The sequence below is a fragment of the Magnolia sinica genome, chromosome 1 (genome assembly GCF_029962835.1).
Source record: "Magnolia sinica isolate HGM2019 chromosome 1, MsV1, whole genome shotgun sequence".
NCBI lineage: Eukaryota > Viridiplantae > Streptophyta > Magnoliopsida > Magnoliales > Magnoliaceae > Magnolia > Magnolia sinica.
In genome coordinates this window covers 105,500,471-105,644,649 of record NC_080573.1, presented here as the reverse complement: position 1 = coordinate 105,644,649, position 144,179 = coordinate 105,500,471, and the positions used below count along the sequence as shown (strand labels likewise).

The 144,179-nt window shown below is 39.3% G+C and overlaps 4 protein-coding genes across 7 annotated transcripts; 3 read left to right on the top strand and 1 right to left on the bottom strand.

Moving 5' to 3' along the window:
• The first annotated feature begins 2,836 nt into the window (after positions 1 to 2,836).
• Positions 2,837 to 6,792, top strand: LOC131253185 (pentatricopeptide repeat-containing protein At5g03800). Of its 2 annotated transcripts, none has more exons than XR_009175003.1 (2): positions 2,837 to 6,312; positions 6,479 to 6,792. XR_009175003.1 is itself a non-coding variant. In XM_058254073.1 (2 exons), exon 1 carries the CDS (start codon positions 2,848 to 2,850, stop codon positions 5,497 to 5,499), a length of 2,652 nt encoding a protein of 883 aa, XP_058110056.1. In that variant the 5' UTR covers positions 2,837 to 2,847; the 3' UTR covers positions 5,500 to 5,525; positions 5,643 to 6,792. The 2 variants fall into 2 exon arrangements, 1 of the variants encoding a protein (XP_058110056.1); XM_058254073.1 differs by having other exon boundaries at positions 2,837 to 5,525; positions 5,643 to 6,792.
• Positions 6,793 to 35,137: 28,345 nt separating this feature from the next.
• LOC131253171 (probable glycosyltransferase At5g03795) lies at positions 35,138 to 45,718 on the top strand. 2 transcript variants are annotated; one of them, XM_058254060.1, is made up of 2 exons: positions 35,138 to 35,591; positions 45,120 to 45,718. In XM_058254060.1, exons 1-2 carry the CDS (start codon positions 35,298 to 35,300, stop codon positions 45,510 to 45,512), a joined length of 687 nt encoding a protein of 228 aa, XP_058110043.1. In that variant the 5' UTR covers positions 35,138 to 35,297; the 3' UTR covers positions 45,513 to 45,718. The 2 variants fall into 2 exon arrangements, with proteins under 2 accessions (XP_058110043.1, XP_058110040.1); XM_058254057.1 differs by having other exon boundaries at positions 45,117 to 45,718.
• A 3,891-nt stretch (positions 45,719 to 49,609) lies between these two features.
• LOC131253168 (probable glycosyltransferase At5g03795) lies at positions 49,610 to 54,605 on the top strand. The gene is made up of 3 exons (XM_058254049.1): positions 49,610 to 49,833; positions 52,560 to 52,908; positions 53,770 to 54,605. The coding sequence occupies exons 1-3, from the start codon at positions 49,625 to 49,627 to the stop codon at positions 54,442 to 54,444; spliced, it is 1,233 nt and encodes a 410-aa protein (XP_058110032.1). The 5' UTR covers positions 49,610 to 49,624; the 3' UTR covers positions 54,445 to 54,605.
• An 11,766-nt stretch (positions 54,606 to 66,371) lies between these two features.
• Positions 66,372 to 138,804, bottom strand: LOC131253163 (uncharacterized). 2 transcript variants are annotated; one of them, XM_058254028.1, is made up of 10 exons: positions 138,682 to 138,804; positions 136,926 to 137,360; positions 116,290 to 116,355; positions 114,563 to 114,702; positions 107,614 to 107,740; positions 106,401 to 106,549; positions 93,841 to 93,976; positions 68,596 to 68,680; positions 68,241 to 68,506; positions 66,372 to 66,600 (listed from the first exon to the last, which is right to left on the bottom strand). In XM_058254028.1, exons 1-10 carry the CDS (start codon positions 138,766 to 138,768, stop codon positions 66,457 to 66,459), a joined length of 1,635 nt encoding a protein of 544 aa, XP_058110011.1. In that variant the 5' UTR covers positions 138,769 to 138,804; the 3' UTR covers positions 66,372 to 66,456. The 2 variants fall into 2 exon arrangements, with proteins under 2 accessions (XP_058110011.1, XP_058110020.1); XM_058254037.1 differs by lacking the exon at positions 116,290 to 116,355.
• Positions 138,805 to 144,179: the final 5,375 nt, after the last annotated feature.

Genomic DNA, 144,179 nt, shown 5'->3' with positions numbered 1-144,179 from the left:
AATGGTTTCCTACCTATTCAAATAAACATGAAAATCAAAGCCAACAGTAAAACTTGGAGAGGAATGATATGATCGTTGACAAAATAATATGAATAGTACTTTCGGGTCTTGAGTTTATTCAACTGTGATGCATGGTTTGGTGATCCAGGCCAGTCGTTTAATGGGTCGCACCATGAACTAAATTTTTCCCAAAATTTTCCCTGTAAGTAAATCATTCTAGTTTAGGATTCTTACTCTTGCTCGGGTGGTAGACTCTTATGAGTTTCAACACCCGGTCAAGTATTCGAGTATCCATACGTGGTGAAATTCCACTAGTGTGAGTGCATGGGGGTGTGTGTGCATGTGTAAAAAAAAAAAAAAAGAAAAAAAAAACATTCGAGTTTAGGAAATATGCTTGTTAAATAAATAGACAAAGAAATGAATTAAAAGATAGAAAAATACTTTTATATACTTATATATACATATTTAGATAATTATGTATTAGAGAAAAATGTAAGGGAGAAAAAGTGCTTTATGTAAAAAAAAAAATAAAAAAAATAAAAAAAAAAAAGAGAAAAAAGGGAAAAAGGTGCATAGCACTATAGTTATGGCTACGGTTATAATCCGTAGCTATAGCCCAGCTCTAACCCGGTCGACCGAGTCCCAACCCAGTCGACCCCAACTCACTGGTTCCTTTTTTTTTTTTTTTTTTTTCTTTCTTCCCTGTTTTAATCCCCACCGATTTTTGTGGGTCCCATTATAAGGTATGTGTTATATCCAAACCGTCCATCTATTTGGAGAACTCGTATTAATGCTTGAGATGAAAAATAAGACAAATCTAGCTATCAAGTGGACCACACTGTAAATGGCAGTGGGTAATTGAACGTCTACCATTGAAACCCATTTAGGGGTTACAGAAGTTTTGGATCATTATGAAATTTGTTTTTCCTCTTCATCCAGGCCTTTGTGACCCTATGAATGAACTTAGACGGGGAGGATTTCTCACAAACATCACAGTGGGCCCCACCAAGTTCCCATCGCCCAGACCGTCCGTTAGCGCTCGTCTCTGCACTCCAGCCAGAGGAAGGCAGGGGTATTTTCGTCCTCAAATTCGGTGGCCGTACGAGGAGGTCCAAGTGCGTATTCTAAGTTTGTATTGCTCCAAAAAAACCGCTGGATAAAAGGTGGGGTCTACAGTCATAAATTTCTCATTGGAAGCGAATTCCTGACACAGAGATATGCTTGTCCCTAGGGTTGAGTGGTGTCCCAGAGATGTTTGCAACAAATCCACTTTGTCCATCTATTTTAAAAGATCACAACAGGACAAGAAACTAAAAATCAGGCAAATCCAAAACGTAAGTGGGCCACACCAAGCAAAACAGTGGGAACAGAAACATCCACCATTGAAACCTTCCTAGAGCAGACCATGATGTTTATATGCCATCCAAACCGTTCACAGGGTTATTACCACTCAGATAAACTATAGGCACAAATATCATCCTGATACAAAACTTGTATCAACTCTGGGCACTCAATCCACACTCTTCGTGTGGTATGACCCATATGACTTTTCTATCTGCCTAATTTTTAGACTCTCGTCCTATGTCGTCTTGCAAAATAGATGGACGAAATGAATTTGTCGGGGATATCTTTGTGAGCCCCTCACAACATCACAAGCAATCTGCTTCCCAAAAATGCAAAATAGATGGACGAAATGAATTTGCCGGGGATATCTTTGTGAGCCCCTCACAACATCACAAGCAATCTGCTTTCCAAAAATTTTGTTGTAAGGATTCCATTTTAAAGTAACACAATTTTCCTTTTAATTTTAATTATTAAATAGTGCGTTGAGTCTTCAAGTCAACTCAACCCAACTGAACACCAAGTTGAGTTAAGTTATCGTGTTTCCAAACTATGACAAACAATGGCATAAGATTTAGATGAACAACAAGTGTTGTGGGAAATGAACTAATGCACATGATTTATGGGTGATTGCATGCGTTTAGGGCCGGCTTGGTTTTCCATGATACATGTAAATCTTGATAAATAAGTAATTATTACTTTTTCATCTTGCTTGAAAACATGAGAGTAATTCCACATCGAAAATCGAAACAAAAGTGTTGGCTTAAATATGTGGACCCCACTGTAATGTATATGATATATCTGCATTGTCTATCTATTTTATTAGAACATTTTGGAGCATGAATTGAAAAATGAGGTAGATTTAACACTTAAATGGCCCCCACGGAAGGAAACATTGGCTTTAATTCGTCTACCATTAAAATTTATTTTCTTCACTTTGAGGTTTTTTCATCATCTAACCTGTTCATAGGTCACACAGACATGGATAAGGGGATAACACAAATATCAGCTTGATCCAAAACTTTTAAGGGCCCTAAGAAGTTTTTAATGATAGTTGTTTGATTCTCTTTGTTTCCTATGATGTGGTCCACTTGAGCTTTGGATCTGCCTCATTTTTTTGCTCATGCCATAAATTCGGCTAGAATAACAAATGAGCGGTGCGGATAAGTAACATATATCTCGATGGGCCCCACATTGATGTTGTAAATTTCTCAATTTAAGTGTTATAAGAGTAAGTTGTCACGTCTGCTTGGAAAAGATGTGATAATTATCTAGGTAAATAATTATTACCCATTTAAATGGTAATTACCTAAAAGTAAAGAATTGTCTGCTTCAAAATTGGCTGGAATCTGAGGTTAAAAAAAAATGTAAGCCAGGACAAACACTACCGTGACTCAGCACTCAGCCCTCGACTCGGCTACGAGCCGAGTCAAATGCCCCAGCATGAGTAGCCGAGTCAAATGCCCCAGCATCCTCATGCCTGGGAAAAGTTGCTTTTTTTCTCAGATGGCCATCTCCTTATCTCCCTGCCCTCCTTTCAAAACCAATCTCTTCCACCACAACTTCTCCCCTCCATCGCTCTCCATCACCACACCCAAACACAAAAGCTCTTCCTCCTCTCTCACCCAACTAACTATTCCCCCTCAAAACCAACCATATTTACATCATTCACCCCTCCAGCACTCCACCTCCCACAACAACTACTACAACGATGACTCTCCTCCCTCCCACTGCTTCCTGCATCTCCTCCGCCTCTCCGTCCGCCATAACGACATCCGTCTCGGAAGATCCGCTCACGCCTCCATCTCCAAATCCCACGAAGACACCCATCTCGCTAATGCCGTCATTGCGATGTACTCCAAGCTTGGCTGCCTGGCCGACGCCCGTGCTGTCCTCGACCAGCTCGCGTCGCCCGACGTCGTCTCATACACCTCCGTCATCTCCGCCTATGCCAGACACGGCCTTGAAACTGAAGCCATGGATCTCTTCTTTGGGATGCGGGTTTCAGGTATTGAACCGAACGAATTCACCTATGTTGCTATGCTAACCGCGTGCATCCGCTGCTGCGATTTGCAATTGGGTTCCCAAATCCATACTGCGGCGGTTAAATCCGATTATGTTTACTCTATTTACGTTTCGAATGCACTCATGGGCCTGTATGTGAAGTGTGGGTGCATTGATTCCGCACTCCATCTTTTCGATGAAATGCCGCAGAGAGACGTGGTGTCGTGGAATACTGTTATTTCGGGCCTGCTGCAGGACTTGCAGCACGAACATGCGTTTGAGCTCTTCCGTGATATGCAAATGGGTGGATTTAGAGCCGACCAGTTCACCCTCTCAAGCCTCCTGACGGCTTCTGCAGAGGCTTTGGCTTGGGCGGGAGGGAAGGAAGTTCATGCCCATGCGCTTCGAGTTGGATTGGAGTCGAATTTGAGTGTGAACAATGCACTTATCGGGTTTTACACAAAATGTGGGAGCATTGAAGATGTTGTCGGGTTGTTCCAAAGAATGCCGATAAAGGATGTGATCTCTTGGACCGGAATGGTAACTGGATATATGGACTTTGGGCTGGTGGAATTGGCTGTTGAGGCCTTCCATCAGATGCCGGAGAGGAATTGCATTAGCTACAATGCTCTTTTGGCTGGCTTTTGTAAGAATGGTGAAGGCTTGCGTGCTCTAGAGTTGTTTCGAGGAATGTTGGAGGACGGTGTGGAGTTATCGGATTTCACTTTGACGAGTGTTGTAAATGCTTGTGCATTGCTGTCAGATGTGGACAAGAGTGAGCAGATTCATGGGTTTGTTATTAAGGTAGGGGTTGGATCAAATTCTCGCATAGATGCTGCTTTGCTTGATATGTGCACAAAGTGTGGGAGAATGGGTGATGCTCGGAAGATGTTCAGTCAGTTGGTGCATGATCGGAGCCGTTCTGTCGCATGGACATCGCTGATATGTGGTTACACCCGAAATGGGCAGCCCGAAGAGGCAATGTTTCTGTTTTGTGCGATGCAGGCAGTAGATGGTGTGTTAATGGATGAGGTCGCATTAGCCACTGTCCTTGGATTCTGTGGGACCTTAGGGTTTTATAGGGAGGGAAAGCAAATCCACTGTCATGCTCTTAAATCCGGTTCTCTATCCGATTTAGCTGTAGGTAATGCCATCATTAGCATGTATTCAAAATGTGGGAACATGAAAAGTGCAATTACGACTTTTAATCTCATGCCCAAATATGACATTGTTTCATGGAATGCTTTGATTGCTGGATATCTTCTTCATAGGCAGGGAGACGAGGCATTGGGTGTCTGGAATGCGATGGAGGAGAAGGGTATTAAGCCAGACCACATAACATTTGTTTCAATTCTTTTGTCATGCAGACATACAAACTCGAATTCAATTGATACATGCCGTGGCTTATTTCAGTCCATGAGGAGTTACAGCATAGAGCCAACTTCAGAGCATTATGCTGCCATGGTCGATGTATTTGGCTACTGGGGTTGCTTTGAAGAAGCAGAAGAACTAATCAAGAACATGCCTCTCAAGCCCAATGCATTGGTTTGGCGAGCTTTGCTTGATGGTTGTAGGTTGCACTCAAATATTAGTCTAGGTAGACAGGTCATGCAGCGTCTCCTTGCTTTGGAACTGCAGGATATTTCAATGTATGTACTTGTATCAAATCTTTATTCTGCGTCTGGAAGATGGCATTGTGCTGAAAAGGTTAGGCAGGAGATGGGAGAGAAGGGGCTACGTAAGCATCCGGCTAGAAGCTGGATCATTCACAAAAATGCAATTCATTCATTCTATGCACGGGATAGGTTGCACTCGCAAGCTAAAGATATCTATAGTGGGTTGGAGATATTGATCCTAGAATGCATGAAGGCTGGGTATGCGCCTGATACAAGCTTCGTTCTCCATGAAGTGGAAGAGTTTCAGAAGAAGGATTTCCTTTTCCATCACAGTGCGAAATTGGCAGTCACGTACGGGCTTCTGATGAGCTCACCAGGGAGACCGGTGCGTGTCATGAAGAACATACATCTCTGTGGGGACTGCCATACATTCTTGAAGCATGTCTCCGCGGTGACTGGGAGAGAGATCTGTCTGAGGGATGGAACTGGATTTCATTATTTTAGGGGTGGTGAATGTTCATGCAGAGATTACTGGTGATCGTGTTGGCCAAAGATGATCACCAGGTACAATATATTTTAGGAATTCCTCAGCTCTTTTCCCAAAGCTCCAAGTGTTTCTTGGTTCGAATTGTATTAACTGTAAAATACCTGTCTTCTTCTTCCTAATTGACTGATTTTCAGTGATACATACATGCTTAGTTTGCCAGAAGTTGGAAACAAGCCACATGGGTACCGGATCAAATATGCAAGAAGTGTGGGGTGCTCTGTCTTATCCAATGAATGCATCAAGATCCTCTGATTTGTGAAGGATCAGGGAGATTGTATCATCTCATCAGTTTGCCAGTTGCAAGGGCTGTCTCAGGGTCTCATCCTTAACCAGCAATCCCCTTATGGGTATGAACATTACAGAGGAACAGGCAGCCAAAGATGTCAGTTGCTTTGATTGAGATGGAGAAGAAATCCACATGTTGATTGATAAGGCATTCTGCTCTTAATTAAAATGTGAGTATTTGAATGCCAACAGGTGACAGCTAGAATGATCTTTGATGCCTTTAGTAGAGCATCCATCGATGAAATCATGTATACAGTTATTGGTCACATCAGTTTTCGGGAGCAGAGCGATGGATTAAAGGTGAAACTGTCAATTAATTTATGATTTTTGAAGTAGAAAGATACTGAAGCAAATGCAACTGGAAAACTTCAACTGAGAACAATGTGAAGAATCTTACAGAATAAACAGTTCAGAAACAAACGATCTCAAAGGGGGTGAATAATGTTGTATGTGGGTCAAAATTGTAGAAGCAGGCTGATCGGGGAGCAAAGAACAGTTACGGATGCATCCAATCTGATAGTATGTTGAATTTCTCCCTTCACAATCTAAAAAAGTATAGCTGTTATGTACTCATCATTGCTCGAAATGAGCCCGTAACATCTTTCTGTCAACTTATGCAGCTTGCATGTTAAACTGAAGTAATGACTCGTATTTCCTGTTCTACTTTTTGGTGCATGTTCTAAAGGCAGAACCTCAAAATGACAACCCCAACACATGACTACCATAGGTGCTCCCTGCTCTAGTGAGAAGTCGTTAATGGGCGAACTTCCCTACTGTGAGTTAACTGTGCATGGGAGCTCGATGATTCAGTCGTTGGCACGACTTGAACTGAGTCACTCGCTGGGAGGGTAGAGTTTCGAACCCGTAACCTTTCTTAGAGAGTCAACCGAGCTTTACCAACAAGCCATGCGCTTTATCTATGAACACATGCCAATTTTTGTATTTAGAACCTATTAAATATCTATTATTGCTTAAATGTTCTTTATCTATTTGAGTCGACCTGACCCGGCTGGACATTGAGTTCGAGTCGATTATTATTTATTTATTTTTGGGGTTTTCGAACAATGCCATGCATTGCTTTGACTATAGCAGTTGATCCTTGCGGTCAATTGCTGCACATGACATTGTGTGCCAACAGGCAACTGTTTTGTAACAATACTAACCAAGCATTTGTTAGTGAAATGGCAAAGATATTGTCCAAAATCAGTCTCCTGCAGTTGAATGTCCACTAAATACAATAAGGGTAACCAGCGGCAAGAATTTGCATGCAACAAGTTTGTGAAATTGCTAAAACTATGCATTATTAAAGGTTATATGGGAAGGGGTCTGAATCAAGGTAAAGGGCACTTAGCTGAGTTACAAGGTGAAGTCGTCTGCTAATTTCCTGATGAAAGAGATCTGTGGTTTACAACTGCATCTCAACCCCCCTCCTAGGCCTTGCAAACCACTTCCAATGTCTGTATCTGCATTGCATGTACCATGTCTACCATAAAGATTAAGGCCGTCAATGGGCCGGGCTGGCCTGTTAGGATTTTGGGTCTGGCCTTCCTTGGGCTGGATTATCAGGCCTGAGAGCCAGACTTGGGTTTAAATTTCACTCTCTTAACAATTGGGCGGGGCTTGAGCTCTGTAGAACATCCTATCAGCCCGGACTGATCTAGTTTGCAAGGGGATATATATATATATATATATATATATATATATATATATATATATATAGAGAGAGAGAGAGAGAGAGAGAGAGAGAGAGAGAGGCATACTCACCTAGGCAGGTGCACACCTTTGCACACGTGTCATGGGTGTCGAATCTGAATGGTCCATAAGATGCGGAATCCCAAGAAACCTCAGGGGTGAATTTTCACCCTGATCTAAGATTCTGGTGGGCCATAGCAAAGAGAAATTCAAATCAAGGGAAGAAACTGTTTGCATTTTTCATGGCCCACCGAAGTTTTGGTTCAAAGTAAAAATTCGTATCAGGGAGTTTCATGAGATTCTGCTTCATGTGGACCGTTCAGATTTTCGAGACACATCCCGTATGATGATTTCTCAAAAGAGTTCGTAGGTTGTCCGTGCGAACTGGTTCGCAGGTGAGCGTTCCGCTATATATATATATATATATATATATATATATATATATATATATATATATATATATATATATATATATATATATATATATATATATGCATGCGGTCGACCTCACCTCACCGGAACTTCCCATGAGTTCAAGCTATGTGGCCCCAGTGTGATGTGTGTCTGGCATCTTCACCATCAGTCAGATGCACCATTCCATGGTGGGACATGTGCATAAAAATCAAATCAATCCATGACTTGGGTGGGCTACACCACATACCACAGTTGAGAGGGGTTACCCTCCCATTAAAACATTCATAATCATTTATTGGGCCCACTGAGATGTGGTTCACAAATCCAGCCCATCCATTGTGTGTGTCCCACTTGGATGAGGGTCGGATCAAGTTTCAGCTGCATCCAAAACTCAAGTGGGCCCCACCAAGTGCTTTTATATGTTTTAGACATGTCTTCACGTGGCCCATCTGAGTTCTGTATACGGTTGATTTTTGGCATATCCCATACCCTAAATGGGACCCATCAAATGCACGGTGTTGATGCTTGATACACATCACAGTGGGGCCCTCACAGCTCGACCTCATGGGAAGTTCCCATGAGGTCGACCTCATTGTAATAAAAACTTGGAGATATAATCAGCGGCTTGGGTGAGCCCACCATATGTTAATGTAAAATCCACCCGACCACCAGGTGGTTCACCCGATGTGAGTAGGAATGTCAACGGGCCGGGCCTGAGGTAGGTTTCAGGCCCGGATTTTGAACTGTTTTGGGCTGGGCTGTCAAGCCACGCCTATTCAAAATTCTGAATTTTCAGGCCCGAGCCTAGTTCATTGACACCCCTACATGTAAGAACCGAGGCCCGATAATCAGCCCCGCCCGTGATTTAGGTGGACCATGCAATTGGAAATAGTGCACAGGGCAATGCTCACCCTCCAAGCTGTTTCCCTTGGCGTGGCCACCTGAACCATGTATGGGCCTGATTTATGGGTCCCATAACTAAATTTTGGTTGTATCATCTAATGGTTGGAGTGGAATTCATATAATCATCATGAGGGACCCTGTAAAAATCAAGGGTGGATGTATCCATCCCAATTATTTCCTTTGATGTGGACCACATGAATCACGGGTTAGCCTATTTTTTTCCCCATGGGCCTAACTTGGGATTACACATCTGATGACTGGAGCGGATTTCAAATATGCATCATGGTGGACCCGTAAAAATAAAAATAAAAATAAAAATCATCAAGGGTGGCATCCTTCTCCATAAACAAAAAATTAAAATAAAAAAAAAAAAGAAAAAAAAAAGAAGCGAACAAATGCAAATATCTCTGCTCATGTATAAAAAACCATAATTTTAAAGAGGTCCACCCTTGATTTTTGATGGGGCCCACCATGATGTGTATGTGAAATCCACTCAAACCATTAGATGTATAATCCCATGATGTGCCCCTTTGAAATCTACTCGAAATTTAAACATGTAATCGTTTAGGGCCAAAAAAGAAAAGAAAAAAAGAAAGACTCGTTGTGATGATTATATGAAATCTACTCCAACCATTAGATGTGCCAACTCAAAATTTAAGCATGGGGCTAAAAGTCAAGTATATACATGATTCAAGTTGGCCATTCTAAGGGAAATGGCTTGGAGGGTGAGCATTGCCTTGATACTGTTTCCAATTGTACGGTCCACTCAAATCATAGATGAGGCTGATATTTGAGCATTGGGTTTAAAATGGGGTGACACACCTGGTAGTTAAGGTAGATTTCACAGCCGCCAACTCCTTTGCTAGTACAAGGATTTCTTACTCCCTTTCATCTTCTAAGCTCTATTGCGCAGTACGTCAACAACGCAGTGAACCGAGATCCAATATCCAGTCTCACCCACAAACGATAAATAAGAAGAAATATAATCTACAGATAGAATCAAAGCATATCAAACAAACCAGAAGACAAAATATATGTGGAAAAACCTCAACAATGGTAAAAAACTACGGGTGCAAACTTCCACTATGAAGAAAAACGAGATTACAAGCAATATACTAACCTCTTCCCTTGGATGTTTAGAAAAACCCTTTGCATACACCTTATAATACTTTTTCCACAACCTAGAATAACCCTAGGACCTCTATTTATAGTTTAGGCACTTTTCTTTCGTACCATTGCGAAATCGATTCAAATTTTCGCAGTTCGCACCAAATCCGCGCAGGAATCTACGTAGCCTCGACTAGTCGAGCAGGCTCCTCGACTGATCGAGCGAACCCTCAACTGGTCGAGCAAGGGCCTCGACCGGTCGAGCACTATGGACCCAAAAAATCATAACACGTTTGACTTTGAGTTGAGCCGACCCTCGACCAGTCGAGTGGGCCACTCGACCGGTCGAGCAGCCCACTCGACTGGTCGAGCGGCGCTGCCCAGATGTGGCTCCACATCTCAATAATCTCTCACTTGGAGACACATCACCATAATCCTTCGTCTTCTACATCCGGAGTGCACCACCTCCCCATCTTCAAGCCTAAAGATCAATCAAAGCTGAACAAAGCTTCAACTTCTCCCATGTGACCGCCTTGGTTAGCATATCCGCAGGATTCTCACTTGTATATATCTTCTCCAAAGCAATCGATCCATCTTCTAGTAATGAATGTATGAAGTGATATTTGATGTCAATATACTTGGTCCTTAAATGAAAGGCTGAATTCTTAGCCAAGTGTATTGCACTCTTACTGTCATTGTACAGCTTGCAATCTGCTTGCTTCTTTCCCAACTTTTCCATGAAACCTTGCATCCGCACCATTTTTTTGCACGCTTATGTAGCTGCAACATATTCTGCTTTTGTTGTACTGATAGATACTATCTTCTGTAACTAAGAGATCCAACTGATTGCACTACTACCCAGAGTAAAGACATAACTTATGTGCTTCTTCTGTTGTCGATATCTCCTGCCAAATTTGAATCTACGTAGCCTTGTAGCTTGATTGTCGACCTCCATAACACAGCTATACTCTATAGTACCTACCAGGTATCTGAGGATCTACTTCATAGCTTCCCAATGTTCCTTCCTGGGGTTGTTCATGAACCTGCTAACAACTCCCACTGCTTGAGTAATGTCTGGCCTTGTGCTCACCATAACATACATGAGACTCTCAATAGCTGACGCATATGGAACTTTAGCCATGTGGTCTCATTCTTCCTATGTCTTCGTACCTCGCTTCTTAGAAAACCTGAAGTGATTGGCTAATGGAATGCTAACCGGCTTAGCACCTCCCATACTGAATCGATCAAATACCTTGGCTATATACTCTATCTATGACAAAACTAGTTTCATGTTTTCTTTGTCACGCTTTATCTTCATGCTTAGGATTTGTTTTGCAGCTCCTAAATCCTTCATGGCAAATTCTCTAGACAGTTGTCTTTTGAGATCTGAGATGTCCTTTAAGCTTGATCTGGCCACAAGCATATCATCAATGTACAGAAGAAGGATGATGTACGACGTATCAAACTTCTTCAAATAGCAACAGTGGTTTGCATGACATCTCCTAAAACTGTTTCCCGACATGAAACTGTCGAACTTCTTGTACCACTGCCTCGGGGCCTATTTTAGGCCATATAGACTCTTCTTCAGTCTATACACTTGGTTCTTATTTCCTGGTGCCATGTATCCTGTCGGCTGATGCATATATATCTCTTTTTTAATGTCCACATGAAGAAAGATTGTCTTAACATCTAGCTGCTCTAGATATAAGTCCTCTATAGTCATTATACTCAAGACCATGCGAATTATAGATATTTTCATCACTGATGAAAATATTTCAGTGAAGTCGATATCTGTCTTTTGTTGGAACCCTTTCACAACCAATCTAGCCTTGTACCGTTTTGAACTATCGTGTTCCTCCTTCAGTTTGTAGACCCGCTTGTTATGAAGAGCTTTCTTATCCTTAAGTAGAGTGACTAGCTCTCATGTATGATTAGAATCAAGAAAGTTCATCTTATATATCATCCATGGCCTGCTCCCACTTAACCTATTTATCTGACTATAATGTCTCTTCAAAACACTCTGGTTCACCATTATCTATCAGCAGTAGATAATGTAAGGAGGCTGAGTATCAAACCGTGGGTCTCCTCTCCCGAGTAGACTTCGTCACAACCGGTGTCTGCAGCTCTGCCTCACTATGTTCTTGTGCATGTTCATCCTGTGGCGCTGTAACACCCGTGTTTGGTAACTCTTGCAACTTTACGAATTCTTTCTCATTGGCCTTATTTTGTTGTACACTATCCTTATACATCACTTTTTCATTGAAAACTACATTTTTGCTTCTGATGATTTTTCTATTCTTTGTATCCCAAAAACGGTAGCCAAAATCATGTTGCCCGTAGCCTATAAACGTGCACTTCCTGAACTTCGCATCCAGGTTGTTTCTATGCTCTGTATCAATGTTAACATATGAAGTGCAACCAAACACTTTGAGATGTGCAAGGTTTGCGTCTTTCCCAGTCCACGTTTCTTCTGGTAGCCCACCATCCAATGGTGCTGAGGGACTTCTATTAATGAGATATGTGGCAGTATTCACAACATTTATCTAAAACGTCTTAGGCAACCTTGCATATAACCTCATGCTCCTGATGCGCTCAAGGATAGTCCTGTTAATGCGCTCGGCCACACCGTTCTACTGCGATGTCCCTGGAATCATTTTCTGACGTTTAATTCCATTTGCTACACAATACTCCTCAAACCTCTTATCACAGTATTCTACCCAATTATCTGATCTGAGACATTTTACTGTTTTACCTGTCTCGTTTTCTACCATTACTTTCCACTTCTTAAATACATTAAATACATCAAATTTATGCTTTAAGAAATAGATCCACAGTTTTCTACTAGTATCATCAATAAAAGAAACAAAATAACGTGAACCACTAAGAGATGATACCTGTGCTGCTCTCCACACATCAATGTGTACAAGATCTAACAGATGCGTCTTTGGAGTGCGTCTTGTTTTCTTGAAGCTTACTCTTTTCTGTTAGTCATACACGCAGTCCTTGCAGAATTCTAAATCAATAGATTTTAGCCCTGACAGCTTCCCTTTTGACAATAGCACTTTCATCTTTTCTCACTCATATGTCCCAACCTCTGATGCCATAACTGCCGTTTCACTCCAGTTGATGTGACTGCGAGTGAACTATATGATCCTTAAGTCACGTACAAAGTACCTTCTTTCTTGCCTCGAGATATCACCAAAGCACCTTTTATGATATTCCAGGAATCACTAGTGAATGTCGTCACATATCCAGTATCGGCCAACTGCCCCACTGAGATCAAGTTCCGTTTCAAACTTGGTACATGTCTGACATCCTTCAATTTCAAAGCCATTCCGTCTTTCTAACTTATATGAACGTCTCCCTTTCCAACAATACTGCACGTCTCATCATCACTCAGGTAGACTCTTCCGAAGTCACTTGACACATAATCACGTAGAACTTCTTTACATGAAGTGGCATGAAGCGAAGTACCCGAGTCTATGACCCAAGACTCATTCTGAGCATCAAGAGACAAGATCAATGCTTTTGTGTCACTCTCCTCAGATAGATTCACTGAATCATTCCCACCTTGAGAGCTTCCTTCTTGTTTCTTAAGTGCCCTGCAATCACGTTTCATGTGCCCCTTCTTCCCGCAATGCTAAAACTCGTCTTTGTTTTTCGGTCCCTCGGACTTCTTCCTTAACTTAGAACGTTCGTATTTATTGTCTCATTTGTTCAGCGATATTCCTCTTCCTTCAACGTTTAGAGCATTCCCCGAATCCCCTAAAACTCCTGATGCCTTTCTTATATATTCTTCGCTGAGAATTAGACTGGCCACATCATTGAATTTTAGCTTTGTCAACCCTGAAGAATTGCTCAGCAATCACCAAACCAACCTAACTGTCTGGCAAATTAGACAAGATCAACAACGTCCTGACATCATCTTAAAAAATAATGGCAACGGATTCCAATTGGCTCGTGACTGTATTAAACTCGTTTAGATGTTCAGCCACGCTCCCACCATCTGACATCTTCATGTTGAATAGCTGTTTCATAACATGAACCTTGTTGGACGCTGAGGATTTCTCATACATCGTAGCTAGGGCTTCCATTAATTCTTTTGTGGTTTTTATATTGGATATATTGAAGGCGACGCTCTTAGACAAAGAGAGTCAGATCGTTCCTAAAGCCTTCCGAACCAATAAAGACCATTCATCATCTGTCATCTTTTCCGCTTTCTTCTCTTTTCCTCCTACATGAATATATAGGTCCTTCTGATACAAATAATCCTTCATCTACATCTTCCAAAAGGCAAAGTTTAAACCATAAAACTTCTCAATTCTAGTCTTCCCTTCTTCCATCATCGCTCCCACTTGAACTAAACCAATAGCTCTGATACCAGTTGTTGCACAGCATGCCAACAACGCAGTGAACCGAGATTCAATCTCCGGTCTCACCCACAAACGATAAACAAGAAGAAATATAATCTACAGATAGAATCAAAGCATACCAAACAAACCACAAGACAAAATATACGTGGAAAAACCCCCAGTAAGGGTAAAAAAACCACGGGTGCAAACTTCCACTATTAAGAAAAACGAGATTACAAGCAATATACTAACCTCTTCTCCTTGAATGTATAGAAAAAACTCTATGCATACACCTTAGAATACTTTTTCCACAACCTAGATAACCCTAGGACCTCTATTTATAGTTTAGGTAACTACCCTTTCGCACTCTTGTGAAACCGCCTCAAATTTTCGCAGTCCGCACCAAATCCGTGTAAGAATCTGCGTAGCCTTGACTAGTCGAGCAGGCTCCTCGACTGGTCGAGCGGACCCTCGACTGGTTGAGAAAGGGCCTCGACCGGTCGAGCACCACGGACCCAAAAAATCATAGCACGCTGGACTTTAAGTCGAGCCAGCCCTCGACCAGTCGAGTAGGCCACTCGACCGGTCGAGTGGCGCTGCCTAGATGTGGCTCCACATCTCAACAATCTCCACCCGGAGTCACATCTCTCTCTCTCTCTCTCTCTCTCTCTCTCTCTCTCTCTCTCTCTCTCTCTCTCTCCCCACACTTGGGCTTCTGATCCATGATGAGCCCGGGTCAAACTCAAGCCTATGTCGAACAAGGCAAGCTTGGCTGGGACAGAGCTTGGTCCCGGCCCTAACAAGGTCGGTCAACACCACTAATAAAGATAACAAAGTATATCATTGGAAAATGAACTTCCACAATCCAATTCTTGTACCTCATTCAAATTGTCCAAACGTGCTCCCTACTATAATTGTTACATAGCCTCAAGATCATATTGTCTGCATGGTCCCTTTCTCTGAATAATTTCTGATTGGATGGTCCTGTTGTTTGACTAATAGATGTCATTTTTGAATTGTTGACTATTTTCATCTTGACACCAGTTTGATAGTTAGGACCATTTGATCAATAAGCATTTTGAACTGTGGCCTATTTGCATGGTTACTATGTGGATACATGAGATGGAAGTCTTAGGTTCTCGGTGCATGTATCAATGTAAAGTTTTATGGTTACATTGCACACAATCGAACAATCGAGTAAGATGATGAATACTTGATGTAGAACGTGTCCTAGATACCAAATATGTTTCTAACATGGTTGGGCCAAAAGAAGGTTTACTATAAATTGACCGTAACTTTTGAACCAAGTATCCTTTCGGGGCGCACAACCTATCTATCTTTATTGAAACGGGCCATCTGAGGTGAATTGACCTACATGGTGGGTGGCATCTGTCCGTTTCCTTGGAAAACGTACGCTTTCAGTTCAAAAATGAATATTTAGAAAATTTTTATTATTTTTAGTAATTCTGATTTTTTTAATATTTTTCTATTTTTAGAGTTTTAGAATTTCTTCATTTTTTGAAATAAATTGTAATTATGCTAGAACTCTTTTAGCAAAAGTTTATTTGGAATTTTTATGTTTAGAAATTAGGCTCTAGAAGAGTTTTAGTAGAACTATGATTTTTATTAGAATTAGAAATTTGCTATTTTTGGTAATTACGAATTTTGAGTTTTTTTTTTTTTCCTATATTAAAGGTGTAAGGTACATAGATATTAGACAATCATCTATCAATCAAATTTCAAAATTTATACAATTTATTTCTATTTTGCTTATTAAATTTTTTTTTCCACTTGGATTTGAGAAGTCTCCGTGAGGAGAGAAGCTCCGTGGATTTGGAGTAGTTATCAAAGTAAGGTTCTCAGTAACAATCTCTGCGGTGCAACTTAAGCCTGGTCAGCTGCAAGGGTGGAGGTTCCCATTAGCAGACTTAGACAAGATATAAATGAAGAAAACAGAAAGCGCGTTGCCAGCAGCACATGGGCTAAAACAAACATGCTAGCTAACCACTTGAAACATTTAAAGAGAAGATGTACATAGATAGGTGACGTGAAAGAAGATATAGCTGCGACTTATGGATATTCAGGTAGCGATTTACAGATTACATGGCGGAGTCATGCCTTAGGTAATGTAAACCATAGGGTGTAAATGGATCACAGAAAAGAAAAGAAGACAGTTGAGAAGAGCCTAACAATCCACTGGCCAGGTGCTAGAGATGAACCACCTCTCTTCTTCTACTGAATGGAACGAAAAATGAAGCCCTGAATTTAATTTGATTTGTTTTGATTTTCAATTCTATGATACAAGAAAAGATCCTAGGAAAATGTTATAATCATCAATTTAGATCGTTCATCATGTGGACCCTATTTTTAATTGTTTGAGTTCTTCAAGAAGCACTTTGATCACACCGTTATTACCATCCAATTAATTGCCAAAAAATGGACGGTCCATGTTTATGGTAGGAAAATGGGTCTAGCCATCACTCTAGACCATTTAGCATGTGGGCATGTGCTTGTTAACCCTCTATGATTAGAAATACTGACATTAATTTACTAATTAACTAAGGGCTCATTTATCAACTCTTATCTAATTCAATAAGAGCTATTCTAAGTTAAAGAATTAGGACCTTTTGTTTAGCTCTTTCATTTTATAATAAGCCTGTTTGGTACAAATCACTTTTTTATGACAAAAAAAATGCTCTAATTTTAAATAAGCACATTTGATAAAACATTCAACTAAAAGCTCTATTTTTTATTTTTTTTTAAGGGTAGTCCATGTGAGACACAACTTTAATGTGTACCGTTTAGCATATGGGAGCTCAAGTTTGAAGTGTGTTGTCCATCACGCGAGGCCCACCTTAGATGTGGGTCATCCATCATGTCGAACATTTTATGTGAAATGACCATTAGGCGGGGCACACCTTTAATGTGGACCATCCATCATGTGGGGCCCAACTTCGAAGTAGGGTTGTCCATCATGCAAGGCCACTGTGAATGTGGGTCATTCATCTTTAGGGGTGGACCCTTGATGTGGACCGCGTCCATTATGTGGAGCCCACCTTGATGTGGATCATCCATCATGTGGGGCACACCTTGGATGGGAGGGTTTTTTTTTTTTTTTTTGGTTAGCTTGTTAGTACACACCCATGTCTGTACACACACTCATGTTAGCCACCCCACTAGGGATTCATACCAAGACCTCCAGTGTTGAAACGAGGTATCTCCACTCACTCTACCAGTTGAGCTATGGATCTGGGTGTTGTCTATCATATTGGACATTGGATGTGGATAGTCCATCATGTGGGGCCCACCTGTAACATGCTTAACTTAGAAGTGGGTTGTCTATCTTAAGGGGCCATGGTTGATATGATTATCCACAACTTGGAGAGATAAGAAAGAGGAGAGAGAGGAGAAAGAAAATAAATTGTACATGGCTTTAGCACAATAAGCTTTTTAATGATAGTACATATTAAACGAGACTATTACTAAACAATCCAATTTCAATAAAAAAATCTTTTTTTTAAAAAAAAAAAGAAAAGTAACTAAGCTATTAGTTGTGTATATGCCAAAAAACCCTAGGTCAAATTTGATTATAATAAAAGGAATTCTTAAGCCATGTTTCAAAAGAATGTATACCTTGAATCAAACATTCTAAACTTCATAGAACTTTGCCAAATAGAGAGAGAGAGAGAGAGAGAGAGAGAGAGAATAAAATATACTAAAATTAAAAAATATAAAAAATTTAAAATTATTTTAAAAATACAACCAAACACAACCTAAAATAATAAAAAAAATTATATAAACTTTTATGTTTGTAAATGAAAATGGGTATTCAAATCATGGGAGAAGTGAGCCGACTTGCTCTGAAAATTGCATGGATTGTCTACCACGGCGCATGTCCTTAGTGGAGCTTAGAATTACGACTAAGTCCTATGAGGGGAGGGGTGAATAACATTACTTTAAAAATTCCTGCCTACTTAAAACAATTTACTAATTTAAGCTAAAAAGACAAATAACAGTAAGGCTTCTAAGCTAAGTGGGTCTAATCATATAAACTATAAATGATGCAATAATGAGCAACTAGTCTATAAAGATAGTGAGCTTGTGTGTGCTTATAAGTTAAGTACTTAACATATAATCCAACTTAAGCATACATATAATTTGACTAATCAAACACAAAAGTATGAATATAATTGTGCTAAAATGACAATCACAAATACAAGCATATATAGTGATTCAATTTTCATACTCCACTCTCGACAGACGCACTCTTCTCGAGTGTATCGGTATCTACTATTTTAAGGATTTTCAAATAAGTTTACTTCTAATCTTTACAATAGTTTCTCCTAAGCTAACCACTAACCTACACATATACTCTCATGTTGAAGGAACACATTTTGACCCGTGTTGGTGGCTCTCGTAATACACTTTAGTTGGTTTTCTATCAACTAACCAACAACCACTAATGGTTCTAATTTAAGGCCCTACGTACACTTCCACCAGAGATTTTTTATAGAGACTAACACATACACACATGTGTCCAGTGAATTTAACCTTACACAAGAGCCTAGGTCCTATACAAGTATCTATTTGGGTTTAGGTCACAAACTCTACATTCGATCCTACGCAAGGAAAGAGTGTGTTGAATATAAAATTGACAAGTTACTTGTCAAATTGAGGCCCTATGTAGTGCCTTGCTTGAGAAGCTTAATCGATGCACTCTTATACTTCAATCAACTTTTCAAGTGCTCCCCCAATCATTGATGCTGATGTTTCAACTCCAACGATCAATTATCTTATATATGATGCCCCAATGAGGTAACCAAGGTCGTGGAATCTCCTACAACTAAAGGATAGTTAATTTTCAAATGGAATTCATCTATATGAGTGTTGTAGGGGATTTAGACAATGATTTAACTATATGTTCACGTCTAATTTTTAGAATAAGGGAGCGATCAAGTTCATCTTCATAATCGGTGTTGGAATCCTCATTAGAGTGATAAAGCTCAAGAACAATATCTAAATATCTTTGGTTTAGAGGCTTAGGATAAGAGATATGAGTGAGGAATCACCTAGGCTTCCACTGCGCAAAAAAACTCATAATTTTGCCCAAGAACTGAATGCTCATTTTATACAGTTCATGTTGCAATCGCTATAAAATGGCTAGTTAACGACTCTATCGATAAGAAAAAATTCACTTTTAATCCTATTGAGAAAGTCTGAGTTTTTTCTATTTAGTTATTGAACTGTTTCTTCGATCACATCGAATGGTCCTTCGATTCCATCGAAGCCTATCGACAGCTTATCGATAGGATCGAGAACCACTTGAAAACTGCTGTTTTGGGCTGTTTGATTTACAATAATTTTGCACATCTTTTAGTCTAACTTATCATATTCCATTTGAGCTCATGAGGTTATAGAATGATCAATCAAAGGTTTATCTATTGAGGCATGACCATCTAGAGGCTAGGTTGTTTTGGGTCTAAGGATAGGGCCACTAAGGTACATTAATTTACCTGTTATTCACTCATTCACACGCCAAGTCTTCATGTGTCTTCGATCTTCAGCTTCCAAGAGCACAACCGACTCATTGACACACATGATTAACAAATAGGTGCACAAATAAGTGCACTAATAATATCCACATTTGTCAATTACGTGACAAAAACCTAACATAGACCTCGTCATGGTCCATACCAATGACAAACCAAAATATCTAAAAATATTACATGTCATTTACAAATGATTTACAACTCGAATACAAAAAGACATGTAAACTTCTATTGCTTCCCCTCAAATATTCTCCCTTTCTCCATCAATTCCCTGTAATAATAAACGAAACTTACAAAATAGAACTCAACTTACTTTTGGCGGGACTTGATGTTTCTCCCCATTTTTGTCAGTATTTGACAAAGAGATAATTCAATATATATACCAATTAAGCACAGAAAATGAAAAGCTCTATAAATCATGAATTTTCCAATAAGCACATACTAACAAGGGAATAGGGTGCATATATCATTAAAAACATGGAGCATGGTTATTATGATCATTTGAAAAATATACTTATTAAAATATCAATAACCAATGATAGTTTAACAATAAACATATGATACTTAAGTTAAATAACTTTATAGTTAAATTGTCAAAAAGAAAATAAAGCTATAAAATGAAGCATAAAAATGAAGCTATATGTCCACAGATTTACCTATATGCTATAAAAATGAGGCTTAATCTTCATATTTAACTATTAAGCCCCCATATACCTTCAAAAGTCACATATCTCTCTCTTCACAACCCACCTATGTATGAATTTCCTATGACCCAGGCTATGTTCGGTATGAGAAATGATTTTCCTAAATGTATCTCCCTTAAGTGAATTCCTTGTTGGATATTTATGCTTGGTAGGTGATTTAACTATGTGAGTACTATCCTAATTATTATTGCACTTGATTAGCATTTTTCTTCATCTTTTCATTAAGTCAAGCAATCAATTTCAACAACACCCTCATATGATCGGTCATTTTAGAATGAGTTGAAAACTTTTTCTTCTTTTATGACAATTCTTTAGGGATGCTTCTTTATTGGTGTGTCGATTTCTCAATCAAGATATATTTACTAGTTTGGTTTGTGACTGAGGCAGATTGGGCCATTTTTAATATCAAACACTCAAATTTTAGGTGCTCAACATTTCCACAAGCATGACACATAAGAGAGGCTCTCGATTTACTTCCTGAAGTAGACGAGCCCTTTTGGATTACCACAGGGGTAGATGATGTAACAAATATATTCCTATTAAGTTCAAATAATCTATTATCCTTAAAAAGTTTACTCATAAAAAAAAGATTTACTTATATATTCATTTCCTTGGGTAACCTTAGCTTTTCCCTTATAGATAAAATATAATTCAAAAGCTCTTTTTCGAATTTTACTCTAAATGGTTAAGTCCTTGAAGAGTAATTATCTCTGATACCAATTGAAATTATGTGAATTATTGACCACGGTGTGTATAAAAGCTTGACGGATATTAGAATAACCGCTAAGTCGTATAGGAGGGGAGAGGGGGTGAATAGGACCACGTAAAATTTTTTGCCTACTTAAAACAATTTATCAATTTAAATTAAGAAGGTAAATAACACTAAGTTTTCTAAGCCAAGTGGGTCAATCACATAGACTATAAATGATATAACAATGAGTAAGTACTAGTCTTAGAGATGATAAGCTTGTATATGCTTACAAGTCAAGTGCCTAGCATATAATCCAATTCAAGCATACATATAATTTAATTAATCTAATACAAAAGTATAGATAAATTGTGCTCAAATGACAATCACAAACACAAGCATATATAGTGGTTCAATTTTCCTACTCCACTCTTAGCGAACGCACTCTCCTTGAATGTACAGGTATTCACTATCTTAGGAGTTTTTAAATAGGTTCACCTGTAACCTTAACAATGGTTTTTCTTATGATAACCACTAACCTATACATATACTCCCGTGTCGGATGAACATGTTTCCACGCGTGTCAGTGGCTCTCATAAGAGACTTTAGTTGGTTTTTTTATTGGCTAACTAACAACCACTAGCGGTTCTAATTCAAGGACCTACGTACACTCCCGCCAGAGGCTCCCCATGGAGACTAATATTTACACTCGTCTCTAGTGAATTTGGTAATACATAAGAGCCTAAGTCCTATACAAGAACCTATTTGAGTTTGGATCATAAACTCTACACTCAATTCTATACGAGGAAAGAGTATGTGAATTTTAAAATTGACAACTTGTCGAATTGAAGCAATTTGTAACTCTTTGTTTGAGATGCTTAATCAATGGTCTCCCACGCGTGCTTCAATAAATTTCTTAAATGCTCCCCTAATCATTGATGCCAATGCTTCAACTCCAACGATCAACCGTCTTGATATGGTGCTTCGATGAGTAGAGCTATACACGAATCGAGCTAACTCGGTTAGCTCGCTCAAATCGACTCGGAAAAGCTCGACTTGACTCGGATCAAAACTGTGTTCGAGCCGAGTCGAGCTAGTTTTATTGAGCTTGAAAATTTTCGAGTCGAGTCCAAGCTCGACTCGACTCGATCTTGAGCTCAAACCCGACTCGGTTTGACTCGACTTGATTTTTTGACCAGGTATATATATTTCAAAATATTTTTAAAAAAATCCCTAGTTGAGTCTCAGCCGTTCTCCAGCGCCCAACTCTAAAAACCCTAACCAACTCCAACTGTCTAGCGGCAGCGCCCGACCCAGACCCTATCAATCTCTCTCCTCTCATCTCTCTTTCTCTCGTCGTTCTCCAGCGCCCGAATGACGACCAACAACCACTCTCCTCTCCTCTTTTTCTCATAATTTTCCAGCGCCCGAATGGCGACCGACGACCACTTTCCTCTCCTCTCTTTCTCGCCATTCTTTAGCGCCCGAACGACAACTGACAACTACTCTCCTATACTCTCTCTTTATTCTCCAGCATCCGCCTGGACGACCGACAACTGAAAGGTACTCTCCCCTACTCCTCTCCTCATCTCTCTATTCTCCGGCGTTCGTCCGATTAGCGGACCCCACCCGACCATTGGCTTGGTGGCTATGGCCAAATCGGACAGTCAGACCCCACTCGAAAACTCAAACTCAGCTCGAAATCTCGAACTCGAACTCGACTCGAACTAGATCAAATTATTGACCGAGCCAAGTCGAGCCGCTAATCCAGGCTCGATGACTGACCCGAGCCGAGTTTGAGGTGAGGTATCTTGTTGGCCGAGTCAAGCCGAGCTAGGTAAAACTCAACTTGGATCGACTCGTGTACATCTCTACTAATGAGGTGACCAAGGTGGTGAGATGATGGTGAAATCTCGTACAACTAATGGATGGTTGATTTCCAAAGGAAATTCACTTAGATGAGCATTTTATGAAATTTAGACAAGGATTTGACTTTAGGTTCATGTTTAATCTTTAGAACAACGGAGAGATTAAGTACATATTCATAATCAATTTTAGAATCCTCATTAGAGTGATAAGGCTCAAAAAGAATACTTTAATAATTTTTTAGAGGCTTAGGATAAGAGATATGAGTAGGGAATCACCTAAGTTTCTACTGCACAAAAAACTCATCATTTCGCCAAAGAATCGAATGCCTATTTTATAATGTTCTTGTTGCAATGGCTATAAAACGACTAGTTAACGGCTCTATCGATAAGATTGAAAGGTCCTTCGATATAATTGAGTTCACTTTCGATTCCATCAAAAAACTCTATGATTTTTTTTGTTTACTTGTTGGACTGTTTCTTCAATCGCATTAAGTGGTCATTCAATTCCATCAAAACCTATCGACAGGCTATTGATAGGATCGAGAACTACTTGAAAATTATTATTTTTGACTGTTTGATTTGCATCAGCTTTGCACCTATTTTAGATTAACTTATCATATTCTAATGGGTTCTTAAGGTTATAGAATGATCAATCAAAGGTTTACCTATTAAGGCTTGATCATCTAAAGGTTATGTTGTTTTGAGTCTAAGGATAGAGTCACCAAGACATTTCAATTTACTTGTTCTTCACTCCTTGATGTGCCAATTCTTCATATATTTTTGGTTTCCAGCTTTCAAGAGCTCAAATGATTCACTGACATATAAACACACATGATTAATAAATAGGTGCACAAATCAATGCACTAACAACTCGTCAGCTCGTACCCAAGTTATAGGAATCCTTTGTAAGGCTAAGCTTTGTGGAGTCGACCATGACATCTATGTTATATGTACTCCACTTATCTATTGTGGCTCCAATGTTAAGATCTAATAAATCAAAATCAAGGAGATTCAAAACTTAGGATACTACAAGCTCTTGTTATCCATTGGGCCATTTGGGATGAAGGGAAATGCAAAACCTAATCCAAAACTTCCATGGCCCAAGAAGGTGATAGTGATGGGCATTCAATACCGATTGTTTCTTATAATGTTGCCTACTTGATTTATTTTTATTTTAATTAGTCCCAACATGAGTTGGCACAACGCATGGACAAAGGAGATATAACACATATAGTAAAGTAGCAAAGTGGCCCCCACAAAGCTTACGGTTCATGAGATTCTTGTAACTCGGGTCACGGGCAAGTTGCATGCATGGGAGAAGAGCATATATAGCAAGCTAGGTTTATGGGTTAGATTCTTTGTTAATTAGTTTAACCCCATTTAACAAAATGGTGGTGACTTTTCAACGACGTACGTTACATAGTCCTAAGGTAACTCAGACCATCCAAATCAGTGACCAAATTGTGGATATAGCATAAGCCAAAACTAGGCGGAGAATATAAGGTTAACAATCTATTTTTTTCCCTTTTAAATTGGTAACACTAAATATTTTACTTTTAACTATCCATTTGATAGCTACTAATTGGATCTCTAGAATTGCTTGATCGGTGTGATTTTAGAAAGACACGCTCCCTCGCATTGGGGCTCACATTTTAGATGATCTTGATACGATTGCACATCAATGTTGTAGCTGAAGAGGATGAGCCACCACCATTTCCAAAATGATGTGAAACTAACACTAGAGTCAAATGCCCCACACCCGTACCACATGCGTCGTTAGAGGTGCTCTCTTGTAAAATTGGAATGTGCATAGGATGAACATCTCAGCAAAAAGCGGACGGTTTGCAATGTTTTCTAGACATTATTACTCTCATCTAATGGTGACTCACCTCATGAGTTGATAAGTTGAATCTTTAGTCTAGATCATCTTCACCGCAAGACTGACCTTATCAACAGATTAGAGCCTAAGTCCTACACAAGAACTTATTTGATTTTGAGTTCCAAACTATACACTCAATCGTACAAAAGGAAAGAGTGTGTTGATTCTAAAATTGACAACTGACTTGTTAAATTGAAACTATTTGTGGTGCCTTGTTTGAGATACTTGATCGATGCTCTTCTGTGCTTCAATTAGCTTCATAAATGCTCTCCAGATTGTAGGTGCTGATGCTTCAGCTCATACAATCAACCACCTTGCACATAATACCCCGATGCTTTGACTAAGGTAGTGGGAGGATGATAAAATCACATACAACTAATAGATAATTAATTTACAAATAGAGTTTACTTAGATGGTGTTATAGAGAATTTAGACAAGAATTTGATTATAGATTCATATCTAATATCTAGAATAATGGAGAGATTAAGTTCATCTTTATAATTGAGGTTGGAATCCTTATTAGAGTGATAAAGCTTAAGAAGAAAACTTAAATATATTTGGTTTAGAGGCTTAGAATGATGGATATAAGTGGGGAATCACATAGGCTTTTATTGCACCAAAACTCATAATTTTACCCAAAAATCGAATGCTAATTTTATGAAGTTCATGTTGTAACAGCTATAAAACGTCTAGTTAATAGCTCTATTGATATGATAGAAAGGCCATTACTTGGGATCAATCTTACTTTCGATTTCATCGAGAAATTTTAGGATTTTTCTATTTAGTTGTTGGACTGCTTTTTTTTTTTTTTTTTTTCACTGCATTAAGCGGTGATTTGATTCCATTGGAACTTATCGACAGCCTGCCGATAGGATTATGAACCACTTGAAAACTGATGTTTTGAGCTGTTTATACCTCCTTTTGACCAACTCATCATATTCCAATTGAAATCCCAAGACTATATAATGATCAATCAAATGTTTACCTATTAAGTCATGATCATCTAAAGGCCAGGATATTTTGGAGGCTAAAAATAGGGTCACTAAGGTACCTCAATTTCCTTATGCTTTATTGCTTGATACGTCAAGTCTTCACATGTATTCGGTCTTCAACTTCCAAAAACTCAACCAACTTATAGACATATGTGATTAACAAATGGGTACACAAATCGATGCACTAATAGCTACCCAGGTTATACAAATCCTTTGTAAGCCTAAGCTTTGTAGGGCTGACCCTCGACCATGACATCTGTGTTATATGCACTCCACCTGTCTATTGTGCCAGCTAATGTTAAGACTTGAGAAATCAAAATGGAGGAGATTCAAAACTCAAGTGCGAGATACACAAACTCTAGTGGGGATTCAATCCCCACTGTTAAAACCTTCAATTGCCATCCAACCTGTTCATCACATTGGGCCATCCGGGATGAAGGAAAACGCAGAACCTGATCCAAAACTTCGGTGGCCCAAGACGGCGTTAGTGATAAGCGTTCAATCCCGATTGTTTCTTGTAACGTATTCTACCTGATTTTTTATTTTTTTATTTTTGTCAGTCCCAACAGGAGCTCGCATAACGTACGGATAAAGGAGATATAACACATATAGTAAAGTAGCAAAGTGCCCCCACGATGCTTACGTTTCATGAGATTCCTGTAACTCGGGTCATAGGCAAGTTGCATGCAAGGGAGGAGAGCGTAGCAAGCAACGTTTGCGGGTTATATTCTTTTGTTAGTTTAACCCCATTTAACAAAATGGTGGTGACTTTTCAACGGCTCACATTACATAGTCCTAAGGTAACTCAGACCATTCAAATCAGTGACGAAATTGTGTATATAGCAAACCCAAAACTAGGCAGAGAATATAAGGTTAACAATCTAATTTTTTATTTTATTTTTTTTTCCGTTTTAAATTAGTAACACTAACTGTTTTATTTTTAACCGTCCATTTGATAACTGCTAACTGGATATTTAGAATTGCTTGATCGGTGTGATTTTAGATAGATACGCTCCCTTGCATCGGGGCCCACATTTTGGATGATCTTGATACGATTACACATCAGTGCCGTAGTTGAGGAGGATGAGTCACCACCATTTCCAAAATGGTGCGAAACTAACACCGGAGTCATTCGGCCCTCACCCGCACCGCACGCGCCGTTAGAGGCGCTCTCTTGTAAAACTGGAACGTGCATAGGACGTATATCTCAGCTGGGCATGAGGTGGGCCCCACCTCATGCAAGTTAAAAAGCGGACGGTTTGCAATGTTTTCTGGATATTTTTACTCTCATCTAATGGCGACTCACCTGATGAGTTGATAAGTCGAATCTCTGGTCCAGATCATCTTCACCGCGAGGCTGACCTTATCAACGGACTGGATGTCTCACACGTGCAGAGTCCATGTAAGGGCACGTGTACATGATGCTTCACTAACCAGCTAACCCTGTGAAAAATGCATGACAGCTCTTGTGCGTTACAGTATTAGAAAACGACAGAGCTGAAATTATCAAAACTACCCTCCAATCCACCTGGCAGTACACGTGGCGCTTCACTTCTTCCCAACACGACAAGAGAACCGTTGGAGCTTTTCGGCGATAAGAAAAACGCGTCTCCAGAACACATGATACACACTCTCTCAGCATGTAATTGTTTTAAAATGAACGGTTAAGAAAAGAAGAACCAACGGTTCACATTCGATGAGGAAGGGAGCAAAGATCGAATGTCTTGGATGGCTAAATCTTCCTAAATTTTAGGCGTGCTCTATCAAGGTAGACCCCATCAAATAAACGGTCTGGAAAGCTGAATCATGGCCCACTCCTCTCTCTATTGCTGCATTTTGTTATTAGTAGAAACTGAAAGGATGGCATGGTGCTCGGAGAGAGAGAGGTGTATTTGTAACTTACATCAAACCGTCCAAATTGCCAAATTCACTCCAGATAAATCATAACCGACTATTATCCGACTGACGATTTATGGCCCATAAAAAGTGGGTCCCACTCTCACAACCGGACGGTTTAGTTTAAGTTGCATGTTTATCTAGTCTATACTTCTCTAAGTACGTGAGTATGAACTATCATGCTCTGTCAGAGTTTCAAATCTCCCCATCGGCAGTATCTAGAGCTGGGCGTCAGTCCGGGTCGGAACGGATTGGGTCCCACCCGATCAGATCCGAAATCTCAATAGCTTGACTCGAATTCGTTCCGATCCAGGATCGAGTTCGGGTCACCTGACTCGGACAGATTCGAAATTTGAATGAGCTGATCTGAGTCCGATTCTGACTCGGCGATAAAACTGAATCGGATCTTCAAACCAAACCTTAATCATATTTTTGTGTTCAACGCTTAAAATCATACTTCAAAATGAATGAACGGCTTAGATCAAACATATAAATCAAGGTGGGCCCTACATAACTATGAGAAAAGTGCATGAAGCTTCATTTGGACGTTATCATGTTGACGTGCACTGCACGGCGCTTACTTCCTTTTCACGCACGTTGCGGACGTGACTGGCTGTATTGAGGTTACTGGTTAGCAAGTCTTGTGAGTCTGATGGTGGGGTATGTGTTATATCCAAACCGTCTATTCATTTGGCGAGCTCGTCTTAAGGCTTGAGACAAAAAATAATACAGATCTAACTATCATGTGGACCATACAAATTGTTTAATGGTGAAAATTATTCTTTGATGTTATTTGTGGTGTGGTCCAGATGATCTTTGGATATTATTCATTTTTTGGAAAATGGTCTGTAATGGTTTCTAAAAATATATAAACGGTATAGATATAATAAATACATCACTGTGGGGCCCATGTAACTTTGATAACCTTTGAATCGTTCGTACAACTCGGAGCTCGAGGAGCGTCCGTGCTGTCTTGGCACGACACGTACCTACAGGTTACAGCTAACGCCTATGTGTGGTACACCAGTAAACCAACTTGTTATTGTACACCCTAAATTCTATTGGGGCCCACCTTGAGTGCATATGATTTATCCACGCTGTCCATTCGTTTTTGCATATCATTTTAGTGGTTGAACCCAAAATCGATGCATATCCAAAGCTCAAGTGGACCATACCACAGGAAAAAAATAGAAAGATCAATAAGAACTACCCCGGATCGGGTAGGATCGGATCTGTCCGGGTCCATTCGGGTGGGGTTTTCGGGTCGAGTCTGGTCGGATCAGGCGAAATCCGAACTCGACCCGAAATATTTCAGATGTAAATGGGGCTACCCGATCAGTACCGATCCAGACTGTCGGTTCGGTTCTGGTCAGGTCGGATCGGGTCTGATCGGGTCGGATCCACCGGATCAGGTCCTTTTTGCCCAGTTCTAGCAGTAACATAACTAAGAATACGGCCAATGTTTTACGCAAATGTGTCACATGTGTAAAATATATTATCCATACAAAAGGTAGGCCACACCCAGACGATGACGTGATACAAAATATCAATCCGATCCACTCGTTAGATGGGCCACACTTCTACACTGTTATATGTATCATCGGCTATCCCTTGATATTGATTTTATGTCTCTCTGTACGTGTGTGGCTCGGCCTGACTTCCACATAAGGAGATCATAGTGGCGCAGGCCACCTTTTGTACGGACAGAATACTGTGATACGTAGGCAGGGAAAAATGGAAACGGATTGGCTACTCCCCCTGCCACTAGCCCGGTGGCTGATGGTTGGTGCTCTGTGGGTCCACCATGATGTATGTGTTTCATCCATGCCGCTCATCCATTTTAGCAGATCATTTTAGGTCTTGATCCTCTAAATTAGAGGGATATAAGTCTCAGGTGGACCACAACATAGGAAAACAATAGTGAATGGATATCCACCATTAAAATTTTCCTAAGGCCACTGTACAGTTTATTTGGAATCCAATTTGTTGATTAGGTCATACAGACCTAGATGAAGGGAAAAAACAAAGATCAGCTTGATCCAAAACTTTTACGGCCCCAAAAAGTTTTTAATGGTCGACATTCAATCAATGCTGTTTCCTGTAATGTGGTGTACTTGGAATATACTTCATTTTTTGTTTCATACCATAAAATGATCTAGAAAAATATATGGACGGCGTGGATGAAACACATACATCATGGTAGGCTCACATAGCACCGACCACCAGCCATTGGCCGGTGGCAGGGGAGTAGCCAATCCGTTTCCGGGAAAAATGGCTGTGTCATGACTTAGCAAGGCATAGGTAGGGCCAGCTTTTGGATAATCTGAACCGTTTGCTTGGTGAGCCCCATCATGAGATGAACGATGCTATCCAAGTGCGCACTTTTAAATGAAGACCTAGATGAATATATAAATTATAATCCTTGAGCAGGGACGCGGATTGCGTCCTACCCCCGCCCGGACGGTAATCCGTCCGGGCAGGGCTCTGTGGGGCCCGCTGTGATGTAAGTTCTTTTATCCACGCTGTTTATAGTTTTTCTCAGACCACTTTAATATATGAAGGCAGGTACAAGGCTTTAGTTGGCCACAAAGTGGAGATTCAACATCCAGCGTTAAAAACTTCCTGGGAGCTGAGGAAATTTCGGATCAAGCTGATATTTGATTTTTCACTTCATTCACGTCTACATGACCTTATGAATAAGTTGGATGGTAAAAAAAATATATTACAGTGGCCCTTGGAAAGGTTTCAACTGTAGGTGTCATTATCAGTGCAGCTTCCTTTGGTGTGCTCTAATGAAGACGTGGACCTCCTTCATTTTTTGGATAATACCTTAAAATGAACCGAGAAAAAGTGACTAATGGCGTGGATAAAACACTTACATCACGGTGGGTCCCAAAGATCACTGCCCGGTCGGATTGAGTAGGACGCAATCCGCGTCCCTTGAGCAGAGAATGTTTCGTTTGGTGGTGACTCTTCGCAGCCGTTGATGAGCCATTTAGATCAACAAGAAATGGGCCCACACATTGTAGGGCCCAACAAATATGCGACTGAACATTGTAAATTTCCGTGAGATCACACCGATTGTTCCCTAAATACCCTGACGCATGTTGAAATTTGCTCCACCGCGATGTAACAATGGTTGTGGCGCCCACATTTTCCTATTGAAGATCTTCTCAATCCAAAGTGTCCAAAATTGTCCATCAACTGAGCATGGGCCACAACCCTGAAATCTTACAGGGCATGTTTGGGAGTGTGGATTTGGAACTCCCTGTATTCGGAACCTGGATTTGAAATCCTCCTATTCCGTTTGGCAATTTGGATTTGAAATCGACTTTAATCCAAAAATGGTTATGCATGGTATATTCACGGGTGTTTAATTTAATTACTAACGCAATTGTAATATCTTTAAATAGTGCCGTAAGTAATATTTGACACAATTGTTATAATAAGCCTGCTGAAATATATGCTTTGCAAGAAGGCAATGAAATTCTAAATCACAAATGGGCCATGAGCATTAGGTCTTGTCCAAGTGACTAACGAACAATTTTTAACCATTGATTTACATTGACAATATTTAGGTGGTGTTGATCATTATATTAAAATAATTATAATGATGTAATTGTTTTTTGATATCATTAGTGGGCCATATGCTCAATAGAATAATAGTATAATGACATGCATTTTTTTGTTTTACACACGCACACACACCCCTACACACTCACAGTGTAGTGGACTTTCACCACATATGGATACTCAAACCCTTGACCAGGTATTGAAACTCTCAGGAGACTATCACCCGGGCAAGAGCAAGGATCCTTGACTGGGTGATGACACGCATGTTACGCATACAACTATTGAAAGTATTTTAGGTATGGTAAAAGATCTTGCCGTGGATTTCAAACCCTTTATAAGAATTTGGATGTCAAACCCCCAGGGCACGTTTGGCCGGTTGGATTGGAAGGGATTGGATGGTATTGGAAGGGATTGGAAGTTAAATCCAAGGATTAGCCAGGCGTGCCAAACAAAGACGGTGATCCGAGCCTAATCCCTTGGATCTTAAGACAATCCACTGACAACACCATCATTACCTATAAATCCAATCCAATCCACCCTAATCCGTTCAAATTTGCCTGGGATATGTTTGGTTTCGAGGGACTGGAAGGGATGGGAAGGTTTAATCACGGGATTGGCCGGGCGTGCCAAACAGACTGGATATAGCAACCCAAGATAGAGCAATCCCATGGATCTCAGGACAATCCACTGACAACACCATCATTACCTAAAAATCCATGCCATCCACCCTAGTACCATTCAATCCCTTCCAATCCACCCGGCCAAACGGGCCCTCAGGTACTTTATAATCCCAAACATGAGGGGATATGATATGCCCTCAAATCCCCATGATCCATGGTGCCAAACGACCCTCGAATTGCCAAGTTGGATGCCATAAAAACGAAAAGTTAAAACAAAGAATATTCAACTGCCGATTCAACGTAATGCAATCCATTCCAAAAATCTGATTCTTGTGAATGTACAAAACATTAAATGCCAGTTGCATTAAATGCAAGAGTGATTTATGATGGGGTCTACTTAAGCGTTGGATATGCCTCATTTTTCTATTTATGCCTTAAAATAATACAAGAAAAGTGATAGACCGTTTGGATGTACCGGTACATCACGGTGGGCCCGTCCACAGAACAGCCCGTTCGGAGCTAGGGACGGGCGGGGGTAGTACGCAATCCGCGTACACAACTAATACAATACGCTTTCCACGTGTACATTAGGCCATGTGCATTGAATGCAGTTATTTAATGCGGGCAGTTATTTATTGCGGACAGTGCTACTCCTTTGCTTTTTGTAACCTGATTTGATACTCTGCCATGGTATCATATAACAAGTTATTTTAGGACATATGAGATATCAACTAGTACTGGAGTTATATGTTATTAGGTGATAGCATGATGCTTTATTTATTTATTTTATTTTTAACTTGTTAGCACACACCATGTCAGTACACACCCTTCATGTTAGCCACCCCCACTGGAGATCGATACTAAGACCTCAAGCGTTGAAACGAGGCATCACCACTCGGTATGCCAGTTGAGTTATGGACCTAGGTGTGGTTATGACGCAGAGGAGGATGTGAGGTCGAGCACCGTCTTCCTCAAGAGGATAACTATTCCGAATCTACGGAACTTCTCTGGACTCCTCACAGACACTTCTCGAATCCACGAGGAAAGAAAGCAGAAAATAGAAATAAATTCTGATAAATTCGAAATTGATTGATGGATGATTAAAAACGAGTTTACAACCCTTTAAATAAGGGTATCAAGCAATGGGAAAGAAATCATAATCAAACTACAACTCAAACTCCTAAAATCCGCGACTTACTATAAATAGTAAACTTACTATTTATAGACGGTCGTGATGTCTACTAGTGCGCAAGGTTTTCGGCCAAAAATAGTAAGTGTCCTATTTGGCTTCACCAAACCGTTCCCCTAATTATTCTAAGCTCTTTTCACGTTGGACGCAACTCCTAAAGCCCAACGGATGAAGAGTTATAATCAAACTAAAACTTACTATTTATAGTAAAAACGAAATTAAAACAGGGAAACGACCGTCAATCAAGGGGTTTTTCGCAATTCCGGGCTGCGCAACCCGGCGTAGCGGGTTGGTTGGCTAAAGTAGCTCGTTCTACCCCAAAATCATATATTTTACGTCAGCTAACTCATTCCGGATTGCGAGATACGCCCGATCTAAGGTCCGATGGTCCAGATCACTTCTGTCGTCGACCGGGCCTTTTCTGATCCATCTTGGCCATGAAACTGTCCGCGACCTGCTCTACATCAGGTTATAGCATGATGCTTAATACACAGGCACTCTTGACTTGTACACCTGACACGTGGAGTAAAATTAAACCGAGTAGCTTATGAAATCCCCAGTTTCAAAATCACAATCCCAAACTCAGGTCGTTTGAATTATCCTAACCTCTGATTTGTGGACACTTTCTTAATGAAACAGGACATTGGATATTTTCATTATATCCGTCCAATAATTGTCCTTTTTATATATATATATATATATATATATATATATATATGCCAAGTATATAACTTCCTAGTAGGTTAAAAGTGCCTGCGTATCATCAATCACACTCTGCCAGAATATATTTATTGGACGGATATGATGAAAATAAGGATATAATGAAACAGGACACTTTCTTAATCCTCCCTGTCCTTAACTCCTCCAATACCAAAATACTGATACGACGAGGGAGCACAGAGAACAGAAACTCCTCTTTAGTCCTTATATAGCTCTGATACGTTCATCCTTAAAGCGGGCGTGACGAACGATGGAAGTCGAAGTACGGAAAAGATACGGTAGAGCCGATAGTACCGTAGTGTGGTACAGCCATTCCTCAGAAGTATGCGTGGCCAGTGTCTTGTTCATCTGGACCATCCACGCATCGTAACATATACGATTTTAATTCCATACCTATTACATTATTTTACATTATTTTATCCGTTGATAATTCTGCACTTGTTTTATTGAATGTTTGTAGAAATTTAATAGTAGTGATCGGATATACATGATCATTTAAACTTTTCTTGTTTGGAAAATTTTCCATCATATGTATGGAAAGATCTATGGACGGTACAGATAATAGTTTTAGATTATAAGTGTAAGTAAAAGAAATGACGGTACAAGGATTTTAGTGCTGCCTGATTCACCGTATCATTTCCGTTTCCAAATTCTGCATGGGGAAGTTCAGGGAGTCGATGCCGCATGGCTTGTATTTTTCTCTCGCGTGTAAGCAGCTGGAGAAATAGGGAGGCGACTTCTCGCGTGTAAAGATAGATTTGGTAATTCGCGGTACACCTGAAAATCTGGCATGCGTGTAAAAGATCTGTGAAATTCATAAGGTGGGCCAATCGTAGAAATCCCTTATACAGAAAAATAGGTGCTGACCCATTTATCAGGTAAGTAAAAAAATCTATTAAATCTGAACCATTGGATAATATTTCTGACCGTTCATTTAACTGATATTAGGAAAAACTATCTGATATTTTGGTCGATGTCGTACTTATGAGAGGTCCCATATGGTGAATGGACTTGATACCATATAAAAGTTCTGTAATTGCACGTAATCCGCGAATCAAAATCGTAATCGTGGGAAAAAGGAAAATCATTTCTCGAGCGCAAGACATGCAGCCGCTTGACGTTAAAGCAACACGCTCTGCTAAAAAACGATGCCACAGAGTCTTCTCTCTCTCTCTCTCTCTCTCTCTCTCTCTCATTTCAAAATGGAAGAGAAGGGTCTTAATCTCAGATATCATGATCAAAGAAATCTTGTTTCTATTTTTCTATTGATTCCAAGATAAAAGAGAAAGTTCTTTTTCTCTCAGTTTTTTCTATCAAGATCAAAGAAATCTTTTTTAAGTGGGAAGAAAACCAAAGAAATGAGGAATTCAAATCCTTCTTCTTCTTCTTCTTCTCCTGTGACTATTGCTCTTATACTTTTTCTTATTCCCATGGTTGTGTACATACTCGACCCTGCAAACTCCTCTACTTTCTTTCCTCCTCCTCCTCCTCCTTCTGTTCTTTTGGGTTCTGTGAAGCACAGTCCTAAAGAATTGCATGCAAGTTTGGAGAGGGTATCTGAAGAATCTCTCTCCCTTTCTGCTGCTAATTCCTCCTTCAACGGCTCTCCTCCTCCTTCTCCTCCTCCTTCTGAGGCAGACCTTATAAAAACAGTAAGAGTTTTGGACTTCTTTCTTTCTTCTTCTCTTCTTGTTTCTTTTTTAGAAAGATTGGAGTTGCTTCTTGGTTTGTTTGTAGATGTTTGAACTAGACTTGTAACCTTCACCATGCTGGTGTAGTGGGACCCGCAACTCGCTGGAATTTTTTTTTCATCAATCTGGGCCGTCCATTAGAATGCCCATCTGTTGGATATGCCATTGGTTGAAACCTACATTGATTGGCTAGCTTAAACCATACAAACAGTAGCCTATGATGTCCATCGAGTATGGACGGTTAGTATTTATTATTATTATTTTTCATTCTAAAAGCTTAATATAAGTAGGCTAAGATTGGTTTGAATGTCCAATTAACGGTAGTTGTAGGCTACCAAGAGGGGGTCTCGCATTCTAGGTCTTGGGCAACGGCTTACCAAGTGGGGCCCTTCTAGTGGACGGCCAAGATCAATGAACTCATCTAGCTACCGGTTCTGATGAAGGTTAACAACACTTCACCAACATGATGATGTTTGACAAAATTCATAAGCCATGATACCTTACAAATGATTTCATCTCATTTTAGTTAATAGTAATTATGTATTTTTTTAAGACTGTATTAAAGATCTTAATCTCTAATATATAAGAATTGTTATATCATGATTTCATGTAGATAGATTGTAACTCACTTAAAGCTTGTATTCATGAAATTTTCTATCCAAACACTGACTTACTAAGTTACCTTTAAACCCTTAACAATTAATAAAGTTTATAGGCATCCAATCAACTTATAGTTTTTTTTATCATACATTACAACTGTACATGTGGAGGTAGTTGGGTGGATCCAGACCGTCAATCTGGTGGGATAACTATAAGTAAAAAAAAAAAAATAGGGAACTGTTCAGACATTTGTTTCTAGCTAATCCATGCATCTCTCAAAGCGTGGTATGAAAAGATCAACATTCCATCCTTGGGTGAAGCCCATTGATCGGACGGCTAGAATCGTCCAATCACCCTGATGGTGATATTATCAGCACACCTACTGTTGGGCCTACCAAATGAACGGTGCTAATCCATGCTGTAAATCATGCGTACAGTGTTTTGTTGTGCACTGTTTAAGTCTTTTAACCATTGTTAATTATCAGGCATGGGATTTTCAACTTCCCTTTCTTTTCCTAGACAATCACTAACCTAACCGTGGATTGAGCATAACCGAATTTGGATGGTCTGGATTGAGCATAACCGTGGATAATATCAACTAGCTGATTTTTCCCTTTGAATTTGGACCACTCATTATTTAACTCTAACCATTCATTTGATTTCATCAATTAGTTGTATGGATATCATTTCTCCATAAGTTGATTCTAGACACATGCTCCATCTACAATGGGCCCCACAATTTGGCTGGTCTGGATAGTTATAGATTAGTGCCACATGTGATGATAAGGAGTCACCACCATTTAAAGAATGGTGCTAAGCTAAAATAGGATCCTATCCCTTGGTTCCATTTATTATGCTAGTACATTTAATGTAGTAACGTACTAGATCGTTTTCTTTTGTTTTTTTATGGTAGGATCTTTATTTTTGGTCCCCACGTTTGACGGTGGGGATTGCTATTTAGGATGCCAAACAAATGCCCCCCCATGTGCTGATGTAACAAACTCGGTGATATCTGTTACATCCATCCATCGGGTAGGCCCTAGCATGAATATTCCTTAGCCCAAAAAAATCTGGTTGATCTGGTCCGCTCATCAGCTATCCTATAAATCTTCAAGAAAAATGGGCGGTTGGAGAATTAATAAGCAACGCTCCATTTTCAATATAAATGTGTAACCCACCTGATTTGTAGGCTATTCAAGAAAGGGGCCCACCTGGTGAAAATCCTGGATCTTGCAGAAATGCCACGTGGGCACATATTGGACATGTGTTTGGAGCTAACGAATGGGGCCCGCCTGATGAACATCTGGGATCTTGCGTGTGCCATGTGGGCACACGTAGGACTTGTTTGGAGCGAACAGATCCAGGGGCTGCAAACAGTAAACAATCTTTTGATTATATGTTTTCTGTATTTATTATTGTTCCTTAATGGTTTTTTTGTGAGAGATGATCCAATGGTAGACACTTGTTTGCAGCCAGATGTATGAGATCTGAGCAGCTCATCTTGTGGTCCATACTAAAAACCACACTAATAGGACAATCCTGACCGCTCGATTGGGGTACTTCCTGTACTTTTTCAGTTTTGAGTATTGACACTGGTCTGATATTACATTGACTGCAATCTGGAGTTCTCCCAAGTACTCTCCAATTGGATGGTTAGATCTATCCATCAATATGATTTTGGGTCGTGGCCATTTGGAATGGGGTCCACCGGATAAACCATTTACCACTTTGCATGTATACCATGTGTGTCATCATACTTATGATACACAAGCAGAGTACAGTATATCGTAATAATGAAGACATCCTTCTTATTCTTCCACACGTGTATCTACTGCAGGGGCGCGGACTGGGTACTACCCCCCACCGACCTGGCTAGAGACAGACGGTCCTGTCCGGGGTTCCGTGGGGCCCACGGTGATACGTGTTTTATCCGAGCCTTGCATTCATTTTGAAAGATCCTATCAGGGCATGATCATAAAAAGGAGGCAGATCGAGGGGCTCCAGTGGACCACAACACGGGAAGAAGTCATGACAATGATCCCCATCATTGAAACCTTCCTCGGGCCCACTGCAGTGTTTATTTGTGCAGACACCCCACCTGAAAAAGGTCACGTCACTTTTTGAGCTTCAACTTAACTTTAATAAATTGTCTCATACTGATTTAGAAATCATTGAAAATCCAAACGGATCAAACTAAAAGCGTACTTGACACGTGTCGGATACAACCAACTGACCCGATTGGTTAACACCAAATCTAATAGCGATTTGATGATGGCCGAGGATTCGAACTCTAAAACTCGTGAAACTGTCTGTATGTCGCAATCGATATACAAAAAAGGATAAAATGAATAATCTCTACCCATGCATGGATCACTCTCTATATCACTTAGTCTTTCCGAATAGCGTTGTGCTAAGGCGTGAGATGTCATATGTTCAAAATCGAAAAAAGTATAATTGTCCTTGTATACAAAATGCCCATGGTATTATTGGAGGCAAATTCTAATCGATCAGAATAATTTATGATTCATTGGAAAAGTGGTCAAATGATCTTCCTAACAAACCTGAGTTTCCTCCAATTCGAGTTATGATGAGAAATATCTGACCCGTTTATCAAAATCACGCATTGCTGAGTAACTAAAATTGAAAAAATTTTGACTAGGCTTTAAACTAGTCAAACGAGATCCGATTAAAGTTATTTCAATTACAATAAAAAACTTATCAGGCGACATTTCCAATGATCCTAAGATCATCAAAAGCAGACCATTGGTTAAATTGCAAACAACTAATTTTATATATTAAACGAACGTATTTTCGACACATCAAATGAGATCCGATTAAAGTAATTCTAGTATTGTTAAGAAGCTTATCTGATTATCTTTCCAATAAGACAAAGATTACTAGAAACGGACAAACAACGAAGAAGATCTAAGCATTTGAACATTTATCAGAAAAAATAAAAAATAAAAATTATGTTTATATATATATATATATATATATATATATATATATATATATATATATATATATATATATATATATATATATATGCGCTCACCTACACACCCTTTCGTATGGAACTCATGTTGATCTCCACCGTGATGCGTTTCGAACATCTACCCCATCAGTCAGATGCATCATTCCATCGTGGGCCTATGTCTCAAAAATCAAGTCAATCCGTGACTTATGTGGGCCACACCACATACAGAGTGGGGAGGGGCCGTGCACCATTAAAAAATTCATAATCATTTTTTGGGCCCACCGAGATGTGGTTTGCAAATCTAGCCCATCCATTATGTGTGTCCCACTTGGATGAGGGTTCATACCAAGTTTCAGCAGCATTTAAAACTCAGGTGGGCCCCACCAAGTGCTTTTATATGTATTTGGCATGTCTTCACATGATCTTAGATGGTATGGCCCACTTGAGTTTCGTCTATGGCTGATTTTTGAGATATCCCATAATTTAGAGGGGACCCATCAAATGCACGGTGTTGATGGTCGACACACATCACGGTGGGGCCCACACAGCTCGACCTCACGGGGCTTATCATAAGGTCAAGCGCATAGTACCTTTTCCCATATATATATATATATATAAATGTTATTATTACTTTTTGTTTTTTTGTGAAATGTTCAAATGCTAATATATTTTTCGTTATTTTTCCGTTTTTTGTAATCTTTATCTTACTGGAAAGATAATCATATAAGCTTTTTAACAATACTAGAATCACTTCAATATATAAGACCTCGTTTGATGGACTGAAAATACGTTCGTCCAATATATAAAATATGTTGTTTGCAATTTGACCAATGGTCTGCTTTAATGATTTTAAGATCATTGGAAACGCCGCCTGATAAGTTTTTCATTATAACTGAAATCACTTCAATCAGATTTCGTTTGACTAGTTTAAAGCGCGATCAAAGTTTTTTCGATTTTAGTCACTCGACAATGCATGGTTTTGATAAACAGGATAGATCTTCCTCATCATAACTCAGATTAGAGGAAACTTAGGTTTGTTAGGAAGATCATTTGATCACCTTTCCAATGAATCATAGATCATCTTGATTAGTCAGAATTTGCCTCCAATAGTACTATAGCCATTTTGTATACAAGAACGACTGTTTTTTTCTCGATTTTGAACATATGACCCCTCACGCCTCAACATAATGCTATTCGGAAAGACCAAGTGATACAGAGAGTGATCCATGGGTAGAGAGGATTCATTTTATCCCTTTTTGCATATCGATTGGGACATACAGAGAGTTTTACAGGTTTTGGAGTTCAAATGCTTGGTCGTGACCGAATCGCTACTAGATTTGGTGTTAGCCAATCGGGTCTGTTGGTTGTCTCCGACACGTGCTAAGTCTGCTCCCAGTTCAATCCGTTTAGATTTTCAATAATTTCTAAATCACTAGGAGACAATTTATTGAAGTTAAGTTGAAGCTCAAAGAGTGGTGTGTTTACAATTTGCCATCTAACCTCTTCATAAGGTCACCGTAATGTTTATTTGACATATAACGTCTTCATGAGGTCACGTAGACCTAAATGAAAGGAAAATATAAATATCAGCTTGATCCAAAACTTCTGTGGCCCCCTAAGAAGTTTTCAACTATAGGCATTCAAGCCCCACTGATTCGTTCTACCTCATTTTTGGATTTTCACCTAAAATGATTTTCAAAAAATGGATGGACAAGGTGTATAAAACACATACACCCCACAGAGCCCCTGACGGGACCTTGTGACTCTAACTAGGTCCTGGTGGGGGTTGTGCCCAATCCCCATCTCTACCTTAGATGGGAGATAACTATGGAGCCAAGAGTGCCAAATGATTAGATACTAGCATGTAATTGGTCAGCATCAAATGGATGGCCGAAAAGAAAATTATTATTTTTTTTATTATTACAAAAAGGTATTGGTTCAAACTCAACATGATAATGCCCATTATTGAGACAATAAGGATCATCCATTCATTTGTGATTTTTGGGCCATGCAGGTACAACTGTCTTACAATTTTAAAACATTTGTACAATCGTCTTACAATTTGAAGACTTTTGGGCTATGCCATCTACAACTCTTTTCCAATCTAGAGAGAGAAATTTCCCCACGTAGACTTCACTTTTACTTGACCAACCTAAATATATCTTCGAAACTTTAGTTTACATTTCTAAATGTATGGCTTTTATCGAACAGAAATACTCTTGTTTTTTGGGTTCTATTTTTTTCAATTGGTTATACCCAAAAACTTATCTTCTTTTCTTCGTTTTTCTTCCTGAAATTTACAGTTCAACCTGAAATCTCCAGTTATTGTCATTTTACATTTACAATCTTTATTAGGGTTTGTTTCATTGTTTCAAACCAGATGCGTTGATAAACTTATAATCTTTCTGGTTTTATCCTCAAGGGTTTTTTTTTTTTTTTTTTTGTAATCATGTTTCAATTCACCGCACTCTTCTTCTTCTTCTTCTTCTTCTTGAACTCGTGTTTCACTGGAACAATGGCTGTAGGCTGGTAAGAATGAAGAATAAATGTATTCTTTTATAAGTAGGATTTGATGAAATAAATGTATCAGTTACTGAGGTATTGTCTTGCAAGGCATTCATTTGTATTTTTATTATATTATCATTAAAATCCTCTAAGTGAGCCAAGCAAACTTTTCAAGAGTTGAGACATTCAGTTGAAAGGGACTCATTCTCTACATTGAGGTCAAGCATGTCATGTGGGTGGAGTAGAGCATTATTACTATGTTTAAAAAGTAACCATGCTTGATCATTAACTTGGACTATAATTGAGATCGACTCTTGGGAAAGTTGAACCGTAATACTCATAATCATAATCCAACTCCTCATTCTCAAATTCATTATAATCCACAAGCGAGTTGGAATCACTCTTCTCGCATTGTATTTTTAGATTGGGATGAAGTTATGGTAAAGTAGGCTCTTCCTCATTAATAGGGTGCGACTGCTTTTCTTGAATAGAGGATTCAAGCAACTCTAATAATTTTTTAATATCTGCGAATGATTGCATGACATGTTGGTTGAATTGTTCTTGAGCATCCATGAATTTCTGAAGTGAATCCTCTTGGATTGTTTTTAGTTTGATCTCATAAATAGTGAATCCAAGGGGATATTCATTAAAAGGCATTGTTGGTTCACGTCTCCAATTTAAGCTATGAAGTTTCCGCCAATTGAAGTCATATGGGTCATATGTGGGAGTATTTGATGGTTGTTGGTAAGCGTTATCACTCATAATACAATCACGCATTATTTTCTTAACTAATGGATGATAATTGTTCTCCCTATTATATTCTCGTAGTGATTTCTTAACCAGTGGAGCATAATTGTTCTCCCTTATATAATTGCTTATGAGCTTCTTAACCGGTGGAATATCATATCACGGTCGGTTCTTGATCATGGTTTTAGTAAATTTTCAAGACATAGGTTGTTTCGTAACATAATCATCTGACAACCCTTCAACGTATCTCTCGTCACTTAGAAGTTGATTAGAGTATTCATGTGTCCACTCTTACATGAACATGGTGAAACCCTAATAAAAAGATTCTACAGAAAAAACCTACAACAATAAGGAAAGCAAGTAGATGGAGTAAGGAAAGATGTTTCCAGAAGAGAGGAACTAGAATGAATATCCTAAAAGAATAGAAACAATAAACAATGTTAGTAATATTAGAAAAATTTTAAAATAAACCCTAAAAATAAAATTCTAAAAATCAGAAAATCCTAAAAACCCTAGGTTAGAAAAATTCAAAAAATAAGAAAAATCTAACCTAAAACAAAAACCAGACCTAGAAAACATAAACCTAATTAATAATGTTCAGTGCCACTCCCAGGCAACGATGCCAAAAACTTGTTAACTTATCACCCCAAGTGCAAGATTGTGATGTAGTAATAATCTCGGTGAGACCGAGGTCGAATTCACAAGGAAAAAGAAACACAGTGTAGAACTAATATAAGTCTAACGGTTTGTTTGAGTTTTCACATATTAACTCACCACCATAAGAGCATACGATGATTCTTTCAGCCATTAACTGCAAACAAAGACGATAAAATATTCTTAGCAAATTGTTATACAAATTAAGTTTTTTTTTTTTCAAAATAAATTCTAAGAGTGGTGAAATTGATCTAATTCTCTTTGAATTTCAATGTACTTAGTCAATTTCACCGAGTATAATGATCATTCCCTCAAATCCTACCCGTGAACAAACACATTCATTATTCTTAGCAAATTGTTACACAAATTAAAGTTTCATCTTTTTGTCTAAGAAGTTCAAAGTGTATGGTAAAATTGACCAACTTCTCTTTGAATTTTAATATACTCGGTAAATTAATTTCATCGAGTACTGTGAAATTCGAAGAGAACTCGGTCACTTTCACTGTACATGATGAAATTTATCGAGGTCTCGCTTATTACATCCTTCATTCCCTCAAATCCTACTTGTGAAAAAACACATTCATTCTTCATTCTTACCTACTCACAACCGTCATTCCAGTGAAACACAAGTCTAAGAAGAAGAAGAGTGCGGTGAAATGAAACATGATTTCAAACAAAAAAACCCTTGTGGATAAAACCTGAAAGATTCCAAATTTATCAACGCAACCAATTTGAAGCAATGAAACAAAACCTTGAGAAAGATCGTAGATGTAAAATGGCAATAACTGGAGATTTCTGGAAGAAAAACGAAGAGAAGAAGAAGATTGGTTTTTGGGTATAACTGAATGAAAGGAATAGATCCCAAAAAACAAGGGTATTTTCGTTTGAAAAAAGCCCATACATTTAGAAATGGAAACAAAAGTTTTGAAGGTGTAGTTAGGCTGGTCAGTTAAAAGTGAAGTCTAGCATCTCTGTAATGTTTAAACTTCAATTCAATACAAGAGATTTTTTGAAAAAAAAAAAGAAAGAAAGTTAAAAGTGAAGTCCACAAAGAGAAATTTCTCTAAAATGGAAGCAGATTGCTTGTGATCCGGACACAGAGCATGGGGTTGTGTAGGGCTCATAGAGATGTCCCTTGCAAATCCACTCCATCTATCTATTTTGAAAGACAACAAAAGGATAAGAATCTAAAAAAATCAGACAGATCCAAAACTCAGTGGAAATGAAAACGTCCACCATTGAAACCTTTTTGGAGCTGACCATGATGTTTATATGCCATCCAAACTGTTCATATGGTTATTTCCACTTAGATAAACTGTAGGCACAAATATCATCTTGATATCAACCCTAGGCATTCAATCCCCTATGTTACGTATGGTATGACCCAACTGACTTTTAGATCTGCCTGATTTTTAGAAACCTCTCCTATGTTGGTCTTGCCTAGATGGATGAAGTGGATTTGTGAGGGACATCTCTGTGGGCCCTGCATAGCCCCAGGCGCAGGAATATCTGTATGCCTCGGGTCTCAAGCAATCCGCTTCCAAACCTTCCTTATTTGTATTCTTAGATATGCCAATTGGACCTATGGGAACATCCACATTACATGCTGCATGCATGTAGGTTGATCCAGACGGTCCAAATTGTGCGTCTCATTGTGGATGATCCAACTATTTGACTCTTACCTTTAGTTTAGACCATCCGACTTCTCTATCATGGCCATCAGTTGGATGTGTGGGATCAATTGATCAGTGTGATTCTGAGCTATATCCAATCCATAGTGGGGCCACAATTTGCACAATTCTGGATTGATATTTACTTGTGATCTGATGCAGATGTGCATTTCAGTACAGTTTCGAGTTTATGGTATAGGGTCTCTCTTGTTTCATAATTCACTTCCAATGCAGCATTATCAAATGCGATGTGAATGTTTACATCCTGTTATTTTCATTTTTGGATTAAAACTGAATTATTTACTTCATTCCTTTCCATTTGTGATGATAAAGAAGAAACATGCATGGCATATTTCGCCAACGAGAGCAGTTGAAGAATGTAGCATACTAGATAAGGTCGAAGCGGGCCTTGCAAAGGCACGAGCGGTGATAAGAGAAGCTGCCTTGAATGGGAAGCTGTTATCATCACCTGAACCAGACCCGGACTATGTTCCACGGGGCCCAATTTACAGGAACCCCCATGCGTTCCATCGGTACAATTTCCATTGCACTCAACATCTTTCCTTTTTTTATTTTTTATTTATTTTTATGCTCATAGATGTTTTCCCCTTCTTGTTTTACGAAATTTTGATTCTTTTCTTGAAATCGAGTCCAGACCAATTCTCCTCTAGCAATATATTCCTTGGCTTTTGTTATATGTGTGGGTATGCGGGTGCATGTGTGTGGTAGGCCACTTGATCCTAGCACAAAAGTGAAGTCCATTGGATTATTCTATCGTTTGATCAATTGTCTAACTTTTGGACCCTCATCCATAGCTCAAGTGGCAGACTGAGTGAAAGATACCTCGTTTCAACACTTGAGGTCTTGGTATCGATCCCTAGTGGGTGGCTAACAGTGAAGTATCAACTGACAGTGGGGTGTACTAATAAGCTAACAATATATATATATATATAGAGATTGATATTGTCTAACTTTTGGACTTTCAACGAGGATCTACAGAGGTCTGCTAGAAAGATGTTAGGGCATTTAATCAAATTTGAATTTATGTATGAATCCATTTGGTGGGTTCTACCTTTGGAATGCCACAGCCCAAAAATCAGGCCAGTCCATTGATCAGTTAGGCCACATATTATGAAGCAAGATAGCTAAGAAAACCTTTTCAGAGTTTTTCTGAGCCATCCATTTGTTTCAACCATCATGACCAATGTGATGAGTGGACTGGCCTGAAATCTGGAATAGGGCATTTTCATGGTGTGCCTCTAATGGAGGACTTGGATCTCATTGCAATAGGCAACTTGGCAAATATGGTGGTGTGCAAATGGGCTATCTTATATGTGTGGGATTAGCTTATCCACCCTCGCTATGTGTGTGAGTAATGTAGAATGAGAGTTGATAAGTTGTGAGAGTATTAGGAATTAGTTTTCTATATCTATTCAAAAAGTTTCTCTTTGCATAGTTTTAAAAATTGAACGTATGCCATCCAACCAAGGTCTAGTTAGGTTGGCCGTTTGAGTTGTGACTCAGCCACAACCATGGTTCAAGCATCATCAGGTGTGCCACACCATAGAAAACAATGGACAACTACCCTAAACCTTCCAAATTTTTGTGGTGGCCGACATGATGATTAGAAAGGCCTGATTTATTGGAATGTCTCACTTTCACGGTGGGGCGACCAACCTTGGTGGGCCCCACATGAAAAGTGTTATAAATACTCTTTTCCATATCTTTGAGAGGAAGAACCTTATAAAACAAATCAACCTCATGCAAAAGCTTCAGTTTATTTCAAAATCATTGTTTTCTTGGTGTGTACTTATTAAGTTGGGACATAGAAGGGTCAAGACATTGTTTTACATTGTTGATGCTTGATTCTAGAGTGTATGCACTAAGGTATAGAAAAGCTCATTCTAAAACATAGAGGAGTCATATTATTCTCATTATACTTTCTGGAAGTCTGATATGTTCAAGAAATTCAAATTATCTTAATCCACTTGGCATACACACACTTAGTGACTGAAATATCGGTATCACGTTACGTATCGCATTCTTGTCAGTTATCGCATGAGATATATCAGTTGTATCGCGTAATGTATTGTTGTTGTTGGAAACATGGGGAAACATTGAGAAATTTGTCAAAATTTTCAATAAAACTTCAGTGATTGTTAATGAAGACATCAATGCACATTTATAAAAAAAAAAATAAACATAATAGGTTTTCTTTATATGGGGTCCTAATCTATGCGTTGTCTAACTGAATTGATGCAAGTATATTCAAAGTCTATTCATATAATTTATAAATGTAAGAAAACATGTGGAAACACAAGCAATACATTTAAAAATGAAAGAAGAATCACTAGATTAGGTTACATACATGTTTGAATTTATCTTTGGACACAAATTGCAACCGATTTGCGAGAAATTGAGAAATTTTATTTTTTTTCAATTTTCATCAACTCGGCCCATCGATTATGTCAGTCTAGAAACTAATATCACGAGTAAACCACCAATTAAGTTCCCTTTCATCAATCAATTAATAGAATGCATTTAAACATCAAGTTTCTAGTGTGCTTAGTGAATTCCAACTTATAATCCATTAAAATTGGCCTTCTCTCCATAATGTTAACTATGATAATTACCTCAAGTGGATATATCAACACAAGTTACTGATTCCTAACACTCCTCCTTTTTACTTATTTTTCTTTCTTTTTTATTGTTTATCGATAGCTTTAACACTATCTTCTCTTCTATTCTCTTCTTTCTTTCTTCATTGTTTTCTCATTTAAGCACATATATCAGGTAATCATTTTCGATTCCAACTATTTATTTAGTTGATACTTTTCTTCTTTTTATAACAAAGGTAAATATGGATCTCCAAACTTAGTTCTTAACACTTTTAAGTAATTATCAGAGCAATACTTTTTGACTTTCCACCTTTATACGTGTATCTATTGTTTTCACATATTAACTCACCACCATAAGAGCATACGATGATTCTTTCAGCCATTAACTGCAAACAAAGACGATAAAATATTCTTAGCAAATTGTTATACAAATTAAGTTTTTTTTTTTTCAAAATAAATTCTAAGAGTGGTGAAATTGATCTAATTCTCTTTGAATTTCAATGTACTTAGTCAATTTCACCGAGTATAATGATCATTCCCTCAAATCCTACCCGTGAACAAACACATTCATTATTCTTAGCAAATTGTTACACAAATTAAAGTTTCATCTTTTTGTCTAAGAAGTTCAAAGTGTATGGTAAAATTGACCAACTTCTCTTTGAATTTTAATATACTCGGTAAATTAATTTCATCGAGTACTGTGAAATTCGAAGAGAACTCGGTCACTTTCACTGTACATGATGAAATTTATCGAGGTCTCGCTTATTACATCCTTCATTCCCTCAAATCCTACTTGTGAAAAAACACATTCATTCTTCATTCTTACCTACTCACAACCGTCATTCCAGTGAAACACAAGTCTAAGAAGAAGAAGAGTGCGGTGAAATGAAACATGATTTCAAACAAAAAAACCCTTGTGGATAAAACCTGAAAGATTCCAAATTTATCAACGCAACCAATTTGAAGCAATGAAACAAAACCTTGAGAAAGATCGTAGATGTAAAATGGCAATAACTGGAGATTTCTGGAAGAAAAACGAAGAGAAGAAGAAGATTGGTTTTTGGGTATAACTGAATGAAAGGAATAGATCCCAAAAAACAAGGGTATTTTCGTTTGAAAAAAGCCCATACATTTAGAAATGGAAACAAAAGTTTTGAAGGTGTAGTTAGGCTGGTCAGTTAAAAGTGAAGTCTAGCATCTCTGTAATGTTTAAACTTCAATTCAATACAAGAGATTTTTTGAAAAAAAAAAAGAAAGAAAGTTAAAAGTGAAGTCCACAAAGAGAAATTTCTCTAAAATGGAAGCAGATTGCTTGTGATCCGGACACAGAGCATGGGGTTGTGTAGGGCTCATAGAGATGTCCCTTGCAAATCCACTCCATCTATCTATTTTGAAAGACAACAAAAGGATAAGAATCTAAAAAAATCAGACAGATCCAAAACTCAGTGGAAATGAAAACGTCCACCATTGAAACCTTTTTGGAGCTGACCATGATGTTTATATGCCATCCAAACTGTTCATATGGTTATTTCCACTTAGATAAACTGTAGGCACAAATATCATCTTGATATCAACCCTAGGCATTCAATCCCCTATGTTACGTATGGTATGACCCAACTGACTTTTAGATCTGCCTGATTTTTAGAAACCTCTCCTATGTTGGTCTTGCCTAGATGGATGAAGTGGATTTGTGAGGGACATCTCTGTGGGCCCTGCATAGCCCCAGGCGCAGGAATATCTGTATGCCTCGGGTCTCAAGCAATCCGCTTCCAAACCTTCCTTATTTGTATTCTTAGATATGCCAATTGGACCTATGGGAACATCCACATTACATGCTGCATGCATGTAGGTTGATCCAGACGGTCCAAATTGTGCGTCTCATTGTGGATGATCCAACTATTTGACTCTTACCTTTAGTTTAGACCATCCGACTTCTCTATCATGGCCATCAGTTGGATGTGTGGGATCAATTGATCAGTGTGATTCTGAGCTATATCCAATCCATAGTGGGGCCACAATTTGCACAATTCTGGATTGATATTTACTTGTGATCTGATGCAGATGTGCATTTCAGTACAGTTTCGAGTTTATGGTATAGGGTCTCTCTTGTTTCATAATTCACTTCCAATGCAGCATTATCAAATGCGATGTGAATGTTTACATCCTGTTATTTTCATTTTTGGATTAAAACTGAATTATTTACTTCATTCCTTTCCATTTGTGATGATAAAGAAGAAACATGCATGGCATATTTCGCCAACGAGAGCAGTTGAAGAATGTAGCATACTAGATAAGGTCGAAGCGGGCCTTGCAAAGGCACGAGCGGTGATAAGAGAAGCTGCCTTGAATGGGAAGCTGTTATCATCACCTGAACCAGACCCGGACTATGTTCCACGGGGCCCAATTTACAGGAACCCCCATGCGTTCCATCGGTACAATTTCCATTGCACTCAACATCTTTCCTTTTTTTATTTTTTATTTATTTTTATGCTCATAGATGTTTTCCCCTTCTTGTTTTACGAAATTTTGATTCTTTTCTTGAAATCGAGTCCAGACCAATTCTCCTCTAGCAATATATTCCTTGGCTTTTGTTATATGTGTGGGTATGCGGGTGCATGTGTGTGGTAGGCCACTTGATCCTAGCACAAAAGTGAAGTCCATTGGATTATTCTATCGTTTGATCAATTGTCTAACTTTTGGACCCTCATCCATAGCTCAAGTGGCAGACTGAGTGAAAGATACCTCGTTTCAACACTTGAGGTCTTGGTATCGATCCCTAGTGGGTGGCTAACAGTGAAGTATCAACTGACAGTGGGGTCTTGGTATCGATCCCTAGTGGGTGGCTAACAGTGAAGTATCAACTGACAGTGGGGTGTACTAATAAGCTAACAATATATATATATATATATATATATATATATATATATAGAGATTGATATTGTCTAACTTTTGGACTTTCAACGAGGATCTACAGAGGTCTGCTAGAAAGATGTTAGGGCATTTAATCAAATTTGAATTTATGTATGAATCCATTTGGTGGGTTCTACCTTTGGAATGCCACAGCCCAAAAATCAGGCCAGTCCATTGATCAGTTAGGCCACATATTATGAAGCAAGATAGCTAAGAAAACCTTTTCAGAGTTTTTCTGAGCCATCCATTTGTTTCAACCATCATGACCAATGTGATGAGTGGACTGGCCTGAAATCTGGAATAGGGCATTTTCATGGTGTGCCTCTAATGGAGGACTTGGATCTCATTGCAATAGGCAACTTGGCAAATATGGTGGTGTGCAAATGGGCTATCTTATATGTGTGGGATTAGCTTATCCACCCTCGCTATGTGTGTGAGTAATGTAGAATGAGAGTTGATAAGTTGTGAGAGTATTAGGAATTAGTTTTCTATATCTATTCAAAAAGTTTCTCTTTGCATAGTTTTAAAAATTGAACGTATGCCATCCAACCAAGGTCTAGTTAGGTTGGCCGTTTGAGTTGTGACTCAGCCACAACCATGGTTCAAGCATCATCAGGTGTGCCACACCATAGAAAACAATGGACAACTACCCTAAACCTTCCAAATTTTTGTGGTGGCCGACATGATGATTAGAAAGGCCTGATTTATTGGAATGTCTCACTTTCACGGTGGGGCGACCAACCTTGGTGGGCCCCACATGAAAAGTGTTATAAATACTCTTTTCCATATCTTTGAGAGGAAGAACCTTATAAAACAAATCAACCTCATGCAAAAGCTTCAGTTTATTTCAAAATCATTGTTTTCTTGGTGTGTACTTATTAAGTTGGGACATAGAAGGGTCAAGACATTGTTTTACATTGTTGATGCTTGATTCTAGAGTGTATGCACTAAGGTATAGAAAAGCTCATTCTAAAACATAGAGGAGTCATATTATTCTCATTATACTTTCTGGAAGTCTGATATGTTCAAGAAATTCAAATTATCTTAATCCACTTGGCATACACACACTTAGTGACTGAAATATCGGTATCACGTTACGTATCGCATTCTTGTCAGTTATCGCATGAGATATATCAGTTGTATCGCGTAATGTATTGTTGTTGTTGGAAACATGGGGAAACATTGAGAAATTTGTCAAAATTTTCAATAAAACTTCAGTGATTGTTAATGAAGACATCAATGCACATTTATAAAAAAAAAAATAAAGTGCACATAATAGATTTTCTTTATATGAGGTCTTAATCTATGCATTGTCTAACTGAATTGATGAAAGTGTATTCAAAGTCTATTCATATAATTTATAAATGTAAGAAAACATGTGGAAACAAAAGCATTGCATTAAAAAACGAAAGAAGAATCACTAGATTAGGCTACATACATGTTTGAATTTATGGTTGGACAGAAAGATTGCAACCGATTTGTGAGAAATTGAGAAATTTTGATTTATTTTTTGCAATTTTCCGCAACTTAGCCTATGTCCTCCAAATCTCAAAATCGAAGCTCCCAATCTATGATTTTTCATACAAATTATGAAAAGTTATGGATTTGTAACAATTTGACACTGATTCAACATGATTTATATAAAAAAAAAGGATCAAAAATAAAAAATGCTAACTGAATTGACCACGTGGGACATATCGCATTACTTGTGCATTTCGTATCACATGGGTGGGATACAAGATCTATCGTGGGACATATCTACCGATATCGTTGACATATAAAACACTGCACGCACTAACATGTACTGAATGTCGTTCATGAACATGTGTGCATGCAATTGCATTGGTGATCCACAAAGGGTGATCCACACGGCTCCATTTCAATATTTGAAATTAAAACTATGGAGGACTTTCTGTGCACATGTATCTCTGACCATCCAAGAGTGGCAGGAAGGAATCTTAGCCCATTTTAAAATGGGATTTTGAACATTGTTTTTTTTGGAAATGCTTGCTAGATTCCCACTATTCATCTTTAAATGGTGGGAGATATGTGCTGACTAAACTCCTGGTGCTCACTGTGGGTAGGTATTGAAATAATTCCTTAAAAACTATCTTTGAAATGTTACTGATTTGCCAACAATTGAAATCATTACTCTTTTTCTTATTGTTGTCGTCGTTGTTGTTGTTTGTTCCAAACAAATGAAAAATCTTTTGCATGCAATCTCATCCCAAAATCATGCAATGTGCAGGAGTTATTTAGAAATGGAGAAAGTGTTTAAGATCTTTGTTTACAAGGAAGGTGAGCCACCGCTTTTCCACGATGGTCCTTGCAAGAGCATATATTCCATGGAAGGAAGGTTTATTCATGACATGGAGATGGAAAACCAGTTCAGGACAAGAGATCCAGAACAAGCTCATGTTCGTTTCCTTCCATTCAGCATCACCAATATGGTTCACTTTCTTTACCAGCCCAAGTCCTTTGATCTCGATCCCATCAAACGGACCATTGTAGACTACATTGACATCATTTCCCACAGATATCCTTATTGGAATCGAAGCTTTGGAGCTGATCATTTCATACTTTCTTGCCATGATTGGGTAAAAAAGTCTTCTTTCTTTCTATTTGTTTCTACTTGCACTGAAGGTTTTTGCAAAGAAGTTAGCACTTGAAAGGATTCATAGAATCAACTGCCTTTTTTTCTTTTTCTTTTTCACGGCGTTTCAAGAAAGAATTTAACAGATTCCCATCAAATGTACAGCTGTAAGTATGTAGGATTTTGATATAATGTAGGCCCGTAGCAGGGTTTTGTTCTTTCACTCATATGGCACATGCTAATCAATCTGGGCAATTCATCAGGCAGCAGATACTGTGAACATGTCATATGCCAAAAATCAGGGTGGCAAACTCATCAAGTGAGCCATGCTGCCCATAAATATCGAATTTGGACCATTGGATTCATTTTCTCTCAGGACCTTTTTTTTCCTACAAGTGTCATCTCCCTGATCAATGGACCAATATTACTATTTGGTCCAGGGCATGTTTACAGCGTACACTATCTGAGAAGTGTATGTGATCTGTGGATTGTCTGGATCTTTGATATCTTTGATACTTAGCAGTCCTATGGTGGGAAGGAGGCCCCACAATAGCTGTGATGTAGGGCCCAGCATTCTATAAAAACCATGTATGCACCTGTTAGTGCATGTGTATATGCATGCAAGGAATCCTCCCTTGCAATGCCTGCCATGGAATTTGTACAGGCCGACCAATGATTGTCTGTTGATTTGCATTGATACATCATCCTCTTAAGGGCTTGAGCTTTTAGAGAAAGTGGGGCGAGCTCAGCCTATGTGAATAGCCCAGATCACCATATACCATAGAACTTCATGAACTGGGCAGAATAATAGCATTCCTCATGTGATTTATATACATGATTAGAAATATTCCCTTTGATCCAACAGGGGCCACATGCATCATCTGCCCTTTCATATCTCTACCACAACTCCATCCGGGTCCTATGCAACGCGAACAGCTCTGAAGGATTCAACCCTTCCAAAGATGCATCCCTACCAGAGATCAATCTCAAGACAGGTGACACTGTGGGCTTCATTGGCGGCCCATCCCCATCTCGCCGTCCGATCCTCGGTTTCTTTGCTGGAGGAGTGCATGGTCCCATTAGACCGGCGCTCCTGAATCATTGGAAGAACAAAGATGAAGATCTCCGTGTGTACGAGTACCTACCGAAAGACATCTCTTACTATGACATGATGAAGAGTAGCCGGTTCTGCATATGCCCGAGTGGGTATGAAGTTGCCAGCCCGAGGATCGTCGAGGCCATCTACTCGGAGTGTGTCCCGGTCATAATCTCTGACAACTACGTCCTCCCATTCAGCGACGTTCTCAACTGGAAGTCGTTCTCGGTGCAGGTCTCGGTCGGTGACATCCCCAAGCTGAAGAGCATCTTAATGGGAATATCTCAGCAGCAGTACATACGGATGCAGCGGAGGGTGAAGCAGGTGCAGCGGCATTTCGTGGTGAACAACCCACCTAAGAGGTTCGATGTGTTTCACATGATCATTCATTCAGTGTGGCTTAGGAGGTTGAATGTACGCGTGGCCCACCATCCAAACTGCTGATCCACACAAGTGGAATTGAACCATCCAACCTCCTTCAAGCAAATGTTAAAAAGAAGAAAGATATGTGCATGGTGTGTTGTAGTTTTATGAGTTCGCAGATAAAAGAAGTGAAAACACTGCCAGTGATCAGTCATTCTATTGCTAGTTTCATTTGGTTGAAATTGGGTTTTGCCCCTAAAGTCTTCTCATTAGGAAAATCCTGACCTTTCAATTTCTAACCTTTTAAGTAGATGGTTAAGAAGATAGATGACAATGGTCCACAGTCAAGAAATGGTACATGAATGGGCAATGTAGGAGAATTTCGGGGTGGGGACGCGTGCAATTTCTTTTCCGTCAATAAGCCCTGCCTCTTGCACTTGAATTCCTTTCGTATTCACTTGTTCAGTTAATTCAATAGCTTTTTTGGCCTTTCGAAGGAATAAAAAATAAATCTCCTTTAATTGTAGAGCTATATATTTTGCAATAATAATAGGTTGTCCATGAGCATGTGATAGGAATGTTGAGTCTCTGGTTCACATAATGAAATCCTTTTTTTACATTGATCTGTTATTCTATTCTTTGATTCCTTGTATTCGACCCTCTAACAAATTTGGGAATCAAAATGAGGTTATGACCTGGATCAGATTTTTAAAATTAATTAATTAATTATTATTATTATTATTTTAAATCTCTATATGTGCAATTCCTTCAAAACCCATATTACAATCACGATTTTTTTTAAAAAAAATCTTCTTGGAGACCTAAGGAATAACCTTCTTTTATATATATATATAGATAGATTTTTTAATTTTTTAGTGCGAACCAAAGTCATGGAACCATGCATTTAGACAGGTCTACTGGGGTTGGGAATCATATAACTTACTGAATAACAGTGTTGGCAATGTTCTTTGAATTGTTTTATCCAATTTCATGCTATCACTCTGTCAAGATTGCTTGGCTGACTCGGTTGAGTTCTTCTGAATCGAGTCGGTATGAAGTTGTAAATCTGCCGAGTCAATACGAGTCGAAGGTGTATTGACTAAAATGAATTTTTCTTGAGTTTGGATGAGATCTGATTGAACTTAGTCATCTCGGCTGAGTCACGTATTTTAAAGTCATGGTCAAGTCCTGTTCAGTTGAAGGTGAACCTTAAAACTGGAGGTTATCATACAAGGCCTTGAAATCTAACTTGGGTTGGGATGAAGCATCTTCAAAACCATGTTTGTGGAATCATGTTCAAAACTATCTTGTCAGAGAAGATGTTTTGAAAGCTGGTTTGGATGTATCCTCAAACCAGCTTTTGGCAGTAATGCAACTCTGAGGCTGGCATCCACAAGGTGGTTGGTCTATGTACTGGTGTTGAAAAGGGTTGTTTCCAAATGGGGAATTGCTGTCATGGCTGTCGAGCTGGCTATTCATCGTCTACTATTGTTTCTAAAACCAGTCCTAAATGAAGATATGCTTGTTTGAAATAAGGGCCGTGTTTGTACATAAATAGATTATTGATGTTGAAGTAGATGTCTTAAATATGTAAATTCAATAATATGTCAATGACAAGTTCGATGTCATCGAGCAGGATTCGATGCCATCGAAGTCAGCTCGATGCCATCGAGATTTTCTGAATTTTCCCCAGTTGCTCACTGGACTAACTGGGTATTTTTTTCGATGCCATCAAAGAACATTCGATGACATGGAAGGACACGTTCGATACCATTGAAGATGGGTGAATGCAATCGAAGAAAATCCAATTTTCATATTGTGTTTCTGGATAATTTTAGTATTAGTTCGATGCCATCAAAGTGGCTTCAATGTCATTAAAGGTTAAGTATTGATAACATCAAAACGTGTTTGATGTTATCGAACTGTTTCACACTGATTTTCGCAGAGTTGCGAATTTGAGGGATTTGGTTCCTATTTCGATTGTGATTCTTCCAAAGGTTATATATTTGGGTGAAATCAAGATTGGGAGGTGTTCCAGGCTTTCCAATTTGTTCAAGGGCTTCAAGGGTGTAACTTGGGTTGATTCGAGGTTGTTTGGATTGGGTAATCTCTCTACTCTTGTAATTTTCTGCTTTCATAGTGATATTTGTCACTTTGGACTGTGGTTTTTTCTTGCAAGAGTTTTTCCATGTTAAATTTAGTGTGTTTGCGTTGTGTTTGTTTGGTGTGATTGGATCACTTCACTTGATTCTTTTCTGTGTGCTTCCGCAGGCCCCCAACAAATGGTGTCGGAACTAAACGTTGGGGCGTGGGCTTGAATATGAAAGTGAGTAACAATGATTGCCGCTTCTAAGTTCGATGTTGAGTAATACTATGAGAAAAATAATTTTGAATTATGAAAAGTCAAGATGATTGGCCTATTGATTCAGCAAGGATTGGATGAGGCCCTTAAAAAGTGACCGGAATCTATGGAAGAAGATGAATAAAAGAAATTGGATAAGAAAGCAAAAACCTCAATCCAGTTGTGTTTAACGGATGAAGTTCTCTACAATGTCTTAAGGGGGAAAATCGCAACCGATTTGTGGGCAAAGTTAAAGGACATCTACGTGAAGAAGTCCCTTGAAAATCACCTATGCTTGAAGGTGCAATTATTCAACTTTAAGATGACAGATAAAGGTGGGCATCGAGTCGAGTCGGACCAAATTGGGTTCAACTCGACTCGGTCCGAAATTTTTTTGGCTTGACTCGAACTCAATCTGATCTGGGACCAAGTCTGGGGCATCTGACTCGATTCGATCCGTTGCAATGTTAGTCTGACCCGAACCAAGTCTGAGTCGATCAAGAAAACTGAGTCGGATCGATTCGGCTATATTGGGATTGAGTTCCTCCTCTTCTTCTTCTTCTTCTTCTTCTATTTTTAAAATCGCCGTCCAAAAATTTGTAGGGCCCACCATGACGTTTAATTTCTAATCGAATCTATCAATAACCTCATAACTACATAGGTGAAAAGGAAAAACAATTTTCATATTGATCAGAAACTTTGTGACCCTTAAAAAGAGTTTCAATGGTAGATGTTCAACCCCACTGCTTTTTGAAGTGTAGTTTACTTGATCTTTAGATCTGTATTATTTTTCGGCTCGCGCCTTAATACGAGCCTACCAAATGGATGGACGGTTTGGATATAATACATCACGATGGGACTACGTAATTTGTTAGCGTCGATGCAAGTATACATTGCTAGTGCATGGTACACCTGCCAGCTTCAACACGTCTCGTCGCGTCAATGCGGACGAGGATTTCCTGCCAAAGCCTTCGCATGAAGATACCGCACTTAAAGTTAGGTGGGGTACACCGTGATGTTTGGAGAAATCCACACCTTCCATCAGTTCTGTGAGATCATTTTAGGACTTGAGACTATAACTAAACAGGATCCAAGACTCAAGTGGGCCGCAATAAAGGAAAATGTGTAGGAAAATTACTGCCGTTGAAATGTTTCTGGCGTCTATGATGATGTTTGCATGACATCTTTACCGTTTATAGCGTCATTCCAATTGGGTTGAAATGAAAACACAAATACTAGCATGATTCAAAGCTTCTGTGGCCACATGAATATTTCAACTGTAAACGTTCAATCCTCACGTTTTTGGCCCACCCGAGTATTGGATCCGGATCATTTTTTTGGCTTATTTCTTAAAATGAGCTCACAAAACGGATGGATGGAATAGATTTCTCAAAAAAAAATCACTGTAGGCCCCACCTAAGTTTCAAGCGTAGGAACTCGTTGCGGAAGGTTTTTGCCCGCGTCCAGTCAATACACGGGAGCTTTTTCGTAAAGAAACGGATTGCTGCTCCCCTTGCCACCAGCACGGTGGCTGATGGTCGATGCTTTGTGGGCCCCACTATGATGTATGTGTTTCATCCATTCGGTTCAACCATTTTTATAAATCATTTTAGATCTTGAACCAAAAATAGACGAATATACATCTCAGGTGGACCACACCACAAGAAAATAATAGTGATTGGATATACACCATTAAATCTCCCTAGGGCCCACTGTACTGTTTATTTGACATCTAATCTGTTGATTAGGTCATACAGGCCCAGATGAAGGGAAAAAACAAAAATAAGCTTGATCCAAAACTTGTATGGTTCCCAAAAGGTTTTCAATGGTCGACGCTCATTCATCGCTCTTTCCTGTAATGTGGTCCATTTGAGATTGGTATATCTCATTTTTGGTCACGTAATGTAAAATGATCTGGAAAAATATATGGACGGCATGGATGAAACATATACACCATGGTTGGGCTCACGGAGCACTGACCACCTGCCGTTGGCAGGTGGCCAGGAGAGTAGCCAATCTGCTTCCGTCAAACTCAGAGGCCTCGTCCCATCAATACACCAGAGCTTGGTCAGAACTCGATGCTCGAGGGGAGGGCGAAACGATGGTCCGCGGATTTCCTGCGAAACCCTTCCGCAGGAAATTCCTGCGCTAGAAACTTAGGTGGGGCCCAATGTGATGTTTTTAAGAAATCCACCCCGGCTATCCATTTTTCGAGATATTTTTAAGATAATAGGTCGAAAATGAGCTGTATCCAATACTCAAGTGAACTTAAAATGTGAGTATTGAATGTACACAGTTGAAATATTCGTGGGCCATGAAAGTTTTGAATCAAGCTAATATTTGTGTTTTCAGTTCATCCAAGTAGGAATGACGTTATTAACCGTATGGATGTCATGTAAACATCACTTTCTACCCCAGAAAGTTTTCAACGGTAGGAATTTTCCTACCCACCTTTTACTCTAGTGCGGCCCACTTGAGTCTTGGATCCTTCTCAATTTTTGTCTAAATTACTAACATGAGCTCAGAAAACGGATGTACGGGGTGGATTTCTCAAAAACATCACGTTGGGCCCCACCCAAGTTTCCAGCGCGGGAAGTTCCTGCGAAAGGCTTTCGCAGAAAATCCGCGTCCAAACGATGGTCCGTGCTCCGTGGTAGTGGAAACGGTGGTTGGTGCTCTGCGGACACTACCATGATGTATTTATCTCGTTCACGCCGTTCATCTATTTTTCTAGGTAATTTTATGATATTAAATAAAAAATGTGTTATATCTCAATTTCAAGTGGACAACAATACTTAAATGAACACTATGCAGATCGGTTCGATTCGGTTTGGTTCGAATCGGATCCAATCGAATCGAATCGGATCGGATTGGTCATTGATCTTAACTCAACTCGATGTATGGTCAGATTTAGGTAGGCCTACTCAATCCGACCCGATCATGACCTTTGGTTCGGATCAAATCGGATCGAATCGAGTTGAATTCGTCGAATTGGTAAGATTCTGCCCAGCTCTAATGACAGAGAGAGAAGATGTTGAGGGTCACATTAACAATTTAATGAGATGATCTGCAAATTGCTAGATGTGGGGGTAGTGGTCAACAATGAAGATCAAGCATGTATCTTGTTGAATTCCCTGCTTCGTATGAATCTTTTAAAGATACCACGTGCACCGGTAACACAAAGTGTAGATACCGTCATCTCAGCCCTTCAAGGAAAGACGATTAGAAAAGAAAAAAACGGTAACATGGGGGCCTCCATCGATGCATGGTTTCCGAGAGGTCAAAATTCTGAGCGAGACACTGGATTTACTTGATCAAGATCCAAATCTAAAGGCAAGGGCAATGACAAGTTAAAGTACTTGAATTGTAGAATGACAAGATACATGAAGAAGGATTGTACAAATCATAAAGCGAAGAAAGAAAACTCTGAGACTTCTTCCAAGGAAGCCAACACTGCTATGTCCGATGAAGAGAGAAGTTGAGGTAATGTGTTGTCAGTGTCATGATCAAACACTTACACGATGATCGTAGAGACGAGTGGATTCTTGACACATGGGCTTCATATCACATAACTCCTCATCGGAGTTGGTTCGCTAGTTATAGTGAATGCGATGGTGGATATGTTTATGGGCAATGATAATGCTTGTAATGTTGTAGTGGTTGGTACAATGCACATCATGAGATGGAGCGTGCCTTGACAGAGGTGAAATACGTTCTTGATATGAAGAAGAGTTTGATTTCTCTCGGTACATTTAAAGTAATAGGGTGTAAATTCACCGGTTTTAATGGTGTTCTTAAAGTTTCAAAGGGGCACTCGTGGTTATGAGAGCACAGATGCACGTTAATCTTTACAGGTTGATGGGGAACACTTCAACAGGTGGAGCTGCAACAGCTGTAGCGGATTCTAAGCTCACACGCATGTGGCATGCACGTCTGGGCCACATGAGCGAGCAGTCATGAAGGTAATATCTGATCGTTGTTTAATTCTAATTTTTTAAAGTCTTTGATTTAAATATATACGAGCACTGTATATATGGTAGACAATCTAGATTATCCTTTAAATTTGGAAAACATATATGTAAAGAAGTGCTTGATTATGTGTATTTTGATGTATGGGGGCCGTCGCCCGTGATTTTCGATGGAGAGTCGTTATGGTTTATCACATTCATTAATGATTATTCTCGAAAAGTTTAGGTTTATTTCATGAAACATATATAAATTCAAGGTTTTTACTAAATTCAAGTAATGGATGGCCATAATGGAAAAACGGACATTGCGAAAAGTAAAAGTTAATGTACGGGATGATGTTGATATTCATAGAGACAGAAAAAGGAGTAGGCTTTGGTTATCACAGGTAGAATACCTTGAGAATGTGTTAATCAAGTATGGAATGGACAAGGCAAAACCATTTAGCGTTCCCCACAGCTCAATTCAAGCTTTCTTCATAACAATATCTTAAATCTAATGAGGAAAAGCAGGATATGTCTTGTATACCCTATTTGAATGATGTATGCAGTCTAATGTATGCCATGGTCTGTACGAGACAGAATATTTCATAAACAGTCGGTGTTATGAGTAAATACATGTCAAACCCCGGCAAATAATATTAGGAAGCGGTTAAATGGCTACTTCAATACATTCGAGGTACAAAAGACTGCGTCTTAACTTTTAAGAATATAAGGGCCAAATGAGTTGGGTATGTGGATTCAAATTATGCATGCAGTGTGGATTCCAGAAAGTCGACTTCATGTTACTTTTTTGTACTAGCGGGTGAAGCAATCAATTGGATATTGAAGCTTCAGTCTGTGATGGCTCTCCACAACCAAAGCGGAGTATATGATAATGACGGAAGCATTCAAAAAAGGTGTTTGTTTGAGAGGCATGATAAATCAGTTGGGGCTTCAGCAAGAGGCCGTGCCGGTTAATTGTGACAGCAAAAACACTATCAATTTAGCTAAAAACTCTATTTATCATTCACGTACTAAACACATTGATGTTTGTCACAATTTTATCCGATAGGTGTTTGAGGAAGGAGGCGTGACTCTGGAGAAGATTCACACCCTCGTGAATTCGACAGACATGCTCACCAAAGTGGTTCCTGCAGAGAAGTTCAAGTTCTGTCCAACTTCTTTAGCTTGCTGAAGCTCTTTTTTTTTTGTTAACTTGTTAGTACACCCCATTGTCAGTTCACACTTCACTGTTAGCCACCCCCACTAGGGAATCGATACCAAGACCTCAGTGTTGAAACGAGGTATCTTTCACAACCTGTAAAAGAAGGATATTATGCACGAGAAGCGATGTTAGAATTATGATGCAAGATAGAGATGAGAGAAGATGACAATAAGCTACAAATTTGATAATTGAAGATATGGTGGAGATTGTTGAAATAGATGTCTTAAATCTATAAATTCAACGGTCTGTCGATGACAGATTCGATGCCATTGAAGTTGGCTCGATGCCATCGAGATTTTCTGAATTTTTTCCAGTTGCTTGCTAGACTAACTGGGTTTTTTTTTTTAATGCCATCGAAGAATATTCGATGACATTGAAAGACACATTTGATGACATCGATGATGGCTCGATGCAATCAAAGAAAATTCGATTTTCATGTTTTGTCTCTAGACAATTTTGGTATTAATTCGATGCCATTAAAGTGGCTTCAATGTCATAGAAGGTTAAGTATCAATGACATTGAAATGTGTTTGATGTCATTAAACTGTTTCGTGCAGATTTTCGCAGAGTTGTGAATTTATGAGATTTGTTTTCTATTTCGATTGTTATTCTTCTAAAGGTTATATATTTCGGTGAAATTGAGATTATGAGGTATTTCAAGCTTTCTAATTTATTATAGGGTGTAAATTGGGTTGATTCGAGGTTGTTCGGATCGGGTAATCTCTCTACTCTTGTAATTTTCTGCTTCATAGTGATATCTGTCACTTTGTGTCGTGGTTTTTTCCCGTAAAGGCTTTTCCACTTTAAATTCGTTTTGTTTGTATTGTGCTTGTTTGGTGTGATTGGATCATTTCACTTGATTCTTCTTGTGTGCTTTCGTAGCCCCCCAACAGTCGATTAACGATTGGGTGTTCTTTGAATAGCCCAAGTAGAGGTTGTCCCAGCTAGAGCTTTACACGAACCGAGTGAGCTCAATTAACTCGCTCAACACTGTACACGAATTGAGTGAGATCACTGTACACGAATCGAGTGAGATCACTTAACTCGCTTGACTTAGTTCAATAAAGCTCAACTCGACTTAGCTTGAAACTGGGTTCGGGCCAAGTCAAGCTAATTTTTTGGAGCTTGAAAAAATTTGAGCCGAGTCTGAACTGGACCGAGCTTGACTCAACTCAGTTCAGTTCTTGGCTCAAACTTGACTCGGTTCAACTCAGATCGAGTTGGACTCATTTGACTGAGTATAAATACCCAGTCGTCTAGAACACTAATCTAATTTCAACCCCCCTCATCTCCTGTCTCTATCTAGTGAGCAGCGCCCATTTGGGAACCCACCCCCCTTTCCCCTCTATCCAGCGACTAGTGCCTGGCCAGACCCTAATCCACTTGATACCTCACCTATTTGGGCCATCTCTCTCTCTCTCTCTCTCTCTCTCTCTCTCTCTCTCTCTCTCTCTCTCTCTCTCTCTCTCTCTCTCTCTATATCTCTCTCTATATATATATATATATATATATATATATATATATATATATATATATATATTGCCACATCCCCTTACTTGGCCGGCCACTGTCAGTTAGACTTGAACTCGGCTCAAGCTGGCCCGTGCTGCTGACCAAACCGGGCAAGCTGGACAGTCAGGCTCGAGACTGATCCGAGCCGTGCCAAGCTTGACTTGGTTCAACTTGTGTACAGCTCTAGTCCCAGCTATGATTAAAAGACTTGGTGACTCATGTTGACTCGTTCAGCCCCAAGTTGAGTCAGGACTTGCATGAGTCGGGGCAGAATCTTCCTGACTCAGCAAGGGTTGGTATTGAACCAGACTGGGTGTTAGAGAATCCAAGTATCCCGATTCATTCATCGTAAAACCATGGTCCTAACTTGCCAGCGATCTCAATTGCATGTGCCCTGAGAGCTTGGCGCTGCACCAACAGGCTGAAACAAGGGAGCAGTCCGTTTAATGCAACGCCCACAATTTGTAATCTATCAAATGAAGTGTAAATGGGCGTTCGCCTGCATGCTAATAGGCTTATTTTTAAACATGATACAAATACTAAAACAAGCTGCGAACGTTCTCTACCATCCATGGTCCACATTCCAAGATCAATGGCTAACAACTTCGATTGATCATAGGTAAAGGATTTGAATGGTCCGATTGACCTCGAGGCTTGATCGCCTGCGTTTAGGTCCACCTCGAACTCTAGGATGTTTGTAGCCACATGTGAAATTTAGTTTGATCTGGTCTTTTCCTGGTAATGGCAATGGTCCAAACCAAGCTATATTCAACACCAGTTGGAGACATCCCATCAGTGCAACTTTTTAGTTATGGCCCATCTAGAAAATGTTCTGAGACGTTGGAATCAATGATGAATGTACCAATCTACTCATCTACTTCGATGATGATGAGTGTATGATGCATTCAAAAGAAATTGATCGTAGCTTTGAGATATCCCCATGGGTCCAGGTTTTGGGTTATGGCCAGTAATGAGGTGAGCCATTGAAACGACTTTGATTAATGTTACATTCTTGTGTTGTAATTTACGCCTTTTAAAGACAAGTTCTTTGTTGCTATAGAGTGTGGTAATGGGTCAGGTTTGATACAAGACAATTAATCACTTGCTCTAAAAGCTCGAACTGATAGAGCACGGCGAATCAATCATTTTATGTTAAAGCTCGGGCCCCACATCCCATGGGTTAGGACCTTGGCCAAATCCACCTTGTGAGCCCCACTTCACATGGGTTCCGCTTCACACGAGCCACCTGCCTCACATAGGCCACCCACCCCGAGTGTGCCCCTACATCCCACGGGCCACCCCCTCGAGCTAGGTGTGACAATGCCCCTGCATTAGATCCAATCTCATTTATTCTCTTCTTCTTTAATCTACACTATCTACATTCCAATCCACCCAACTCAAAACATTCAGATGGTTAAAATTGGCAAAATCATGATAATCTGTGTTGTGGCCTATTCGCACGATAGCATGGTTAAAAGGGGAACGGATTAGGTGGGCCCTAACCTCTCCCAAGACAGTGCAGCTCTAACCATGGGGCCTACCTTGATGTATGTATTATATACCACGGCGTCCATCCGCTTACCCAGCTCATGTTAGGGCATGAGCCCAAAAAAATGAAGTAGATCCATATCTCAGGTGGACCACACCATAGGAAACAATAGTGATTGACCATTAAACCACAAGCTTTGTATGAAGCTGAAATTTATTTTTTCCGATCATCCAAGTTTCTGTGACCTTATCAACAAGTTGGATGTCAAATAAAAATTATAGAAACATTAAAGTGGACCCTTCGAAGATTTTAATGGTGGGCGTTCAATCACCAATGTTTCCTATAGTATGGTCCACTTAAGATTTGGATCTCCTTCATTTTTGGGCCATACCCTAAATGAGTAGGAAAAATGGATGTACAATACATACATCAAGGTGACCCGGGGTCATGACTGCACCCAATGCACTACCGGGGAAGACTCCAGGACTTGGGAGGTTGAATCAGGTCAAAATGAGATATTGATTGGACAAGCAAATCAGGGTCATTGAAGTCGACTGCAATGAAAAGGCGGAGTTTCTAATTCGTGAAGGGGGATACAAATGGACTTTTCGATTGAGGGAACAACTTATAGGCAGCTGGAGTCGGTCAACCAACTTTGCAGAAGGACCTGCAATGGCAAAGACTACCGACTCTCTTCTTCTTTGTTCCTAGCCGGTTCTATTAAGGACAATTCCTTTTTTCTTTTTTTTTTTAAACACACGCACACACCACCACACACTCACGCCGTAGTGGGATTTCACCACCTATGGGTACTCGAACCCCAAGTCAACAGAGCCATCATTGTAGGGAGGGTAAAGAGCATCCAGATGGTCTTGAGTTTAGTCAAGACTCACCCCAAGTTGGGGGTGAATTGGCCCGACTCAGCTGAGTTGTTGGTGACTCATGGTGTCCAATAGAATTAGGTCTGACTGAGTCTGAGTTGACTCGTACATCTTGTACAGGACTCGTGAGTGTTAAAACCATGCAGGGTACCACAACAGATTAACATCCCCGATCACCATGCACGTTCCACCTATAGAGTGTACAATGCTAAAATGACGGAAGACTCCATCATGTCAATTTGTAATTACTCATTTACATTTAATAGGATTCATACTCATTGACTGTGCTTGATTGTAATCAACCTATGTAAAAAGGGGGTGTCTCTCATTGATTGTAATAAACCCATGTAATAGATTATTAGATAGTGCTTCATTGTAATCAACCTATGTAATAGTCTATCACATTATGTCTTTGGGAATTAATGTGCTCTTATCGCCCGTCCCAAGCCCAAATAAAGGAGTGTCGAGTCAGGTTGGCAGACTGTCAAACTTACGCTAACACTTCCATCATGAATCCGCACAACATGACATTCCCAACTCATGCTGAGCTTGCGCCTGCATGCACACATGCACATGCATTCCATAACCATGGGATTATGACAATTACAAGATATAATTTTTCGGTAAAGTCTATACTAAAAGGGGGAAGAGATTTAAGTCATTGTGGCTGTAAGTACAATGCTAAAGTTTAGAATCTGTTACATGATATACTTGCGGCAGTAACTCAGCAATCTCTGAACTCTTCCATCAACGTTAGCACCCTCTTCTCCCTCTGTATCTTTCTCCAAAACGTCACCTCTTGCATTGACCCAACAATCTAATATATTGGCAATCCTTTTAAGCTGACGCAAGGGCTAAGGAAAACGATGCATGATGATTGATAGTCACAGCCAGCATTCTCATACATAATGTAGCTATTAAAAGAATTATTGCTGGCATTTGTTCGTATCATGATCAAAACATCCTTATTGCTCATTTGGGTCAATGAGTTAAAACCAGATGGTTATAAGAGTGAAACAAAACAGCCTATGAATTCCAAGGAAGAAGATTGATCTTCATTCCTTGTGTACAAGAGTAAGGTGGAAGTAAACATAAACAGTAGAAACTGTTTACCACGAGATTTGTTGATGGGTCATCATGGCTTGATGTGGGTGCAAAATATCACTGTTGCATTGTATGTATTACCATATGATGGGGACATTACGCGCACTCATGCCGCCCCCCCTACGCACGTACGTACGTATAAGGGGGACCCCACCATCGATCTGGCTTGATGACGACGTCCAGGGAGGGCCTCTTAGTTAGAAGTTAAGTTTTAGTTCAGAAAAGTGGCCCGATAGTCAAGAAAAGCCCACCATGGGATCTCATGATCGTGGCCCACTCGTCAAATTGGTTTTATATTTTAGGTTTTGCTTATTGTTATTATTTAAAACATTGTGAATGCTTTACATTTTCTTGTTTGGTTTTTATTTTAGTTTACTTCATTGCCAAGTAATAGGTGTCGCACATGGTACGAGTTTTTGGGTATAGGGTTCTCCCTATAAATAGGCACCCCTTGTAGTTCTTTTCATTCATTGAAGTTAAATAAAAAATTTCTGCTTTATTTTTCTGCTCTCTTCATGAGTTGTGGAAGAATTCAAAAGTGGGTGCGAAGCCCTCCCTTTTCGAAGGGCTAACTACCGTGGTGCGAAGCCACATCGATCCCAATTCACCCCCATCTTCCATCATCTTTTTTTCCATCTTCCCCCACCATCCGTACTTCGAATTTGTCCTTTTGTTGCATCAGATTTCTTTATTACAGCAGGTTTCCAGATTTCGGCCCGTAGGCAAGCTAAAACTTCGGCGGAGCACCACGCACAAATCGTACATCGGATCGAGTTGAGATTTGGGGGTTTTGGAGTCCATCCCTGGCTGACTGGGGCCAAGGTGGCTTTTTTCTGAATAGTGGGCCTCACACACGTGCGGCCGAGATCACACGCACGTCCGTCTGGGCCATTGTTGCTGTCCACACGCGGGATCATCTTTTGGCTCAGGTTTTTATCCTCTTTTATCCTCTCATAGCCGTTTTTCATGAATCCTAACCCTAGATTACATGATCCCTAATTGATTTGCCCATTTTTATCACCTTAGGGTTCCTTGAATTGAAATTAGGGAATCCCTTGGATTAGGGACTGATTTTTATGCATGAGTAGTTGATTTTATTTCCCTTTGACATCATTTGGTTTATAATTTTTATTGGTCCAGTCCTAGCCTGTGTCGGCTTGGACCCGCATAGATTCCCCTTTTTAATTGAATGTTTGGATTTTCATGTGGGACGTGGAATTTGTGTGATTGTTTCTGAATTGGTAGGATCTAAGCCTGAAATCTTGCATATCATATTTAATTTTCCATGTCCTGCATCACCATACCAGGGATCAATAAAAAATGAGTGATATTGAAATGCATGTATCAAAATCTCATGTATTCAGCAGGTTCGGGATACGGATGTAGTTTTGGCATTTGTTGTTTCACCAGGGCTCTTATGATCTTCACCAGAATCCTCTCCTACGTGATCATCGAGATCTTCTTCAATGATTCCTGATTTCTCCACCAGAACTGATGTGTACTGCTGCAGAGTTGATTCGCCCATTGCATTTTCTTCGACTTGAGTCAACACCCTTGCCAAGACACTCCAGAGTGCACTCCTTGCTTGTGAATCATCTGAAACTAAAGGGAGAATGTCGAGCAGGCCCTGTAGGAAAGACAAATCTGGATGGACAAAAATGTCACTTTTATCTCTGCATATGGTAAAAAAGCATTTCCAAAAGATCTCATCAATGACTGACCTGAATAATTACCTTGTGAAATCTCAGACACCAAATTCAGATCATCTGTCAGAATATTTGCTATCAAGACAACAGCAGTAACACAAGAGCCAGCTACCTGTTATAGAAAACGTTGCAAAAAATGTCTCAAAACATGAAATCAACTCAATTTTCAAGGCCACGGGCTACATTCACAGGTGAAGATTATTGGAAAAGGCAACTGAACCTTGATTCGGTTCAAGAACCAAATGGGAATACAAAACAACTACAGTGAAACATGGAAAATGTAAACTCATATCAACATGTGCACCTATTTAAACATTCTAACACACTATATGCTAATTATAGACTTGACAAGAGACTCTTAGTAAAGAATCAATGCCTGTCATTAACATTCATTGGTCCAGTTGTAGATTTCTGATATTTAAAGCTCTCTCAATATGAGCAAGAATCTTAGAAGTACCCACGTTTGGATCACTTGAAAAAAAAAATCGCAATCTAGCTCATTTTAGAATACGAGACCATTGGTGTTCCATAACAATGTCAGCCTTAAATTGTATTACCTAGAGATACCATGTATGTGAAATCCCGTCCATTCATCATATGCGGTGTTCGAAATATCAGTATCCCGTTACATATCGCATCCTTGGGATACAAATACATATTGGTTATTGCATGGGATATATTGTTTGTATTGGACAATTTATTGCACTTTTTGGGAAACATGGGGAAACATTGGGAAAATGGTTGAATTTTTCAATGAAACTTCAAGGATTGTTAAAAAATACCTTAATACACACTTTTAAATCATTACATCTCAAAAAAGAAGTGCACATAATAGGTTTCCTTTTTATAGGATACTTAACTATGCGTTGTCTGACTGAACTAACGCAACTATATTCAAATAAATAACATTTAGAGTGCATGTGATGATCATTTCATCAAACACTCCTAAATACTTTGAAATTAGTCTTAATTGACAGCTGTTTGAAGGGAAATTTTGAAGGAAAAAAAAAAACTTATTATTATTTTTTAATTAAAAATGATTTTTATTTTTCAAAAACTAAAAAGGGCTTGAATCAGTAGATCAGCCCTCATACATGCTTGATTTCATGTTTGGAGTGCAACATTACAAGCAATTTGGGAGAAATTGAATCAGACCACCTACACTCAAAATTTTAAATTAAGGTGTATGTGATGATCGTTTCATCAAATACTCCTAAATACTACGAAATTAGTCTCAATTGATAGCTGGTTGAAGGAAAATTTAAACAAAAAAAAATATGGAAAACATGAAGAACCAATGGATATCAAAATCAAAGTTACAACTCCATGATTTTTCATGTAAAACATGAAGAACCAATGGATTTATAACCATGTGACACTGATTTAACATAATTTCAACAAAAAAAAAAGGATTGAAAATTGAAAATGCTCACCAGCTCGAACATGTGGGATATATCGGCACTACCGGTGTGTTTTGTATCACACTGGTGGGATACAAGATATATCTTGGGATATATCGGCCGATATCGTTGAGATTTAAAACATTGATCATATGACCGTGCATGTGATATCCCGCACATTCATCATATTGACCCTCTTGTGAATACCACATGGGCTCAAAGATTGGGGAACTGTTCCATGTTTTAGTCAAATGAACCGTGAGAAGTACTAACTGAAGGTGACTTGTACGTTACCTGATCAGTGACTCAACCTTTCTTTTCTTTTTTGTCCGTCCAAGGGATGTCTAAGTTTGACCCACCTCTTGAATTGCATAGACTTTCACATGCATGCCAGGTCCGCAGGTGTCCTGCGAATCATCTCCTCTATTTATCCTATTCCTTACACAAAATCGCTCTGAGTATTTCCCGTGGTGCTGACACACAGGAGAAAAATGCAAGATGTGGTGTCAACTTCTTTAACTCTCCCATGTGGAACTTGGAAATGGCAAATGATATGGTGGAGCCAGTAGAACCAAAATACTGGTAGTGTCATCTCTTTGCTGTACACGTGGCAGGTCAAAATATTATTCAGACATTCATCTAGTTGCTTATAATGTTGATGGCAAATGTTCACAACAAGCATAGATTGAATGTCTTATCCATCCTATCACTAGCCTTAAAATGCAATAGTGCAATACAAAAATGGTTGATGACCACCATTTAGTAAGAGAAATGAAAATTTTCCGATGGCTAAAATTATCTAATGGGTATGCGTAGATTTGAATATGGGTATCGTATCATCTGATACGGCTGTATCATATCCATATTGGAACAATATGGAATGCGATATGGGTCCATTTTGGCCCATCTTGAAAAAACCGGACTGCATCAGCTGATATGGTTTGTACCAACACCGATACACTGTCGTGTCAGTTAGATGATACGTGCTTAAAAAGACAGCTGGCTGCCATTTTTCACCTTTTCCCCATTTTTCCTTCTCATTTCAAATTCCCTTTGCTTAGGGATTGTTCTATTCCCATTTTTTACTAGATGGACCACTGTTTCGAAGATCAAAACAACTATTTTGGGCTCAATTAGAAGGACCGAAGGTCAGATGTCCAATTTGGGAAAAAAATTAGTAAAAACCTACTTTTTTTATTCTTGCTATAATCATGTCGAATCAGCATGATAACCCTAAATCGATCAAATCATGCTCGATTTGTTTTCGATTTGGGAACTTTTGGACTTTTTTTCTTCATATTTTGTTGGTATTTTCTGAAGTTTTCTTCTTCTTTTTTCAATTTTTTATTTCAACTAATTGTTGTAATGATGCATGGAGACAATGTTAATACTATAGATCTACAGATTTTATTTTATTTTATTTTTTAAATGTTTTTTTCATTTTGCTAAAAAAAATGTCCAATACAGGGCCAATACCGATATGTGATACCATACCCTATCGTGTTTTTTTTTTTTTTTTTTTGAGCAGATATGCCTATTGATATTGATATTTAGAACCATGTGATTGTCTTTTAGCCTATGGATGTTGCCCATAGCCAAGCCACTTGCCACGTGTACTGGGGAGATGGTTGTACTCTGGTCCTAAAGGCTCTACCATATCTTTTTCCCGCTTTTAATTTCATTTGTGTCCACACATACTCTAAAAAATGCATGCATCACCATTTAAGCCTTATCCCAATTAATTGGGGCTAACTACATGAATCCTATTATCTGATTCCACTCTATCAACTACCGTACCTTCAGTTAGACCATCATTAAGTCTTTTCTTATAACTTCCATCCACGTCCTTTTAAGCAATCCCCATGCCCCTTTAAAGCCTTGAATTTATACCGATTCACTCCTAACCGATGTGGTTCCTGGTCTCTTACTCTGTTGCACATGACCGCCATCTAAGTCTCATTTCCCTCATCTTATTATCAATTGGTGCTACTCCTAAGTTCCCTTGAATGCATTCATTTCTAATTCTATTCTTCCTTGTCTTGCCACTCATCAATCTCAACATCCACATTTCAGCTACACTCATCCTATGAACATGTTGCTCCATAACTACCCAACACTCTGTCCCATAAAGCACGGTTAGTCTTCTAGCTATCCTATAAAATTTCTCTTTTAGTTTGAGTGGTATACGATGAATGATCACATAAAACTCCAGAGGCACATCTTCATTTCTTCCACCCAGCTTGAATTCTATAGGCTACATCCTTCTCAACATCTCCACCCTCATGAATTATGGACCCATGGTATCAAAAGTGGTTAATTATGTGAAACTTTTTGGTTAGTAATTTTAACTAATTCCTCATTTTCATTCCACAACAACATACACCATGCGATCTCTTCCTGAAAATGCCTCACTAACTCGTCTGTAACCAATGTGAAAATGTAAGGGCTCAATGCCAACCTTGGTGCAAGCCTACAATAATTTGGAACTCACTTGTCTCTCCACTTGTGGTTCTTACATTTGTTACTGCTCTCTTATACATATCATTATTCATGTCAACAAATCCTCTTGAAACTCATTTCTTTCCCATCACTCACCAAATTTAAATCTCTAGGTACCCTATTGTATGTTTTCACGAAGTTAATAAAGACAAAAGAGATCCTTCGTCCTCTCCCTATATTTCTCCATCAATAATCTAAGTAGGAAAATGGCTTTAGTGGTAGACCTCCCTGGCATAAACCGAACTGATTTTCTAACACATTTATCTCATGCATTACTCTTTGCTCAATCACTCTCTCACAAAGTTCCGTAGTATGGCTCATACGTTTAATCCAATGATAGTTAGCGTAGCTCTAAACGCCTCCTTTATTCTTATAAATAGGTACCATGGTACTCTCCTCCATTCAGCTGGCATATTTTTTGATCTTACAAATCATGTTGAACAACTTTGTCAACCAAAATAACCCGGTATCTCCCATACATTTCCAAACCTCGGTCGATATACCATCTAGTTCGAGGACCTTTCTTGTTTTCATCTTTTTCAATGCTTCTTTTACTTCAGATATCCTAGTTCTACGAAAGTAACTATGGTCTCCTATGTTATTTGAGTTTATGGTTCATTCTATCCTTATACTCTCAGAGTGGTGGTTATTTGACGAATTCCGAAAATAGCTTCTCCATCTTTCATTGATCTCATTATCTTTTACTGGCCTCTCGTTATTGCTCCTAATGCATCTAATGTTATCTAGGCACCTACCTTACCTCTCTCTTAAACTTGCAAGTTTGAAGGCATCTTTCTCACCTTCGCCTGTCCCCTCTTTACATTAAAGATTATCATACACCTTACATTTAACCTCACTTGCTACTTTCTTAGATATCTTTTTTGGCATTTCTATATTGTTCAAAATTTTCATCAATTTTAGTTCCTTGCAAGCTTTGAAACATGACGTTTCTCATGAATAGCCTTTTGTTCATTCCACCACCAATTCCTTATATGATTAGTTTTTCCCACTAGATACTCCTAAAATATCTTTTGTCACTTTCCTAATGCATTCGGCCATCTCATTCCACATAACATTTACTTTTTCCTCACCATTCCACTTTCCTTCTTCCATAAATTTATTTATCAATAACATTGTTTTCTCTCCTTTTAAATTCCACTACCTAGTTTTTGGACACCTATTAATTTCATTCCCTTTCTTCCATCTCTTAATGAAAATATCTATAACCATTAATCTATGTTTCGCAATCATACTCTCTCCTGGTATAACCTTGCAATCCTTACATATTGATTGTTCTATTTTCCTAAGTAGAAAGAGATCCATGCTTGTATAAGATCCACCTTTAAAAGTTAATGAATATTCACTTTTATTTTGAAAGTATTGGTTTGTTAGAGCTAGATTGTATGCCATAGCAAAATCAAGGATAACATCATCAATCTCATTTCTTCTCCCAAAACAATATCCTCCATGTATGCTTTCATATCCTCTACGTTCTCCTCCTACATGACCATTTAAATCTCCTCCACCAAATTTCCTTTCTCCATAAGGAATTCCTTGCATTAGTCTATCCATATCCTCCCAGAATTCTCTTGATTCTATCTTCTACCCCTTCCCGTGATGTAGATGAATTGTAACATTGATTATCTTCTCTCCTAACACAAGTTTTATTAATAAAACCTTACAACTAACTCTCCTAACATTTACAACAATTTCATCCTTTAAATATTGATCTACCACAATCTTTACCCCATTTATATTATCGTTCTTTCACTTACTCTCCTAACAATGCACACATCTAGCTTCTATGTACACACAAGAGAAGGTTCACTTCTCTATGCTCCTGCATTGGCGAGAAGAGGCAAAGAAGCCAAGTTGGCTAAGGAATTTTATAGAATATCATCTTTGGGCTGAGCTGGTGCCACTAATATCATTGCATCGTGATAGTGAAGTTACGCAATCTAAAGCGTATAGCAAAGTGTATAATGGAAAATCCAAATACATTGGGTCAATACATTGCTATGTGAAACAATTCCTCAATGGAGTAATAAATTGACTTTGTTTAATCAAGCTGTTAAAGAAGCAAAATGCCTAAGGAATTTTTCTATTAGAGATTCCTCCTTGGTAGTGTTACATTTACAAAAAAAAAAATCCTCTTTGGCCTAAGACAGTGCCACCAACATCTTTGCATTGTGATAGTGAAAGCTAACAATGAAGTATACAATGACAAATCCAAACACATTGTGTTAAGACAGTTATGTGAGATAATTACTTGGTGATGAAGTAATTAATATTGACTTTGTTCAATTGCACCAAAATCAAGCAGGAACACTCACTCAAGGCCTTGCGAAGGATTGAGTTTGGAAGACCTATAGAAGGATCGTTTAAATGACATAAACTCAACTTGCCACTTGTAACCAAAGTCCAAAGTTCAATGAGCAACATATCTCACTAGCAGCGATTTGCAAGCAGATGTTGAGGATTACATCCCTCAGATATTTAATGCTTGGAACATCTAACAATAAAAAGGAGAGGCTGAGTATATACTCTTAATGAACCTATAACAGATTGATGTTAGGGTACCAATCTAACAAGGATACATCCTAAATAGGTTCACATATATGAGTGTAGAAGAGTGACCGCTTTTGTTTAGAGAGTTGGGACTTTATTCTAAAATCATTCATGAAATCGCATATAGGCCGAAATAGCGATGACTTCAGAAGAACACCTCAAGCATTTGAAAACTCATACGTCAGATACGTTTGATTTATCAAATGGGGTCCGCAGTTTAATCCCTGCTAATAAGCACCTTCGTAAGTCATCATATATTTTCACCAAGTGAAGATTCGCATCCACAAGGCAGTGTCTTCACCTTTGTTTAGGCAAGTATTCAAAATATCAGTATCGCATTACATATCGCACCCTTGGGATACAGATACATATCGGTTATCGCAAGGGATATATCGGTTGTATCGCGAAATGTATCACCGTTGTTGGAAACATGAGGAAACATTGGAAAATTGGTCAACTTTATCAATGAAACTTCAATGATTGTTAAAAGAGACATCAAAACACACAATAAATCTAAACATTACAAAAAACAAGTGCAAATAATAGGTTTTCTTTATATGGGGTCCTAATATATGCATTGTCTAACTAAATTGATGCAAGTATATTCAAAGTCTATTCATATGATTAAAAATGTAAGAAGATGTGCGGAAATACAAGCAATACATTCAAAAGCAAAAGAAGAATCAGTAGGTTAGGTTACATGTTTGATTTTATGTTTGGACACAGAGACTGCAACTGATTTGTGAGAAATTGAGAAATTTCGATTATAAAAAAAAATAAAAAAATAAAAAAAATTCCGCAACTCGGCCCATCTCCTCCCAATCTCAAAATTGAAGCTCCTAGTCCAAAACATGAAAAATCATGGATTTGTAACAATTTGACACTGATTCAACATGATTTACAGAAAAAAAAAAAAAAAAAAAAAGGATCGAAAATAAAAAATGCTCACTGAATCAAACATGTGAGAGAAATTCCACTACTTGTACGTTTCATATCGCATAGGTGGGACAGAAGATAAATCGTGAGATACATCGGCCGATTTTGAAAATAGTAGAGATTAATATATTTTTTCTTGCAAGGTTTATAGTGCCAAAAAGGTGGCAAAGATTACAATGAAAGAACAACCAAAAAGCCCCAACATTACAAAAGGCAACTTCCCGCTCCCCATCCCACCTCCCCAATTACAAAAAAAAAAAAAAAAAAATAAGAATAATAATAATAAAATAAAATAAAAATCACTTACTCTCCCTGTCATTACACATTCCCCATTTTGGAAAAAGACACTTAGCCTGCACTAACACCCAATCGAGATTGTGCACTAACACCCAATCGAGATTGTGACTAACGTTTCAAAAGCATCTCCCATTTCTCTCCGTGTAGATATAGACAAAAGACCCGCAATCAAGCACAACCGCCACGTGGGCTTCTTTTTCTTCCCAAACCCCACACCATGCCAAGCCATCAAGAAACTCCCTACCAAACTCGACATTACCTAAAACACCTCAAAATCCTTGAGAAAGCCATACCACATCTTGAAGGTAAAGGGGCAATGAAGGAACAAATGGTTTACTGATTCAAGATCAAGCAAAGTTAGGTAAAATCATTCTTTACTTCTGAAGATTATCAACAGTCAGGACCCTTTCCCTACCAACTAGCCAAACAAAAGTCGCAACCTTTGGGGGAGCGCCAAATGACCACACATGCTTGGTATTCGAGGGGCCACCAACTGACTTCTGAAGCAATCTATAATATGATCTAACTGTGAACTTTCCTGATTGATCCCTTTTCTGCATCATATAATCCTTTTCTCCATTGGACGGTTGAAACAAATCGATAACATTCATAAGCGAAACCAATTTAGTAACCACTTCATCTAACAAAACTAATCGGCAAGGAGGGGACCACATCATAATGTAACCATACCTTGATATGCATTGTACCACTGTAAAATTGCAACAAGGAGCAAAACAGACAAAATTTGGAAACAACTTTTGCAACGACACATCTTCCACCCATGCATATTCCCAAAATCGAATCCGTTCCCCACTTCCCAATATTAAAGCCAACTCCTTCCAAAAAAACTACCCTTGATGTGGAGGATCCCTTTCCAAACCATCGAAGCCCAATACAACGATGATTCTTAGCACACCAACCTCCAATGTCGCAACCATATTTGGAGGCTACCGTAATTCTCCAAAATGCTTCTTCCTCTAACCCAAACCTTCATAGCCACTTGCCCAAACGCACTCTATTTATAACATCCAAATCCTTGATACCAGCCCCTCGCTCATCATATGGCTTGCAAACAACTTTCCACTTAAGCAAGTGGAATATAGATCCTCCCCCTTTCGCCCCTTGCAAAAGAAAATCACAACGTAATTTATCCAACCTCTCAATAACCAACTTCGGACAACGGAATAGGGACATAAAATAGATCAATAAATTTGAGAGTGCCACTTTAATTAGAGTAATACAGCAAGGAATAAATACCAAGTTTTCAAGGAATAAATACCAAGTTTTCCAACAGGCGAGCTTCCTTTTGATCCTTTCCACTACAACATACCACAGATGTTTCGCCGACTTGCCAATGCACAAAGGTTACTCCAAGTACATGGAGGGAAACAAACCCACCCCCACACCAAAAAACACTAGCCAACGGCAAAAGTTCCTCAGAACATGAACTCCTAACGTAACACTTTTAGCAATGTTCACCTTTAACACTGAAATTGCTTCGATTAATCATCCTCAGATTTTCCACCTTGATCTCATCAGCAATGTTCGAAATATAGGTATCGTGTTACATATCACACCCTTGAGATACGGATACATATTGGTTATCGCATGGGATATATCGGTTGTATCACATAATGTATCATTGTTGTTGGAAACATGAAGAAACATTGGAAAATTGGTCGAATTTTTCAATGAAACTTCAGCGATTGTTAAAAAAGACATCAATACACACTTATAAATCAAAACATTACAAAAAACAAGTGCACGTAATAGGTTTTCTTTGTATGGGGTCCTAATCTGTATTGTCCAAGTAAATTGACACAAGTATATTCAAAGTCTATTCATATCATTTATAAATGTAAGAAGACGTGTGGAAACACAAGCAATACATTCAAAAGCAAATGAAGAATCACTAGATTAGGCTATATACATGTTTGATTTTATGTTTGGACACAGATTGCAACCGATTTGCAAGAAATTGAAATTTTTTTTTTTTCCAATTTTTCACAACTCGCCCATCTCCTCCAAATCTCGAAATCGAAGCTCCCAATCCACGATTTTTCATGCAAAACATGAAAAAACATGGATTTGTAACAATTTAACACTGATCTAACATGATTTATAGAAGAAAAAAAAAAGGATCGAAAATGCTTGCCAAATTGAACATGCGGATGTATCCGACTACTTATGCGTTTCATATTGCATATGTGGGATACAAGATATATCGTGGGATCAATGTTTGAGTTATCGGCAAGAAATCGATAATATCGCCGATATTATCGGTGTCGCTAGACCTGCGATACCGAAACCCCAATATTTCATTTCTCTTCTGGATGTTGCCGATATTTTTGATATTATCGGCGAGATTTTCGAATCACTGGCCAAATTAGTCAACTACCCTGTAGATTTCGATAAAATAGGCAAAACAAATGCGGCGTTTTTGGCGACATTAGGCGATGACCCTCTTACCATTCCAAAAATTCGGAAAAAATATAGAAGAAGAAAAAAAAGAAGAAGAAGAAGCTCTCTTACCTTTTTACTCAAGATCTACCTCAAGGAGTGGCCTTCGGCTAGATTTGGTTGGCCAATCGCGGTCAACAGCGCCAGATCTTTCACAAGTAAGAAAAACCTAAAACCCGTTTTTACCTTCTAATAGAATTGCTTTGAAAGGAAACTAGATTTCCACCTAGGCTTACAGGGATTTGATTCGGGATTTGAAAAAAATATGAATTTGGGGAGAGATTTTTGGGAGTTTTAACGGAAAAGGCATCGAAATCGCCATTGCCGTTTGCGGGTTTACCAAAAAGGAGGACTCTTTTGTTGAACGGAAGTGGATTGGCTGGTGTACCACACACCAGCTATATAGCTACTGTAGGTACGTGTCGCTCAAAGACGAGCACTAACGCGAACGTGGATTAGATATTGACAAGGCCAGTAGCCAAATTGCTATTGAAGTGACGTCACTAAGCTCTGTGGACCCCACCATAATGCATGTGTTATATCCATACTGTCCAACCATTTGTAGAGATCGTTTTATGGCATTAGAAAAAGAATGAGATAGATCAAAAGTTCAAGTGGACCCACCACAGAAAACCGTTGGAGCAGCCACACCCACTGTTGAAACATTTATAGGGCCCACCATGATGTACTTTTGATATCCAACCTATTCATAAGTTAGCATAGAGAAATATGAAGTGAAAACAAAAATATAAGCTTGATCAGAAATTTTTGTGGCCCCTAAGAAGTTTTGAACGGTGGATGTCACAGTCCCCACTGTTGTCTATGGTGGGGTCCACTTGAACTTTAGATCTATCTAGTTCTTTTTCTCATGCCATAAAACGATCTCTCCAAATGGATGGACGGTATGGATACAACACATGCATCGTGGTAGGGTCCACAGAGCTTGGTGACGTCACTTCAGTAGCCATTTGGCTACTGACCTTGTCAATATCTAATCCGCGTCCCACTGACGCTCCTCGAGCTAACTTGTACGAACAGTTTAAAGGAGATCATGTTGAGATGTGGAGTCACATTCGGACAACGCCACTTGACCAATCGAGTGGGCTGCTCAACCGGTCGACGGGCCCACTCGACCGGTCGAGGGCTGGCTCGACTCAAAGTCCAGCGAGCTATGATTTTTTGGGTCCGCGGTGCTCGACCGGTCGAGGCCCTTGCTCGACCAGTCGAGGGTCCGCTCGACCAGTCGAACAGCCTGCTCGACCAGTCGAGGTTACGCAGATTCGTTTCCGGATTTTGCACAAACTGCGGATTTTTGAGACGATTTCGCAAGAGGTGCGAAAGGGAAGTTGCCTAAACTATAAATAGGGGTCCCTAGGGCTTTTCTAGGGTTATGGGAGTTATTCTAAAGTGTGGGCAAAGGGTTTTCTCTATATATCCAAGGGAAAAGGTTAGTATATTGCTTGTAATCTCGTTTTCTTCATAGTGAAAGTTTGCATCCGTGGTTTTTTACCCTTGTTTGGGGTTTTTCCACGTATATCTTGTCTTGTGGTTTGTTTGGTATGCTTTAATTCTATTTCTAAATTATATTTCTTTCTGTTTATCGTTTGTGGGTGAGACCAGAGATTAGATCTCGGTTCACTGTGTTGTTGGCGTGCTGCGCAACAACTAGTATTAGAGCCAGGTTTAGTTCTATTGGGAGCGATGACGGAAGAAGGGAAGACTAGAATTGAGACGTTCAATGGTTCAAACTTTGCCTTCTGGAAGATGCAGATGGAGGATTATCTGTATCAGAAAGACCTCTGTATTCCTTTAGGAGGAAAAGAGAAGAAACCAGAAAAGATGATAGATGATGAATGGTCTTTATTGAATCGGAAGTCTTTAGAAACGATCCGACTCTCTTTGTCTAAGAGCGTCGCCTTCAATATATCCAAGGTAAAGACTACAAAAGAATTAATGGAAGCCGTAGCTACAATGTATGAAAAACCCTCAGCATCCAATGAGGTTCATCTTATGAAACAGCTATTCAACATGAAGATGTCAGATGGTGGGAGCATAGCTGAACATCTAAACGAGTTCAATACAGTCACGAGCCAGTTGGAATCCGTTGGCATTGTTTTTGAGAACGAGGTCAGGGCGTTATTGATCTTGTCCAGTTTGCCAGACAGTTGGGATGGTTTGGTGATTGCTGTGAGCAATTCTTCAGGGTCGACAAAGCTGAAATTTGATGATATAGCCGGTCTAATTCTCAGCGAAGAATCTAGAAGAAAGGCATCAGGAGTTTCAGGGGATTCAGGGAATGCTCTAAATGTTGAAGGAAGAGGAAGATCGTTGAACAAAGGAGGCAATAAACACGGACGTTCTAAGTCGAGGAAAAAGTCCAAGGGACCGAAAGACAGACGGGTGTTGGCATTACGGCAAGAAGGGGCACATGAAACGTGATTGCAGGGCACTTAAGAAACAAGAAGGAAGCTCTCAAGGCGGGAAGGATTCAGTGAATCTATCTGAGGAGAGTGACACAGAAGCGTTGATCTTGTCTCTTGATGCGAGGAATGAGTCTTGAGTCATAGACTCGGGTGCTTCGTTTCATGCCATTTCGTGTAAGGAAGTTCTGCGTGATTATGTGACAGGTGACTTTGGGAGAGTCTACCTGGGTGATGATGAGCCATGTAGTATTGTTGGAAAGGAACATGTTCATATAAATTAGAAAGACGGAACAGTTTTGAAATTGAAGGATATCAAACATGTACCGAGTTTGAAACGAAATTTGATCTCAGTGGGGCAGTTGGCTGATACCAGACATGTGACGACATTCACTAGGGATTCCTGAAAGATCACAAAAGGTGCTTTGGTGATATCTCGAGACAAGAAGGAAGGAACTTTGCACGTGACTTCAAGATCGTATAGTTCACTAGCAGTCGCATCAACTGGAGTGAATGGGCAGTTATGACATCAGAGGTTGGGACATATGAGTAAGAAAGGGATAAAAGTGTTATTGTCAAAAGGGAAGCTACCAGGGCTGAAGTCTATTGACTTGGAATTCTGCGAGGACTGCGTGTATGGTAAGCAGAAGAGGATAAGTTTAAAGAAAACAGAACACGCTCCAAAGACACATCTGTTGGAGCTTGTAAACACTGATGTGTGGGGACCGGCACAGGTATTATCTCTTGGTGGCGCACGTTATTTTGTTTCTTTTATTGCTGATGCTAGTAGAAAATTGTGAGTCTATTTCTTAAAGCATAAATCTGATGTATTTGATGTATTTAAGAAGTGGAAAGTAACGATAGAAAACGAGACAAGTAAAACAGTAAAATGTCTCAGATCAGATAATGGGGGAGAATACTGTGATAAGAGATTTGAGTATTGTGTAGCAAATGGAATCAAACATCAGAAAACGATTCCAGGGACACCGCAACAGAACGATGTGGCTGGGCATATTAATAAGACCATCCTTGAGCGTGCCAGGAGCATGAGGCTACATGTAGGGTTGCCCAAGACGTTTTGGGTAGATGCTGTGAATATTACAGCATATCTCATCAATAGAAGTCCCTCAGCACCATTAGATGGTGGGCTACCAGAAGAAACGTGGACTGGGAAAGAAGTGAACCTTGCACATCTCAGAGTGTTCGGTTGCACTTCATATGTTCACATTGATGCAGAGCACAGAAACAAGCTAGATGCGAAGTCCAGGAGGTGCACATTTATAGGCTACGGGCAGCATGATTTTGGCTACAGGTTTTGGGATATAGAAAACAGGAAAATCATCAGAAGCAAAGATGTAGTCTTCAATGAAAAAGTGATGCATGAGGATAGTGTGCAGCAAAACAAGGCCAAGGAGAGAATTCGTAGAGTTGGAAGAGTTACCGGACACAGGTGTTACAGCGCCACAGGATGATCATGCAAAGGAGCATTATGAGGCAGAGCCACAGACATCGGTTGTGAGGAGGTCTACTCGGGAGAGGAGATCCACAGTCCGATACTCACCCTCCTTACATTATCTACTGCTGACAGATAGTGGTGAACCAGAGTGTTTTGAAGAAGCATTACAGTCAAATACACAGGTTAAGTGGGAGCAGGTCATGGATGATGAGATGGACTCTCTTGAGTCAAATCGTACATGGGAGCTAGTTACTCTACCTAAGGGTAAGAAAGCTCTTCATAACAAGTGGGTTTACAGACTAAAGGAGGAGCATAATGGTTCTAAACGGTACAAGGCTAGATTGGTTGTGAAAGGGTTCCAACAAAAGGCAGGTATCGACTTCACCGAAATATTTTCACCAATAGTGAAAATGTCTACGATTCGTATGGTCTTGAGTATGGTGGCTACAGAGGACTTACATCTAGAGCAACTACATGTTAAGACAACCTTTCTTCATGAGGACCTTGAAGAAGAAATATATATGCATTAGCCGACAGGATACGTGGCACCAGGAAAGGAGAACAAGGTGTGTAGACTGAAGAAGAGTCTATATGGCCTGAAGTAGGCCTCGAGGCAGTGGCACAAGAAGTTCGACAGTTTCATGTCGGGAAACGGTTTTAGGAGATGTCATGCAGACCCCTGTTGCTATTTGAAGAAGCTTGATACGTCGTACATCATCCTTCTTCTGTACGTTGATGATATGCTTGTGGCCGGTTCAAGCATGAAGGACATCTCAGATCTCAAAAAACAACTGTCTAGAGAATTTGCCATGAAGGATTTAGGAGCTGCAAAACAAATCCTAGGCATGAGGATAAAGCGTGACAGGGAAAACAAGAAACTGGTTTTGTCACAGGCAGAGTACATAGCCAAGGTACTTGATCGATTCAATATGGGAGGTGCTAAGCCGGTTAGCACTCCATTAGCAAACCACTTCAAGCTTTCTAAGGAGCAAGGTGCAAAGACACAAGAGGAATGCGACTACATGGCTAAAGTCCCATACGCGTCAGCTATTAGGAGTCTCATGTATGCTATGGTGAGCACGAGGCCAGACATTGCTCAAGCAGTGGGAGTTGTTAGCAGGTTCATGAACAACCCCGGGAAGGAATATTGGGAAGTTGTGAAGTGGATCCTCAGATACCTGGTAGGTACTGTGGATATAGGGCTATGCTAGATCGGAAATCAAGCTACAAGGCTACGTAGATTTAGATTTGGCAGGAGATATCGACAACAGAAGAAGCACTACAGGTTATGTCTTTACTCTAGGTAGTGCTGCAGTCAGTTGGGTCTCTCAGTTACAGAAGATAGTATTTATCAGTACGACGAAAGCAGAATATGTTGCAGCTACAGAAGCGTGCAAGGAGATGATGTGGATGCAAGGTTTCATGGAAGAGTTGGGTGAGAAGCAAGCAAATTGCAAGCTGTATAGTGATAGTCAGAGTGCAATACACTTGGCTAAGAATTCAGCCTTTCATTCAAGGACCAAGCATATTGACATCAGATATCACTTCATACGTTCGTTATTGGAAGATGGATCGATTGCTCTGGAGAAGATTCATACAAGTGAGAATCCTGCGGATATGCTGACCAAGGCGGTCACATGGGAGAAGCTGAAGCTCTGTTCAACTTTAATTGGTCTTCAGGCTTGAAGATGGGGAGGTGATGCACTCCGGATGTAAAAGACAGGTTTATGACGATGTGTCTCCGAGTGGGAGATTGTTGAGATGTGGAGTCACATCTGGGCAGCGCCACTCGACCAGTCGAGTGGTTTGCTCGACCGGTCGAGGGCTGGCTCAACTCAAAGTCCAGCAAGCTATGATTTTTTGGGTCCGCGGTTCGTTTCTGAATTTTGCACGGACTGTGGATTTTTGAGACGGTTTCGCAAGAGGTGCGAAAGGAAAGTTACCTAAACTATAAATAGGGGTTCCTAGGGCTTTTCTAGGGTTATGAGAGTTATTCTAAAGTGTGGGCAAAGGGTTTTCTCTATACATCCAAGGGAAAAGGTTAGTATATTGCTTGTAATCTCGTTCTCTTCATAGTGAAAGTTTGCACCCGTGGGTTTTTACCCTTGTTTGGGGTTTTTCCACGTATATCTTGTATTATGGTTTGTTTGGTATGCTTTGATTCTACTTCTAGATTATATTTCTTTCTATTTATTGTTTGTGGGTGAGACCGGAGATTGGATCTTGGTTCACTGCGTTGTTAGCGTGCTACGCAACAGATCAAAGTTACATGGGCTTCACACTTATGTATTTATTACATCTACACTGTTCATCTATTTTTAGAGATCATTTTAGAGCATTATCCAAAAAAATGAATCATATCCAAAGATCAGTTAGACCACACCAAAAATAGCAGCGGAGATAATGATTTTCACCGTTAAAAAATTCGTAGGGCCCACCATAACGTTTATTTTCCATCCAATCTGTTTATAAGGTCACAAAGACCTGGATAAATAGGAAAAACAAATTTCATATTGATCCAAAACTTCAGTGACCCCAAAAAGTGTTTCAATGGTAGACGTTCAATCTTCCACTACTTTTTGTAGAGTGGTCCACTTGATAGTTAGATATGTCTTATTTTTAGTCTCAAGCCTTAATAGGAGCTCGCCAAATGGATGGACGGTTTGGATATAACACATACCTCGTGATCAAACCCACAGAACTTGCTGACATCAATACACCAACTATATAGATGGTGTGAGGTACACCGGCCAATCCGCTTCCTGAACGGAACTCTCTCAACCTCTCCCATCACTTTAGAGAGTTGATTTGGCGCGACTCAGGCTGTAGTGAAATGGTGTAACCCTTATGGTAGGGCCCAATTTGATGCATGTATTGCATATCCATTCCATCCATACGTTTTTCCAGATCATTCTATGGCACGAGGAAAAAATTGAATGGGATCAAAATCTCAGGTAGACCATACTATAAGAAAGAGTCTTACTTGAACCTCTACCGTTAAAAACTTCCTAAGGTTCACCATAATGTTTCTTTAATGTTTATTTGTCATCCAACCTCTTTATAAGGTCATATAAACGTGGATGAAAGTAAAATAATAAATATCAGGTTGATCCAAAACTTTTATGACCCATTAGAAAGTTTTAATGGCCAATAACCACTGTTTCCTACGGCATGGCCCACTTGAGATTTAAATTTGATTTATTTTGGTAACATGCCCTAAAATGATTTTTTAAAACGTGTGGATGGTGTGGATATACAATAAATACACCAAGGTGGGCCCCACCATAAGTGTCACACCGTCTTAGGTCAGTCCAAGCCGCACCTAATCCTCTACCTTTAAAAGTAAACGAATGATGGGGGAGTCTTTAGGGCCCACCTTGATGTATGTATTGCATATCCACGTCGTCCAACTTCTTTTACAGCTTATGTTAGGGCATGGTCCAAAAAATGAAATTGATACAAGTTTCAAGTGGATCATGCCACAAGAAATAGTGGTCATTGATCTCCTACCATTAAAAACTTCCTAGGGTTCACTATAATGTTTATTGACCATCCAACCTATTGATAAGTTCATATAGACTTGGATGGACGAAAAAAAAAAACAAATTTCAGCTTGATTCATAATGTTTGTGGCACACAATTTTTATTGGTCAATAACAACTATTTTGTGTTGAGTGGTACAACGTCTACCTAAAATTTTTATCTACTTTATTTTTATGACAATCCCTAAAATCAGGTGGCAAAATAGATGGACGGCATGGATATACCATGCATACATCGAGGTGGGCCCTACTATCGGGGTTCCACTCACATGGTTGGTTCTCTGTCGCAGCTGGGCGTGGACTGGGTAATATCCCCGCCAGGACCTAGCTAGAGACAGATTGTCCTGTCAAGGGTACTGTGTGGCCCACCGTGATGATGTGTTTCATCCGCACCGTCCATCCATTCTTTTTAGTTGACGAGCCCACAAATGAGGCAGATCAAATCCTCTCATGGACTACACCACAAGAAACAGTAGGGATTGAATGCCTACCGCTAAAAACCTCTTGGGGGCCACAAGTTTTGGATCAATATGATATTTATGTATTTATGTTTTCCCATTAAACGAAAACTTATTATGTAATGCGGTCTTTTTTGTAGTTCTTTTATTCCTAAATATACAAATATATGTATTTAGGCATGTCCTGAAGTTTCATTGAGAAATTCCACTATTTTCCCCATGTTTCTTCCATTTCCCCCAAATTTCAGGTTATCTGCGATATTATCGACGATAACGATATTATATCTTTATCTCCGACCAGCGAAACCGACAACTCGAACACGGCATGGGATATATTGGCTGATATTGTTTATACTTAAAACATTGCTCATCAGCTTCACAAAACAAAAGCACGTCGTTGCAAACTAAAGATGAGAGAACGGAGAAGACGTTCTGCTCACTGAGAATCCCCAGCAGAGATCCTTTTGTTGCCTGAGGTTGAGCATTCTACCAAGCATCTCATTCACCACCACAAACAATAGGGGAGATAAAGGATCACCTTGCCACAAACCTCTCGAGCTACGGAAGAAACCTTTCAGTGACTTGTGAACTAGAACCAAGAACCTTATAGAACCAAAAAGCTCCTTCACCCAACCTCTCCATCTTGCCCCACAACCAATCTTCTCAAGCAAGTATTCTAAGAGGCCACAATTAACATGACCGTAGGCTTTGTCAATATCCAACTTACAAACAATACCATGCAACTTTTCCTTGTGCCTAGCATCAATGCATTCATGGGCTATTAGAGCACTATCCAAAATTTGATGCTCGTCAATGAAAGCACCTTGGGATTTAGAGATTATACCTAGAAGCATCCTTTTCAATCTAGTTGCAAGGGTCTTCCCAATAATTTTATAGATACTTCCGATTAAACTAATAGGTCTATAGTCCTTTAATTTTTTTTTGCTCCCAAGACCTTAAGAATCAACGTGAAAGAAGCCCCTATTTACCAATCTTCTCAAGCAAGTATTCTAAGAGGCCACAATTAACATGACCGTAGGCTTTGTCAATATCCAACTTACAAACAATACCATGCAACTTTTCCTTGTGCCTAGCATCAATGCATTCATGGGCTATTAGAGCACTATCCAAAATTTGATGCTCGTCAATGAAAGCACCTTGGGATTTAGAGATTATACCTAGAAGCATCCTTTTCAATCTAGTTGCAAGGGTCTTCCCAATAATTTTATAGATACTTCCGATTAAACTAATAGGTCTATAGTCCTTTAATTTTTTTTTGCTCCCAAGACCTTAAGAATCAACGTGAAAGAAGCCCCTATTTACCAATCTTCTCAAGCAAGTATTCTAAGAGGCCACAATTAACATGACCGTAGGCTTTGTCAATATCCAACTTACAAACAATACCATGCAACTTTTCCTTGTGCCTAGCATCAATGCATTCATGGGCTATTAGAGCACTATCCAAAATTTGCTGCTCGTCAATGAAAGCACCTTGGGATTTAGAGATTATACCTAGAAGCATCCTTTTCAATCTAGTTGCAAGGGTCTTCCCAATAATTTTATAGATACTTCCGATTAAACTAATAGGTCTATAGTCCTTTAATTTTTTTTTGCTCCCAAGACCTTAAGAATCAACGTGAAAGAAGCCCCTATTTACCAATCTTCTCAAGCAAGTATTCTAAGAGGCCACAATTAACATGACCGTAGGCTTTGTCAATATCCAACTTACAAACAATACCATGCAACTTTTCCTTGTGCCTAGCATCAATGCATTCATGGGCTATTAGAGCACTATCCAAAATTTGCTGCTCGTCAATGAAAGCACCTTGGGATTTAGAGATTATACCTAGAAGCATCCTTTTCAATCTAGTTGCAAGGGTCTTCCCAATAATTTTATAGATACTTCCGATTAAACTAATAGGTCTATAGTCCTTTAATTTTTTTTTGCTCCCAAGACCTTAAGAATCAACGTGAAAGAAGCCCCTATTTCTTTTGAGATCTTGCCTCAATTATGAGATTCACTCACAAACACCATGACGTCCCCTTTGACATTTTTCGAAAACACTTGGAGAAAAGCTATAGGGAATCCATCTGGACCTGGCGCTTTATCTCTACCCAATGAGTCCACACCTTCATTGACTTCCGCTACCGAAAACTCCGCCCGAAGCGAATCCACTTCCGCCCCTGACATACCTCGGAAGTGCAAGTTACCTAGCTGTGATCTTTTCCAATCTTCCCTGGTCAACAATTCTTCATAGAACCACGCTATCTGCTTGCAAATTTTATCTTTTTCCTCCACCCTTTCTCCTTAAAAAACAATATAACTCAATTTGTTACGTCTTGCTCAAGCACTTGCAATGCTATGAAAAAAAAAAACTTACGTTCTTGTCACCCTCCTTTAACCAAGCAGCCTATGATCTTTGCTTCCACTTAATCTATTCCTACTTGACACAGTTTATATAGTCTTGGCCAAGCTAACCATGTATGGCTTTCTCTTCCTTGGGATAAAATCCTGTCTTCCACTTGAAGGTCTAAGTCATGGATTCTACTTAAAATTTCATCCAATTCGTGCTCCCTTTTTCCCAAAACCTCCCTTTTCCAATCTAGAATATCTCTTTAACAATCTCAAAATCTAGCTCAATTTAAACCCCGCAAACCCATCCACTTCAAAAGAGGCCCACGACTTCCTAACTAAACCAGGGAAACCTTCCCAAAACCTCCCATTTTTCAATTTCAAGAAAAATTGAAATTATAAAAATCCAACAAAATTAGACAATGATCAGAGACAATATTCGGCAAACCACATCAAGAAGTGAGAGGAAACCTATCCACCCAGCTAGGAGACACCACAAATAGTGGAGATTATTTCAAAATTAAAAATCATTTTTTTTAGGATGTGGGATTAAAAGATTTGAAAAGATTCCTTTTATATTTTGGAAAAACACTTTGTACCAAAAATTGCAAATTGCTTAGAGGGTTTTAACCACCCATGACCAAGGTTCCACATATGGAAAATGAAAAGAATCTTCCGCACTCGCACACATGCACACACGTGGCATGGTGCATGTTTAGTGGGTTGTATCATATATTCATATGGCTAGTTGGAAGCCTTTGGTGCACTTTGCACTTTGTATGTGCACATCCTTGCGAGGAGATTGAGGAGCCTTAAACTTTTCCCAAATCTACCTAGATTTGGATCAAGCCATGGTGCAAACCATAGGTCCGACACACAACTCGGGGTGGTTTAGGTAAGTTTGACTAGGTCGACAACCCAGTGACAAGGCACCTTGAGTTGACTAAAAGTTGACCTTTGCATGCATGAAGCTCCTAGGATGATTGTGTGATGTGGCGGTTCCTAGGTGGTGGTTGTGGAGTGTTGTTGGGCTAGGTGATGTGGCAAGGAGATGAATGTTCATCAAAGGGTCAAAGCAATTGCCAAATGGTCAAAGGGTGGATCCAATAGCCATGTCTGTTTGACATCTAAACCTCTATATATAGTATATACAGGGTCCAAAAGAGGGGTATTACTCATTCTAGCAATCACTCTATCCCTACAATTTTCATTTTCTAAACTTCCAATTTGGCTAAGATTTTCCAATGTTGAATTTTATTTGTTTTAAATCTATCGTTTTGTCCTTGCAAAAACCAAAATCAATCCCTAAGTTTTTTTTTATCAAATTCGTTGTAAGAGGTGTTTGTGGTCGATTGACCAACTTGCTATCTGAAGATCTATGGTGGAATTCTAGGCTTCAGTGTATCCTAGGACGAGTTGTCGGAAACCTAAGTTGCATACTGAAATTTTAATTCATAGTGGAGGAAAATATCATCTCAAGTAAAGCGGTTCTGTTGTGCGACTTGAAGACACTTTCCTTCTATAATTCATATCACAGTCTGCAAATACTACGAGTATTACCCTTTTGCATGGTTTGGGTGTCATACACCCATGATAAGTTGTCACGGTTGTCACGCCCTGCACTTCGGACACAGAGTGTGCACCCTCAGACCTGAGTAACGGTCTATGACTCGTAGACTAATTGTACATGAATCCGCCCATTATACAATTATTAAGAGGCACAATTTACAAGTATTCTAGATCATCACCACATTAACATTCATACATCCAACTATTTCCACTTCATTCCTAACATTCACATTCCTAAAATAAATTATCAAAACCAGTCTAAGTCCACCCATTTGGGACTTTATTCAACTAAAATAATCAATCTTCATCTAACAAGGTTATGGCTACAAACAGATTTCAAATTTAATCAAATCAGCAATAACTATAATGAATGGAAACTAAAACTCCTAGAAGCAATCACATAATCAATTCAACTGTCTAATGCAGCGAGCTCGTCTTCCGCCAAATATGGCCATTGGTTTTGAGTTTCATCCACCAACCCGGCCTCATTTTCCAGCACTTGATTAGATTGTTCTACATTGTCCGTCTTTGTACGGTTGTTAGTCCACAACGCTATCTGGCCAAGCCGGTGAGCGAACCAAGCATGGTTCATACGTAGCACAATATAACTGAAAGTATGTATGCAGTATGAGTATGAATGTAGAAATGTCATGAAGTGCATGTCAAGTGGGATGATCGTCCATTTGCTTCGGTTGGATATCCGTCAACCCGAAAACTATACCCTTTAAACATCGACCGTAGGTAGGCATGAGCAATCTGTACCCGTCAAACATCCACCTAGGTAGGTATGGGTAATCATAACGGATGCATTTAATGCATGCTCGATGTTTATGCATCAACGTGACCGGTCAATATATACATCCCTTGGTTAAAGAGGAAACAATTGTTGAATGATAGCAATGGTTTACATGTTCATGTATCCAATTCACATTTTACAGTCATAGAGCATGGATCAATACAGAAGAATCATCTTGGTATGTTATTACAACAACATAATAGGAACTCAATCATGGCAATCGTCCCAAACATATATCTCCTATCTTAAACACGTTGGAATTCACTCACCTATTCATGGTAAGGTCGAATCCGTTGAATAGTCGAACGCTTGAGAGTGAATGCTCCAAAGTCCTATCAATATGATTCAACATAATACCGATTCAATTAAACTATATCGTTATGTAGGGCCCACCATTAATCCTATCTTTAGTGATTTTTATATTTAGTTACGAGTCAAAGCAGGGAACTGTGGATCGAGGTTGTCGATCAATTGAGCCAGCTCGAGAGCTCGATGATATTCTGATTTAGCTCCTAAAGTTTGTGGACACTTTTGACCATTCTCAATCGATCAAACCCTACTTGTCGATCGATCGAACTTGGTCAAATTAAATCAATTTGCTCACTAGACAAAAACAGTGAACTTCGGTCGATATGTTCGATCGATCAAGATCAATTGAGGTTATCCTCGATCAATCGAACCTCGATGTCGATCAATCGAAACGGATCACGAATTATGGTTTTTCGTCTCTGGACAAAAATCGACATCATCAATCGATCGAACCCTTCGATCAATCGATTGAAGTCGGACAGGTTTACACAATCCGATATTTTTTTTCCCAACAATTCTAGGGTCCTTTTTCTTCCTCCTTGGTTTTAATGATTCTCATTGATCACAAAGTTGGGTTCAATCCATCCAATGGTTTTCTCATAGTCGAATTCGGAAAAACCAAAGGATTGATCAAATCCAAAAGATCTGGAATCTAAAATTGAGAATTTAAAACTGTTTTCGACAAAACTATTGTTAACCATACAATTCGCATATCACTGTGGGAAATCTATTGTCAAATCAACCTAAGAATTGAGGCTCTAACACGAATTGGCCTTACGATCCATAGATTCGAATTTCCTTAGACTGAGGTAATTGGATTTCTCGCAGTTGATCATCCTTATTCCTTATTGCAGAAACTCATTCAAAAACCAATCACTATCATCAAAACTTGCCTATAGGTCGGAACAATGATCGTAGGATTGATCCGTTGACTATTTCGTTTATTGTTCAAATCTAGGGCTATTAGATAAAATTCCAGAAGTAAAATAAGAAATCTGATTGAAACTTACCAACAAGGGCTTCTCATTCGCAGGGCTTCTCTCCCTCCTATGGTTGCTCTTTTGGGTTTAGGGTTTTCTGCAGGAATTTCCTGCAGATCTTCCCTTTAAATAGAGGAAGAGCCCTAGATCTAGAAGATTCCACCAGGGTTTTTTAGATTTTGCCAAAAATATAACGCTTGCAGTGTGGGGGAATCAATCCACTGACTTATCCCTCTATCGAGAGTGCTCCTACTAACTGGGCTAAGTGCGTGCGCACACGCACGCACACGCATGCGCACGCGCACACACGCAATATTTTGTAGTTTAACCATTAACAAACTGATGATATATTGTTGTATTTCTCCATTAAATTATTAAAATACAAACTATAAATTAAATGTAATATGCATATTATGTACACAAATGCACGAAGAAGAGTAAAGAGAAGCGACGATAGATTCGGGCGTGGGTGTGGGAAAGCATCTATTTCAAAATGTTATCAACTATGAAAGGCTAGGAGGCGGAATTGGGACCTAGACTTGAGTTCGAAGTGTGATTCGAGGTAGAAGGATCCTACAACTAAGATTATGCATAGTTATACACCTTATTCCAAGTATCTCAATCCTATGAAGGAATCCAACAAGAGTACTACAAAGGAACATAAAACCCAATTTGAACAACACTCCCATATACAGCCAAAATGACCTTTTAGCCCTTGTGTGAATGGCTATCTAGTTAATTCGCCACTAAGCTGACATTGTCCTCAGCATCATCAATCCCCCTTGGGATGTCTTGATGGACACCTTTAATGATTTTTCATACCTAAGGCTACTTAATCATTTGTTAATTGCATTGTGTGAATTTGAGGACACCTACTTAAATTATATTCTTCATAAAAAGTTTCAGTTTACAAAATTTCAGACATCTCCTCAATTATCCTTCAGAAGTTTTAATTGAAATTAAATCATAATATTAACATTTTCCAGTGCTAATAATACCTGATTTGCCTACCTTTGTACACACTAAAATTGATAGAAGCTCATAACGTATTCTGCATTTTTCAAATTTATTTGGTTGGTCCCAGGGTTATCAAACGTTTAGACATGAATGATCATGATAATTCATCTCCTGTCTATATGCTAAGTCAAAACATTAGTGGACACAATGCAATACTAAGTTTACATAAGAATGTAACATTTTATTATGGCATGCTTTGTTATCATGCATACCTCAATTTTATCAGGAAGCTTGATCAAACCACAGACTAGTCGAAAAAGTTCTTTATTTGAAGATAACGCTTGTGAATAATCACTGCTGATAGAAAGAGATTCAATTACACAGAGAATGGAATCAAGAACGGAGCACCTGCAACAGAAGGAGATGCAACATCAGATACTAAAGGTTACATAGTGAATATCCATGATGATCCTTCTTGAGATCTTTATTCCTCACTCAATCTTGGGGGATGGTTTGGATGAAACACAGTCTGTCACTTGTCTACGACATTAATTAAAAAATGTGTTATTAATGATGCTGTCCAGAATTACCTGTTCAAGTGTGAAAATTCTCCAAAATAATGCATCTTAAGCCCATTCAAAAATGTCTACGACATTAATTAAAAAATGTATTATTAGTGATGCTGTCCAGAATTACCCATTCAATGAGAGATCTATCAAAAATAATGCATCTTAATGCCTCTAAAGAGGCTATTGTGTGCATATCAGGAGGCTGCTGCTAGTGGTAGTGTTGATGGGCCACGGCCAGTAGCAATGATATGCATGGCAGGTCACACATGTGGGTTGCCGCTAGTAATGGCAAACATGACCGGCCACACACGTGAGTAGCCACAAGTAGTGGCTCACATGACTGGTCACACACATGGTTCGCCACAATTAGCGGTGCACATGGCAGGCTCCCTTTGGCTAAGGCTTTTGAAGAGGGGGGGAGAGAGAAGAAGAAAAAGAAAGGAGAATGAAGGAGAAAAGACAAAATATCAGGGTCATTAGGCACTGTGGATTTGGGGAATTGGAGGGTATTCTGAATCCATCGGTTGTTTGGCATAGTGGATTGGAGGGTATTCTGAATCCCGAGGATTTCAAATCCTCACTTTTGGTAAGTTTTGCAATCCTTCCCTTTTGCATGGATTACCAATCATCTCCCCGTTTTTGCTCATTTTTTAGAGGGGGAGAGTCACATGTGTAACATGTGTCACTAGGCTACTAATCTATTGCATGCGTGGCCCACCAATGATATCCCAAAACAATCATATTATTAACCACATCATTAAAATTAAACCAATAGATTGAACTGAGCAGTTCAAACATTGGCCATGTAAATCAATGGCTAAAAAACATTTGTTAGTTGCTTGGTTGTGATCCTATGCAGTGGCCCATTCGAGGTTTGGAATTTCATCATTTTTTGCCAAAGTATATATTTAATGAGCTTATTACAATCATTGTGTCAAACATCACATGTGTAATATTAAAGTTGATTTAGTAATTAATTCAAATTCTTGTAAATATACTACATAATTTAAATGCATAGCTATTTTTGGATTATAGGGGATTCCAAATCTAGGTGCCATACACAATCGTAGTGTTCTGAATCCAGGGGATTGCCTACCCAGGTATTCTGAATCAAGGTGCCAAATGAGGCCAAAGGTCTTTGGGGGAGGGGAAGACGTCCAACACGCAAGCGTCACCATGTCATTTTTCGATCTCCTGCAGTCCATACGTGTAGGGTCCACTCCCTTGACTTCTCTTCATTGTTGAAGGTTGGGTAAATCTTGAGAGGGTTTTGGGTGATTTTTTTAATCTAGATTGACGGAGAAGCTTAGGTTTTCTTTAAGGAGGCATCTTAAGTGTTTGTTAAAATGCTTGTCAAAATTCTCTTCATTTTTGCTTGGGTTACATGATGATTTGTTATTCATGCTTACACATGAATGCTATGCTTTTATTAGGGTTTTAATTTTGGTGTTATTTTACATGTTTTAGATCATGCATTCTAAATGTTCAATGTAATGTCTGTATAGTGTTGGATCTAACGGCATTTTGAATTGTCATTATGTTTTATCTCCTTAATAAGGGTTGACATGATTTATAGACTCTTTTAAAATCTTATGGCTTTTGAATTTACTGTCTTTCATGGTTTGTTTCTTCCAACTTAGGGCCTGATCTCCTTTATATTTTAGTTTGCCTATTGAAAAATTGTTAGCTCCTATGTATAATCATATATTTGATCCTTAGTTTGAGGTCTTGTTAGGCATTTCTCATGGTGAATGTACAAAGATTTTTGTCTATGCATTCTATGGGTTTGGCCTTTTGGTTTTGCATTCATTTACTATAGTGATGTTGTGCTTGGGTTAATGGCTTTGGCTTCTTGTCATCACGATGCATGCTCTAGGCTTAATTATCTACACTTGAGGTCAGTCATCTAGCACTCGGGTGATTTATGCAACCTAATTTTGCGCTTGTGAGCATGTTTTGAGCAAGGAGGATTCTATAAATTTTCTTCAAGTGTATTCGTGACGAAGTCATTATTTCCTATCTTCCTCATCTCTTTATCCCTTTTGTATGTTTTATCTGACATCATCTAAATGAGTTATAATTAATAGGTCATGGGTTGAACTAGGACAACCAAGAGACATGCATATAGTGAATGAAAAGCGCCCAACGATTATGATGGTGCCTCGACTAGTGTTGCAATAGGTTGGGGCAATACAATGATTTTGGTTGCCATGATGATTTAGAGTGCCATGATAATGCATGAGGAGTTGGCGCGAAGAGGCCATTGGAGGGAGCAGGCCCCATAGCAATGGATGAGGCCCAAGCTAGTGAGGGAGATTCTAGCTCTCATTCCAATGCATATGATTTAGAGGATGCTACCTTTCGGGACCTAAGCAAGGTGCCTAAATATGAGGATGCCAAATTCAAGCCTGAGGAATTCAATGAGATTGATGCACATTCATGGGATGACCCCTCTTTCATCCCGGGCCAAAGGAGAAGGCAATGATAGCCAAGGTCGATGGATGGTGGATTTAGGGTTGGCTTGGGGTCATGCGAGCATTCTAGATGCAGTTGTGGGCAACATCCTATAAGAAAGGCTTAAGGGCCCCAAGCAGGTGAGGTAATGGATACGTTGGCCGTCTCCTCCACTTTTGTTGTTTTTTTGGCATGACTATCTTTTCCTTAATTACGCTCTTTCCTATCGAAAATAGAACCCTAACAAAGTGAGGAGTTGTATGGGTTGGATAAAGATGTACAAATGGTAGAAGTTGCTCGAGTTCAGGATGAGGGAAATAGTGGATGGTGTAGGGCTGAGGGACTTAAAAGTCCTTACTTTTAGGAATCACACAAGCTTTACCCAATTCTAGGTTAAGCAATGGCATTTGCAGACCACTATTAAAAATATGTCACAAAACAACCGACTACCCCAAAGTTCTCTAAGGGAGCAGATTATTCAAGAGCTACATGGAGGTGGCCTTGGTGGACACCTTGGGCGAGACAAGACGTGGACTCTTGTGGAGGAGCGGTATTACTGGCCGCAATTGGTACATGACATGGGTAAAACAGTGTAGCGCTGCCATGTTTGTTAGACCTTCAAGGGGTAGTCTCAAAATACAGGCCTATACACCCCGTTACTTGTGCCTTACAACCCTTAGGAAGACTTATCTATAGACTTTGTGCTTGGTCTCCCACAAACACAGCGCGGGATGCATTCAGTGTTCGTGGTGGTAGATCGTTTTTCAAAGACGGTGCAATTTATCCCATATGAGAAAACTCTCAATGTAACACACGTGGCGAACCTATTCTTCAGAGAGGTTATGCGGCTACACGAGATTCCCAAGACCATTACTTCTAACAGTGACACGAAATTCATTAGCCACTTTTGACAGACTTTATGGAGTCGATTCGGTACACAACTTCAGTTCAGCAGTGCCTACCACCCACAAACTGATGGGCAAACTGAAGTTGTGAATAGCACGTTGGGAAACCTCCTTTGATGTAGTTCGGGTGACAAACCGAAGCAGTGGGATTTGGCCTTGTCTCAAGCAGAATTTGCATTCAATGACATGGTGAACCGCTCGACAAGGAAGTTCCCATTCTAGATTGTTTATAATCAAGTGCCTCGCCACACACTTGACTTGGTCCTTTTGTCCAAGCTCTCAGGCATGAGTATTGCAGCAAAACATATGGCGGACTGAATCGCGGGCATTCATATGAATGTAAAAGCCAAGTTACATGCCTCAAACGAGCAAGTTGACAAGCATCGATGACAAAAGGTGTCCGAGGTGAGCAACCATGTCATGGTCCATCTACGCAATGAGAGATTTCCAGCCAGGACCTACAACAAGTTGAAGAATAAGAAGATTGGACCAGTACCGATCCTCCGAAAGATCAATGACAACGCTTACATTGTTGATCTTCCAGATGACATGGAGATCTCACGTACTTTCAACATCACAGACTTGACCGAGTATCATGAATCAAAGCAGGACGAGAACTTGAGGATGAGTTCTTTTGAAGTGGAGGGGACTGATGTAGAGCGGATCGCAAACACTTTCATGTCCAAGATGGACTAGAGAAGGCCCGATCGGATGCGGAAGTAATCATGACCGACAGAACACTAAAATAGGCATATCTCGCAAGCCGAAATGAGTTATTTAATTTACCATATATGATTTTGGGGTAGGAGAAGCTACTTTAGCCAACCAACCTGCTACGCTGGGTTGCCCATGCCGAATTTGCGAGATTCCATCAGATTGACGGTCGAAAATCCTTTTTAATTTCGTTTTTACTATTTATGGTAAGTTTTAGTTTGATCATAACTCTTGATCTCTTGAGCTTTAAGAGTCGTGCCCAACATGAAAAGAGCTTAGAAAATTTAGGAGAATGACGTGGTTATGTCAAATTGGACACTTACTATCTTTGGCCGAAAACCATGAAATCAATAAAAATCATGACCATCTATAAATAGTAAGTATACTATTTATAGTAAGTCATGTTTTTAGGGCGTTTGAGTTGGAGTTTGATTCTCAAGCTTCTTCCTAAGTTTAAGATTACTATTTAAAGGGTTATAATTTCGTTTTTATCATCAATCAATCTGTTTTCAAATTCATTAGAATTTATTTCGATTTTTTTATTTTCCCTCGTGGATTCGAGGAATCTCTGTGAGGAGTCTAGAGAAGCTCCGAGGATTCAAAGTAGTTATCCCTGAGGAAGATGGTGATTTGACCTCATCACGTCCATCCCTACGTCAGGTAGGCCCTACGGTTAGGTCCCTGCAGTGGCTGCAGCCAGTGTTCGAAGTATCGGTATCGCTACAAGTTTCACCGGCCAGGGATACAGAAACAATATCGATATCGCTGATAATATCGCTGATAACCGAAAATGCGAGGAAACATGGGAAAAATAGTGGAATTTTCAGCGAAACTTCAGATGTTAAAGTGTACATATTTGCATATTTAGAAATTTAAAAACAAAACAAAACAAAACAAAAAACAAAACAAAAAGAATGCATACATAACAAGTTTCTATTTAATTCGGCCTTAAAAGCATGTGTTGTTGTAAGAAATCAGTCCAACCATCCCATCCAACCTATTTAACCATCCAAACATCCATTGATATTGCAAAATATCAACAACACATGATATTTCAACAAGAAATCATTGACAATTAGAAAGGAAATGAAAGATTGTGGTCTCATTATCGCGCATGTTGCGATATCAATAATATCGAGATATTATTAATATTATCAATGACAAATTGAACACTACATACAACCATGTGCCCACGGAAAAAAGAAAAAAAAATCGAAATAAATTTTTTTCTAATAAACAAAATTATGATGATATCAGTAAGTTGGAGATATTATTGAAATATCGTTGATACACTTATGATACAAGCATTACCTAGAATTTACATAGTCGAAAATACTGGCAATACATTGGCGATATTGATGCATTAGGAATAAAAGAAACACCTAGAATTTACATAGTTGAAAATATTGATGATTACATTAGCGATATTGACACGTAAGCGATACTTAGTGATACATTGCTAATACTTGGAATTTCTGATACTACCAACGTTATCGGTATCACTACTAGTGTTATCGGTATTGCTACCCGTGTTATCGGTATCGCTAAGCAAAGATAAAGATAATATCAGAGATAATATTAGAGATAATTTGAACATTAGTTGCAACCACTGTTGGTTTCAAGGTGACAGCCTGGTCGAACTAGATTTTTAAATAGAGAGGAATTCGTATTTCCTATTCGGGGAATTCTATCCCGTATGCAGACATATTTTAACAATCTGAGCCGTCCTTCATCTTGAAAATTGAATGGACTAATCACAACTTACAACTCTAAATGCAAAATTCTTAATGAATGGATGACTCTATATATATTTTTAAATAGCTAAATACTCGCCCTTACACATGAAATCCTTTTGTGAAATCCGAACCACTCACGAGATTGGACCCACTGTGTAGATGCCTTGTGTCAAATGATAAGCCATTCTCGTCATGTGGGACAATTATATGAATGCCCACCAATCTGATGTCTCAAGTGGACCACGCCACAAGAAACAGTGGTCATTGAATGCCCACCATTAAAAACTTGGGCCCACAAAAGTTTCGAATGGATGCAAAAATTGGATAGTTGGATGGTTGGATGGATGGATGGATGGATACAAGGGATGGATGGATGGATTAGATGGTTAGATGGATGAATGGATGTAATGGTTAGATGTGATGGTTGGGCGGATGGATGGTTGAATGGATAGTAGGATTTTGGTTATTATTCAAGTGATTTCTAACAGTAGTGCATGCTTTTAGGTTTCCATTAAATGAAAACTTATTATGTATGCATTCCTTTCATATATATATATATATATATATATATATATATATATATATATTAATTCCTAAATATGCAAATGTGCATTTAGGCATCTCTTGAAGTTTCATTAAAAAATTCCATCATGTTTCCCCCGCATTCCAATTATCGGCAATAACAATATTGTTTCTTCATCTCCGGCCAACAAAACTTGTAGCGATACCGACAACTCGAACACTAGGCATAAGCTTGATAGCATGTAGCATGACTACACACTACTTCTAAATTTTTAATCAAGGTTGCACTTGGTTGTACCAATTTCATTATATATTGCACCAAATTAGACCAAGTAATAATGAAATTTCATGATTTTTGGTGTAACCAAATGCAACTTAAAGTAATAGGAAGGGCAATGATTAATATAAAGGTAAAGAAAGAACAATGAAACTGATTTAATACTGTTGTTACTTTTATCATTAAAAAGATTAAATACTTTTTATTGAAGATATTAATATTTTTAAAAAAAAAAAATCGTTGAAAACATTAATTGATTTTAATGGTATAGTGAAAAATAACTTGTAATGTTAGTCACATAGCATATAGCGTAATCTATATAGTTTATAGTGTATACAAATTATCATGGAGCGTAGGCAACACATGACTTGAGCTATTTTCATGAGCTAAGTAGTGTTAGGGCTAAGCTACGCTACGTAGCGTAAGCTATTTAAAACATGATTTTTGGTTTGTTTTTTTTTTTTTTTTTAAAAAAAACTTAATGCCCACCTTAGATCTTGCTACATCAATACCTAAGAAGTATTGAAGACAATCAATGCCGTTCGTATATAAGTGTTGCTGTAAAAATGTCTTCAACTTGTCAATACCCACACTATCACTTTGAGTGACAAATCCGCATTCACTACTAACACAAGGACACCTACATCACTTCATAAAATAGAGCAGTCAACCTGACTCCATATTATCTCTTATTCAAACACCGCTTTATTGAATTTGTTGAACTAGGCTCCTAGAGATTGTTTGAGACCATAAATCGACTTCTTAAAATGGCACACTTTGTTCGTCTCCCCCTAAGCAACAAAGCATGATGGTTGCTCCATATAGACTTTTTCAGTAAGATCCCCATGGGGAAATGCATAAAATAGAGCAATCAACCTGACTCCACATTATCTCATATTCAAACACTGCTTTACTGAATTTGTTGAACTAGGCTCTTAGAGATTGTTTTAGACCATAAATCAACTTCTTAAAATGGCACACTTTATTTGACTCCCCCTAAGCAACAAAGCATGATGGTTGCTCCATATAGACTTTTTCAATAAGATCCATGTGAAGTAATGCATTCTTCACATAAAGTTGGTATAAGGGCCAATCCAAATTTGTGGCAACCAAAATGATTAAATGCATAGAATTAAGCTTTATAGTAGGAGCATGTCTCAGAATGGTTAACTCCTAGGGTCTGAGAGCACCTTATAAAAACCAACAAAAACTTTAGGTGTTCCACTGAACCATGATTATATTTAACGTATACACCCATCGACACCCAACCGCATGTGTTTCAGTAGATCAATTATGCCAAAGTCCAAGTTTGATTGGGACAAGGAGAAGCCTCCATAGCTCGTTTTCATTCATCAAGAATAAGAGCTTCCTGAAAAGAATGAGGAACATACACAAATGACAAGGACAAAGCAAATTTACGAAAAGAAGGGAAATAAACTAGTAACGAAAAACAAATTGAGAAATAGGATGGTGAGTCCAAAAACGTATACCCTTGCGAAGAATGATGAATACGTCGTCGTCATTAGATGTTAAAGAAGGAGATTCAAGAATACAATGGTTTTCAAACAAAGCACGAGGATTTGTGAAGTCACGATTGAATGAACTTCATTACAACGCTTAGGACTTTTGGAATAGACTTGCAAAGGTGGAACTACCCGCTATACGAACATTTCACCTGAATACATCTCTTTAAAATTTTTCCAAACTTCTTTTGTCATTTAGAAAAGAAAACATTTGCATTAATACACGGTTCCATGGTATTCCACAACAAAGCTCTAATAATAAGCATCTTTCACTACACCCAATCCTCATAATCTATTAAGCTTTCATCAAGCTTAAGGGACATCAAATGCTTTACTTTCCTTCTTGTAAGAAACACTTCTACCAATGTGGCCCATTGTAAATAATTTGCACCATTAAGTTTGGTTGATGTAATTTGAATATTTATTGACTCGGATAAAATCAAAAGACTGCTCTTAGCATCATTTTTTATGTCCATATTTAAGGAAGAGGAGAGATTAAACACACAAGGAAGAACTTAAACGTAAACTCACCCAACAATTGCTTTAAGAGAGCATAGATAAATGATCACCACCACACACATACAGACCAATTGATGATGAATATGAAGAACATTTTGATTTCATTCACGATCTCTACAACCTCATTTGATCTTCAAAATCATGCCATAAATGCACAATGGCCCACTTTGAACCATCATGATTGGCTGTATTCAAAAGCGGGCCTCAAGCACATTCATAAGGCATAACTACACAACCTACTATATGATGGTGGAACAACGAATGAAGGCAATTTGTGTGAATCAGCTCCCAAACGATTTATGGTTTTACCTTATAGAGATGAAAAAAGAAGAGAAAGTGAAAGAAAAAACGAAGGAACAAGGTACCAAATCTTTTACCGCTCTGATAGCATGTTCCTTGAGTGATATTGAGAAGGAGAAAAGGCGAGGTGGCTCAAGAGAGTGGCAATGCCCCTAGCCTCTCCTTCATCATTAGAGCTTTCACAATATTTGTGAAAGTACAAAAATATCGTCATGCTTAAGTTATCGTATAAACCAAAGCCTATTGATTTAAACTTTATTCAAACACATCATCTTTAAGAACTAAAGAGGAAAATAATAATATGAAACATTAGAAACCATAATCTCTAGGCAAAGTGGGACAAATGTGAGATCATCACAATTCATCATGGTCTGTCAACAGGCTATTCAACATATCTTCTGATCATGTTTTGCATGATAAAAATGCCCTCAGCATTTTAATTATGAAGGCACAAGTATGAATTCCGTTGATCCTTCGAAAATCAGGTTAATTTGTCATTCTTTGGTGGCTAAACACTTGCTAACATAAACTTCACTATATTGCATGAATGCATAAGAATCCACGCACACATGCACATTTGTGTGTCTATATGTGTAATGCGTGTGGTATGTAGATATGCATATATGTACACAGTAGAAATTGTGTTTTATACAAATGCAATTGTGCATGCATACTCCTCAAGTGATTCTCATGGCAAAGGCCTAAAGGACATTTCTTTTTCTGTACATGTTTCGAATATTATGTATACCTATCCTATAATATAAACCATCATAGTCATCATAGCCTGGTCCCAGTTATTTGATGTCAGCTTTACGGATCCTCTTTCGACTAGCATTCCTACATTAGGTCCTATTCTCAGCACGTGAACAACCCTTCATATTCCCTCTCACCATTCTGCTCAAATCCTTTTGAGGCCTTCCTCTTATCCTCTCTTCAGGCCCTTCCACCTTGATCAATGTTCCCCTCCTTACTGAAGTTGTCTCCCATCTTTGCTGCACACATGAACAAATCATCTCAATTTCTCTCCATCATTATTGGATTAGTCTTAAACAGCTTCGGGCAACCTCATTCTTAATTCTATCCTTCCTAGGCTTCCCAGACATACATTGTAGCATCCCCATCTCTGCAATGTTCATTCTTTGCTCATGTTGCTTCTTAATTGCCCAATGCTCCACCCTCCTTAAGCTTCGTTGGTATAAGTGACAAGCACATGACATTCCAGAGGCACAACTCCAATTCATCCACCCAGCTTGAATTTTATTTGAGGCATCTTTCTCAATCTCTACATCATTTTGAATGATAGATACAAGATAATGGAACAAATCACTTTCAGGAATCTCTTAGCTATCAATTTTAACTAGAGCCTGACATCTATGACTATGCCTACTAAAGTTGCATTCAAGACGCTCTATCTTAATTTGGCAAAATAAAAATAAAATAAATCCCTAGATTCTAAAGCCTTCCTCCAAGCCTCCAATCTAGAATTTACACCCTCTTCAGTCTCATATATGGTTTTAGATCTTGCTTTTGGTCCGTGACTTGTTTTGGACTGAGACCAAGTCAATATGGATGAGTTGATTCAGTTTGCCGTTGATGAATCAAAGCCTAAAATATGTTGAAACTAAAATAGGCTAAGTCAATATGTAACCAATTCGACTCATTCAAAACTAAAACCGAATCAACTCAGTCTCATCCTATATTTATATCCATAGTCTCAACTACTAGCACTATATCATCAGAAAAGAACATATATACCAAGGGACCTCATCCTAGATACTAGATGTTAATTCATCTATAAAATGTCCTCAAGGTTAGGACTCAATGTGGACGCTAATGGAGACCCACTGCTGCTTGGAAAACATCTGTGAACCACAAGCCATTCTTACACTTACAACAGCACCCTCATAAACGTCTTTAAAGATGTCTATATATCTTCCTGGAACCTGTTTACTACTCATCACCAACCACATAACCTCCCTAGGTAATCTGTCATATGCTTTATCCAGATCAGTAAAAACCACGTGTAAATTCCTATTCTTCTGTCTATACTCTTCCTTCAGTTATTTGTAGAGAGAATAATTTTGGCTGTTGACCTCCTTGACATGAGCCACACTGATTATCTGATAACCTTTTTTCTTGTCTTAGACTCTTTTCTCTACAATGCTCTCTCAAAACTTCACAGTGTGACTCATAAAAATTTAATCCCCTGATTGTTAGTGCAACTTCATGCATTTCCTGTGATATATTAAGTTATTAACCATTAAAAAGAAAAATGTATACCTGTATTATACACGAACATGGAAGACGGGCATATGAAGAGTCTCTCACTCTCTCCAGTCTAGCAGGATATTAAAATAGAAAGGGATAAAATGACCAAGTTGTCCCTAATTTTGTAATGATGGTAAATGCATCTTTCAACTTTTGATAAATAGACCACTATTTTCCATATAATGCGTATTGCTTAATCTACTTCTACCCAGAAAGGTTGAAAAAGAAAGAAAGAAAACATCTAGCTCTGTTAGATTATTAGGGGTGTCATATATCATACAAACTGCAAATATAAATTTCTGACCAAAAGTAAAACAGAAAAAGACCTTACAGTAATATAAGAGCAAGATCAAGGACAAGATGCAATGTTGAAAACTCACCAGGGCTGTTTGGATTTGGGCGAAGTTGTGATGCAACCAGTAGTTAGAGCAACCATACATGTCCATGGTTTGTCAACCCCCTTGTGCACAGGAACCAATGCAGTTTTGGTCAAGTAGTTATGGATATATGACCGTTAGACCATGGATTGGGTGCCTTTGGTGGAGAGGTAACTACTAGTTAATAAAACTATATAGTTTTGGTGCACATTAAGATCAAACTTATCTGTGCACATGTAAGGCATGTTCCAATGTGCTACGTGTGAGACCCTCCAAGTTCAAGCAGCCCATAAGAGCAATCACACACCATCAATCTTCAAGCACTAAAAAATTGTGGCATGTGTCAAATGTGCGCATGCACATGTGTAAATGCACCACCAGCCAATCTTTAAGTTCCCCACATGTGACACAATTTATCTGGTCCATGTTCTAGGGTGTTGCAAACAAGGGATGAAACAACCAGTTAGCAACAGTATGTCCATGACCAGCCAGCCCTGACAGCATGCTATGTATTGCTACTCACGACACAGCTTGGTCAAATCCAAACAAGCCCATCAGAGTTAGAAGCTACATACATGATTTTATCATGTTCAAATAACTAGATGGTCGAGTTTATAGCGATGGTGCATGACAATCATTAAAGAAGGAACAAGAACAAAATTTAGTACCTCTCAAGACCTTTTCCGTCAGTTACATTACTCATCTCACATGCCAAAAGATTAAACAACAGGCTAAGCAAGCCCAACTTCATCAAAGGAGGTAGAAGAATCGGTGCTACTTGTTGACTTTCTACAATGGTTGACAACAACTCAAGGCACTGTCCCACATAACAGGCTTGAATCAGATGAATACAAAAAATGCCAAAATGAAATATAAGGTCAAGATATAAAAGGAAATCTCATAAACACAATGACATAATGATAGAGGTGTTCCTGCAGTATTGAAGTTTTGATGATTGCCAAAAAAAAACAGTTTAAACTATCTAGCTAAACCAGAGAGCACTTGGTAATAAAGCCAATAAACACTTTAGACAAGGGATAGCAAGTGATATATTAACCAACAAAAGACATTTACCATGTATCAAATGATAGAGGAGTTTCATCCATATCAAGTTCTCAATGTTGACAAAAGGGTAGAAATTTTCAATTAACCACACCCACAAGAGTTCACCATCAAACATCAACCTATAGCGAAATAGCGATGGTGCAAACAAAGCAGCCGGTCAAGAAACTACCTAGAAACATTTGAAATCACAATAATAAAGTTTTAACTGAAACAATAGCTGCATTAGATGGATGTATATTATAGGATGAATTATGGGACCCTGCTCACCAGCAAGAAGAGAGTTTGTGGCTATGCATGATTCTGTACACGCGAGGCTCACGGTCTGGTGATCCAGACAATTGAGTTGATGGGCCCCACCAAATATGGGGAATGTCCTAAAAATCTCATAGACTATATGACCCTAACTCTTTGATCAATGGCCTACAAATAGATGATTAAGAACTACAGCCATGATCCACATTCCACAAAAATGAGCTAGAGCTTGAACTGTTTGGATCTTCCAATCCAGGGCATTTTTGTGGCATCCACCATCCATCATCATCATTATCTATGCCTCATCCCAACCAATTGGGTTCAGCTACATGAATCCTGTTACGCTAGGCATCCACCAGCCATATGGTGGAAAAATAAGTTTATCACTTTACTGTTATTGTTTTGGAAAAATAATCTGAATCTGCTAATTTTCTGGATTTTATGAAAAGAAAACATTCTCCCTCGCAAGTAATAAACCAAGTACGATTAATGGCTGTACGCTGATATTGAAAGCCATTTGCATAAATCATAACTGGCATGCAATGCCAATACACTTTGCCGTACCTTTTCTAATAGCTGAGAATTCAATGTATTTCCAGCGATCCATAAAATACGGCATAAAACATTCTCAGATAACAGTTCTTCAGCCCAAGTATCTGATCCACTACCTTGAAGACCCAAAGTTAATAACCTGTGTGAGAATAATAAAAAAGGAATTCATCGCATGTAGATGTTTAAAATATGTATGCAAGCACAAGTAGAAGTCAAACCTCACGCATTATGTGGGTTCTAAATCAGGACACTTTGAAGACAACTTAATGTAGAACATAAAATGAGAAGGGCAAACTACAAAATATCCTCATGCATTATGTGGGTTCTAAATCCCACCCATCATCATCATTGTCGTCTAAGCCTTATCCCAACTAATTGGGGTTGGCTACATGAATCCTATTCCACCACTTCACTCTATCAAGGACCATATCCTCAGATAAACCATAAGTCATCAAGTCTTTTCTTACCACCTCAACCCACATCCTTCCGGGCCTTCCCCTTACATTTTAGAGCCTTCCACTTGAACCAACTCACTCATAACCAGTGCAATACTTGCCTTGGACTCTGTTGCACATGGCCAAACCATCCAAGACCACTTCCCCTCATCTTATTACCTATCGATGCAACTCGTAACTCCTAAGCTCCCTTGCCACCCATCCATCTCAACATCCTCATTCAGCTATGCTCATCCTATGAATGTGTTGTTCCTTAACTGCCCAACATTTTGAACCATAAAGCATGGCAGGTCTTATAGCCATCATACAAAATCTCCCATTCAGTTTGATTGGTATGTGGCAATACATAAAAATCCAGAGGTATATCTTCACTTCATCCACCATATGCTCTAATTCTATGAGCAACATCCTTCTCGATCTCTCCACTCAAGAATTTTTTATATCCAAATACCAAACTAAATAATATAAGCCCTATACAAAAAATACACCTGGCACACGATATGTTTATCATCACCCTAATAACATCAACATAGACCCAACAAATAAAAGACATACAATGCTAAAACTGTATGGGTTAATGTGCACGAGCTGAAATAGGCATCCAGTGCAGCTAATACACATAAAATTGAAGTGGCAAGTGTGGTACCACATCCATATTTAAGAGTAGGATAGCATAGACGGTGTGTCAAGATATTAGACCTCATTTTCATTTTGAACTCCAACAATGTTAATGGTTTTCTGAACCCCATGAGAAGTTCAGAGCCAACTTACATTCAGTGTCATGATCATTTTGTTACAGCTTGCAGGAAACTTTTGTGGCCTCATGATCATAGAATACTCTAGAGGCACATCTCCACTTCCAACTCTAATTCTATTCAAAACAGTTTTTTTTCTTCTTTTTAATGGTAACAAGAGAAATTTATTGGCACTACACAAAAAAGGAGCTACAGGAAAGACGGAAGAGGGATGATGACTCATCCCACTTCACCCTCAAATGAGGAATACAATCCCCTCAGATACCCTAATATCTTGCCATTTACAACCGTTAAAGTGGAATACCCCAAAGCACAAAAGACTCCGTTCAGCCCTCTGAAAAGCCATGTCTGCACTCTCCGATCTGTTATTAAAGATTCTATTTACGCTCTCCACATATGACCATGGACTGCACAATGAGGACAAAAGTAAACAATTCTTTTTCCAAGAACCTCATTTCCATGCTTGAACCTACAATTGATCCAGGCACCACCCAGTGCAATTCAAAGAAATCCAGATATCTCCACCAGAGGAGATTCACTGATTCCACATCCTTAAGGCATAAAGAGCAAACCTTCGTGATAATCATATTTCTACTCTGGACGTGGTTGATGGTCAACACTGTCCTTTGAAACTAACAGTCCAAAAACTAAATCTCAGAGGACCAGGAAACCACCAGAAATGAGCTGAAGAATCAATGTGATCAATCCTCGTGTCGTATTTGGGCATCCATTGAAAATATTTAAATGTGAATAAACCTGATTTCTCCCCTTTCATAGCCACTTGTCGCCATTGCCAGAAGAAATTATTACATTTTGCACACGATGATGGAGCCCGACAAAATCCTCAATCTCCTCATCTATGAAGTTTCTACAAGGGACCCAATGACCCAATCACTGCATCCCTCAATGGTCCTCCATATAGAGCCTGCAAAAGTCCGAGAAGATTAGTCATTCATCAAGCCATGCATCTCCTTGGAGCCTGATTCGAGATCCATCTCCCACTACAAAGGAGAGCCCTTTCATGAAATCAAGAGATCCTCCCTCCATGGTCTTCCAAATACCTGAATCCCAATAAAGGGAACAGCTAGAGGTGAGCCATCCTCCTTCCTGATTGCCGCATTTGAAAGAGAGGATTTGTTTCCAAAGGTGGTTATCTTCCGTGCCAAACCTCCAAAGAGCAGTTTGAGATCCTTGATTCCCATTTCCCCAAGGTCTCATGGATAGCACACCTCACTCCGCCTAATCAAATGAAACTTTCCTTTTCATCCATGCCTTTCTTTAAAAAAGAAAAAGAAAAAGAAAAAATTCCTTGATCTTTCAATGCACTGAATGATACTCGTAGGGCATTAAAATAGAGACATAAAGTATAGTAGGAAACTTGATAGAGCTGCTTTGATAAGAGTAATGTGGCCACCCAGGGATTGATAATTGCTTTTCCATACCAAGAGTTTTCTTTCAACTTATTCGATCATCGTCCTGAAATCGCTTAGCCAATTTACCCGTACACCATGGAGTGAGTGTCCCTCCACCCTTGCCCAATATGTTCCCGTGTAGAGTTCCGCCTCGCACATGCGGGGGAGTGTTGAAGACCTTTGATATACATTGATAAACCATTCTCTAACGACTCGAGCTTTTAAAGCAAGTGGTTATTTGACACACCTAATCACCTTTTAAAACTTGACCACATGTTCCTCTCTGGCATCACAAAACAACAAGGGATCGTTAGCCTATTGAAGGTGAGACACTTGGGGACTATGTTTGCTAATGAAGAATACTCTAATCAAACCTTTCTCTGAGGCTTTTCAACAAAGGGGGTAGAGTGGATCCCATGTCAATCTCTCTTGTCCCCCTAAAGAAGCCTTAAGGGCATTGAGAGTAACCAAATAATAAGCCAAGTGGTTATTTGACACACCTAATCACCTTTTAAAAATTGGCCACATGTTCCTCTCTGGCATCACAAAACAACAGGGGATCGTTAGCCTATAGAAAGTGGGGGGAGAGGGTCATTGTTTACGGTGTGAGTGAGTGTCCCTCCACCCTTGCCAAATATGTTCCCGTGTAGAGTTCCACCTCGCACATGCGGGGGAGTGTTAAAGTCCTTTGATATACATTGATACACCATCCTCTAACGGGTCGAGCTTTTAGAGCAAGTGGTTATTTGAAACACCTAATCACCTTTTAAAAATTAGCCACATGTTCCTCTCTAGCATCACAAAATAACAAGGGATCGTCAACCTATAGAAGGTGGGACAGTTGGGGGCTATGTTTGCTAATGAAGAATACTCTAATCAAACCCTTCTCTGAGGCTTTTCCGATCAAAATGGTAAGAACTTTCGTGATCATGGTGAACAAAGGGGGCAGAGTGGATCCCATGTCAATCTCTTCTCCCCCTAAAGAAGCCTTTAGGCATTGAGAGTAACCAAATAATGAGCCAAGTGGTTATTTGACACACCTAATCACCTTTTAAAAATTGACCACATGTTCCTCTCTGGCATCACAAAACAACAAGGGATCGTTAGACTATAGAAGGTGGGACACTTGGGGGCTATGTTTGCTAATGAAGAAGACTCTAATCAAAACCTTCTCTGAGGCTTTTCCGATCAATATGGCAAGAACTTCTGTGATCATGGTGATCAAAGGGGGCAGAGTGGACCCCATGTCAATCTCTATTGTCCCCCTAAAGAAGCCTTTAGGGCACTGAGAGTAACCAAATAATGAGCCAAGGGTGGATCCCATGTCAATCTCCCTTAGGGCATTGAGAGTAACCAAATAATGAGCCAAGGAGATGCATGTCGATATCCACTACCACACTTCAAGCCAAAACCCAATCTGCATGCATAGCATAAATGGTTGAAAATCCCAGTCGATGCAAACCAGTTATACACTTTCTCCATGTCCAGCTTGCATAATAAGCCTGACTAACCAACCTTCTTTGTGCCTCGAGTTAATACATTCGTGCACAATCAATGGCCCGTTGATAATTTGCCGACAAAAGAGGAACACCCCTTGAGAGGTAGAAATAACCCTACTATGAACCTTTCTTAGTTTGATCGTGAGGATTTTGACCAATGTTTTATACGTGTTGCCAACTAGACCATTCAACATGAAGTCTTTCAAGCATACTGAACTTCTTTTGGGATAGTGACAATGAATGAGAATCTTAGTCTCTAGATATCCTACCCCTATTGTAAAATTCAAAGATGAACTTCGCAAGGTCCCCTTTCAGTCTCTCTCTCTCTCTCTAAAAAAAAACACTTGGAAGAACACAATTGGAAGACCATCAAGCCCAGGAGCCTTATCATATCCCAAGATAGTAAGTGCTTCGTGCACCTTGCTCCCCTCGATAGGACATTCCACCCAATCCACATCCTCCTAGTTATCCAAATTATCCACACCAAGGCAGGGCCTACACTCGGAATTAAGGAGATTAGAGTAAAAAGCCACCATCCCATTACTTTCCTCTGTGTTCCACCCTTTTAGTAAAATTGCTAACCCCATGGAATAAAGTATTTTTGTTTCCCTCCTCAAGACAATCTATTCAACAGTAATACCTCCACATAATTTTCCTCTTCATGAACTTTTCTCTTGCACTAAAATTCGAGAGATTCCCTTTTTTCCTCTGCCGATAAACCCAAGGATTTTTCTTGCAATTTAAAGCATGAATTTCCTCAAGGATAGTAGATTAGCTGAACCAATTAGTTGGGATAAGGCTTAGATGATAATGATGATGATAGTATTAAATCTTCCCATTGAACCATAGTGGTCCCATTTCCAATCCATGATGAACTCTTACAACCTTTTACCTTCACCATGAGCCTAAAGCCAGCCCACCATCCAATTGTGGTTGAATTCCTTCAATCCCGCACCATGTCCAAAAAACCATCCTCTTCAGGCCACATCAATTCAAATCTGAACAAAGACAGTCCCCAAGATGTCCACAACATCTCCCTTCTATGTATAGGACACTAGGTTGGATAGATTTCTCATAATTGACCATTGGGAAGATCATTTCCTGGGCATATCCACCACTATATCCCACATATTATTGGAAATATCTTCGTCAATCTCTCCATCCTTTTGAATAGTATTGAACATATCCCTTCAAGGAATCTCTTGATATTGATTTAACTGAAACCTCACTATTATAATTCTTCATACTAGTCGCATTCCAATTGCCACATCTTGGTTCTACTAGTTTTAAGCCTTTAGACTCTTGAGCCTTCCAACAAACTGATGCAAGACACATGATTTAATGCTAGCATGCAACATGAAGATTATGAAAGAGTCCATAAAGTAATTCAATTAACAAAAGATGCTAACCTACCAATTAATTAAGAGTAAACAATAGGAAATAAAATCTGATTTAACCTAAATCACATGCCCGCATGCTAAGAAATCGCATAAATCAATTAAAACTAGGATCGATGGAAGGATAGAACTTCCAATTTAGCATAGGCACGTTCCACACTCAATGGACAGATTTGTAAGTTTTATGCTTAGGTTAGGAAAGAGAAAATTTGAAATTTGGAAAATTAGGGTTCATGGGAATTGGAGTTTTTGGAATTAGGATTTTTAGAAATTGGAAAAAATAGGAAATTGAAGATCTAAGGTTTAGAAGGTTGTAATGGGAAGGAAAATAGAAAGACGAGAAGGAGAAGAAGAATACCTTGGAATCCACCACCAAGCAACCTTCTACCCTTCCACAATTTAATTGGAAGGGAGGATTTTTTTTGAAGAAAAAAACACCCTAGAAAACAATGAGGAAAATCTTTCACACAAGAAAGCTCCACTCTTCTTCTTTTTTCTTCTCAATAACACCACTAGGGTTGGAACTCCACCCCCCCTGTGCTTTTATAATAAAAAATTCGGAATTAAAATCCAGCATAATTGCAACTATGTCACTCACTTCAATAAAGTAGCCCATCGTCCAAAATAAGAAAACTAAAACATATATTATCAATCTCAACCATCAAATAACTCCTAAAAATACCAAAAACCATAAAGAAAGCAAGATCAAAGTCCAAGGGGCCCAAATCTAAAAGATCTGGTGGCCCGATGGCCTGATCGACAAGATCCAACAGTCGAATCGACATGAAATAGAAATCCTATGACTAAAATAGTCTCCTAAGCAGCCCACATGCATCATCCCAAGGTGAGGTCTTCCTGATGCACGTCCAATGCATGTGGGGTCTTCAAAATGGCCTGGCGGGCCCCATCTGGAACTCATCTCCCATCCACAAAGAAAGTTACGCTGATACGGGTGGTCTTCTCCATTTCTGGTACACCAGAGTAGGTCCTCTGATGTCCTCATCACAAACCTCCAATTCAACATTCGCCCCCTATCTATTCTCATCGAACAATACCACATTATCCACAAACAAATAACAGTAAGAGACCTTATCCTGGGTACTAGTGGTTAAATCGTCTATAATGTGTAAAAAGATAAGAGCTTAATGTTGACCCTTTATGAAGACCCACTGCAATTGGGAACTTACTAGGCGTCACCACAAGCAGTTCTCACCATTGGTCAAGTCGACAATTATTCATACTTACTAGGAACCATTATTCCAATATTTCAAATCAAATCCATAATTTGAGGTACTGAACAGAGATAGGAAAGTATAAAATTCTGGATGAAAAAAGAAAGAACATTCATGGCACAATGATATACCAACCAGGTCACTACTAAGCAGCAAATGATTCAGATAACGAAAACTAGAATAGGATTTACAAGTACATAATCATAAATACCAGCAAGTTGCAGAGAGACAGAGGGAGTCATCTAAGAACAATTGGTTAACAATCGTTTCAATCAACCCATTAGAAGAGGCTATAGCATTTCTAGGAACTTCATGGCAGGCCAGATTCCCAAGGATTCCCAAGCAAATCTCCTGTAGACAAACAAAACAGAGATCATATTTGTAATAACAGTGTGCTGCTCACAAAAACTAATTCCAGAACCACTAAAAAATATACATAATTAATAAATAAATAAAATGAGACTGGCGTGTTTTAAAATGCACTAATTGACTAAGAAGTATGTTAGATGAAGATGGTTCAAGGAGATGGATCATCATTTAACTTTGTGATATATTCCACATAAGCATGCTATTGAGACCCATCATTTTCTGATTGTGTGTTGCACATGGGGGGCGCGCCTTGATTGTGTGCCATCCGAATCAAATGCAGCCTACCATGAAAATGGAACGCCCCAAAAAGCAGCTCGATCCAAAACTCAGGTGGGTGTGGGTCACACCACAGAACGATTCCAAATCATGCCTAAAACCTCAAAAATCATGTGGTGGAGCCACATTTTTAGCTGGTCCGTTCATCCCCACAATGAACAGGTTGGACAACACATGTACATCATGGTGAGCCCACCCAAACACCTACAGGTGGGCATCTCCTCTCGATTATTCCTTCTAGTGTGCCCCCCCCTGAGTTGCACAAACGAGCCAATTTCCGGCCCTGGGCCTAACATCAAGGGACTAAACTTCCAGAGATATGAGATATCTACACTACGCAACTCTATCATACTCTAGAATTCTCCACACGTATGTACAAAAGTCTCCAGTGTACAAAATGAGCATAATTTGGCTAAGTCCCTTGAAGAGCTCCTTGGAGATGATCAGTCTATGACACTTCGCTCTCCATGTGTAGCGCAGTTTTGTTTAGTATGATATGAATTCAAAATTCATCTTATGCACAAGAATATATTGAAATACCAAATATGATATATGCACTGAATGTGCACCTTGATCTGCATACGAGTAGGCATCAAACATCTACCCCATTATACAATATGATCTTCAAAAGGGTCAAAAGTCCTTTTAAAATGTTCTCATCCATTTTACGAGATATTAAACAATTGAACTAAGGGCCTGTTTGGACAGTGGGAATGAAAAGAATATGAATGACTTTTCCCAAGATGGAAGGTTTCACTAGCAAAGAAATATTGGATTTCAAAAAGCAATCATAACCCAAACACTATACTCCAATTCTCATGCACAATATACGAGGTAACCAATATGAGAGCTTTATCAGATGTCCACTTCCTATCAAAAATGTCCACTTCCTATCAAAACAAGAGCACCCCCCCCCCCCCCCAATAAAATTAAAAAAAAAAAAAGGAATCCAAGGGAGTCCATGTCTCATGGAAATCTTGGGAAAACATCATTGAGTAATATAGTTTTGATTTCTTTTATTTTCTTTTCCCACTATCCAAACAGGCCCTAAGATGAAAAGAAGATAGCAATTGTTGACATAGGCAACAATGCTCCATATGGGATTTCTCAATCTTTATATTCAAGTAATTGATACCAGCTCAAGTCATCAAATAATAATCTACTAAACAAGTTTGTACAAATAGAAGAATAAATTTTGGATCAAGGACAAAAATTTGGTCAACATTACATCAATAGGAATTGTATAACTGAAAAGAAATACATTTCTGCTACTAGATTTGCAACATGACTTACCGTGACACGCACAGATTTAGAAACAATAAGATTTGCTAACAGCACTTCAAGTAAAAGATTCTCAACCTGATAATTTACAGATATCTAGTCAGTAAATTTTAACATTTGCGTAGTGGTTGTTAGAACTTAAGAACTCAAAGGGAAGTCTGAATGCATACTTCATGAGTACATAGTGAAGTTGATATTTCAATATGTGTTCAAATGTATAACTCAGGGCAACAATTTCCAGTACACGTTGATTAAGTGTATACTTACAGATATCCAGTCAGTAAACAATAACATTTGCATAGTGATTGTTAGACCTCAAAAGGGAAGTCTGAATACATACTTCATAGGACATAGTGAAGTCAATATTTCAGTACACGTTCAAATGTACAACTCATGGCAACAATCTCCAGTACAGTTTTAGTGCATAACTGAGCTATTCAAAAAATGATAATAATAAAATCAATGAATTCAAGATGCAACCTACACTTGAATAGTACTAATGCACCAATTAGAACATTAGCAGCCCACTGGGATTGAGACCAAAAGAAGAACTGCCAGCAGTGAAATAGTAAGGGTGTCAATCAGTCTGGCAGCCCACTGGGTGGTGCAAACTAGGGCAGATTGTACAAATCAATCCTTTTACTCGTCAATATCCTAAGCAAGACAAAATCCACAAACAGATTCGATAATAGAGAAGAAAAATCAACAATAGGATCAACAAATTCACAATAGAGTTAAATTTCTGCAAAAACCTTCAAAATCCAGCAATAAATATTTTGACTCTCTACTTGACTGATGCCACTTCCCTTGAATCTCCATTCTTGGAGGAAGAGGTCAAGGCAGCAGCTGTCCTTTTTTTCTTTTTTTCTTTTTTTTTTTTTTTTAGAGAGAGAGAGAGAGGCAGCAGTTGTCTTTTTTCAGGAGTTCTGGGAGTCAATGAAAGGTGACATCATGGATTTCATGTCTGAATTCCATTAGAGGTTCCGGTTGTCGACATTGTTAGGGGCATCCTTTATCACCATCATTCCGAAGGTATCGGGGGGTGGACAGCTTAAAAGATTTCAGACTGATCAGCTTGATCAGGAGCTTAAGACATCATGGTGGATGACACGATCCTCCTTTACGAAGCTGACGACATCATGGTGGATAAACTCCGGATGATTATTCGTTCTTTTGAAGTGGTGGTGGATCTCAAAGTCAATGTTGCTAGAGCGAGATGTTGGGTTTTTTTTTTTTTGAAACGGTGCATTTCAATAAATAAAACTAGCGGCAACCATAATTACAAATATACCAAAAAAAAAAAAAGAGAGCACAGGAAGCTACTACAAAGCAGCCCATAAATCGGGCAAATGGATATCCACCTTCAACGCTTTAAGCCATTCAACCAATAGCACCTTTGCCCTACGGAAAACTTCCTCTACTCGCCCCTCACAATTCCTAAAGCAAACCTCTCCAACCATATGGACCAAATACCCACCAGAAGACATAATCACCAAACTTTCGAACCTACTCTCCTTGACCTTCCCCTGTGCCACATCATGAAGAAATTCCCAATTGATTTTGAACATACCCAGAATATTTGAAAGAGATGAAAAAAATTTATCCACATCTGACAAGCAAACTCAAAATGGATAAATAAATGATCCATCGACGACTCATCTTTAAGGCACAAGATACAAATATTCAGGAGAATCATTTTTCTTTTACGAAGGTTATCCACTGTGAGCACCTTGTTACCTCCCACTAACCAAGCTAATGTTGCCACCTTTGTTGGAGCCCCATAAAACCACACTGGAGCTGTCGGAGAAATCCCATTAACCAACTGACCTGCAGTAAGCATTTTGAAGAGTGACCTAACTAAGAATTTTCATGACTTCTCTTTTAACCACACCATTGAGTCTTGCTCTGAAGATTCCGGCTTTCCCTTTGAAAGGTTCAACAAATTCACTAATTCATCATCATTTAAATTCCTTCTACACAACAGGGCCCAAATAACTTCCTCTCCTTGTAAGGAATAACAACTAGCCACTAGCATCCCCTCTTCTCTTGATAGACTTGCTAACCTAGGAAATATAACCCCCAATTTCTGCTCCCCCACCCATATATCATCCCAGAACCTAATCTTTTGCCCATTTCCCAATGAGTAACTCGCCCCTTCCCATACCTTGCTTTTTATCGAGTTAACCACTTTCCATAGATAAAAAGATCTATAGAGAGACGAAGACCGCATCCACCGACCCCCGAAGCCTAACCCGTACTTCCTCCCAATTACCTCCTTCCATAAACCCCCCTCCTCCACCCCAAATCTCCATACCCATTTACCTAGCAAGGCTTGATTAACCACCTCCAAACTTCTCAACCCCACAGCCCCTTGGCTCATTGGCTTGCATACATCTTCCCATTTCATGAGATTGAACTTTTTCTTTTCTTCCATACCTTTCCAAAAGAGGCCTCTCATAACTTTTTCCAATTTATCCAATACCGACTTTGGGCATTTAAAAAGGGACAGTAAATCAGAAAGTTGGACATAGTCGCCTTAATCATAGTTATCCTTCTCCCGAGAGACAAATACATGCTTCCCCACTGTAATAGTTTATTTTCGAATATTTCAATGACTTTGTCCCAGACCCATTCAGGAGGCTTACCTATACACAAAGGTAACCCAGGATACGTGGTTGGGAATGATCCTTCCCTACACCCAAATAACCTCACAAATGAAGACACCTCGGCCCTCGAGATACCAACACCCAACAACTCATTTTTGCCGATATTTATCTTTAGACTGGACACCACTTCAAAACAAACCACTATCATCGGCAAACTTTCCATCATCTCCTCATCAGCTTCACAATACAGCACGTGTCATCCGCATATTGCAAATGAGTTATTTGAAAGTCGGAGTTATCTATTCCAAAGCCCCAAACGAGATCTACCATTGCCCCTCTCTCTATTATCTGACCAAGTGCTTCCATTACCACAACAAAGAGATATGCAGATAATGGATCCCCTTGCCGCGATCCCCTAGAAGAAGAGAAATAGCCATTTAGAGAGTCCTTTACCATAATGGAGAACTTTGGAGATGCGACACACATCTACATCTATGTTCGTCATCTCCTTCCACACCCTAACCGACCCAGCATATAATCTAAGAAGCCCCAATCAACATGATTGTATGCCTTCTCTACATCCAGCTTACAAGCCACACCTTTCCTTCCGCTTCTATTACATATATGATATATCTATACTTTTGCCAACGAGATGTTGAGTATTCATCTCCCCAAGGAAGAAATTGCACAGTTGGTAGGTATCTATAGTTGTCAAGCAGCCTCCTTTCCCTCCTCTTACCTCAGCCTTCCTTTTATGCATCAATACGTCAGCTAAGCACCTTTAGGACAGCCCTAATTATGATGCATGCTCATGGACATAATTAAACAATGGAAATAAAAGGAATAAATGATCTAAAATTCTAACAATAATCATCATAACTAAGAAAATCATAAAGGAAACATGCAATGGAGCGGGCCATCACTACAACCATGGAGTATGGAATTCAATTACTACTTAGGTTGGATCCGGCGAGGATGAGACCTCCCGATCTTGCATGGTCACACCCAATCGATCAATGAAGATCACTAGTCCAAGAACCAAGAAGTTTCTCGGATTAGGGATTTGAGAATTTGGGGATTTAGGGTTTAGATCGGTTCTCAAGATTTTGATTGAAGAAGAATTAGCCAAAACTGAAAAAATAAAAAGAAGAAAGTTATTACCTTGAGGAAGTTGGAAGGGCACAAGAAGAAATTAGAAGAAGAAGATCAAAGGGAGAGAAGAAGCACCATTATAGAGAAGAGAAGAAGGAGGAAACCAAACGGAATGCTAATCATTAATCAATAGTTGAAAATAGTGTTTAGGGCTTTACCCAATTTAAATAAGCACATAAAGACATAAAATTACTAAAATACCCCTAGGATAAGCAAATAAAGATATAAGATTACTAAAAGACCGCTAACTAAGTCAAAAAACGTGCAAATAACATAAGTATGGGAAAGTTTGGGCGCTCGGTCCTCTTTCTCCAATCTTCCTTCACATGTGTCTTCCCTAAGTGGGGTCTTCTATATGTCCAATCACATGTGAAAGGTCTTCAACTCCTCAATATTCGCCTATCCACAAGGACGGCACTTGTGGTTGGCGCTTTCTTCGTTGGTACACCTTGAATGCACCTGTGTCCGCATCAATTCCCCTCGGGTGAGAAAAACTCGACCCCGACGAGTTGAAACTTTTGTAGCGCTCAAGTAGATCTGGATCAATACCCTGCAATGCGTCGCCCGACAGCCACGTAGATTCAGACGATGGTTTGTTCTTCCACTTGACAAGATACCTTTGGAAACCCCCATCTCTCGTGGATACTATCTCGTCATCCAAGATTTTCTCAATTGCTTCTTTATGGGTAATGGGTGGAGGAGGGGGTGGAAGGGGTTGGGTAGCAAACTCAGAAAAAGGCCATGAAAGGGATGATGTATCAACAATGGGAGTATGGGCACGGACTAGATCTTCCACATTAAAAGTTGGATTAATGCTCATTTCAGATGGAAGGTCAACCCGATACGCGTTGGACCCAACCTTTTGTAATATCTTGAATGGTCCAGCACTACGTGCTTGTAATTTCTTTGCAGATCCTTGAGAGAATCGCTCTGGCCTTATTCGCACCATTACATAGTCTCCTTCTTGAAATTCTTACACTCTACGATGAGAATCAGCTGAAACTTTATAATCATCATTGCTCTTATTTAACCGCTGTCTAATATGTGTATGCAAATCATGAATATGGCGTGCGAATGCATCGGCTGACTCAGAAGACCTTTGGGTAACAGACATAGGTAAGAGATCTATGGGCATTCTAGGTTTATAACCACTTACAATTTCAAAAGGACTCAACCCTGTAGATCTATTAACTGACCCATTATAAGCAAGTTCAGTAGGTAAAATTAGGTCCCAAGTATTAACATGTTCACCCACTAGACAACGTTGAAGATTTCCAAGGCTACGGTTTACCACTTCAGTTTGACCATCTGTTTGTGGGTGGTAAGCAGTAGAAAATTGCAAATGAGTTCCCATAATGTGCCACGTTGTCTTCCAAAAATAGCTAGTAAATCGAACATCACGATCAGACACTATGGTTTTAGGTAACCCATGGAGACGCACCACACCATCAAAAAAGATACGAGCAACATGAGACGCATCTGACGTCTTCGAACATGGGAGGAAATGTGCCATTTTAGAAAAACGGTCCACAACGACAAAAATGGAATCGTGCTTTTTATAGTCTTGGGAAGCCCGAGCACGAAGTCCATACTAATGTCCTGCCACGGAGCATGTGGCACGGGCAATGGCGTGTACAACCTAGTATTTTGCTTTCTTTGCTTTGCGAGCTGACATTCGACACCGCCCTAAAACTTTGGCTACGTCTCGCGTGAGGCGCCAATATAAACGATCTTCCACGAGGGCAATGGTCTTATCACGACCAAAATGGCCAGCCTATCCCTCCCGAATGAAGCTCCCAGATGAGGAATTCACGAAGGGACATACGGGAATACAAAGTCTGTCTCCCTTGAAAAGAAAGCCATCTTTAAGAACATATCCACCCATAATATGCTGGTCACTAGAAAGCGACGTGTAAGTACCCCCAAAATCAGGACATATGGGGTATTCATCTTTCAGTTGCTCAAATTCGACTACCTCTACACTCAAGGAGTTGAGCAACGCCACTCTCTTACTAAGGGCATCCATTGGTTTGTTTTCAACCCCGGCCTTGTGTTTCAAAACAAACGAATATTCCTGAAGAAACGCTACCCACTTGGCATGCCTTGGGTTGAGTTTCTTCTGAGAATGCAAATATCTCAAAGTCTCATGGTTAGAAAACAAAACGAATTCTTATGGTAGGAGGTAGTATCACCAATGTCTCGGGGATTGCACTACCGCATAAAATTCTTTGTCGTAAGTGGAGTATTTTTGTTTTGCCTCATTCAGTTTTCACCGAAATAGGCCACTGGTTGTCCTTCTTGACTCAACACTCCACCTATACTGACACCAGACGCATCGCACGCTACTACAAAGACTTTAGAAAGTCAGGTAGACGCATGACAGGAGCTTCCACCATCTTGCCCTTAATTTCTTTAAAAGCCTTGACAGCGGCTTTAGACCACACGAACTCTCCCTTTTTCATGCACTCGGTAATGGGAGCCATGATCGTGCTAAAACCCCTAATGAACCGACGATAAAAAGTTGCTAGGCTGTGAAAACTTCGCACTTCATGAATGTTCTTTGGTTCTGGCCACTCAACTATGGCCCTGACTTTTTCAGGGTCTGCGCGCATCCCTTCAGAGGACACTATAAATCCTAAGAACACAACTTGGTTAGACATGAATGCACATTTCTTAAGATTAGCGTACAACTTTTCCTTCCTAAAGACACTATAGACCTTCTTTAAATGTTCAAGGTGTGATTCCTTAGTGGTACTATAAATAAGAATATCGTCAAAGTACACCACTAGGAATTTTTCCATGAACGGCCTTAAAGCTTGTGTCATCACCCGCATGAAAGTACTGGGTGCGTTAGTCAAGCCGAAGGGCATGACCAACCACTCATACAGCCCATCTTTCGTCTTAAACGCCATCTTCCACTCATCTCCTGGGCGTATACGGATTTGGTGATATCCACTCTTGAGGTCTATCTTAGAGAATATAGTGGACTTGGCTATCATGTCAAGCATATCATCAAGTCTAGGTATAGGGAACTTATACTTGACAGTAATTTTGTTTATGGCACGGCTGTTCGCACACATGCGCCACGTGCCGTCTCTCTTTGGCGTCAACAATGCAGGCACAGCACACGGGCTCATACTCTCTTGGATGAAACCCTTTTGCAGAAGCTCATCAACTTGCTTCTTCAACTCTGCATGCGCTGCAGGGTTCATCTTGTAGTGAGGAAGGTTCGGTAGAGTAGACCCTGGGACAAGATCAATGGCATGCTGTATGTCCCTCATAGGTGGCAACTCATTCGGTAAGTCTTCAGGAAATACATCACCGTATTCCTTCAGGACCGAGGTCACCTCACGGGGCAACTCTGATGGAACCTCATGTGTAATTTCTCTAGCCACAAGGGCATACACCATAGAATCCTCCTTAGCCTCTTTTTCAAATTCTCTTGCGCTGATTATATGTAAAGACTTAGGTTTGGATTTCCCCATTTCTCTAGGCTCACTTACCTTCTCATCCTTCTTCTTCCCTAGTGTATTCTCAGGTGGCATGGGATTAAGTTTGATCTTTTTACCATTATACATAAAAGTACACGCATTCGAACGGCCAAAGATGTTGACATCATTATCGAATAGCCATGGTCTACCTAGGATAACATGTCCCACATCCATAGGTAAAACATCACACCACAGGGACTCTTTGTATGACCCAAACTCGATGGGGACTAGACTCTCCTTGACCTTGTGCCACATCATGAAGAAATTCCCAATTGATTTTGAACATACCCAGAATATTTGAAAGAGATGAAAAAAATTTATCCACATCTGACAAGCAAACTCAAAATGGATAAATAAATGATCCATCGACTCCTCATCTTTAAGGCACAAGATAAAAATATTCAAGAGAATCATTTTTCTTTTACGAAGGTTATCCACTGTGAGCACCTCGTTACACCTCCCACTAACCAAGCTAATGTTGCCGCCTTTGTTGGAGCCCCGTAAAACCACACTGGAGCTGTCGGAGTAATCCCATTAACCAACTGACCTGCAGTAAGCATTTTGAAGAGTGACCTAACTAAGAATTTTCATGACTTCTCTTTTAACCACACCATTGAGTCTTGCTCTGAAGATTCCGGCTTTACCTTTGAAAGGTTCAACAAATTCACTAATTCATCATCATTTAAATTCCTTCTACACAACGGGGCCCAAATAACTTCCTCTCCTTGTAAGGAATAACAACTAGCCACTAGCATCCCCTCTTCTCTTGATATACTTGCTAACCTAGGAAATATAACCCCCAATTTTTGCTCCCCGACCCATATATCATCCCAGAACCTAATCTTTTGCCCATTTCCCAATGAGTTACTCGCCCCTTCCCATACCTTGCTTTTTATCGAGTTAACCACTTTCCATAGATAAAAAGATCTATAGAGAGACGAAGACCGCATCCACCGACCCCCGAAGCCTAACTCGTACTTCCTCCCAATTACCTCCTTCCATAAACCCCCCTCCTCCACCCCAAATCTCCATACCCATTTACCTAGCAAGGCTTGATTAACCACCTCCACACTTCTCAACCCCACAGCCCCTTGGCTCATTGGCTTGCATACATCTTCCCATTTCATGAGATTGAACTTTTTCTTTTCTTCCATACCTTTCCAAAAGAGGCCTCTCATAACTTTTTCCAATTTATCCAATACCGACTTTGGGCATTTAAAAAGGGACAGTAAATCAGAAAGTTGGACATAGTCGCCTTAATCATAGTTATCCTTCTCCCGAGAGACAAATACATGCTTCTCCACTGTAATAGTTTATTTTCAAATATTTCAATGACTGTGTCCCAGACCCGTTCAGGAGGCTTACCCATACACAAAGGTAACCCAGGATACGTGGTTGGGAATGATCCTTCCCTACACCCAAATAACCTCACAAATGAAGACACCTCGGCCCTCGAGATACCAACACCCAACAACTCATTTTTGCCGATATTTATCTTTAGACTGGACACCACTTCAAAACAAACCACTATCATCGGCAAACTTTCCATCATCTCCTCATCAGCTTCACAATACAGCACGTGTCATCCGCATATTGCAAATGAGTTATTTGAAAGTCGGAGTTATCTATTCCAAAGCCCCAAACGAGATCTACCATTGCCCCTCTCTCTATTATCTGACCAAGTGCTTCCATTACCACAACAAACAGATATGCAGATAATGGATCCCCTTGCCGCGATCCCCTAGAAGAAGAGAAATAGCCATTTAGAGAGTCCTTGACCATAATGGAGAACTTTGGAGATGCGACACACATCTGCATCTATGTTCGTCATCTCCTTCCACACCCTAACCGACCCAGCATATAATCTAAGAAGCCCCAATCAACATGATTGTATGCCTTCTCTACATCTAGCTTACAAGCCACACCTTTCCTTCCGCTTCTATTACATATATGATATATCTATACTTTTGCCAACGAGATGTTGAGTATTCATCTCCCCAAGGAAGAAATTGCACAGTTGGTAGGTATCTATAGTTGTCAAGCAGCCTCCTTTCCCTCCTCTTACCTCAGCCTTCCTTTTATGCATCAATACGTCAGCTAAGCACCTTTAGGACATCATTATGGAAAGGTATGAGAGAAAGTTGTCCAAGTGGAAAAGTAGATATCTATTATTGGGAGGTCGTCTCACCCGCATCAAGGTTGTTTTATCGAACTTACCCCTGTATTTCATGTCTCTTTAAATGTCGAAAGCTTGTTCTAGCCAAGCTAGAGCCTCTAAGAAGGAACTTTTTGCGGTAAAGGGACGGACGACAAGAAAAAGTTTCACCTCATGGATTGGAACGAGATTTGCAAGCCTTTCAAAGCCCCAGGGGGGTGGTTGCCATCCTGGTGGTTGATGGTTCAAAGACTGCTCGATGTATAAGGCTTTCATCGCATGGAAAGGGACCTCTAGCTTTTCTTTTTTTTTTAAAAAAAAGTTCTTAGAATGGGTGGGCTTCCCCCTTGGCAATGGTGAAAGGATCCATTTCTAGGAAGACGTGTGACTTAGAGATTCTCCTATTAAGTCAGACTTCCCAAGGCTAGCTCACCTCGCCGTGGAAAAAGACATCTCCATCTCCAGTTGTTTTTCATGGAGTGGTGATGAGGTGGTGTGGACCCCACCTTGCCTAACGAACCTATTAGATGAGTAAGTGGAAGAGCTTGTTTCACTTCTCCATCGCCTTTAGCACTGCCTTCCGACCAGGGGCAATCGAGATAGTATCCTTTGGCTCAAAGGTAAATCCGATGAATTCTTAGTTTGATCCTTCTTTTCCCTTCTCCAGTCCTCGATCATAATTGCTCCCATGTCTCATACATCCAAGGTGTCCCGTATCGGTATCGGTTGGCGTAACGGTGCCCTCCGAAACCGATACGGATACGGGGCCGTAACGGCGATACGAGGGCGTAACGGCCCGTAACGGCGCAAATTTTTTTTTTTGCCAAAAAAATATGAAAAAATATGGATTAAATCCAGAATATTCTAAGCATTCCAAATATGCGTTCATTTATAAATTGGAACATGTTTATGGTGGTGTAACGGTCCACTCTTTGGTGAGAAGTTGTATCGGACTGTCTGATTAATTTTTTAACCAGGTAATTTGAATATGACTACAAAATTCATATATTTAATTTTTTAAATATGTAATTTATATACTTAACATCTTGATATCATTTCTCCCAATAGTTCTTTAAAAAAATGAAATTAAATTCAGGTAGATGGCGTTGCTAATTTGGGGCTGACTTGGAGGACCAATTTATTCTCCAAATCAGCCTCAAATTCATGCCATTTATTGTCATTATCCCACTTATAAATTGGTGGACACTTATTGGATAGTGAATCAAAAAAAAAAAAAAAAAAATCAAAAGGCCCTATTTTAAAAAATAAAAGTTCACAAATTAACAATTAAAACTATTCAAATAATTTGATTTTGGCATTGTGAGTTAGCAATTGCAGTCCATAATTTAATTGTCAAATTTCAAGTTAATATGTCTCGTGTACAATTTTTTAAGGCTTGAATTAGGAGGGACTTGTATGTAAAGTGCAGCACACGTGTCAAAGTTTTTTGGGCCTCACCCGTGATGAATGTGTTATATCTACACCATCCATCCATTTTGCCAAATAATTTTAGGGCATGAGCCCAAAAATGAGGCACATCCAAAGCTCGGGTGAATTGCACCGTAAGAAACAATAATAATTAAACATTCACCGTTAAAAATTTATTGGGGGCTAGAAAAGTTTTAGATCAAGCTGGCATGTGTGTTTTCCCTTCATTCACGTCAATATGACCCAATTAATATGTTAGATTGAAAATAAACATTACAGTGGATTTTAGGAAATTTTTAATGGTGAGCATTCTGTAACCACTATTTCCTATGGTGTGGTCCACCTGAGATTTGGATATTACTAATTTTTTGAATCCTGACTTAAAATGACGTGGCAAAATGGATGGACGATATGGATAAAACATATATATTATGGTGGGGCCCACTCGGGTCTGATCTGATTGGATGGAAAATAAACGTTACCGTGCGCCCTACAAATTATTTAACCGTGAAAATCATTATCCCTGCTGCAATTTTTGGTGTGGTCCAGATGATCTCTGGATATAATTCATTTTTTGGCTGGTGCTCTAAAATGATCTTTGAAAATAGGTGAACGGTTTAGATGTAATAAATACATCACCGTGGAGCCCATATAACTTTGATCTCCTTTGAACCGTCGTACAACTCGGAGCTCGAGGAGTGTCGGCGCTCGTCTTTGCGTGACACATACCTACAGCAATCAATGCCAAATAAAAATTTAAAAAAAAGGAGAGAGGGAAACGAAAAGAAAAAAAGAGGGAAAGAAAGAAAAGAAGAAAAGAGGGAAAGGGGGAAGAAGAGATTGAGAGAGCGGGAGAGAGAGCGTGAGAGAGAGAGGAAGAAGAAGAAGAAGAACAGAAGCGAGGGATGCTCGAGAAGAAGAAGAAGAAGAAGAAGAAGAAGAAAGAGAAGAAGAAGAAGAAAAGAAAGGGAAGAAGGTAAGGTTTTTTTTTTTTTGTCCAGTATGGCACTATAAACGTTTGGCCGTTCGAATCGGCCGTGCTCGTAACGGGTCCCACCGTTACCGTTACGTATCGGCCGTTACGGCCGATACGTAACCGATTTGGGATACCCTGCATACATCTCACGTGTGGCACTATGGAGCTCCTTCGTAGGTGGCGACTTTTGGTTGGCTAGATGGAAGAAACAGAGTCTTGATCATTCACAATCTTCAAAAGAGAGCTATGGTCTTCCCAATATTTGTGTTATGTGCATGGAAAATGTTGAATCTGATGATCACCTATTCATCCACTGCCCCTTAGCTAGACAGATATGGAGCCATATTATTTTGGCTCTTTGATGCCACGTGGGTTATGACGGCCTCAATGGGAACCCAATTCTCTGTATGGCAAGGGGTTTCCCTTGGAAAACAAAAGAGGGCTCTTTAGCTTTTAGCTTTTCTTGTCATCCTGTGGGCAATCTGGGGAGAAAAAAATAGTTGATGTTTTCGTAATGAATCTTCTAAGGTGGGAAATGTTTCCTCTTAAGGCTTATATTCTCGTCGTAGAATGGGCTTCTTGTATCTCCTCTCCTAAGGATTGTAATTATTCTTTTTTGTTTCGGATGTAGTTTATAGTTTTTGCACCATCTCGGCATTCTCTCAATAAAATTCCCTTTTTTTTAGATAACTGAAATCTATTAGAATAGCGCCAAAAGGCACAAAAGAATACAACCCAAAACTACAGCTCAATAAAAGGGAATTGTCGGCATTGGTTACCTTCACATAACAGGCCCACCTCAACACATTACATTAAATACTCTTGATAACCTCTTGAAGCGATAGCCTCCTATTGCGAAAGCATCACCTATTTCGCTCCCCCCAAATGTACCATAGAACTGCCATAATCAGCAATCTCCAAATAGCCTTCCCACCTTCGTGCGAAGCCCACAAGAGAACTGTCACGGAATCTGGCATCACCCAATAGATATGAAACGCATCCAAAAATAAAATAAAATAGCCCCACACCTTCCAAGTAAACTAATAATGGATGAAGAGATGGTCTATCAATTTTGCATCTTCAATGCACATCAAACAAATATTTGGGATAATGAGGGATCTCCTCTGTAAGCTATCGATGGTAAGCACTCTTTTTCTTCCCACTAACCAAACAAAAGTCGTCACCCGAGGAGACCCATAAGACTACAAATGTGAAGGGAAAGAAAGAGATTGAGAAGAACCGCAAATCAAATTGAAGAACAATCGGACGGAAAAGCAACCCGGCCCATGGGCTAGCCAAACTAGCGAATCTTCTTCTTAAACTATGTGGACCACATTTCCTACCAAGACAACAAGTCAGAGAACTCCAAAATTTCCTCATTTGTTAGGTTCCTTCAACACAGGGGAGCCCGAGCCACAGATCCGCCAACTATCAAATAGCACCCATCAATGGAAATGAACCTATTTGAAGCAATGCGGGATAGCCTAGGGAAATCCTCTTGAAGCAGACGATCTCCACACCAAGTATCCAACCAAAATCGAATGCGATTTCCTTTCCCTAAATTCCATTATCCTTCAAAAAAATGTCTAAACAAAAGCTCATAAAGCATATTTAAATCCACTATGCATAACATTAAAACCCTAGCCTGGTCCAATCTCGGCCATTTATCCCCAAATAAAATAATTTGACATAAAACTCTGAATAAGGAAAAATTGTAGCAGTACAGTTGATGGGGACATCACGCGCGCACACGCACGCACGCCGCCTCTTAATGCACGTACGCCAGAAGGAGGAAGACCTAACCGTCGATCTGGATCGATGACGACGTCCAGGAAGGGCCTCCTAGTTAGGAGACGAAGTTTTGATTCAAAAGAGTAGGCCCGACAGTCAAGAAAAGCCCACCATGGGATCTCATGATCGTGGCCCACTAGTCGGATTGATTTCATATTTTAGGTTTTACTTATTGTTATTATTTAGAACAACATGAACACTTTGGATTTCTTTGTTTGGTTTTTATTTTTGTTTACTTCATTGCAAAGTAAGAGGTTGTGCACATAGCGCAAGTTTAGGGGTATAGGATTTTCCCTATAAATAGGCACCCCTTGTGGTTCTTTGGATTCATTGAAGTTGAATAAAAATTCTTGCGTGGTTTTTATGCTCTCTGAGTTTTTGAGTTGTGGAAAAATTAAAGTGGGTGTGAAGCCCTCCCTTTTCCAAGGGCTGAGATTAAAGTGGGTGTGAAGCCCTCCCTTTTCGAATGGTTAACTACCGTGGTGGGAAACTAAGTGTATCTCCATCCGCCCCTCCATCTTATTTCATCCTTCCCACAACCATCTTCACGCCCAATCCGTTTGTTTTACAGTTGTTCATCCCTCCACAACCAGTTTTCAGAACTAGCCCTACAAGAGGGCTGAAACTTCGACGGAGCACCACGCCCAGACCACAACCCGGATCGACGTGAAATTTGGAGGTTTTGCAGCCCCAGCCTGGCCGACCAGGGCCAAGAAGCCAATTTGGGAAGGCGGCCCTTCATCACACGTGTGGCCAACCTATCTGTGCACGTGCGTCAGCCCTGGGGCACCGTCTGCATGCGGGAGCTATTTCTAGGTCAGGTTTTTCTCTTGTTTTCCTCTCTTCATCCCTAATTTTCATAAACCCTAACCCTAGATTGCATTATCATTAATTTCTTTGCCCCTTTTCTCACCCTAGGGTTCCTTGAATTGAAATTGGTAAATCCCTTGGAATTGGGACTGGTTATTGTGCATGTGTGGATGATTATTGCTTGTCTTTGAACATCATTTGGTTCATAATTTTCATAGATCCAGCCCTAGCCTATGTAGGCCCGGACCCGTGCGGATTTCCCTTGTTTGAATGTTTGAGCTTTTGTGTGGGATGTGGAATTATTATGTGATTGTTCTGAATTAGTATGATTTAAACCTGAGATCTTGCATATCATGTTTGAATTTCATGTCCTGCATCAACAGTACAACGTAATTGTAACAAATTACAATGGCACTCCTCTTGTAATGAAATAGGTGATGGATCTCCATGAATAATGTAATGGGTGGTATCCACCCATGGACACGTCTATCTCCCCGAGCTGGAGAAAAATTGTCATTAAGTACGTCGATCCCAAAAGCTGCAAAAGGCTTTTGCCTCCATAAGTTGTGCCAAAATACCTTACCCAAGATCCACCTTTGTGGATCTGGCCTTAACATTGTCATCTTATTATCGTCGCACCATGTACATGAAACAAAAGCCTCGGCTATCACCAGATCAAATAACTTCTATACCGATGAGAGAGTTGATAGGAACATCAGAGGACCTACTCGGGTGTACCAGAGACAGAGACAACTACCTACATCAGCGTAGCTTTCTATGGATGGGAGACGAGTACCAGATGGGGCCCGTTGGGCCATTTTGAAGACCCTACATGTATTGAACGTGCATCAAGAAGACTCCACTTTGGGACGATGCATGTGGGCTGCTTAGAAGACCATTTTAGTCATAGGATTTCTATTTTGTGTCGATCCGACCATTGGATCTTGTCAATTAGGCCATCGGGCCACCAGATCTTCCTAACCTGGCCCCCTTAGACTCTAATTTTGCTTTCTTTATATTTTTTGCTATTTTTAGGATTTATTTGATGGTTGATATTAATTATAAATGTTTTAATTTTCTTATTTTGGATGATGGGCCACTTCACTTAAGTGAGTAGCATAGTTGTAATTATGTTGAATTTTTAATTATAAAACCACAAGGGGGTGGAGTTCCAACCGTAGTGGTGTTATTGAGAAGAAAGAAAAAAGAGAGAAACTCTCTTGTGTGAAGGAATTTCCCTCCTCGTGTTCTAGGGTTTGTGAGAAACCTTCCCTTCCAATTGAATTGTGGTTCGAAATATCGATATCATGTTACGTATCACATCCTTGGGATACAGATACATATCGGTTATCGCATGGGATATATCGTTTGTATCAGGTAATTTACCGCACTTTTTGGGATACATGGGGAAACATTGGGGAAATGGTTGAATTTTTTAATGAAACTTAAGGGATTGTTAGAAAATACCTTAATACACACTTTTAAATCATAACATATCAAAAAAAAAGAAGTGCACATAATAGGTTTCCTTTGTATAGGGTCCTAAGTTATGTGTTGTCTGACTGAACTAATGCAACCATATTCAAATTGAATGCATAACATTTAAAGTGTATGTGATGACCATTTCATCATATACTCCTACATACTTCGAAATTAGTCTCAATTGACAGCTGGTTGAAGGTAAATTTTGAAAAAAATAAATAAATAAAATTTATTAATTTTTAATTAAAAATGATTTTTATTTTCTGAAAATTGACAAGGACTTAACAAATCAGTAGATCAACCCTCATACATGCTTGATTTCATGTTTGGAGTGCAACATTGCAAGCAATTTGAGAGAAATTGGAGAAATTTTGAATTTTTCCCCAATTTCCCCAAATCAGACGAGCTACCTACACTCAAATTTCAAAATTAGAATGTACGTGATGATCGTTTCACTAAGTACTCCTAAATACTCTGAAATTAGTCTCAATTGACAGCTAGTTGAAGGAGATTTTTGAGGAAAAAAAAATAAAAAAGGAGAACATGAAGCACTAATGGATATTGAAATCAAAGCTCAACTCCATGATTTTTCATGCAAAACATGAAGAACCAATGGATTTATAACCATTTAGCACTGATTTAACATAATTTCAACAGGAAAAAAAAAGTGATCGAAAATTAAAAATGCTCACCGAATCAAACATGTGGGATATATTGACACTACCTATGCGTTTCGTATCGCACAGGTGGGATACAAGATATATCGGTCGATATCGTTGATATTTAAAACATTGGGTATAAGCTTATTTGGTGGTGGATTCCCCAAGATATATCATTCTTTTTTCTCTTCTTTGAAAGGTATTCTTCTTCTTCTTCTCTTGTCTTCCTCTTTTCCCTTCCATCACAACCGTTTAAACCCTAGATCTTCAATTTCCTATTTTCTCCAATTTCCAAAATTCTCAATTCCCATGAACACTAATTTTCAAAATTTTCTATTTCCTAACCTTAATCATAAAACCTACAAATCTGTCCCTTGAGTGTGGAACATGCTTATGCTAAATTGGAAGTTCTATCCTTCTATCGGGCCTAGTTTTAATTGATTTATGTGATTTTTTAGCATGCAGGCATGTGATTTAGGTTAAATCATATTTTATTTCCTATTATTTACTCTTAATTACGTGGTGGGTTAGCATCTTTTGTTAATTGAATTACTTTATATACTCTTTCATAATCTCCACGTTGCACGCTAGCATTAAATCATGTGTCCTGCATCAAGAGTCCAAAGTGATATTCAGATTTGGAGGTTCATGTCGTAAAAGGAAGAATGAGATATGATGTAGTCTACCAAGATGAGGACTATAATGTAAAAGGAAGAGTACGTTAACTATTGATCTCATGACCTGACTACCGCAAGAGGACGTTTTGAAGAATAGAACAGGAAGTTGAACTCAAACATCTCCTCCATGAATCTTTAGTTCTCAAAATCATTAGATCAACTCTGGTCTTCATTTGAATTTAAAATCATCATCCCACTTGATGAGAAAAGATTTCTGTGAAAGAAAATGGATGCCTTATTATTTTTTTACTGACTAATTCCTCCAATCTTATTTGTAAAAACCCTGATTTTTGTGACCCACTTGAGTCCCTGACTCAGCAAATTAATAATTTGATTTTTCCTTTATTAATAAAACCAAGCACTTAGCCAGTTAGTAAAAACACTCTCAACAGAGGGATAGGTCAGTGGATCGATTCCCCACACCACATAAATTGTATTTTTGCTAAAACTAGCAATTCCTGATGGAAATCTTCTAGAATGAGGGCTTTCTCTATTTAAAGGGAAAAGCTGCAGGAAATTCCTACAGAAAACCCTAAATTAAATAGCAAATAGAGAGAGAAGCCCTACGAAAGAAGAGCCTCCGCTGGTGAGTTTTCATCTTCTTTTCTTATTTTTATGTAATTTCCTACCTAAAAGCCCTAGATTCAACCAATGGACATGGTGGATTCACCCTAAGTCCTCGTTTGATCCAAGGGAGAAGTTTTGAACAATAGAATATTGTTTTTGAACAAGTTTCTGCAACAATGATGATTAACTATGAGAAATCCAGTTGTTTCAGTCTAAGGAAATCTAAATCTACAGATCTTAAGACAAATTGCGCTAGAGCCTCAAACCTTAGATTGGATTAATGAATAGTTTCCCGCAACGATCTGCGGAATTTTATAGTTAATAATAGTTTTGTCGAAAACCATTTCAATTATCAAGTTGTAGATGTTCATATCTTAGCGATCCTTTGGTTTGAATTCGACTATGAGGAAAATCATTGGATGGTTAGACTCAATTCCATAATCAATGGAATCCATCAAAATTAAAGAACAAGTAGAAAAACCCTAGAATTTTCGAAAAAGCAGTTTTTGTAACAGACAGAACCCGTCTGACTTCGATCGATCGGTTGAAGGGTTTGATCAATCGAAGAGGGTCGATTTTTGTCCAGCGACCAAATTCCAAAATTCGTAACCTGGCTTGACTAATCGAACTCAATGTTCGATCGATCGAGGGGATCCTCGAGCGATCTCGATCGATCGAACTCATTCGATCGATGATGATCAAAATTGTCCATCAAGCAAACTGATTTAATCCGTCCATGCTCGATCGATCAACGAGCAGGGTTCGATCGATCAAAGGTGGCCAAAAGTGTCCAAAGACTTGAGGAACTAAATTTGATTTTTCATCGATCCATGGTCGATCGTTCGAGGGCCCTCAAGCTGACTACATTGATCAACGCCCCCGTTGTTTTCCAAATTTTAACTAAAGAGTTAATGTTAGGTCATCTTACTGGAATCAAAGGTGGACCCCACTTGCTAGTAGAATATGGGATTAAACTTGTTGAATGCTAAATCATCTTAATAGGGATTCGAAGCATAGATTCCAAAACGTCAGATTAATTGAAGGATTCAACCTTACCACAAATAGGTGAGTGAATCCTAACATGTCTCATATCTACATGATTAAGATAGATGATTTGATGATTAAGATTGTTCTGATTGATGTGGTTGTTGTATGATTGTTGAAACGTTGTATAATTATGATCCTTGCTTTATGATATATGCCTTGGAAGGTTCTAATGAAAGCTAAACATGCACAAATGTCAATCATTGATATCATAAATCTGTGTTTTCTCTTACAGAGAGATGTATCTAGTTGATTGTACATATCGATGCATAAACATTGAGCATACATTATATGCATCCATTAAGAATGCATGCACACCTTGTGCCTTGAGTTCCTGGGGGATATCCCTGGATGGTTACGCCCGGTGGATTCGTTACCAGATGCCCACAATAGTGGTTGCCTACTCACGGAGTAGATGTATGATTACCCATGCTTACCTAGGTAGATATCTGACGGGTACAAATTGCCCATGCCTACCTATGGTGAATGTCTAGAGGGTACAATTTTCAAGTTGACAGAGATCCATTAAGAATGCATGCACACCTTGTGCCTTGAGTTCCTGGAGGATCTCCCTGAATGGTTACGCCCGGTGGATTCGTTACCCCACGATAGTGGATGCCTACTCACGGAGTAGATGTATGATTACCAATGCCTACCTAAGTGGATGTCTAGAGGGTACAGTTTTCGGGTTGACGAAGATCCAACCTAAGCAAGTGGACGATCATACCACTTGACATGTATGTCATGACATCTCTGCATCCATACTCATACTGCATACACACTATTTCAGTTTGATTATGATATCGTATATTGTGCTACGAATGAACCATGCTGGGTTCACTCACTAAACTGGCCAACTAACGATGTGGATTAACAACCGTACAAAGACAAATGATGCCGGAAGATCTAATCAGGTACCGGAAAATGAAGCCGGGTTTGTGGATGAAACTTAAGACCAATGGCCGTATTTGGCGGAAGACACGCTCGCTGCATTAGACGGCTGAATTGATTTTGAGATTTATTTTAGGAGTTTTAGTTTCCATTTATTTTAATTGTTACTGATTTGATTAAATTTGAAAACGTTTATAGTTATAACTTTAGTAGATGTTGATTGATTATTTTAATTGAATAAAGTCCCAAATGAGTAGACTTAGATTGGTTTTGAGAATTTATTTTATGAATGAGAATGTTATGGATAAAGTATTATTAAATGAAGTGGAAACAATTGGGTGTATGAGTGTTAATGTGATGACAATCTAGAATACATGTAATTGTGCCTCTTAATAACTATATGATGGGTGGATTTATGTACACTTAGTGTACGAGTCATGGACCGTAACTCAGGTCTAAGGGTGCACACTCTGTATCCAAAGTGCAGGGCGCGACATTATTTGTTTGGTATTTAATAAAAAAAATAAAATAAAATCAGCTTCTTACCTTCTTAAGAAAGATTATCCATACTATGTAACTACTGACCCAGTTACCTGGCTTGCAAGTTTGTTTGCTTCAAATTTTGGCTCACAATCTGTGATTCGCAGCTTTTCTAATGAACCCCGTTCGCTACAGGTCGGCTTTTAGAATTGGTCTATTTTGTTCAGTTCTATTTTTTCGCTCTTTTACATTATATATTTTTTTAAGGACAATAAATGAAAGGACAGCTCAATACTTATTTTAAGAACAAGAATGTAAGTAATTTACACAGAAGTCAGCATTTGGAATTAAACAGCCAGTTCCTCAGTTGACTAAAGATCTGAATTGTTGAGAAAAGATAAACCGTGACTGAAATTAATGAGAGGAAAGACAAGAGTACCATGAATTCTGCATGAGTTTTATTTGCAGCAAGGTCCCATAAAATGCAGCCATGCTCTTCCCAGGGTTCTTCTGGCAATGACACTCCAGGTTGTTCAGAATCATCATGGAAAACCTCATTTATTTTTCTCTTTACGAATTCGGGGTTCATCTCATTATCGACAATGAGAATATCTGTGTAAGCCTTCTTGTCTACAGACTGATGACTTAACATTTCTCCTAGTTCATCAGTCAACTTCTGATGAACAAATCTATCACAATCCATAACAATATGTGCTTCCCCACTTTCATTACCCCTGCTGTCTGATCCATGAATGGAATCACGGTGATTATTTACTCCCTGAGAATCATGCTGCGTTCTCCCACCATGTGGTATAAGTTTCCGTATCAGAGAGATTATATAGCTGGGATCCACAGTCGTTGTGATGTCAAATAACTGCAGCATAGAAGGCAATAATTATCAGATAAGCATTTGATAGATAGGAAGTAGACTTGTGACATGTTCTTAGCACCAAAATGGACAGCTAAAACAAGGAAAACCAGCAGCTTTGGAAAATATAAACAGCCCCAGCAAAGCAGCATAAATAAAGCACGTTCTTTGTTATTTTTAAGAGTGAAGCAACTTCCCCCCCCAAAAAAAAAAACACAAGAACACCATTTATCACAGTGATTATTCGAGCTGGAGATTATGAATAATGAGAGACTACATTTTCTGTCACCATCTAAAAAAACTTCATTACAGTTGAACTTTATGAATTCCTAACGTAAACAACCATCTTGAATGCTTCTGGTGCTTCAGTTCTAAAAACAAAATTGGCAAGGTGACATCTGCACCTTGTAGTTCAAAGATAACTGACTTGCACATAAACTGCCTCTAGAGGTGAAAACACAAAAGTTTGTTGAAGGAAGCACCAAGATCAATCAACCATTAAATTAATAAAACAAAAAAGAATCAGTACCTTTACCAAATTAAGAAGGATAAAATCAAATTAGAGACATTTTGGGTTAACAAAATTATGATGAATCGAGGAAATCTATGGCCCTTTTTGGTTGCCACTTTAAAATGAGTTTTGATCTCATTTCAGTTAACTTAAAAGTAGTTATGTACTAAATATCAGGGCTTGGGTTGCATTTGGTTGCACCATTGTGAGGCCTGGCTTCACCACAAAGCTTTGCAGGTTAAGCTTAACCTGAAAACTTCATGTGTGAGGCCCATCATGATATATGCACGACATCCGACATCCAATCCGTCCATCAAGTGCGCCTCACTAAAATCATGCTGACCCAAAGCTCAGGTGGGCCACACCACAGGGAACAGCTGGAGTGGGAACGCTCACAGTCAAAAACCTTCCAATTGCGCGTTGCCTCTACCGATTCTTGCACATGCCATTCAATCCATTCGGACGATGCGCCCCACCAGGATGAATGGACACCCCAGAAAAAAAAGGGGGGGTCACTCCTAAACTGAGGTGGACCACATCACATGACTCTAAAATGTTACATGGTGTGGCCCACCTGAGTGTTGGGTCTGCCTGATTTTTCGGCGCCAAGGAGAAAATGAGTGGGAGCGCGCGATTGACGAATTGGATGCCATGCACACATAACGGTGGGGCCCACACTCGCTGTAGGTTAAACATGTAATTAACCTGGGAAGGAGTAGGTGGGGCCCACACTCGCTGTAGGTTAAATATGTAATTTACCTGGGAAGAAGGAGTAGGTGGGGCCCACACACGCTGTAGGTTAAACATGTAATTTACCTGGGAAGGAGGAGCAGGAGGGTGATGGGCAACATTCTCGCTGAATTCTTCTTCTTCTTCTTCTTCTTCTTTCGTTTGAGGCGCCATTGAGAATTATGAAGCGACACAGCTCCTTCTCTACCTGTACAAGGACAGAATGGTCATTTACATCGTTTTGTATATTAAGTTCACATACAACGTCTTTATTTTCCGCTGACGTGTCAATTTTGATAACATCCGATCCGTTCAAAAAACGTTCGTTATAGATATCCACTGGGACAAACCCAGGATGGTGCACTTGATCAGGCGGGCTATACCGTTGAAGTCAATGTACGGCCTCTTTTCTGACAAAACGTATCCATGTTGTCCACCTGATTGTCGATTATTTTGATTTTCTCTCTAGAGATAATCTTCTTGGTGAGGTCCACCCATTTAACGGATTGGATTTTCCACTAAAGTGATACATGAGCAGAAATTACAAAAAGTTGCATGGTAAGCTTTCTCATATACAATATCATGCGGTAATTACAATGCCTGTACTCGCCTTTGAAGTGGCACGCGTGTGAGCAATATCAGAGAAAACCAGCCCAAAATGATCATTAGGTAGGCCGCAACAGATCAATGGTTTGGACTGTTGTGATGGGAGCCAAGATTTGAAAATGGCCGTATATTATCCATAGTGTAGGCCCTCTTTTAATTTTAATTTCACGTCCACCTAGCTAGAGAAGCACAGTCATGTCAGGGGATCTGCAAGGCCATTGTGATCTATAAGTTTTATGTGTACTCTCATTTTAACATATCATTTTAGGACACGAGTCCAAAAAGACGCAGATTGGAGGTGTGAATGCACAGTGCCTTACTTTATTGGTTTTGGTATTAATTTGTTGGTATAGTAAGATTCACTCTGATGTAAACATATATTTAATTCAAAGTCGTTACTAGTCAAATGAAAATCAAAATTTATAGTCGGTTAAAAACCGTAAAATCACTTAAGGATTGGAAATTTTCATAATTCCATAACTCAAGTGACTTATATAGTTGATCTACGACAACAAATTTCAAATAAAAGCTTCAATCACGAAAAATGAATGAGTTAAGCACTGTTTTTTACCCACGCAATGTACAGTCTCTATTTTACAAGATTTTGCAGTTTTTGAAAATTCAACAGAATTTCGACATTTTTGTATATAGTCATACTTCGTATTACCTATAAGGGACAGACATATAAAAATAAGAAAAATGATACTAATTAGTCTTACATTGCAAAGTTAAGTAGATCCGGATAGGTAAATAAAGTAAAAATGTAATGAGTAAAATGAAATGCAAATTAACCTTATTTTGTAGAGCTAAATAGCACTAGGCAGGCAGATAAAATAAAAATGCAAATGAAATATAAATTAACCTCACCTTGCGGGATTTAAGATCTTTGGCGGGCAAATAAAGTTAAAATTAAAATTAAAAAAATAAAAATAAAAGAGGGAAAATAATGTAGAATTATATCTACGAAATTGTGAATGTAGTTGATGCACTTGAAATGTGTGAAGTAAAATACGACTTAAATAGAGTTAAATAAATTCTTAGCTTCAGTGACTTCTTTAATAACATTTATTGTCTCATCTGTCGAATAGCATGTCGGCATGTTGGAAATCCTTAAGGTAACTTGAGCAGCACATCCGGGTGAACTCCAACCCCCAAACCCTCTCTCTCTCTCTCTCTCTCTCTCTCTCTCTCTCTCTCTCCGCGTCTCACTTTTCTCCTTTGGTGTTTTTTTTATCTCTCGGTAATGAACTTCTTATATAGGCGTTTGCAACCACAATTTGTTGCCAACGACCGCAATTCCTTGGATTGTGTTATGGGCACCCGCTGTTTAAATTATAAAATTATATATATATATATAAAAGTAAAGGGTAATGATGATTTTTTTTATAATATATATATTTTTTATTTATTTATATATATATATATAGATATAGATATAGATATATGTTTTATATATATATGAAATGTCAGATTAATTTTTGTCTTTTTTTGCGAACTATTTAAATGTTTGTATTTTGTTTGTTGTCTGTCTATTTTGGGTAATTTTAGTCCCGTTAAAAAGATGATCTAATAAGTTTCATAACAAGACTATAATCACTTTCATTCGGTCCCGTTTGACCTGATGAAAGTACGACCATTCAGTATATGAAATTGGTTGTCTGTAATTTGACTGACAGTCGGTTTTCTATGATCTTCGGTTAATTGAAAATGTCACTTGATAAGCTTTTTCAATAGAATTGAAATCACTTCAATTGAATCCTATTTAACTAGTCTAAAGTACGGGTAGAGTTTTTACAACTTTGGCCTCTTGGCAATGCGTGGTTTTAGTAAATGGAACGGATCTTCCTCATCATAATTCGAATTAGAGGAAACTTAAGTTCTTTAGTAATATCATTTGACTACATTTCCAATGAACCATAAATCATCCTGATCAGTCAAAATTTGTTTTCAATAACATCATAACCACTTTGTATACAAGAACGACCGTACTTTCCTCAATATTAAGAGATGTGACCTTTTATGCCTCAACACAATATTAAAAGACTAAGCAGTACAAATATGATCTTTGGATAAAGAGAGTTTATTTTATCATTTTTCGCACATCAGTTGTGAAGTACAAAGAGTTCCTAGGGCTCTGGAACTCGGATGTACAGCCATGACCGAATCTTTACTAAATTTGGTGCTAACCGATTGGGTCCATTTGTTGTCTCCAGGACATGCCGAGTATACTTCCTATTTGACTCGTTTGAATTTTCAATGATTTCTAAGTCAGTATAAGATAATCTATTGAAATCAAACTGAAGCTCAAAGAGTGACTTATTCACAATTAAGGTGGGGTGTCTATATAAGGCTTAAGTGGACCACACCATAGGAAACAATGAGATTGAATTCCTAGGGTTGAAAACTTCGTAGGGCCCAACGTGATTTTTATTTGCCAACCAACTTGTTCATAAGGTCACATGAATAGTGTCAATAGGCTAGTTTAGGGCTGAGCCAAGCTCGCCAACAGGCTGAAATAGTCATATGCCGAAGCCCAGCCCAGGGTGCATATACAGGGCTGGCTTAAGCCTGGCCATTCCAAAAGAGAGGGAGGGAGGATACCGGCAGGTGATGAAGCGGATGATGGTCCAATCAAGGAAACCACCAGGCCCTCAAACTACAACCAGAGCAGCACTTGCTAGCGACCATTGTGAGGGTCTTTGTCGCCAACCCTAAACCCTGTTGCTATGTCCAAGTCATACATGCAATAGTTGTAGTTCTATTCCAAGCTTGATAGTATTTTGACATGCCACACACTCAAGGACCTGTAAGGATAGAATAGAGGGAGGAAAAGCAAAGAAACAGAAAAAAATCTCTCATGTACGCTTTTCAGAACATGAATTTGTAGGAATTTCAGATGAGTTTGTTATACATGACAATCCCAATAATAATAAAAAATTAAAATTAAAATTTTTTTTTCAAAAAAAATCCTATTTCATAAAAAATCAAATTTTTGCAAGAATTTTGTCAAATTAAGAAAATGGATATATGCAAACATGCTTTTACCGTGACATGGAAAGCTTCAACCCTCCCTCTCTCTGCCAATTCTGTCATCTCTAAATATAAAGAAGACCAAATAAAAGGAGGAAGAAAGAGAAGAAATGGAACAGGAGTCTTTGCTCTTGACGTGATGTCCTTCCAAATGCATGAAAAGAGCCTCCTCTACATCTGCTACCAAAACAAATTATCAACAAAAGGAGGTACAGAGGTAAAAAGTTTGGAAGGAAAAAATTTTAAACTAAAAATTTGAAAATGTTAATGGGCCGGACAGGGCCAATGGGCTTTTGGCCATCTAAGTCCAAGGCTGGCATGTTTGAAGAAGGAACTCAACTTTTAGGCTCCAACCCGGCCCTCGGGCCTGAAACTGCAGCCCAAGCTCAGCGGCACATGCCAGATCTGAAAGTCCATCGAGCCAGTCTGGCCCATTGACAGCCCTACACAGAGACTTGTATAAAGGTAAAACATAAATATCAACTTGATCCAAAACTTATGTGTCCCTCAACAAGTTTTCAACATTAATCTTTCAATCTCCACTGTTTCATGTGGTGTGATCTGAGCCTTTGATCTGCTGACTTTTTGGGTTGATGGCCCAAAAATAATCTGTCAAAATGGGTGGACGGTATGGATAAAACATACGCATCACAGAAAGCTCCATAGAACCCCTGACAGGTCCTGGTAGGGGTACTAGCAATCTGAGCCCATCAATCCTAACTCTCCAATCAGTGGTGGGAAAATGGACAGTCCAGGTTGATTGTAGTTCTTCATCGATTTTGATACTTGTGATTGCATATCCCTCTCAATAGTTACTTTGAATGGACCATCCTATCCATCCAATTGATGTCCATGAAAATGGACAGTTTATGTAAGGCCCGTATCCTAGTCCGTACCGTTCATTAGACTCCCGCGATCCTCCCCGTCGAATTTCGGCAACCCACGACTTGTAACCGGCATTTGTACACTATCCTAAGTCGCATCCTGTATATCTGAGTTGACTCGACCTGAGATTTGTACCTTAACGATCGCGTTGTTGCCGCGGCTGATCGTGTCGTCGCCGCGGTTCCAACGCTGCGTCTTGGCCACCGATGCGATAACCAAGCCAGGAGTTGTGGGCCTGCGTTTATTTTCAGAAAAACGCCGCGCGTTGCAAATCCTAAGAGAATCTCTACCATCCATCACATCAATAAATCAAATGCAAGTCATGTACACAACCAATCCCCCTCTTACACAAGTCATTCCCTAAAGCCAACTCTCTCTCTCTCCACCCATCCCTTTCTTACACTCACTCATCCCTTCCTTACACCCATCACCCATCACCTCTCTTACAACACCCTCTCTCTCTCATTCTCTACCCATTTTTCCCAAGCACCCAAGGAGAGCAACCGTCCAAGCTAGGGAAGCTCCAAAATTTGCCAAGTGTGACCTACTCCTTACCCCTAAATCCTCATCTCCACCATTCGATCTTCATCATCTTCCATTAAAGAAGAAGCTTATGAGGTAAGGAAGCCAAGGGACCAAGAAGGAGTGCAATCGGTGGGTGATCTTAGGATTTTCACCGTTGATTTTATTTGAGGGCCCACTTGTGGTGGGACCCATTTTGATGTATGTGTTGTAAACCGAGAGGAGCTCATAGTGGCGGAGCTCCTCCCTCACACACGCCGTCTCTCTCTCTCTCTCTCTCTCTCTCTCTCTCTCTCTCCTGATTGTATGGGCCACCTATGAAGTATGTATTACATCCATGCCGTCCATATGTTGGGCCCATCATTGCTAGACTATCTAGCGGCAGGCCCGCTGGCCTGTCCATCTGGACAGAACTAGATGAAGAGAAAACATAAAATATCAGCTCAATGCTGACCTGGTGGGCCCCACACGTGTGGACACCTTGATGATGTGCTGGATCCACACCGTCTAAGCAAGGACGGTGGGTCCCACGCAGCATGCAG

Coding starts and splice junctions, on each gene's coding strand:
- LOC131253171 (XM_058254057.1), top strand. CDS start 35,298: ATGAGGAATTCAAATCCTTCTTCTTCTTCTTCTTCTCCTGTGACTATT. Junction 35,592..45,116: donor AGGCAGACCTTATAAAAACA/GTAAGAGTTTTG, acceptor GTGATGATAAAG/AAGAAACATGCATGGCATAT.
- LOC131253168 (XM_058254049.1), top strand. CDS start 49,625: ATGATAAAGAAGAAACATGCATGGCATATTTCGCCAACGAGAGCAGTT. Junction 49,834..52,559: donor AACCCCCATGCGTTCCATCG/GTACAATTTCCA, acceptor TGCAATGTGCAG/GAGTTATTTAGAAATGGAGA. Junction 52,909..53,769: donor TACTTTCTTGCCATGATTGG/GTAAAAAAGTCT, acceptor TTGATCCAACAG/GGGCCACATGCATCATCTGC.
- LOC131253185 (XM_058254073.1), top strand. CDS start 2,848: ATGGCCATCTCCTTATCTCCCTGCCCTCCTTTCAAAACCAATCTCTTC.
- LOC131253163 (XM_058254028.1), bottom strand. CDS start 138,768: ATGGCGCCTCAAACGAAAGAAGAAGAAGAAGAAGAAGAAGAATTCAGC. Junction 114,703..116,289: donor CTAAATCTGTGCGTGTCACG/GTAAGTCATGTT, acceptor GTTTGTCTACAG/GAGATTTGCTTGGGAATCCT. Junction 93,977..106,400: donor GACGGAAAAGGTCTTGAGAG/GTACTAAATTTT, acceptor CTTCTGTTGCAG/GTGCTCCGTTCTTGATTCCA.